At 38.8% G+C, this 121,896-nt stretch overlaps 4 protein-coding genes across 6 annotated transcripts; all 4 read right to left on the reverse strand.

Moving 5' to 3' along the window:
• Positions 1 to 48,359: 48,359 nt before the first annotated feature.
• LOC137028094 (gastrula zinc finger protein XlCGF57.1-like) lies at positions 48,360 to 61,958 on the reverse strand. Of its 2 annotated transcripts, none has more exons than XM_067396854.1 (4): positions 61,900 to 61,958; positions 52,072 to 52,260; positions 49,961 to 50,977; positions 48,360 to 48,948 (listed from the first exon to the last, which is right to left on the reverse strand). In XM_067396854.1, exons 2-4 carry the CDS (start codon positions 52,121 to 52,123, stop codon positions 48,914 to 48,916), a joined length of 1,104 nt encoding a protein of 367 aa, XP_067252955.1. In that variant the 5' UTR covers positions 52,124 to 52,260; positions 61,900 to 61,958; the 3' UTR covers positions 48,360 to 48,913. The 2 variants fall into 2 exon arrangements, with proteins under 2 accessions (XP_067252955.1, XP_067252954.1); XM_067396853.1 differs by lacking the exon at positions 61,900 to 61,958 and adding an exon at positions 52,658 to 52,783.
• LOC137028092 (uncharacterized) lies at positions 52,343 to 61,925 on the reverse strand. Of its 2 annotated transcripts, none has more exons than XM_067396852.1 (11): positions 59,150 to 61,925; positions 58,807 to 58,930; positions 56,935 to 57,169; positions 56,574 to 56,850; positions 55,308 to 55,485; positions 55,125 to 55,201; positions 54,846 to 55,026; positions 54,417 to 54,665; positions 54,124 to 54,295; positions 53,892 to 54,040; positions 52,343 to 53,767 (listed from the first exon to the last, which is right to left on the reverse strand). In XM_067396852.1, exons 1-11 carry the CDS (start codon positions 59,423 to 59,425, stop codon positions 53,586 to 53,588), a joined length of 2,100 nt encoding a protein of 699 aa, XP_067252953.1. In that variant the 5' UTR covers positions 59,426 to 61,925; the 3' UTR covers positions 52,343 to 53,585. The 2 variants fall into 2 exon arrangements, 1 of the variants encoding a protein (XP_067252953.1); XR_010896152.1 differs by having other exon boundaries at positions 53,628 to 53,767; positions 54,124 to 54,183.
• Positions 61,959 to 78,157: 16,199 nt separating the features above from the next.
• Positions 78,158 to 104,013, reverse strand: LOC137028236 (zinc finger protein 585A-like). The gene is made up of 7 exons (XM_067397006.1): positions 103,834 to 104,013; positions 103,376 to 103,412; positions 102,787 to 102,988; positions 99,676 to 100,447; positions 94,580 to 95,265; positions 80,059 to 81,922; positions 78,158 to 78,287 (listed from the first exon to the last, which is right to left on the reverse strand). The coding sequence occupies exons 3-7, from the start codon at positions 102,833 to 102,835 to the stop codon at positions 78,158 to 78,160; spliced, it is 3,501 nt and encodes a 1,166-aa protein (XP_067253107.1). The 5' UTR covers positions 102,836 to 102,988; positions 103,376 to 103,412; positions 103,834 to 104,013.
• A 6,180-nt stretch (positions 104,014 to 110,193) lies between these two features.
• On the reverse strand, positions 110,194 to 121,673 carry LOC137028097 (zinc finger protein 214-like). Its single transcript, XM_067396857.1, has 4 exons — positions 121,558 to 121,673; positions 121,087 to 121,142; positions 113,163 to 113,742; positions 110,194 to 112,543 (listed from the first exon to the last, which is right to left on the reverse strand). Exons 3-4 carry the CDS (start codon positions 113,206 to 113,208, stop codon positions 111,774 to 111,776), a joined length of 816 nt encoding a protein of 271 aa, XP_067252958.1. The 5' UTR covers positions 113,209 to 113,742; positions 121,087 to 121,142; positions 121,558 to 121,673; the 3' UTR covers positions 110,194 to 111,773.
• Positions 121,674 to 121,896: the final 223 nt, after the last annotated feature.

The raw sequence follows: 121,896 nt of genomic DNA on the forward strand, positions 1-121,896 counted from the left end.
TGATTATTGTTATATAGCCCAACACGTTTAGTCTTATTGTTTAAATCTAATTTTCTTGATTTTTTTGCGAGTCTCATGCTTTACCATGCCTCAGAGAAAAACACTGTTTTGTGAAGTAGCTAACATAGCATAATCAGATGCAGCTTTATTTTTACTAACAGTAATACAGCATTTTCTCCATCATACAATACGTTTTCAAATTAATTGCATGCCATTTATCAACACAATCATCCAGCATTTAATCTGATATTGTAAAATGGATCTATCTTACTGCAGTGTGTAACAGTGTCTCACAGCAGCCGCCGAGTGAACGCACAGAGTAACGTTATAACATCATTTTCAACACTCTCAAATGTATCTAATATGATAAACAGAGCTGCGTTACCTCATACTCATGACCGGAAAAGCAGAAGTGGCGCCGGCGACTGTGGCGTAATAAAAGGAATAAAAGGACGTTAATAATCACATCCATGAACATGATTTCTTCCTGAGTCTTTGTTTTGAATAGGCCTCTAGCGACTTCTAGCGGACAGAATTCTTCCATACTGCATCTTTAAAATGTCTGGAGGATAGTTTCTGCTGGTATACCAGATGGTAAATATAAATACTTAAATATATTAACACTTTAGGCATTCTTTGAAGGCCTCCATAATATGATGGTGTAAATGTTTTATCTGTAGTTCTGTATGAGTTAAGCAGATCAGTTTTTCCTCCCACAACTTTTGTTATAACAAATGTGCTTCAGTAACACACAGTTACAGCAGCCTAAAAAACAATCAAGTTAAGAAGTCATAGGCCAAGAGCCCAACTAAAGCAAGCTCTTACCTCCATAACGGAGACTTCAAACTTTATTATTTTCAATAAAACAACTCTAAGGCTTCCTGGAGGCTACGTGTGCAGGGCCAGTACTATAAGGGGCCAACGTTTTGCCAATGAGCAAATTCTCAGGGGTCCTGCGCTGGCAGCCCGTAAAGGGCCAGTGCAGACTTGTTTGCAGGGTATGCTAAGTGTTACATGTGTGCTATGGTTTGTTCACTTTTGAGAAGCAGGTCAACTGATAAGAAAAGGAAGAATTCTGCAACAAAGAAGAAAGAAATGGCTGCTGACATGGAGGCGTCAGCCAGCTCTGCTTCTGCCTGCCTCGACAGCTGACACGATTACTATGGGCCTGAAGAGAAAATGGATTTTCTGTGATGTCAGTGGAGGATTTCCTCTCGCTCCCTGCTACTACTTTGAAGCCTCTCTCAAAGAAAGGCAGAGGGGATGTCCGTATGTTCTGATAAGCTGGAGTCAGTGGTTGCAGTGAACACTTCACACATTGCAGGGATAAGAGAAAAGCTGAACAGAAAATGTAGATGAGAAAAATGTAAAGAAAGAAGTGGTTCGCATTTGTCAGAAATTACTGCCAGAACAGGCTGATTGTCTTCCGGATTTAGTTTTTAATTAGTTTTGCCCGTTTGCCAGTTCTCTTCACGTCTACACAGAGCAGCCATGTGGGCAGCAGCTAAAAACTCTGTGTTTCAGAGATGATCTTTGCAAGGCTGACTGAAAAAAAGTAGAATGAAGTTCAAGAATACAAAAAAAGTTGCCTACTTTGTAGCTGGTCATGTCTTCATGGAGAAAAAATTAGATCTTTCCTTCAGGCTGAATTATCTCAACTTTGAGATAAAGTGTTGTTTACATGCTTGTTTTTTCTCTTTCTTCACCACTTTTTTTATATCAAGTTCAATTTAAAAATGGTACTTTTCTGCAAAAGGATCATATATTAATGTTATGTTAAGGGTTGATAGCTAACGTTCATATTTCGTCTATTTATACACAGCACAATCCCCAGTGTCATTCAAACACCTGCTGTGAACCGGCACTGAAAGAAAGAGAAATAAGAACACAAACTACAACTTTCTTATGACGATATCAGAGGACACTTTCATACACACAGTTATAGCAGGTCATTTGAAAGACATTTGATAAGAAATGAACACCAAACGAGCTGAAGACAGTTTACAGGAGAGAGCAGAGACAAACACTCACAGGATCTCATGACAAGAACAAAAAGTGTATTTGTTCACAGCATAAACACAATCTGTGCAGCCAAGAACAGCTGTAATGTGTTAATATTACACATTTACACATCTGTGTGTTCATTTCAGAGGTGAAGACCAGACCTCCAAAACCAAGACCATTCAAGTCCAGAGGTGTGGTCGAGACCAGATCTTCAAAAGACCAAAAGAAGACCATTCAATCAAGATAATTCATTAATCGTGTGACTATTGAACATTAGTGATGAGTACCTGCTGTTAAAATCACAATTTAATATTAGATTTTGCTTGGGTTGCTGTAACTGAGTCATAACAGCCAGATAAGCAAAGAGAAAAGATGATCAGGTGGTATTGGTTATGTTTTCACATAATCATTATTTGATCAGTTGTTCAAAGTTGTTCAGATAAAATAAATCTTTCTTTTAGGCACACACAGACAAATGTATTGCTCCTAGTTAGTTCATGTTAGTTAATACATTAACTAATGTTAACAAATGAACCTTATTGTAAAGTGTTACCAAAGGATGTTTTCTGCCAACATTATGAGAACATTTAAAAAACCTACAAACAATGTATGAATAAAGTTTTTGTGCTAACCCTTTGAGACCCATTATCTAACCCATTATTAATGACCAGATAATATTAAACAAATGTTCAATTAACGTTACTGGAAGATTGTTTGTTCATAACTTTGACAGAACATTAGCTAAAGTCATGAGAACACTCCTTGTTAGCTGGGAAGATCTTGTCACACTTTGTCTGTGTCGTATTAGTTTCACTTTCATGGACTTAGTTAGTATTTATTGGTTCCTGTTTTTCCTTTGTTCTGTTACTACTATGCTTTTGTCATCATTTGCTGTAAAAAAAAAATGTGCTGTGAAATAACAGTAATTTACTGGCAGCAGGGTTGCCAGTAATTTGCTGTTTATTTACAGCTCTCCTTTTTTACAGTATGTTACCATAATAATACAATGGAAATGAACTCATTTCATCTGGAAAACCAATTGCTTCACCATATAAACCAATATTTATATGGTTAGCGCTGTGAAATTAATTCATTTGAGTCCACTGAAAAGGAATATTTTAAATATAAAACTAAACTGCAAACACTAAATGTGTGATAGTAAAATAATCAAAAACATGACAAACTCAAATCTTTGCAGTTCGTCATTATCCACACAATAACACACATGCATGTGCTAAAATACTTAGCATCAGCAACTACACAGTTACTGTCTGTTGAAAAGGCCCAGTATTTTCCATACTATTTACTGATTTGATGTTGATATGATTGACAGACTAGTTGGGCCCGCCCATAAGAAGGACGACATTTTAGTTCTTAGTTTTTTAGTTTTTGTGCATTCTTACCGACGCCCCCTGGTGATCACAAATTAAAATAACAACGCCAGTACAGTCCTTTATATCTATTCAACATGGTCCTTCGAGCCGGATGTCTGTGATTGCCATGGAATAAGATGTCCAGAGCCAGTGAAATGACAGAGTCTGATCCTGATGTCCGCAGACGGGTGCCAAGGCCCCCCCGTCACTTGGTGGATTACGAGGTAGAATACAGAGGCTTCCAGCACACATACCCACCTGTTTCCAGACTGCAACTCGCGCACCACAGAGAATCAGAAATGCAAGGTGCGCTTTATCAGTCAGAGGGAGCTGCCGAGATGACACCCCTCACCCAATGGCAGGAGTTGGAGCAGGAGGAGGAAATTACTGGAGAACCATATGCAGACAAAGATGCTCAAGCAGTGATTCAGCAGTTCAGAGAAGAGAATCAGCAACTGCATCAAACCATTAGAGATATGAGACATAAGATAGAAATGGATGAAACAGCCTCATCACAGATTCCCGTCCCTCTGCCCCGTACCAAATCACCACGTGAGGCCTCTGTAACCCAGACTAAACTTAGACCCATGCCAGGTCCACGATCCCACAAGTCCATTGCAGATTGCAGTAGACAGGCTGCTAAAGAGACTGATAATACAGAAGCACGCTATGAATCCCCTAAGTCTGTGGATGATGAACAGGTTAGTGCCTCTGCCATTTCAGATGACCTGTGCAGAATGAGTCTCAAGTCACCACCAGAGGGCAAGCCTGTCCCGTATCACTCAAGTTCCCCTAGCCATCCTCAGTCAAAACGTTTGACCCAGTCTTATCCAGCACGCAGCCCAGAATGCTACACAAACTATGCCCCACATCAGCAATGGCTGCCTTATCGTGCCCCCTCACCTGTTCTTAGTTTTAGAGAACAGCCAGACTACACCACAAGGCTTTATCATCCACCCAGAGACTTTATTGCTGATAGCCGCATACCTCCTACTAGAGAGAGCATCTATAGAGGTCCTACACCCTCCATTCCTGACTTTACAGCAGAGGACCCAAGGCAGTTTGCAAGGCTAAAGATATCGCACGAGAATTTACTGCCACATGATGCCACGGAACAGTTCAAATACCAGATTTTGTTAGATCATCTGAAATTTGAGGAAGCCCTTCTAATCGCAGACTCCTATAGTAACTCCCGTTATCCCTATACACACACCATGCAATCACTGTCTGAGCACTATGGACAGCCCCACCAGATGGCATTGGGGAGAATTGTGGAACTGATGGATGGCCCTAACATTCGTAGCGGAGATACCCAGGCATTCAGGAGGTTTGCCCTCAGAGTCAGAGCATTGGTGGGGATGCTTGATCAGTTGGGTGACAAAGGAAGCATTGAGTTACAGTGTGGTTCACATGTAGCCAGACTCATGTCTAAACTGCCTCACGATCTTCGAGCCAATTTCAAAAGGTATGTTCACCCTCTCAGAAACCCCATACCAAACCTGCTTGATTTCTCACACTGGCTTGAGTTTGAACTGCAGGTTCAGCCCACAGATAGTAGAGTTTGTATAGGTGAGATGAAGGGACATGGTGCTTTGCAGAAAGAGGCCCAGCGACCACGCAGACACCCTCTACAGGCAGCTGCCATTTTGCACAGTGCAGAGCAGTCCACAAGCATTACAGCTGCCATTAACTCAGAGACAGAAATGCCTGGCAGGTCTGTGTACTGTCACTACTGTGACAATAAACAGCACTTCCTCAACCAGTGTAGTAATTTTGCACAGTTAACAAATGAGTTGAAAACTAACTGGATTAAGTTGAACAAGAGATGCTGGAGGTGTGGACGGAAACATCAGGCAGCCCAGTGCCGAAAGTCACATGTAAGGTTTGCACAGGAAAGCACCTAACAGCCCTGCATGACATAAATAGCTGGTCCACAGTGACAAAGAACACTGAAGTTCAAAAAGAAAGTCAAACGCTATATCTGGATCGTCCAGTAGGGGGTAGCCAAAATCTCCTGAAACTCAGTAAGGTGCTATTACATCTTGAAAAACATACTTTGATGACTTATGCCATTTTGGATGATGGTTCGGAGCGTACCATCTTACTTCATGATGCAGCACAGCAACTCCAACTCAATGGCCAACCAGAGAATCTCTCCTTGAGAACGGTCAGACATGACACTCAAGTTATTTCAGGCACCAAAGTGTCCTTTACACTTTCCCCTGCCTTTCAGCCCAATAAGAGATTCAAGATAAGGGGTGCATTCACTGCAGAACATTTAGGCTTAGCCAAACATTCACATCCAGTGCCAGCTCAGGAGAAATTCAAGCATCTCAAAGGTCTGCCTCTTCAAGGCATTTCTCAAGTGCAACCACTGTTACTCATAGGCTCTGATCACCACCATTTGATTGCCCCTATAGAGCCAGTGCATTTCGGACCACCAGGTGGGCCAGCTGGTGTTAAAACTAGGTTAGGCTGGACACTGCAAGGGCCTGCAAATGTAGTTCAGCACCAGTTACCAGCACAGCAGTGTCTTTTCACATCCGTTGCCTCCCCAGCATCAGAGCTCCTGCAACATGTTGAAAGACTCTGGCAGTTAGATACTTTACCTTACCGTAATGAGAAAGTGGTGACATGCTCATGATGTGATCAAGAGGCCACAGATATGCTTGAGGCCAAGACGGTAAGGGTGAATGTAGATGGAGTGCTTAGGTATGCTAAACCCCTCTTACGCAAAAAAGAGATGCCCAAGCTGACAGCACCGAAGGAGGCAGTCCTCCCCCACCTCAGAGGTTTGGAAAAGCATCTTAGTAAAGATCTAGAGTTGGTCAAAGCATACAACCAAGAAATTGAAAGGCTGGAGCAATCTGGTTATGCAGTTAAACTGGCTCCTGAGGCTGTAGACCAGACCCCTGAATCTTGGTACATACCTCACCATATGGTACACCATAATGATAAAAACAGAGTAGTGTACAATTGCTCCTTCCAGTTTGCGGGCCATAATCTCAATGAGTATATCTTACCAGGGCCCACTCTCACTTCCACATTGCTAGGCGTACTACTCCGCTTCAGAGAGCATACGGTGGCTATCACAAGCGACATCAAAGGCATGTTTCATCAGATTCGTCTACTGCCAGAGGATAAGCCACTGCTCAGATTTCTGTGGAGAAACATGCAGCGTGAGAACCCTGTAAATGTGTATGAGTGGCAAATGTTACCCTTTGGAACTACTTGCAGCCCATGCTGTGCAACCTTTGCTGTACTGAAGCATGTCCGTGACCACACCCAACCAGATGAAGATGTACGCTTGTCCGTAGAAAGACATTTCTATGTTGACAATTTCCTTCAAAGTGTACCTTCCACAGACAAAGCCACTGAACTGGTGAATAAACTACAAGCTCTTCTCTCTTCAGGTGGGTTTGAACTTAGACAGTGGGCTAGTAACATTCCTTCTGTTGTTGCCCACCTTCCAGTAGAAGCCAGATCGGAGAAGAATGAGCTGTGGCTCTCAGAAAAGCAGTGGAATGTCTCAGAATCTACCCTGGGTCTACGTTGGCTTTGCCAAACAGACACTCTTGGCAACAAAGCACGGCAGCTAGAACCACAAGTGCCCACAATAAGATATATCTATCACGTTCTAGCCAGTCAGTATGACCCTTTGGGTTACATGATCCCATACACAACAAGAGCCAAAGTCCTGGTACAACAATTGTGGGACAAAAAAACGCGACTGGGACAACCCCAAGCTGCCAAGTGACCTTCATCAAGCCTGGTGCACGTGGGAGGAGGAGCTGCAGGACATTGAGAGAATTGCCATCCCACGATTTTATAGCAGCCCCCAACTGGATTCTAAGGCTTGCATAAGAGACATTCATATATTTTGTGATGCTTCGGATCATGCATACGGGTCAGTTGCATATCTCAGAACACAAAATGTGGAAGGCCATGTGGAGGTTGCATTCATTGCAGCAAGATCTAGAGTGGCACCTAAACGCCAGTTGTCTATACCGAGATTAGAACTATGTGCAGCACTCAGTTGGCAAGGCTTCTAGAAAGAGAACTCACCCTGGCCATTCAGCAGCTGACCTTATGGAGTGACTCTAAAACAGTGCTGACATGGATTCAGTCAGAATCTTGCAGATATAAAGTGTTTGTGGGCACGAGAGTTGCTGAGATTCAGGAGCTGACTTCTCCTCAGGCATGGCGGTACGTTAAGTCTGAAGACAACCCTGCAGATGTGCAAGTGGGTGATCGTAAATATGTTAGACCCGTAGGTAAGCTAATCCGTTTGCCAGTATTACCAAATGATGACAAAGACTCTTAAGCCTTTTCTGTATTGAATTTACTACGTAAATTGGGGCGGCTGTTGAAAAGGCCCAGTATTTTCCATACTATTTACTGATTTGATGATTTGATTTGATTGACAGACTAGTTTGGCCCGCCCATAAGAAGGACGACATTTTAGTTCTTACAGCTGTCGACTGCTCGCTATAAAGTTGCTTTCATTGTGTGTGCGTTCGAAAGAAGTAAGTGCGTTGTTTATATCTTATGCTTATATGATTTGTAACATCTTGTTTCTTGTCTTTAGTGTGAGAATTCAAGTTTTAATCTGTTACCGGTCCATTTATCATAACTGCGTCATCTCATAAGTGCGCGAGTCCGGAGCGTATCCAGCCATCTATAACGCGCACATTTAATACAGAGAGTGTGTGTATTGCATTATGATTATTAAGATATTAATATGTTAATCAGCATATAGGGTTTTTGCTTGTGAATAAACTTTCCAGGCAGTATTGTATGGCATATTTATGGCTGTTATTTCTGCTAATGCACGGTAATGCACTGTTAAATAATGGCGCTCTATCTAATTGTTTATTTAAATATTTACTGCTGCTGTTATTATTATTTACTGCTGCTGTTATAATCGGGGAGCAAAAACAGGCTATGCAGCATATATGCAGTGCATAGGGACGCCGCATGAGAGGTGGGCGCCCTTGAGTCAAATCATTATTTGAAAATCTCCTTTAATAAACTTTTATTTAGCATTTTAACTGAGTTAGAAAAAAATGTCATGTAGATATCAACCACTCACCCTCCAACATTAAGTCTATGAACAAAATTGATAGAGGAAGCATTCTGGGGTGCAGAACAGAAAAAGAAAAAGGGGAAATGATAGGCTTAGCTTAACCTATAATTTTTTATCTTTGGAAGTCTTGATGTTAATCAGCAAATTAAACGTTGGTAGGGTAAAGTGGAAATTGTTAATCGCTTTGGTTACTTTTGAGGTCTAGTACAAATTTGACATAACCTACAAAAAATACATAGGCTATATAGACCTTTATGTATGCATGATTAATCATTAAAAGATTGTGATCTTGATATTCCTCTATAAACTACATAATAAATTATAATCACACACTGTAAAATCTTGCTGTAAAAAAACAGTAACATATTTTCCATTAAAACAGTAATATACTGTAGAAAAAGGGATGTAGCAATATCAAAATCTCACGATACGATACGATAATACCTTGGTATAAAGTCCACAGAGGTATGAGGTAGCATGAGATGAGTTAAATGACCTAAAAATAATTGCACCAGATGGACCTTAACAAAGGTAACATCTTTTATTTTTTCTAACATTCTCAAGAGTTGTATTAGTTAACATTAGTTAATGCACTGTGAAGTAAAACGAACAAACTATGAACAGCTGTATTTTTATTAACTAAGGTAAACAAATGTATTGCTTATGGTTAGTTCATGTTAGTTAATACGTTAACTAATGTTAACAAATGAAACCATATTGTAAAGTGTTACCACAAATTCAACACAAATAAGATGCTTAAACACACATGTAAGATTCAGACAGGTGAAACAGAATATTTTTGTAAGCTGGATTCATAAAAACTGCACTTTTTTCTGAAAAAAAAAAAAAAAAAAAAAAATGAATCACTGAATCATTTTAACCTAGTGGTGTAACACGATACAAACGATACAGTCGTTATTTGAAGCACAGTTACCTTCAAAATGTGATTTATTCTATTTTGATCAGTAACGCAGACATCAGTGTTTATATCTGGATAATAAACTTTGGTATACTTCTGTGATAATTGAAATATTTGTAACAGAATGAATGATACTGTGTGTTTAAAAAGATTATTTGTGAAGCAGATTATATCTAAACATGACAGCTCTTTGTAGATCAGCGGTAGCGTGATCGCAGATTTGAATGTCGCGATTTTATTTTTGTCAAAGGTTTAATATACACAATGCAAAGACGAAAAATTCTAAAAATGCATTCACTCAGCTTTGAGTTATCTTTTTGCACTTACTCAGTTAGGTTGTCTTTGCAAGACTATTTTACAATTAGGCGACATAATGTGAATTGTTTACCTCAGAAGACTCGACGCTGACTGAAGGGAGCGCGCTAGTGATGACGTCATCGCCGCGTGGCGAAATCAACTGTGGATTATCAAAAACGCGCCAAATACAAGTGCTATAAAACAAGAAAAATTGGGGCATTTTGTGGCTTTTAGATGCAACAAATTGTGAAACTAGTTATTCTTGATGCAAGAAGAATCAGCAGATAATAGTTTAATTTTTTGTGAAGCAAAAACAAAAAGTAAAAGAAACATTTCTCTCTTTATTGACTAACAAGATAAAGCATCTCAAAAGAATAAAAGTGAAGGCCATTTGCAAACCTACATACAGTATATCTTACATCTGTGTTTTCTAAATAGCCTACACTATAAGTGGAAGAATAACTAGTTGATTTAAAAAAAAAAATGAAGATCAAGTTAAAAATAAATCAGCTTCTTCTTCAGCTTCCTGATAAAGAACAGCTTGAACCTGTAAAAACCTTCTACTTTCCTTCATAAAAATGTAAACAAACTACAAGTGATACATAAAATGACTCATAATAATGCATTATAATGTCAGTTATATATCATTAGGTATAATTAAGGAATAAAACTTTTAAATAGTGTCTATCATTGAGTTGATGAATCTCACAGTTGATGGTTGCTGGTCTAGAAGATGAACTTTATTCACTGTGACAAATTTAGATGATATTTTTTGTGCTGTCGCTCGTTGTGGCTGGTTAGGACAGATTTATATTGAAGAGATCTTAGTCTTCGATGGTATTATTGTGTCACGTTTGGTGAGAATGTGGCATCAGACTTTTTCTGTATGACTGTGTAGAGAAGATGAATGAATGAAACTGATTCTTATTCTTGATGTTTGAGTGTGTCTAAGTGAAGGAGTAGTTAAGATGTTTAGCTTGTTTTTAAAATAATACAGATTTTCCTATCAAAACACTGTTGAATCTCATGCTGTAGAAACATTACCATAACCAATGATGTGAACTTAATAACGCATATGACTAAATGAGATTCATCATCTTGTCACATTTTCTCTTGCTGCTCTTGCCATAACAAACAGTTAAAGCAACCAGAAAAAAAACTAGCATTAAAACATCAAGAGTCAAACTGCCCAACTGAGCACCATAATGCCTGAAGCCAAACAAATGTTTAGAAATAATGTCTCGTTTTGGACAACGAAAATGAAAAGACATTTTAGCCTTTAGTCTTGTTTTTATTTGTCAACAATATTGCATTATACATTTAATTATAGTCATCGTCATATGACCAGCATTTACACTGAGTCTTGTGTCATGTGATAAAGGTTCGATATTTAGTCATAATTACGGTGTTCATATTAGGACTTCTTCATACCTCAGTCGTCATGCCTCAGACTAAAAGGCTTCAGTCGTCAGACAAAACGGCATCGTGCCTCAGACTGAGAGGCTTCAGGTCTCGGGAAAAACAACATCAGGTGTCAGGTCTCGTACAATTGGGCATCGAACTAAACAGCCTCAGACCAAAAGGCATCAAACTCAACTTACGAAGCCTCTCGCAGTTCAAAAAACTTGCACTACGCCTTCCATATTCAACTTACGAAACAAGCATAACTGACTTTAAGGTGCCATTGTTGTGTGAAACTCTTCCCACGCTGATCACATGTGAACGGTCTCTCTCCAGTGTGGATCATCATGTGAACCTCAAGACTGTTTGTGTTTGAAATTCTTTCCACACTGACGGCACACTGATAATTCCATAAAAAAACGTGGGATGCGGCAGCACAAAGACTGACAGAAGACAGAATGGGACGCATTGCTAATGTTCTGACAGTACCTCAATTTTACTCATTTTACTCATTTTAATTAACTATTTTTAGCCGTTGTACTTGTAAATTTTTCACTCAACATTGTTACGACACAATTTTTCCTCCTTTTAAAAAAATTGTGTTTATTAAAATGGTGCCACTGAGGAAGTAACATCATCTCAAATCTTTTCTAGAGTATGATGGGAAAATAATCTCAACCCATTGTAGTGTTGACTGCATTCATCAACCCTGTTACCAAAGTTAAGGAGAAATAACTTTATAATTATGACATACAAGTTTATCAGAAACTATAAAACATTTGTTAAGAAATTCTTTAGTGAGAAAGCAAACGACACTCCAGCTGAACAGCAAAACCAATCAGACAGAACTAGTGGAGTCAGTGACAGAAGATACTGATCAAATCACTCCTGATAACATTCTGATTCAGGGTGAGACAAAATTTGAAATTTTTAGCACTTTATGTTTTACTAAATAAAATAATTTAAAAAGTCAGTTTGTAATATAATAAAACAACAAAAAGAAACAAAATGATGTATGAATTAATTTACATTTTGTCATTAAAAAACATGTGAAGCACATTTTGTTAACCTCACCATAGATACCAAGATTTGACCTCTTTCTTTCACCGTTGATCTGTACTGTATAATATGCTATCTGTTCATTTGTGATGTTTTTGATGGTCAGAGATGCAGTACGTTTGTCCAGCTTCAGTCTGTCTTTGAATTTCCCATCAAGAACATCATCATATACAGTGAATCTGTTGACCCGTTTATTGATTTCAGCTATTAAAGTGTTTTCATTATATCCAGTCCACCATTGAATCACATCATCATCCTTCATTTCAGTAAGACGAGAGTTCAGAGTGAATGAATCTCCCTCCGTCACAAACACTGTCTTCTCTTCATAAACACCAAACCCTCCTGAAGAACAGAGTTTTTCACAGATTAAAGCATTAAAATCACTTTATGTTGGTTTAATGAAGCCTTCATTAAAGTACTTTTAATCATTTAAATGTGACGTGAATAATATTCTGCAGCAGTACAACAACAAAAGATAATGAATGAAAAGAGAAATAGATTTATATAATGGAAAATAACTAAATAAAAAGATACTTTTACTTTAATGTTTAATGTCACACTAAAAATGTCGGGTATTTGAGCTTCATAATTATTTTGCTATATTGAATCTATCCCTAATAACTGAGTTTAGACCTGAATTCAAACTTGATCTGACAGTAAAATCAAAGTTTAATTATTTCTATATGAGAATAACAGTTAATGTTGATCCTCTCAGATTAAATTGACCAGACATTTATCACATGGTATTAGAACAGAAACAACTGAAGTAATTAAAACACATTTCAAACTCACCAACCAGACGCCACAAACACAAACAGAGCAAAACAATGTGAAACATCTTCAACGGTTTCAGTCCACAAATATGACAAACTCTTAAAAACTGCTTCAGTAATAAAATATCAGATGCACTGATGTGAAGCTGCTCTGTAGTAAAGTCATGTGAAACTACCAGTTCTAGACATTTGGAGGCCTTGCAAAATTTATGTTGGAAGCTCCCGAGCCACACTCCTCCCAAAATGCACTTAAAACAACTATGATTCCTAACCTTTTCATTAAGCATCTGCTATTAAAATCTGTATCATTTATAAACACACTTTTATATATTTCTTTTAATATATGTCCATATTAATCAAAGTTTGACTTCTCTTATTTGTTTGTTGAGGATTCTATGGTGGCCATGATTTTTTTTAGCAATAATTTGTTTGAAAATTTGGTAACACTTTACAACACGGTTCATTAGTTAACTACATTAGTTAACATGAACTAATAATGAACTGCACTTATACAGCATTTATTAATCTTTGTTAATGTTAATTTGTTAATTAATGTTAATAAGCTTGTTAACATTAGTTAATGCAGTGTGAACTAACATGAACAAAGAATGAACAACTGTATTCTCGTTAACTAACACTAACGAAGATTAGTAAATACAGTAACAAATGTATTGCTCATTGTTAGTTCATGTTAGTTAATCCATTAACTAATATTTAACAAATGAACCGTATTGTAAAGTGTTACCGAAAATTTATTTACAGTAACACACCCTCCAACTTTGTAGATTTTAACAGTTTTGCTACTCTATACAGTAAAATTAAATGAAATGACTGCATTAAAGTGGTTTAAATAGCTGCTTTTTCTGTAATTGCTCCTTGAGGGATTTGAAATATTATTGATAAGTATAAAACTCAACTGATGTGAAAATAATACATTGTAATGCCGCTGTTGCGTTTCAGATGCTCAATGTTGATGTCTGGTATCGTATAAATATACTGTATAACACTGTCATTGTTAACTTTGTTTAAAACATGTTTTGTGTCATTTATACACTCACAGACATCAACATTCGGCATATGAAACACAACAATGGTGACGTGCTTCATGCCAGCATACAAAACGCATTCATGGCTCCCAGCATGCATAAATTATACAGCTGAATCATTGTTTGTTTTGTTTTTTGTCACCATTGTTGAGGTTTGTATGATGAGTGCTCATGTCTAAGTGTTGTGCTTAACTTTTTAATAGTTTTGGACAGTCTTACATAAATCACTTCAGTGTTACAAATGATTTTTATTACATCATTTGAGTTGATCACTTTCTTTTCATAAAACATTTCAATTCAAAAGTAAGCAAAACAACAGAAAAGTTTGTTAATTAAACAACTTTAATGCAGTCATTATCTGTTATTAAAACAGACACGTTGATTTGTTAAATTGCTGATGAAGAAGCAACTCAACAAAAGTCAAGGGTCAAGAGCTCAACTAAAGCAAACACTCATCTCCATGACGGTGAACTCGAACTAAACACCTAAACCTCTGTTAATTCTCAATAAGAACTGCTGTAGACGTATGACAGAAATAAAGTCAGTCTGGTAAGTAATAAGTGAAGCTGGTAATGCTGTTTGTGGAGTTGTTTAATAAGATCTTCAGAGATTTAATGTCTTTTATCTTCAGTTCATCTAAGGCTGTGGCTGTTCTCTTTATTCAGTGATTCTGCTTGTTAACAGCAGGTGTTCATCACTAATGCTCAATCAACACTTAATTAATCATTTAATTATCTCATTAACTTTAGCTCATTAAATTTAGAGAGAGATCAAATTTAACTCTGGGGATTCTGCTGTGTGGATACATTAATAAATTCAGCATTGTGGTTTGATATGCTGATGACTACTTTGAGGTTAAATAACATCTTGTATCTGTCTCCACCGCAGCTCATGGAGATGCTGCAACTAGAACCGAAATGATAATTTCAGAGCTCACAAAGGCCGGCCTCAACACTAGCAGAATTCATTAGCCAGGTGTGTGATGGAGCAGCAGTTATGTCGGGAAAACATAAAGGCGTACAAAAACTCTTACAGGAAAGACTGGGCCGAAAAATTTCTTACACACACAATTTCTACATGTAGTTTGTGATTAAAACTGTGCGTGAAATGTGTTACAATGTGTTATTCTTCTTAACACAGGCAATGTGTTAAAATATTTAACACACCAATGTGTCAATTTGTGTCATAGATGTGCTATTTTTGACCAGTTAAAATAAATTTTTTAAAAATATATAATTTCTGACAAAGTAATCAGAGCTAAAGGCTATGCATGCATCGCTGCCGAATGGTCACGTCATCCCGGGTACCAAAACTTCTTGACCCGGCAAACAAAATACTTCAAGCAGAAAACACTGATTTACTTGCAGCCCTTAAGTTTGTAAATTGTGCAGCTGATTGCATTCAAAAAATGTATCAGAGAAAGAGTTCAGTGAGCTTTGGAGAATTAGCAGCAATCTGATCCCAACCAAAATCAGACCGAACAAAAGACAACACACGATGAGTGAGAACTTAAAGTATTACTTATATATTAGTAATAAAGTATTAAAGTATATACTTAAAGTATTAGTATATCTTTTGAGGAAACCGCATTCAGTGAAATGCCGATGCCTCCAACTCTACAGCAGTGTTATTTTTTGTTGACGAATAATTTTCGTCATAATTTTCGTCAACGGAATTTTTTCACGGACGAAAACGAGACGATGACTAAATAAAAATGTGTTTTGAATGACTAAAACTATAACTAAAATCTACTCTAATTTTCGTCAACGGATAAAAACGAGACGAAAATGAAAGAGAGGGACGATTTGGGAAGATATCCAGTGAGGTCTGCTGTGTGGAAGATGCGCACATTTGAAGTGTAACGTGCTGTTCTAACCATGGGAAAAGCGGCGCTGTTGCGCACTCTACAGGCTCGCGCAGCAGCACATCTGACTGCTGCGCAATTAATGAATAGCGCACGTTTATGCCAAGCAATTGCTTATAAGCTAATGTTGATGAATTATGACAATGTTTACTACACAATGTTTATATGGTAGCATGTTTTAGACTGTTGTAAGAATGCATATTTTATCTCCCTCATGAGCAGCCTGCTACTGTGCAGACTGCAGACATTTCAGAATAAGAGTCACGGTGTATTTCAGTATGGTTTATAATTATTTTTTCCTGGTCATTATAGAGTGTCCCAGGGATGACGTGTTTTTGTAGGCCAACCCGGAAGTTAGCGGCGCACGGGTTCCCTCGGTTGAAAGCCTAAGCATTTTTCCCATAGACTTTTGGAAAATCGCAGAAAATAAGCTCTGTGTTTAACAAAGGGTTATGACACTTACACGTTTTGTCTATCAAGATAATCTTTACAAGTTAACACAACATTTATAGATTTTGAAGCCTAAATAAAGTGGTCAGATATAAAAGGCTAACAGTAGGCTATAAACGGACTACAGCACACCATGGTCGCGGATCAACGTCGTCACCACCAAGCTTCCTCAAACTTTATTTAGAAAACAACTCTATTTAAAAACATGCTCGCTGAATATGATCTGCGCTGTGTATGAATACTTATCCACTTTTTCATGAGAAATGCAGTCCAAATGTCCCGTTTTTAATGATGACGTCTAAAGTCCCCGCCAAAGGAAGTAGTTCCTTTTAGCAATTTGTTAGCAACCGCCGATTTTAAGACACAGTAAAAGTTTAAAAAATCACAAGTGGGTTATAACTGGTGTGTTTTATGTCATAGATCAAAACATGAAAGAATTTAGAGGCTTTGTTAACCACAGACCTTATTTCAGGCGATTTAGCAAAAACCCATTCAAAAAACCCATAGACTTTACGGCGTTGGAACCGGAAGTCCTAAAATGCTAACTCGCTTCCAGGTTTTGCCTACAAAAACGCGTCATTGTCATTTTGTTTACATAATAAACTGTATTTCATTTAATTTCTATTTAATTCACAGTAAACTACTGTATCTTCTGTCATAGGAAGGAAAGACTAAGAACATTATTTGACACATTATTCAATATATTTTACAAGTATAAGGGTTATTATAGTTAACTAAAACCATAAAAAATCTTCATTACTTGAAATAAACGTTAACTGAAATAAAAAAAATAGCCTATATATAAAATTGTAACCTCATGTATTACACCAACAAAAATAAAAATAATAACAAAACAACAATAACAAAAAAAACTATATAGACATTTAAAAGCAAAAAATAAAAAACATAAACACCAAAAATTACTAAAACCTTTAACTAAACTTGCTATGGCGAGTAAAGTACAGTTGGTTGTCTTAAGTGAACAGAAACAGTTTGGAGAATATCAGATGTATATCAGTGTATTGGATCTGTGTATTGTTAGAGAAATGCTTACTTAATGCATTACAATTTAACTAAATTAGATTTTAGTTGACTAAATCTACTGTTAGTCGACTAAAACTAGACTAAAACTAAAACAATTTCCGATGACTAAAATATGATTAAAACTAAATGGCATTTTAGTCAAAAGACTATGACTAAAAATAAATCAAAATTTGCTGTCAAAATTAACACTGCTCTACAGACAGTAAATTTTACTGTCTTTTTTTTTTTTTTTTATTAGTTATGGATATACATGTAACCGCTGTGGTAATTTTCTGTGTCTGTAGAGGATTTCATAAATGTTGTGGTGCTCTGTATAGCAATTGTTTCCAGAATTAAATGTGGGATTTTCTCATATAAACAGCATGTATAAATAACTCTGTCAACTGTTAAGTTTGGATTTTTCTGTCAGTTTTCATTTGCCCACCCTTATAATATGAATGCGCCTCGATCTGTACTGGCCTGACGCCTGTAACAGTGAATGTTGATCCTCTCTGACTAAATTAACCAGTCATTTATCACATGATACCAGAACAGAAACAACTAAAGCCATAAAAACATATTTGTAACTCACCAACCAGACGCCACAAACACAAACAGAGCAAAACAGGGTGAAACATCTTCATTGGTTTCAGTACACAAATATGAAAAGACAAACTCTTCAAAACTGCTTCAGCAATAAAATGACAGATGAGCTGATGTGAAGCTGCTCTGTAGTAAAGTGAAGTGAAACTTTACCATCAGTTAAAATAACTGCCTGTTTATTCAGTGTTAATGGGTGTGACCATCTTAGCTCTTTTTGGCTTATTAATTCATCCTCTGAACATTGACACTTTGAGCTCCAGTAGGCCTTAACTTCCTGTAAGTCAACAGAAATAAACAGACCCATAACATGTTAAAATATCTTAAAGAAACATTTTGTCCTTGTCATGAGATCCTGTGAGTGTTTGTCTCTCCTGTAACTGTCTTCAGCTCGTTTGTTGTTCATTTCTTATCAAATGTCTCAATTGTTTCTCCTCTCAGACTGAGTTTGCATAACTCAGAGTTTCTCTATGCGCAAATTTAAGTTGTAATATTATGTTTATCTTGTATAGATATATCTGAATTACCCTATATAGGATTGTGACGAGCAGGGTGGGCGAGAGCCGTGAGGGAACGGCGCGAGGCCAGTGACGTAAGTGATAACGAGCTCCACCTGCGAGGCGCGCCGGCATTGAGTCTCTCACGGAGGAGCTCCGGGAGCATAAAAGGAGGAGCGACGACCGTGAAGAACGAGAGAGGACCAGGCCTGGACTTTACTTTATGTTTTATTATGTTTGTGTGGCCGGCAGACGTCCACGAGGGTCTGCCGGCATTACTTTCATTTTGTTCTTTGTTTATTTTGGTATTAAAGTTTTGTTGAATGTTCGCCGGTTCCCGCCTCCTTCTTCCCGTATTTACGAACTGCGTTACAAGGATGTTTTCCATTGACATAATTTGCTTTTAGCAAAGCGCTTCAGTTTACGGATGTTCATCTCTTCAGCTTCAGCGCGCGTTTCATTGACCTTTCTCTGCAAGTTGTAGCTGCTGGGACCATAGACTGAAACAGGTCGCGCAGCAGTGACCGGGCTCAAAAATGATGGTGATAAAGCAGTGACGTCACATGAAACCCACAGATAGTTTTATGAACATCTGCTGTTAACAAGCAGAATCACTGAAGGAAAGAGAAACACAAGAACTATAACTGACTTCAGCTGCAGCCTTAAGGACTGTACACACCGGGATGAATATCGGACGCGTTTTTCGATACGTTTTTTGTGTTCATACCCAAGCGATTTTCAGTGGCGATGCGCAGAGTGGACGTGCAAATTCACTCCCTGCCAGTATGTGGCACTTGTGCTTAACGGTAGTGCAAATAAACACATTTATGATATTAATAAAAAGTTAAAGAAGGTAAAAGTGCAGATATAAAATGGCACACACACACACACACACACACACACACACACACACACACACACACACACATATACATATATATGACATATGAGAGATGGTAGTCAGAAACGGTAATGCAAATAAGTCACAATGACAGTAGTGCAAGTGAACGGTAGTGCAAATTAACATATTTATGAAATAGACATTCTCAACTATATTTCTTGAATGTAAAAGAAAAAAACAAACAAACAAACATATATAAATACATAAATAATACACATAAATGTCTGTCTTGTGTGTCGAAATTTTTCACTGCATGTGGCGTGTTCTTTCCGAAGGGTCAATTGAGCCTCATTTAAATGCTCAAATAATCTCAAACTGGTTTCTTCAAGATGATAATGAGTGCCCTAAACTCAAATGGCCTCCACAGGCAGATCTCAGTCCAATAGAGCACTTTTCGGACGTAACGGGAGATTTGCATCATGGATGTTCAGCCATTGAATCTGCAGCAACTGTGTGATGCTCTTATGTCAATATAGATCAAAATCTCTGATGAATGTTTCCAGCACCTTGTTGAATCTCTGCAATGAAGAATTAAGTTAGTTCTGAAGGCAAAAGAGGCTCCAGCCCTGGACTAGCAGGTGTACCTGATAAAGTGTCCGGTGAGTGTATTTACAGTGTGTATCTTACAGCTAAAGCTGTTATCATTCAAAAGTCTTATTTTGGACTCTAGATGGCGCTCTAGTTAATAGTGGGATGTTGTTTTATTTGATGAAGTTTAAGGGTCATAGTCTGTTGACCAACTGCAAATGAGAAAAAGTATTCAATTTGTTGAAAATGTTAATTTTTTATTGAATTTTGATTGAATTGTTTTTCTGAACACTTTTTTTTCTGAATATAAGCACATTTCTTACACCTTATTGTAACGTAGAAATATTCATTTGTTAGAAGTGTTTGCTAGACTGAAACTAAAGAAATTATTAACAACAATCAGTCATTTGCATACATAAAAACCAAAAATATTACAACAGTAAATAATACAAATGCATTCTTAAAATGATAGTTAAACATCGACAAAAACATGATCTTTAAAGGGTATGACATCAAGAACAGCTTGATAACTTTTGTATATCAAAGATTACCTGCTTGATTTTTGCAAAATGTAACTATTAAGCTTCTTATACACTGCAAAAAATGCTGTTCTTACTTAGAATTTTTGTCTTGTTTCAAGTCCAAATATCTAAAAATTCTTAGATCAAGAAGAATTTTCTTGACAAGTAAAAATTATTTCCTTGTTTTTAGGAAAAATAAGTCAAAATTAAGTGAGTTTTTCCTTAAAACAAGCAAAATAATCTGCCAATGGGGTAAGCAAAATAATCTTAATCCAAACTGAAAACAAGTTTATATATCTTATTTTTGGTTTGAAATAAGATTATTTTGCTTACCCCATTGGCAGATTATTTTGCTTGTTTTAAGGAAAAACTCACCTAATTTTGACTTATTTTTCCTGAAAACAAGAAAATAATTTTTACTTGTCAAGAAAATGCTTCTTGATTTAAGAACTTTAAGATATTTTGACTAGAGACAAGACAAAAACTATAAGTAAGAACAGCATTTTTTGCAGTGTATAAAGTTGGATTTATAAGAAAAACTCAACTGACTGCTTGTAACATTACAAAATATACTATCTATTATTAAACTATATTATTGCCCAGCTCTAATATGATAAATGTGACTATAAGGTATGAAGATATTATAAACATTAACATCATGATTTTCTGTAAAGCTGCATTGAAACAATGTGTATTGTGAAAAGCGATAAACAATAAATTTGACATTAATTTACTACACGATATTGTATTTTATTACACACTGAGAGTCGTTTATCTGTTAGATTCAGCATTTCACAGTAAATCCTGTTTTTTTTAAGCTAAAGTCAGACTGTGAGTCTTCATATGAGCAGGAATGGAAAAAAAGCCCTTCAACCACAGTAATGACTCGTCAGCAGTGTGTCTGTCAAACATCAACCACAAACACCCAGCAGTAGATGCTCATGTTTATCCACCAACAAATCAAACACTTTTCTGTGCAGATGTAAATCAAGCTAGCTCAAACTGTCAGAAGCCTCAAACGGAAGCTGACCATAGCAGATGTTTATTTAGCAGGCACATATATTTATATATATTTTTGAAATGAGGACGCAAAATGTTTCTTGTTTGTTGTTGTTTTGTGGGAAAATGAGCCTTTAAAAAGTCAAAATTCCAGTAGGCCACAAGATTTAGATCATTTGTTAAAAGTAAAAAGAATTTAATTAATCCATCACTGACTATCACGCTTCAACAATCGCAAAACTCAAAACTAAAGAGCTCGGAGGAAACTACAGAGGTTCCTGTGAAAGCGATCGCACCGCTGGTCTGGTACTGTGATCATCTTCTGTTGGCGATAGGCGCATACACCACACGATCCTCCTCTTTATCATCCTGTCAAAAACACAATATAATAATAAATGCATGTTTGTCCTCTACGACATGTTACAATATGCAGATATTAAACCAGCCTAGAGTGCATCACAAAACTTCCATAGGCTTGTTGGTTAGAGACTTTTTTTAACCCTTAAACGCATACCTTGGGTCTTTAGTGACCCGGGACGTTATTCACTACCCTCCTTCTCATTCATTCTTTAAACTTAGACATCAGCCTTCTTCAACCAATTCATTGTAAACAATATAACAAGAAACAAAAATGAAATTATAAAACAAATGCCTGATTTCCCATACATTTTTTGTAAAAAGAAAAATTGTATAGGGTCGCTAACAACCCAAGGTGTCTAACAGTGTACATATTTTTTTTTCTAAACAACAATAATTGAATCTTTGATGACAGAATAAGTGCAATTCACCTTTATTCAACAAGGTGGCAATGTCTGATACACAATAATGAAGTGACGTGTCACTCATAATTAAAGCAGGCAGAAAACAAAAGAATTGGTGGCATCATCAGCAAAACTTGAACTGGCTCAGTGATTTACTGCAGGGCAAGTGCTGAACACAATCAAATTTATTTATGTCGCTTTCACTTGATGGTGGATCTGGCGAAGAAGCTGTCAGCGATCAAAATACTGATTTTGAAGACACTGAAAATGGTAGTTTTAGGAATATGTTTGAGCCAGATGCTGAATGTTCTGGGGAAATGAGCTCGGATGAGGACAGTATGGTGGAATAAATCCTCTGCTCAAACTGAACCCTTCAAAAGGTAACAAAACATGCTTTATTTTATTCTTGCTGTAATATTTTATTGTTTTTATTATTGCTCTAATATCAGTGGAGTTTTATTTTACAGCAGGTTGAGATCCATCCAGGTTAGATATAGATCTGGGTCGCTAAAGACTCAAATATGTAATAATGATTGGTGAAACAGTCATACAATTAAAGGTTAATGCTTGCAAAGTAATAGTTTCTGTAAAAATGTATTCCAGTACAAATGGCGTATAGAAAGAATTGTGCTGATATCTCAAAAGCTTTATAAGGATCACAAAAGCACGTACAGTATGTGAAACTCTGACGATTTGGACTGTGATGTCATCAACTGACACATGAAGTACTTCATCAGTGGCTCATTTTGAGCACTGGAAATATTAATCTGTTATGGCTTATTTCCACCGAGCGGTACGGTTCAGTGTGGTACGCAATTATTGCTGTTTCCATTGTCAGAAGTTGTGAAGTTTCCGGCATACACTACACCTATCAAGTAAGTGTACTGTTGGCAGTGGAAATGCAAGCCGGATCAGGGTTTGCCGTCCCGAATCACACTGTACTGAACTGAACCGTACCACTCGGTGGAAACGAGCCATTACTCTTACACTAGTATTATGGCATATGTTTCTCGCATTGAATGCTGATCTTATGGCTGATATACATATCTAATATGGTGCTGTTTTGTGTTTTTGTCTGTATAATGATCTGTCACACACAAGCACACTCACTGCTGAACTAAAACACACAACATCAATTAGTAATAAATGATCTTACCAATTTATGTGCTTTTCTTTTGTAGAAAATTGCCTCAACGTAAGTGATTTCTTCTTCATGTGTCTCAACTGTTTCAATGATAACAAGATACAATAAATAAACAAAAACTATTTGTTGTTAACTAGATTTGTTTCTTTACAACATATATGTTATTAGGGCTGTCAAAGTTAAAATATTAATGCACACATTGCTGCATTACATTAACAAATTGATTCACTTTGACTTTCACTCAAAGATCAACAGATCAATGAGGCCTACGATCAACCTGTGCTGAAAGAAAACAAGTTTGAATCTCATATTTGGTAATAATATAGCATAAAGAGAAAATTATAAGCACATTTTTGGAGGCCGGTCATTTTTGACCAGGAACACCATAAGTGTAACAATCACAAAAAGTATCCACTTTTTGGAGGGGAAGTTGTTATACCCTGTGAGAGCAAAGTCATTGAGTTTAAAGGTGCCCTCGAATGAAAAATTTAATTTATCTTGTCATAGTTAAATAACAAGAGTTCAGTACATGGAAGTGACATACAGTGAGTCTCAAACTCCATTGTTTCCTCCTTCTTATATAAATCTCATTTGTTTAAAGGTGCCCTAGAATCAAAAATTGAATTTATATTGGCATAGTTAAATAACAAGAGTTCAGTACTTGGAAAAGACATACATTGAGTTTCAAACCCCATTGCTTCCTCCTTCTTATATAAATCTCATTTGTTTAAAGGTGCCCTAGAATCAAAAATTGAATTTATCTTGGCATAGTTAAATAACAAGAGTTCAGTACTTGGAAAAGACATACATTGAGTTTCAAACCCCATTGCTTCCTCCTTCTTATATAAATCTCATTTGTTTAAAAGACTTCCGGAAAACACGCGGATCTCAACATAACACCGACTGTTACGTAACAGTTGGGATCATTAATATGTACGCCCCCAATATTTGCATATGTCAGCTCATGTTCAAGGCATTAGACAAGGAAAGGCAGTATTAACATCTGGATCTGTGCACAGACAAGGTAAGCCAGAAAGAACAACAGTGAAAAATGGCAGATGGAGCAATAATAACTGACATAATCCATGATAGCATGATATTTTTAGTGATATTTGTAAATTGTCTTTCTAAATGTTTCATTAGCATGTTGCTAATGTACTGTTAAATGTGGTTAAAGTTACCATCGTTTCTTAATGTATTCACGGAGACAAGAGAGTCGTCGCTATTTTAATTTTTAAACACGTGCAGTCTGTATAATGCATAAATACAACTTCATTCTTTATAAATCTCTCCAACAGTGTAGAATTAGCCGTTAGCCACAGAGCATAGCCTCAAACTCATTCAGAATCAAACATAAACATCAAAATAAATACTTTACTCACATAATTCGAAGCATGCATGCAGCGTGCATGACGAACATCTTGTAAAGATCCATTTGAGGGTTATATTAGCTGTGTGAACTTTGTAAATGCACTGTAATATAGTCGAGAGCTCGTGTGGCAGGGAGCACACGATTTAAAGGGGCGGCGATGCCAAAATCAGTGTATAGTTAATGATGCCCCAAAATAGGCAGTTAAAAAAAATTATTAAAAAAAAAATCTATGGGGTATTTTGAGCTGAAACTTCACAGACACATTCAGGAGACACCTTAGACTTATATTATATCTTGTGAAAAAGCATTCTTGGGCACCTTTAAAAGACCTCCGAAAAACAGGCGAATCTCAACATAACACAGACTGTTATGTAACAGTCGGGATCATTAATATGTACGCCCCCAATATTTGCATATGCCAGCTCATGTTCAATGCATTACACAAGGGCAAAACGTATGGATGTGCACAGCTGAATCATCAGACTAGGTAAGCAAGCAAGGACAATAGCAAACAATGGCAGATGGAGCAATAATAACTGACATGATCCAAGATATCATGATATTTTTAGTGATATTTGTAAATTGTCTTTCTACAGAACAAGCGGGAACCCAGTGTGCCTGCAGCTTTCTCTATTTCTGTTTTATTAAGTTATAGAAAGCCTAAGGCCTTTTCAAACCGTTTGGCAAACCCATTTAATCTGCTACCTATTACACGTCAAACTAAGATTACTGTAGAGACAGAAAGTAAGACTGTTAAGTTAGCAATTTTAAACATCCGCTCACTTAAAAATAAATCACTTCTAGTCAATGACTTAATAACCACAAACAACCTGGATTTTATGCTTCTAAATGAAACCTGGCTAGAAGACAGCTGCAGTGCAACAATCCTCAATGAAACAGCCCCTCCTAACTTTACTTTTATGAGTGTCTGCAGAGCTGTTAAGAGAGGTGGGGGTCTAGCTGCTCTTTTTAAAGATATCTATCAATGTAAGCAAATATCATTTGGGAACTACTCGTCTTTCGAATATCTGGGTATTGTATTAAAAGGTGCTCCACGCATTTTACTTATCATTATTTACAGGCCTCCAAAATATTCTCCAGCCTTTGCTGAGGACTTTACAGAACTGTTTTCAGCAATTTCCTCAGAGTTTGACTGTTTTGCTATTACTGGGGACTTTAACATCCACATAGAAAATGCAGAATCCAATATGGCAAAAGAAATCATAACTGTTTTGAATACTTTTGATCTGACTCAGCATGTACATGGACCTACACACAATCGTGGACACGCTCTAGATTTAATTATCAGTAAGGGTCTAAACATTTCATCCATTGTCATTAAGGATGTAGCGCTATCTGATCATTTCTGTATTTTCTTTGAAATATTCATCTGTCCGACTGTTGAAGCTAGATCTGTCTCGGTCAAAAAGCAATGCTTAAATGAGAACACTAGTGCACTGTTTATGAAGGCTATATCTTTAACACCAAGCATATTTGCAGACTCTGTTGATTTTCTCCTTGATTCTTTTAACTCAAAAGTACAGAATGTTATTGATAACATTGCTCCTGTGAAAGTCAGGAAGAAAAGTGGCAGACAAAAAGCACCATGGAGAAACTCAACAGCAGTGCAAAATATGAAAAGACAATGCAGAAAAGCTGAGCGCATGTGGCGAAAGACAAAACTTGAAATCCATTATAACATCTATAAAGATATTCTTCATGCTTTCAATGTGGAATTAGGCAAAGCTAGACAGACCTTCTTCTCAAATATTATAAACAGAAACCCCCCAAGTCAGATTCCCAGTGAAATGCTCTTAGACAGCAAATGTAGTGAGTTTGCTTCCTTCTTCTCTGAGAAAATTAATAATATCAGGCGATAAGCACATCCTTGAGCTGCACTGGGGTAAAACAGATCAGATCACAACCTCAGAAAGTAGCTATTATGTCTGATTTTGAAGCAATTGATGGTAAAATTTTGGAAGAAACAGTACAGCACCTTAAAACATCAACCTGCGCCCTTGACACACTTCCCACATCTTTTTTCAAAAGAGTGTTAAACTGTTTAGAAGCAGATCTCCTAGAAGTGGTAAATGCCTCACTTCTCTCTGGGACTTTTCCAAAATCCCTGAAAACTGCAGTTGTTAAGGCCAATCTCAAATCTTCCTTTCATAGGCAAGATCATTGAAAAAGTTGTTTTCAATCAGCTGAACAAGTTCTTAAGCTTGAATGGATACTTTGATAACTTTCAATCTGGTTTCCGACCGCATCACAGCACAGAAACAGCACTCATAAAGATAATAAATGATATTCGCCTTAACACAGATACAGGTAAATTAACAGTGCTGGTTCTACTTGACCTCAGTGCTGCGTTTGACACTGTCGATCACAACATTCTTCTTGACAGGCTCAAAAACTGGGTTGGGCTTTCTGGGATGGTCCTTAAATGGTTCAGTCATACTTAGAAGGGAGAGGTTATTATGTGAGTATCGGTGACCATAAGTCTGATTGGACATCCATGACATGCGGAGTCCCTCAAGGTTCAATACTTGCACCCCTCCTGTTCAACTTATATATGCTGCCACTGAGCCAAATAATGAGAAAGAACCAAATTGCATATCACAGCTATGCAGATGACACCCAGATTTACCTAGCCCTATCACCCAACGACTACAGCCCCATTGACTCCCTGTGTCAATGCATTGATGAAATTAAAAATTGGATGTGCCTAAACTTCCTTCAGTTAAACAAAGACAAAACTGAATTCAGTGTGTTTGGAAACAAAGATGAGGTTCTCAAAGTGAACATGTACCTTCACTCTAGGGGTCAAACAACTAAAAATCAAGTCAGGAATCTTGGTGTGATTTTAGAGTCAGACCTGAGTTTCAGTAGACATGTAAAGACAATAACTAAATCAGCATATTATCATCTCAAAAATATTGCAAGAATTAGATGCTTTGTCTCCAGTCAAGACTTAGAGAAACTTGTTCATGCTTTCATCACCAGCAGGGTGGATTATTGTAATGGGCTCCTCACTGGTCTTCCCAAAAAGAGAGACTGGTCTTCCCCCCAGAGAATGTGGGCCGGCATTAAGAGCATCACTGATTATAAAAGAGGAGATATTGAATGCTCCAGAGATCCATCTCTTCCTGACGCTCTCAACACTTTCTATGCTCGTTTTGAGGCCTCTAATACCGCTCCTAGCACTAGACTCACTGTACCACCTGGTGAGCAGCCACCTAGTGTAACCGCAGAAGATGTCAGGAGGGTCCTTCAGAGAGTCAAACCACGGAAAGCTGCAGGCCCAGATAACATCCCAGGCAGGGTTCTGAAAGACTGTGCATTTCAGCTCTCAGAGGTACTGACTGACATTTTTAATATCTCACTGTCAAAAGCAGTTGTACCATCATGCTTTAAATCTGCTACTATCATTCCTGTGCCTAAGACTAATGCAGTGTCATGTTTGAATGACTATCGCCCGGTAGCACTCACCCCAATAGTGATGAAGTGCTTTGAGCGGCTGGTCATGACTCAAATCAGTGAGAAAATTGATGTAAGTATTGACCAGAATCAGTACGCTTATAGAAAGAACAGGTCCACTGCAGATGCCGTCTCATCAGTTTTACATTTGGCTCTTACCCACCTGGACAGCAAAGACACCTATGTGAGATTGCTTTTTATGGATTTTAGTTCGGCTTTTAATACAATCATTCCACAGACATTGATACACAAACTGGAAATTTTAGGACTGAGTCACTCATTGTGTAACTGGGTATTGGACTTTTTAACAAACAGAAAACAGTCTGTAAAAATCCATAATACATTTTCTTCCACCATTGTTCTTAACACCGGCTCACCGCAGGGCTGTGTCCTGAGCCCAATGTTGTACACACTGCTGACATATGATTGTTCAGCCAGACATCCAAGTAATCATGTTGTCAAGTTTGCAGATGATACTGTTGTGATGGGACTCATTTCTCAGAATGACGAGTCAACCTATAGATCGGAGGTGGAACAAATGGTGGCCTGGTGCAAGGATAGAAACCTTTGCATTAATGTGGAAAAGACTAAAGAAATTATTGTGGACTTCAGGAAAACCAAAAGGAGGCACCCCCCTCCAATTTGTATTGGGGGGGCTGAGGTGGAAGTTGTTTCCAGCTACAAATATCTAGGAGTACATATCAACGATGACTTAAAATGGAAAACCAACTGTAATAGTCTGGTAAAAAAGGCTCATCAAAGGCTGTATTTTCTGAGGAGGCTTAAAAAGGCTGGCTTGGGAACTACAGTCCTCACATCTTTTTATAGGTGTGTGGTGGAGAGCATTCTAACATCATGTATAACAGTGTGGTATGGAAATTGCTCTGTAACAGATAGGAAGGCCCTACAGCGTGTGGTTAAGACGGCAGAGAAAGTCATCGGTTGCAGTCTCCCTGCAATTGGAGATATATACATCAACAGATGCAAGACTAGGGCTGCAAGTATCATGAAAGATTTCTCTCATCCTGCCAATAGACTATTTGACCCTCTTCCTTCAGGCAGGAGGCTGCGTAACATCAGAACTAGAACATCAAGGTTAAAAAACAGCTTCTATCCAGAAGCCGTGAGACTTTGTAATACTGCCAATTGCAAATTGATAAATTGAACTTGTTGTCCTAAATTGGATTGCACTAATTTTACTACTATGCTGTTAATTTTTTTAAGGGTTTTTAGAGTGTGGAGAGATTGTACCCATACACTAATAGGGGTTTGTATTATTGTTATTTAACTATTGTATTTATTGATGAGTAGTTAGTTATTTATTGAATGTTTTTATTTTTAAACGGACCTCAGTACCTAATTTCGTTCCAGCTCATGTACCATGCTTTGGAATGACAATAAAAAATCCTTTATACTTTATCCTTTATATGCTCATAGAATATAAACCTGATTATATAAAATATAATATAAACAGATCACTCAGATCATCAGGATCAAGTCATTTAGAAATACCAAGGGTTCACTCAAAGCAAGGAGAGTCTGCTTTTAGCTGTTACGCCAGCCGCAGCTGGAACCAGCTTCCGGAAGAGATCAGGTGTGCTCCAACAGTAGCCACATTCAAATCCAGACTCAAAACACATCTTTTTACCTATGTATTTGCTGATTGAGCACTGTGCTATGTCCGAACTGTTTGCACTTTATTTTATACGTATTATCTTTTTATTCTTTAAATTCTTTTCCTGTTTTTATTTCATTTTTAATGTATTTTTATATCTTTTATGTATCATCATGATTCTGACTTTTAATGCATTTTAAATACTGTTATTTCTATTCTTTATGTTCTATTTTTATTCTTCTTCTTTATGTAAAGCACTTTGAATTACCATTGTGTATGAAATGTGCTATACAAATAAAATTGCCTTGCCTTGCCTTGCCTAAATGTTTCGTTAGCATGTTGCTCATGTACTGTTAAATGTGGGTAAAGTTACCATTGTTTCTTACTGTATTCACGGAGACGAGAGCCGTCGCTATTTTCATTTTTAAACACTTGCAGTCTGTATAATTCATAAACACAACTTCATTCTTTATAAATCTCTCCAACAGTGTAGCATTAGCCATTAGCCACGGAGCACAGCCTCAAACTCATTCAGAATCAAATGTAAACAATATAACAGTATACAATACTCACATAATCCGATGCATGCATGCCGCATGCATGACGAACACTTTGTAAAGATCCATTTGAGGGTTACATTAGCTGTGTAAACTTTGTTTATGCACTGTTCAAGGCAAGCGCGAGCTCCGTGGGCGGAGAGCACGAGAATTAAAGGGCCAGTAGCCCTGAATCGGCTCATTTATAATGATGCCCCAGAATAGGCAGTTAAAAAATGAATTAAATTATTTTGAGCTGAAACTTCACAGACACATTCAGGGGACACCTTAGACTTATATTTTTTTAAAAAGTTGTAGGGCACCTTTAAGTCCAATGCAATAACATTAAATAGCATTTTCAGGAAAAAGAAAATCCTCTCAGAGTCAAAATGACATCACAACATGAATGTTAAAATTAACTAAGCATATTATTATTTGTTATAACACTTTTACAAATTCAATATAACTTGACACTTGCCTTCTTGATCAGTTTTTCTACATTTCTTGCAGATGCAGAAGATCCCGACTGCAGCAACAATCAACAGAGATCCAGCGGCGACAGCAGAGATCAGTGTTATAAACACTGAGTCTGTAAATGTAGAGAGAGACGGTTATTAGTGTGATCTAGTGATAGGTGAACATCACAGTTAGTAGTATTTTGCCGCTTTACATTTAAATTAAATTCAAACTTTCAAGTTTATTCCATTCTATTGTGGGTTACAGTACAACTCAGTTCCTTAATAAAACGCTTTTTAGAGTAAAACTCAATCATGTGTTTTTATTTCAGACTGAAAGGCGTGGAAAGGGTGGTGATGTTCTATATGTATGTATATAAATATGATAATATTTTGCGGTGGGCAAGACAACTATTAAGTCTTTAGACAAAATATTCAAAAGCAAAGACATCAGATTACAAACATGAGACTAGTTTAGACCCTCATATTCTTCTATGTTTTCAAACACTGGATGATCCAGAAACAAGACTGAAGAACGATTGACAGGTGAAGAATCCTGCGTGTGCCATGAACGACGAGACGGACGGTCAATCTTAGAGGAAATCAAGCCGGAAATGCAACTCAAGGCACAAATATCGAAACATCAACTAATATCAGCACTGCCGTACCTGAACATGTGTGACAGAGTTGAGTGATGTCCAGATGTTGAGTCTGGTGGCTGATGGGATTGTTCAGCACACAGCTGTAGGTGTTTTTATCCTGATATTCCACCTCCAGAGGTAGAGAGAGACTGATGCTGAGATCAGACGCACTGATGCTGGACAATAAACTGTTTCCTTTGTACCAGGAGAGAGTCACATGACTCACATTCACCACTGAACACACCAATGAACATGATGATGATGATGATGAAGAACATTGTGAAGAGTTACTGCTGATGACAGGAACAGGCAGACGAGCTGGAAAACATCAGAGAATAAAGAGAAATGAGGATGAATGAAGATATTTCACATTTAAAAACTATTTAATATAAAGTTAAATATAAACCTGCTTTAAAAAAAATGTAAAATGTAATATAAAAATGTAATGTAAAAAAATAGTAAGGAAATTAGTGATTTTAACTAATTAGTAATGATAAGGTGCTTCTTTATTACTTTCTTTTTAGATCTAGCTATAATAGATAAAACATGTGAAACTGATATTTAACTCACGATAGACAGTGAGATGAATAAAAGAATGACTCTTGAAAATATTGGTCTCTAGTTGATAATCTCCAGCATGTTCAGTTGTGGTGTTTTTGATGGTCAGAGATCCAGTTTGATTGTCCAGTTTCAGTTTGTCTCTGAATCTCCCATCAAGAACATCATCATGTACAGTGATTCTGTCAACCTGTTTATTGATTTCAGCTATTAAAGTGTCTTTATACCCAAACTTCCACTGAATCACATCATCATCCTTCATTTCAGTAAGAGGAGAGTTTAGAGTGACTGAATCTCCCTCCGTCAGTGACACTGTATCATCAAACACACAGAGAACAAACAGAAACAGGTTCATCACAGATTTATACAGTCATTTACAAAAGTAAATGGTTTGGAAATTTAAATTTGAAATGAATATCATCATTAAACAACAGAAGCAAAATGGAGTTTGGATTAATAATTTTATCTTTGTGCTGATTGTAGTATAAAACAGGTGAAACTGATATTTAACTCACCAGTGACAATGAGACTGAACCTCTTTCTGACACGGTTGATCTGTAGTTTATAATGTCCAGCATGTTTCATTGTGATGTTTGTGATGGTCAGAGATCCAGTTTGATTGTTCAGCTTCAGTCTGTCTCTGAATCTCTCATCAAGAACATCATCATTTACAGTGATTCTGTCAGCCGTTACATGGATTTTAGCTATTAAAATGTTTCCAAATCCATACATCCACTGAATCAGATCATCATTCTTCATTTCAGTAAGAGAAGAGTTTAGAGTGACTGAATCTCCCTCCGTCACTGACACTGACTCCCCTTCATAACCAAACACGCCTGAAGAACAGAGTTTTTCACAGATTAAAATCACTTGATGTTGGTCTGGTGAAGCTTCACTAAAATCGAGTGCAACGTTAGTTCAGTCAGGCCACGTAGGCATAGTGCTGCGACCAGCTGACACGGTCAGCTGTCAAATCGCTCCAATCACTATCATTCTCCTATTAGACACGGGACATATATACGTGGCATTGCTGCTCAGTAAGTATGCTCAAACTGCTCCCTCCTTCCCCATTATAAGCATGAACATATTACTGTGCACCTTCTGGTTGTCGTCTTCTTTTGTTTCAGATCACCAAGGCTTTCAAGTCCCGGCTGGCATGGACCTCACTGCTGAGAGACACTCATCCCTAATAACCAAGCTACAGTATAGACGTCCCACTGTCACATCTATACAATTACCTCTGTTCGCTTTTAAAGACATTACTAAAGTGTCATAATTGTCTATGTATTTCCAAGCTGATGGTTCCAGGGGGTTAATGTTAAAGCTCTTGTATGTTCAATTAATTTCGGACCAAGAACCCCCCTAAGGAACCATACCGCCAAAGATAACTTGTGTTTCAATAAACTCAAAGTAACTTGCCAAAGTGGTCCTGTCTGAAATACTTTTATTTATTTAAATGTGACATGAATAATATTCAGCAGCAGTACAAAGACAAAAGATGATGAAAGAAAAGAGAAAAAGATTATATATGGAACTTTAACGAAGAAAGAAACTTAACTGTAACACGTTCTGAACATGAACATTGTTCTGTTTAGGTTTAGTTTTCTCTCTGTTTCCATTTGCCTGTGTTCTCTATCATTAGTTCATTAATCCCAGACCTGTTTCTATTCTTCCAGTGATCTCCCTGTTATTTAAAGCCTGAGTTCTGTTCAGTTCATCATCTACGTTACGTGGTTGTGTTTCTCCTCATGATTCTCCTGTGTATTGTGAGGATTCATTACAGCCACCGTCGCTGACACTAACAGTGAATGTTAATCTTCTCTAACTAATTTAACCAGTAATTTATCACATGGTACCAGAATAGACACAACTGAAGCCATAAAAACACATTTCAAACTCACCATCCAGACGCCACAAACAGAGCAAAACTAACTTGAGGAACATTTTCTTCATCGGTTCACTGAAAAGCCCACGATAGTGACTCTTAAAATGTCTGAAAACCCTCAGATTGATCTGAAACACACAGAACTGTGATATTAATCTGGTTGTGTGTGAATCCTCCTCCACCATCAGTTAGTTTCGACTCACACATCCGTCTCCTTTAACATCACGAAAATCACCATGTTTTTGCTGATCTTACTTATTTCAAATGAATTCTGGGCCTGAATGAAAACTAATAGCAGAAGAGTGAAATATTGGACTAGATACCTGAATCTACTGGTGTGTTATTAGTGTTAGCTGTCAATCATATTTGACCTCTGACCTGTGACTCTTATTTGACTGTTGATGGATTCACTTCACTTCAGTGTAAAGATGTTTTGTGTAGAGTGGAAGATTGTGATCTTCTTATTAGCAGGAGAGAAAATGAAGAAACGCCTCAGCCACAAACTGCTGACACGCAAATCACCCACACACATCCAGCAGAAGCTGTTTATCCATTGACAGATCAAACCAGACACACTGATGGTTGAACAGATCAAATAAAAGAGAAAAAACACTGCAGCATCCATTTTGACTCAAAAGCCAGTAAATCACATGTATAATATTTGCCTGTGTTTTACAACAAAATTCATGAGTGAACATTAATGCAAATATACAGTAACCTGTAAATGTAATCGTTCATTTGGAAAAATATCATTTGGTTACCAGTTTTGGTTTAACGTTTTGGTCTTTCAAAAATTTGATGTGAAATGTTTGAGTTCATAATCAGATTATTTGCTTTTGATTGCAGACTTTTGTATTTTTGCTGAGCAAAATCGGTTGCAAAATAACTCTTTTGAAACTCTAACATGTGAGTTTACCTTGGTCGTTTCATCTGTTTCAAGTGTAGATTTGCTAGCAAAGTGCGGAAATGATAGTAATCTTTCTTTTGAAAGCCACATTTCTGTGGCCTTCCTGCGGGTGGCTCGAGGAGGATGGGAGGGTTCCGATCTCACAGGAGCCTGAGCCGCAGGAGGACGCCCTCTGCGCGGAGCAGGCGAAGGCACGGCCCGTGGCGGATTGGTGACATCATCACGCCGGGGCCTAGACAGTGTCGCCGAAGAGGCCGGCCTGGGAGATGGGGGCGTCAAGAAAGAGAGCTTTGTCAACATCTCTCATCTCAGCCAGGTCCAACCAAAGATGCCGTTCCTGGATCATCAGGGTGGACATCGTTTGACCCAGGGTGCGTGCCATGACCTTCGCCCTCGTGCAACTCTTTCAGAGCTTTCGCCTGATGGACCTTCAAGATGGCCATGGCGTGCAGGGCAGAAGCCACCTGTCCAGCGGCGGAGTAAATCTTGGCTGCGAGAGCGGCCGTGGTCTTACCCGCCTTGGACGGGAGACGCGGACGATTCCGCCAGGTGGCCGCAGACTGCGGGCACAAGTGCACCGCAATCGCAAGTTCCACATGCGGGATGACCACGTACCCCTTGGCAGCTCCCCCATCGAGGGTAGTGAGAGTGGAGGAGGCAGAGGACCGTAGTCTGGCAGTGTGAGGTGCCAACCAGGTCTTCTGGAGCTCCTCATGCACCTCCGGGAAGAACGGCACTGGGAGTGCCGCCAGAAACCAGTCATCCAACCGCGAGCGCTCGGGACACGGTGGAGGGTTCCACTCGAGACCGATGCCCCCGACGGCCCGGGCAAGCATGGCTGTTAGCTCAGAGTCCGCCTCCGAGCTTCCGCCCTCTGGGATGGTTGCTCAGTCGGAGTCGTCGTCGCTCTCTGAACCGTTCAGCCCACTCCCCGATGCAGTGATCGACATCCGATCCTCCTCCGGAGCGCCGAAAGTGCAGCAGCTCGATGGCACATGGTGTTGTAGAGGAGTGGGAGGTTCGTGGGGACGGACCCGACGAAGTGGCTCCCACTGTGATCCCAGAGCACTAACCGGACCGGCGGCCGCTACAGCCACCGGCGCTGGGATAGTGACAGAGGGGACCCTTGCATCTGTGTTAAAGAAGGAGAGTCGCGATCTCAACACCAACATGGACATGCCCTCGCAGTGAGGGCATGTACCATCCACGAGCGCTGACTCAGCATGCGGTCTCACCAGACACGTGAGACAGTGGTTGTGGCCGTCAGAGGAGGTTAGGAAACGACCACATCCAGAAACACACGGACGAAAAGACATCTTGAAAAAGACGCTGATCGCCCGTGCTTGCTCTTTCAGTAAACCTCACCAGCCGAAGCACCCAGGGATGGGCGTAGCACCGCCCTTTGGGCAGCGCGCCGCCACACCCACCGCTGAGCGTGCCTTCCCAACCAGCTGGAGAGACTCGAGCAGCCACCGGAACAAACAGAAGATAGCAATTAAAATTGCTGTTTTTCAGGAGGATCCTGTCGCAATTATAATTGCTGTTTGCTCTTTCCAGAGAAATTCGCTCTCTTTTAGAGGTGAAGATGACCGATATGATTGGCTCCGAAGCAAAAGTATGAATGAAGGTGAGTATGCCGGCCCTATTTATACCCGGATGTCGGGGGAGGGGCCCGGCATGTAAATATCACAGGCCGATTCCCATTGGCTTGTTTTGTATCCTTGGAGGTGATTGGGCTCCCTGGCGAGACCCCATTACGTCAGTATCGACGTAACGTCGAACGTGACTGACTGAATGGAAACAGGATTTATTGACATTAAATAAAGAGGCTTTTCAGCTGCTCTGATAATAGTGATGATCCATAGACTATCAATACTCATTAAACAAGACATTCAGGATCAGAAGCAGATCATCTCACTTTATTATAAGTATTTGCTTTAATTTATTGTTTGAGTCAGAATATATGCTGAAAGCCTACAAAAGTGCTATAATAGGGTGACCAAACGTCCTTTTTTTCCAGGACATGTCCTGTTTTCACGTCCTGTCCTGGCCGTCCTGGTTGTTTTTTATAAAGTGATGAAAATGTCCTGGTTTTCTTTATTTTTCATTGGGCCATTAAATTGACCGGTGTTACGAGATTTCCGGTTTCCGAAGGCAGAGCGTACATTAATATAAATGAGTTTTGCAGACATGCACGATTGCACGTGCAACTGAGAATATTAGTTCACACTGTATCTCAAGACTTTAGTGGATTATTTCATAAAGGTAACTATATTCTCAGCGTCGTGGCTGACTTATGCCTAAACTACAGTTGTTTTCTTCTAGGTAACCGTTTATAATGTTTTCATTAGTATTCATAATTTGTGCAGTCGTCTGTAGCTGAATAACAGATACTTTGTGTAACAGCAAAGCAGCCTTCAACTATCGTCTACAATGAGTTCAGCTCGTTGTGCTCTTCCTTTGTACCTTACGATGTAACAGCTGATAGGCCTATATAAATTTCTTTATAACTTTCATGCTTATTTGTTAAGCAAAAAAAAAAAAAAAACTGCTGGGAAAGATCAGCTCTACAGCAAAATATAGATGGGCAAACAAGAAGGATGAGGAAGAAAAACAGGATGAAGAGGAAAACAAGGATGAAATATAGCTGCAAGCAGCAATTACGGGGCCAAGCACAAAAACGGCACAAGAAGCCAGCCAACATGGCCGTGAGCATCAGACCAACAGCAGCAGTGAGCAATTAGAAAAAAAAGTTATTAGCATTTTTGTCAAGTTTGTTATAACTTTTGAGCACGAGGTGGCGCTGGTCCGAAACTTCTCAGGCTGCTTCAGGGCATTGTCCTGATGACCCATACCAAATTAATGAATTTTGGTCAAACCCATCAGAAGTTATAAGCAAAAATAGCCATTTTTCATATCTCCACTCCAGTAGGTAGCGCTGCGCCGAAACACTGTATGATGCCTCAGGTCATGCTTGTGATGACACGTACCAAGTTTGGTCTGAATATGTCAAAGCATTGTAGAGATACAGCTTCAAGAGTAATTTTTGCATCATCTCTCAAATTCTTTGCTCCGGTATACGAAAACGGTTTGACTTATCAACTTGAAATCCATAACTTTTTGTCGGCATGGTCTGAAGATGATACGGTTCAATTTTGGTGAAAATCGGAGCAAAGGTCTAGGAGGAGTTTGAAAAAGTAGGTTTTTAAAGAAAAACAATATGGCGGACAGGAAGTTCAGCTGAATATGGCACATTTGATATCTATGTTCTCAGCATGACCCAAGGAATCTATTGAGACCAGTTTCATTACAATCGGTAGATATTATCAAAAGTTATTAGCATTTTTGTCAATTTTGTTATAACTTTTGACCACAAGGTGGTGCTGGTCCGAAACTTCTCAGGCTCCTTCAGGGCATTGTCCTGATGAACCATACCAAATTTATGAATTTTGGTCAAACCCATCAGAAGTTATAAGCAAAAACAGCCATTTTTCATATCTCCACTCCAGTAGGTGGCGCTGTGCTGAAACATTGTATGATGCCTCAGGTCATGCTTGTGATGACACATACCAAGTTTGGTCTGAATATGATAAAGCATTGCAGAGATACAGCTTCAAGAGTCATTTTTGCATCATGCCTCAAATTCGTTGCTCTGGTATACGAAAACGGTTTGACTTATCGACTTGAAATCCATAACTTTTTGTCAGCATGGTCTGAAGATGATACGGTTCGATTTTGGTGAAAATCGGAGCAACGGTCTAGGAGGAGTTCGAAAAGTAGGTTTTTAAAGAAAAACAATATGGCGGACAGGAAGTTCAGCTGACTATGGAAAGTTTGATATCTATGTTCTCAGCATGACCCAAGGAATCTACTGAAAACAGTTTCATTACAATCGGTTAATATAGTCAAAAGTTATTAGCATTTTTGTAAATTTTGTTATAACTTTTGACCACAAGGTGGCGCTGGTCCTAAACTTGGTATGCTCCTTCAGGGCATTGTGCTGATGACCCATACCGAGTTTCATAACGATACGCTAATGCGTTCGTAAAATACAGCATTTTAGCACCAAATTTAAAATGGCCGACGGCCAAAATGTCCAATATGGGAAAATTGGATATCATTCGACTCGGCATGATTCCCCGAATCCAACGAGACCAAATTCATGATTTTTGGCCAAACCCATCAGAAGTTATAAGTAAAAATAGCCATTTTTCATATCTCCGCACCACTAGGTGGCGCTGCGCCGAAACGCTGCATGTTGCCTCAGGTCATGCTTGTGATGACAGTTACCAAGTTTGGTCTGAATACGATAAAGCGTTGCGGAGATACAGCCTTATGTCTATTTTCGCAAGCACTACGTACAATTTGTTTGCGTGTTTTTCGAAAACGGTTTGAGAAATCAACTTGAATTCCATAACATTTTGTCGGCATGGTCTGAAGATGATCTGGTTCAATTTTCGTGAAAATTGGAGTAACGGCCTAGGAGGAGTTCGAAAAAGTATGTTTTTCAGAAAATTCAAAATGGCGGAAAAATTTTCATGACGGAAAATGACGTCATATGGTGCAATCGATTCGTCTTGACCCAAGGAATCAGAGGAAAAAAAGAATTTTGTTTCTAGCCCTTATGGTTCAAAAGTTATTAACATAAACATAAGTGCAACTTTGGACAGCTGATGGCGCTAGAGGGATTGAGTTAGAGACTCCAAATTTGCTATGGACAAAGGTCAGACTGTCGTCTAACTGTGTGCCAAATTTCACAACTTTCCCGCAAGCGGTTCTATGGGCTGCCATAGACTTCAAGAGCGGAAGAAGAAGCGGAAGAATAATAAATATAGCTGCAAGCAGCAATTACGGGGCCAAGCACAAAAACGGCACAAGAAGCCAGCCAACATGGCTGGGAGCATCAGACCAACAGCAGCAGTGAGTAATTAGAAAAAAAAAGTTATTAGCAATTTTGTCAATTTTGTTATAACTTTTGGCCACTAGGTGGCGCTGGTCCGAAACTTCTCAGGCTCCTTCAGAGCATTGTCCTGATGACCCATACCAAATTTATGAATTTTGGTCAAACCCATCAGAAGTTATAAGCAAAAATAGCCATTTTTCATATCTCCACTCCAGTAGGTGGCGCTGCGCCGAAACACTGTATGATGCCTCAGGTCATGCTTGTGATGACACGTACCAAGCTTGGTTTGAATATGATAAAGCATTGCAGAGATACAGCTTCAAGAGTAATTTTTGCATCATACCTCAAATTCATTGCTCCGGTATACAAAAACGGTTTGACATATCGACTTGAAATCCATAACTTTTTGTCGGCATGGTCTGAAGATGATACGGTTCAATTTTGGTGAAAATCGGAGCAACGGTCTAGGAGGAGTTCGAAAAAGTAGGTTTTTAAAGAAAAACAATATGGCGGACAGGAAGTTCAGCTGACTATGGCAAATTTGATATCTATGTTCTCAGCATGACCCAAGGAATCTACTGAGACCAGTTTCATTACAATCGGTTGATATAATCAAAAGTTATTAGCATTTTCGTAAATTTTGTTATAACTTTTGACCACAAGGTGGCGCTGGTCTGAAAATTCTCAGGCTCCTTCAGGGCATTGTGCTGATGGCCTATACTGAGTTTTGTAAAGATACGCTAATGCGTTCGTAAAATACAGCATTTTAGAACAAAATTCAAAATGGCCGACGGCCAAAATGTCTGATATGGGAAAATTGGGTAACATTCGACTCGGCATGATGCTCTGAATCCAACGAGACCAAATTTATGATTTTTGGACAAACCCATCAGAAGTTATAAGCAAAAACATCAATTTTTCATATCTCCACTCCAGTAGGTGGCGCTGCGCCGAAACACTGTATGATGCCTCAGGTCATGCTTGTCATGACATGTACCAAGTTTGGTCTGAATATGATAAAGTGTTGCAGAGATACAGCCTTACTTCTATTTTCGCAAGCGCTATGTACAATTCGTTCGTGTGTTTTTCGAAAACAGTTTGGGCAATCGACTTGAATTCCATAACTTTTTGTCACCATTGTCTGAAGATGATCTGGTTCAATTTTCATGAAAATCGGACTAACGGCCTAGGAGGAGTTCGAAAAAGTAGGTTTTTCAGAAAATTCAAAATGGCGGAAAATTTTTCATGACGGAAAATGACGTCATATGGTACAATCGATTCGTCTTGACCCAATGAATCAGAGGAAAAAAGAAGTTTGTTTCTAGCCCTTATGGTTCAAAAGTTATTAGCATAAACATAAGTGCAACTTTGGACAGCTGGTGGCGCTAGAGGGATTGAGTTAGAGACTCCAAATTTGCTATGGACAAAGGTCATTCTGTCCTCTAACTGTGTGCCAAATTTCACAACTTTCCCGCAAGCGGTTCTATGGGCTGCCATAGACTTCAAGAGCGGAAGAAGAAGAAGAATAATAAATATAGCTGCAAGCAGCAATTACGGGGCCAAGCACAAAAACGGCAGAAGAAGCCAGCCAACATGGCTGGGAGCATCAGACCAACAGCAGCAGTGAGCAATTAGAAAAAAAAGTTATTAGCATTTTTGTCAATTTTGTTATAACTTTTGACCACAAGGTGGCGCTGGTCCGAAACTTCTCAGGCTCCTTCAGGGCATTGTCCTGATGACCCATACCAAATTTATGAATTTTGGTCAAACCCATCAGAAGTTATAAGCAAAAATAGCCATTATTCATATCTCCACTCCAGTAGGTGGCGCTGCGCCGAAACACTGTATGATGCCTCAGGTCATGCTTGTGATGACACGTACCAAGTTTGGTCTGAATATGATAAAGCATTGCAGAGATACAGCTTCAAGAGTCATTTTTGCATCATATCTCAAATGTTTTGCTCTGGTATACGAAAACGGTTTGACTTATCAACTTGAAATCCATAACTTTTTGTCGGCATGGTCTGAAGATGATACGGTTCAATTTTGGTGAAAATCGGAGCAACGGTCTAGGAGGAGTTCGAAAAAGTAGGTTTTTAAAGTAAAACAATATGGCGGACAGGAATTTCAGCTGACTATGGCAAATTTGATATCTTTGTTCTCAGCATGACCCAAGGAATCTACTGAGACCAGTTTCATTACAATTGGTTAATATAGACAAAAGTTATTAGCATTTTTGTAAATTTTGTTATAACTTTTGACCACAAGGTGGTGCTGGTCCGAAACTTCTCAGGCTCCTTCAGGGCATTGTCCTGATGAACCATACCAAATTTATGAATTTTGGTCAAACCCATCAGAAGTTATAAGCAAAAACAGCCATTTTTCATATCTCCACTCCAGTAGGTGGCGCTGTGCTGAAACATTGTATGATGCCTCAGGTCATGCTTGTGATGACACATACCAAGTTTGGTCTGAATATGATAAAGCATAGCAGAGATACAGCTTCAAGAGTCATTTTTGCATCATGCCTCAAATTCGTTGCTCTGGTATGCGAAAACGGTTTGACTTATCGACTTGAAATCCATAACTTTTTGTCAGCATGGTCTGAAGATGATACGGTTCGATTTTGGTGAAAATCGGAGCAACGGTCTAGGAGGAGTTCGAAAAAGTAGGTTTTTAAAGAAAAACAATACGGCGGACAGGAAGTTCAGCTGACTATGGAAAGTTTGATATCTATGTTCTCAGCATGACCCAAGGAATCTACTGAAAACAGTTTCATTACAATCGGTTAATATACTCAAAAGTTATTAGCATTTCTGTAAATTTTGTTATAACTTTTGACCACAAGGTGGCGCAGTGCTGAAACTTCTCAGGCTCCTTCAGGGTATTGTGCTGGGGACCCATACCGAGTTTCGTAACGATACGCTAATGCGTTCGTAAAATACAGCATTTTAGCACGAAATTCAAAATAGCTGACGGCCAAAATGTCCGATATGGGAAAATTGGATATCATTTGACTCGGCATGATACCCCGAATCCAACAAGACCAAATTTATGATTTTTGGACAAACCCATCAGAAGTTATAAGCAAAAATATCCATTTTTCATATCTCCGCACCAGTAGGTGGCGCTGAGCCGAAACACTGCATGGTGCCTCAGGTCATGCTTGTGAAGACATGTATCAAGTTTGGTCTGAATATGATAAAGTGTTGCAGAGATACAGCCTTACTTCTATTTTCGCAAGCGCTACGTACAATTCGTTCGTGTGTTTTTCGAAAACGGTTTGAGCAATCGACTTGAATTCCATAACTTTTTGTCACCATGGTCTGAAGATGATCTGGTTTAATTTTCATGAAAATCGGACTAACGGCCTAGGAGGAGTTCGAAAAAGTAGGTTTTTCAGAAAATTCAAAATGGCGGAAAAATTTTCATGACGGAAAATGACGTCATATGATGCAATCGATTCGTCTTGACCCAAGGAATCATAGGAAAAAAGAATTTTGTTTCTAGCCCTTATGGTTCAAAAGTTATTAGCATAAACATAAGTGCAACTTTGGACAGCTGGTGGCGCTAGAGGGATTGAGTTAGAGACTCCAAATTTGCTATGGACAAAGGTCATTCTGTCCTCTAACTGTGTGCCAAATTTCACAACTTTCCCGCAAGCGGTTCTATGGGCTGCCATAGACTTCAAGAGCGGAAGAAGAAGAAGAATAAATATAGCTGCAAGCAGCAATTACGGGGCCAAGCACAAAAACGGCAGAAGAAGCCAGCCAACATGGCTGGGAGCATCAGACCAACAGCAGCAGTGAGCAATTAGAAAAAAAAGTTATTAGCATTTTTGTCAATTTTGTTATAACTTTTGACCACAAGGTGGCGCTGGTCCGAAACTTCTCAGGCTCCTTCAGGGCATTGTCCTGATGACCCATACCAAATTTATGAATTTTGGTCAAACCCATCAGAAGTTATAAGCAAAAATAGCCATTATTCATATCTCCACTCCAGTAGGTGGCGCTGCGCCGAAACACTGTATGATGCCTCAGGTCATGCTTGTGATGACACGTACCAAGTTTGGTCTGAATATGATAAAGCATTGCAGAGATACAGCTTCAAGAGTCATTTTTGCATCATATCTCAAATGTTTTGCTCTGGTATACGAAAACGGTTTGACTTATCAACTTGAAATCCATAACTTTTTGTCGGCATGGTCTGAAGATGATACGGTTCAATTTTGGTGAAAATCGGAGCAACGGTCTAGGAGGAGTTCGAAAAAGTAGGTTTTTAAAGTAAAACAATATGGCGGACAGGAATTTCAGCTGACTATGGCAAATTTGATATCTTTGTTCTCAGCATGACCCAAGGAATCTACTGAGACCAGTTTCATTACAATTGGTTAATATAGACAAAAGTTATTAGCATTTTTGTAAATTTTGTTATAACTTTTGACCACAAGGTGGTGCTGGTCCGAAACTTCTCAGGCTCCTTCAGGGCATTGTCCTGATGAACCATACCAAATTTATGAATTTTGGTCAAACCCATCAGAAGTTATAAGCAAAAACAGCCATTTTTCATATCTCCACTCCAGTAGGTGGCGCTGTGCTGAAACATTGTATGATGCCTCAGGTCATGCTTGTGATGACACATACCAAGTTTGGTCTGAATATGATAAAGCATAGCAGAGATACAGCTTCAAGAGTCATTTTTGCATCATGCCTCAAATTCGTTGCTCTGGTATGCGAAAACGGTTTGACTTATCGACTTGAAATCCATAACTTTTTGTCAGCATGGTCTGAAGATGATACGGTTCGATTTTGGTGAAAATCGGAGCAACGGTCTAGGAGGAGTTCGAAAAAGTAGGTTTTTAAAGAAAAACAATACGGCGGACAGGAAGTTCAGCTGACTATGGAAAGTTTGATATCTATGTTCTCAGCATGACCCAAGGAATCTACTGAAAACAGTTTCATTACAATCGGTTAATATACTCAAAAGTTATTAGCATTTCTGTAAATTTTGTTATAACTTTTGACCACAAGGTGGCGCAGTGCTGAAACTTCTCAGGCTCCTTCAGGGTATTGTGCTGGGGACCCATACCGAGTTTCGTAACGATACGCTAATGCGTTCGTAAAATACAGCATTTTAGCACGAAATTCAAAATAGCCGACGGCCAAAATGTCCGATATGGGAAAATTGGATATCATTTGACTCGGCATGATACCCCGAATCCAACAAGACCAAATTTATGATTTTTGGACAAACCCATCAGAAGTTATAAGCAAAAATATCCATTTTTCATATCTCCGCACCAGTAGGTGGCGCTGAGCCGAAACACTGCATGGTGCCTCAGGTCATGCTTGTGAAGACATGTATCAAGTTTGGTCTGAATATGATAAAGTGTTGCAGAGATACAGCCTTACTTCTATTTTCGCAAGCGCTACGTACAATTCGTTCGTGTGTTTTTTTCGAAACGGTTTGAGCAATCGACTTGAATTCCATAACTTTTTGTCACCATGGTCTGAAGATGATCTGGTTTAATTTTCATGAAAATCGGACTAACGGCCTAGGAGGAGTTCGAAAAAGTAGGTTTTTCAGAAAATTCAAAATGGCGGAAAAATTTTCATGACGGAAAATGACGTCATATGATGCAATCGATTCGTCTTGACCCAAGGAATCATAGGAAAAAAGAATTTTGTTTCTAGCCCTTATGGTTCAAAAGTTATTAGCATAAACATAAGTGCAACTTTGGACAGCTGGTGGCGCTAGAGGGATTGAGTTAGAGACTCCAAATTTGCTATGGACAAAGGTCATTCTGTCCTCTAACTGTGTGCCAAATTTCACAACTTTCCCGCAAGCGGTTCTATGGGCTGCCATAGACTTCAAGAGCGGAAGAAGAAGAAGAATAATAATAAGCGTACGGAACGCCAACAATAACAATAGGTGCCTAAGCACCTTCGGTGCTTGGCCCCTAATAAGCGTACGGAACGCCAACAATAACAATAGGTGCCTAAGCACCTTCGGTGCTTGGCCCCTAATAAAACCAAAGATATAGACACTTTTTGTTAGTTAGTTTTTGTAAGTTTGTGAGAGCTATTTTTGTTAAATTTGGATTGCTAATATAGCAGAGGTATTTTTTAGTTATCATTTATTTATTTTTCTAATACAGAAGAGACATTAACTTGTCATAATAAAACATGTTGAGTAACCTCTGAGAAGCCTATCTGAATTTGTGTATTTGGTTATAGATAGTGTTTTGTAATAAAATTTTATATTCATACAGAGGAGGCATATTTTAAATGTATTGAAATTATAAGGCATCTTTGAGTAAACTTCGAGGTATCATTTGAGTATCTCATTGCCGAGCCGAGTGTCCTGGTTTTTGGTAATCAAAATATGGTCACCCTTTGCTATAATATTACTATTATTTCTCAAATGACAAACGAAAAACAGGAATATAAAGACAGACACTAATGACACCCATCTTTATCAAACATTGTAATTTGAAGATAAGACTGTAAATATAATTTGATTTCCTAATAACTACATTCGTGACTATCAAGTAACGTTAATTAGCTTGCTAACCTAACGTTAACGTTTTGTGGAGAGAAACAGGCAAAAAAAAAAAAAAACTTGAATAGGGTCGAATCGGTTGAAAACCATTCAGAAACGACACATTAAAAATGTTGCTGAAACAAACGGTGTAAAGTTTATTTTAGAGATACGCAACGTATGAATACACAACGTTAACTATTTACCTCAGAAGACGATGCAGCCTGAACTCAGGGAGCGCGCACGCTAGTGATGACGTCATCGAAATCGGGTGTGCCGCAAATATAGGCTAGACTTTTTTTTTCCTTATAGACTTTTTTAATAGCCTTTTTTTCTATTTATTATTATACATTACAGGCCAACATATGTGGAAACTAATAACTTTAAAAGACAGAAATAATTGACAACACTGCCATGCACTAACAACAAACTAGATATGAAAGAAAAAAAAGAAGAAAAGAAAATCATACATACACTGTAGGGTGTTAAACAAATTCATACTGTTTAAACAGGTCAAATAGTTAACTGGCATTGCAAGTTTTCTCAATTTTTAAAGCATCAATACAGAGATTATTCCTCTGAATATTGGATCTATTCTTAACACTATATTTATGAATAAAATATTTGAATATAATCAACCACATTATTGTCCTTCAAATGTATTAACATACTAATATTACTTTTATTTATCAAATGAAACTCGATGATGTTCTCTGCAAGATGAGACTATCAAACAGTAGATAAAAATGCACCAAATACTGTTTAAAATAGCAAAAATCTATTAGAAAAACACATCAAAAGGTATTTCATGCTTTTAGATGTAACTAAATTGATTTATTCTTGATGCAAGAAGAGTCAGCAGACAGTAAATTTAATACAAAAAGTAGAAACAAATGACATCTCTCTTTATTTATTAATTATCAAGATAGCAAAGCATCTCAAAAAAATAAAACTGAAGGCAGTTGAAAAGCTACATGACAGTATATCTTACATCTGCATTTTCTAAATACACAGTAAGTGGGATATTAAAAACAACAATGAAGATCAAGTTAAAATAAATCAGCCTCTTCTACAAGAACAGTCTGAACCTGTAAAAACCTTCTCCTTTCCTTCATAAAAGTGTAAACAAACTACAAATGATACATATTATAAGATAATTTAACATAAAATGAAACTCCTAATAATGCATAATATAATTTATATCATTAAGCAAAATGAATAAAACTTTTAGGTACTGTCCATCTTTGAGTTGATCTGAATCTCACAGTTGAAACTGCTGGTCTTGAAGATGAACTTTACTCACACTAGGCACATTTTAGTTTCCTTAAACTGAGCTCAAGTGCGATTATTGTTGAGATTCTGTTTGCATGTGAAACTCTCTCCACACTGACGGGAGAAAGATTTATCATCAGTTTTGACATGATGATGTTTCTCCTCTTCACTCTACTCCATCAGGTCTGAAACGAAAAATGTTACACTAGAAATAAAAAAAAAAAAAAACTCAGAAATGTAAGTGAAAAGATACAAAAAAAGTGAGCATGAACGGCTACACAAAATTATAAGCATTTTGATGCCATTTTATAAATACATGAACGAGGTACACTGATGTTCCAATTATCATTTTTAAAACATTATAGACACAAATCACATGTTTCTGTAGTGAGAACTATTAAATATGTTAGATCAACTGGGCAATTATCTAACATAATATTAACATTTAAAAACTACACAAAAGTGCTACAGTTCTGACAGTCTTTTTAATAAATGGATATTTAATTATTTTTTTTTTTTTTTCGAAAATGAGCGATGGTTTCTCTAGATAAGACTCTTATTCCTCGTCTGGTATCATTTAAAGCCCTTTGAAGCTGCACTGAAACTGTAATTTTGACCTTCATTGATTGAAGTCCACTATAAGGAGAATAATCCTGGAATGTTTTCATCAAAAACCTTCATTTCTTCAAAGACATGAACATCTTGGATGACATGGGGGTGAGTAGTATCAGGAAATTTTTGGGTTTGAAACGATATTAGTCAACGTTTGAAGTGGATCAAAATAGTTAATCAAGGTAATTAATAATTAGGACAACTTTGACAAAAGGATTTGATCCATTTCAAATGTAGAATACTAGTTATAAAAACAAAAAACAAATTAAAAATAAACCTTCTACTTTCCTCAATAAAAGTGTAAACAAATTACAACTGATACATATGCGTAAGTCAAGTCACCTTTATTTATATAACACTTTATACAATACAAAGAAGCTTTACAGTGTTAACAGAAAAATTATGCATTTCAGCTTGAAGTCAGTTCAGGTCCAATGTAAAGATCAATTAATTACTGAATTAGTTAATTTCATCTATAAACCAGTTCTTCAAAAAATAAATTGATTTCATCATCCAGCTCAGTTCAAGAAAATCGAACATAAAATTGAAGCATAATGATATAATTTATATCAAAATGACATACAAGAATAAAACATTTAGATGAGGTTCTTTGGGAAGGAACTTCATCTTTGAGTTGATCTGAATCTCACAGTTGAAACTGCTGGTATTGAAGATTAACTTTACTCACTGAGACAAATTTAAATGTTTCTTTATCCTGTCAATCATTGTGTCTAGTTACATGACACCATTATCAACTCAAAACTGAATACTTTTTATGCGTTTTGGCTGTTCATTTACATGGCGGCACAGAGGGTAGCAACAACAACAAGGTCACCAGTAGCCAGAGTCCTTTCTGTGTGGGGTTTGCATGTTTTTTTTTTTGTTTTTGTTTTTTCAGGTAGGTCTAACAGTAGTATCCAGGTAAGAAACTGAATAAAGAAACAAAGTTATATTTAAAATAACACTGGATAATCATTGTAAAAATTAAATATAGAATAACCAAATTTACACAAGTCAAATGATTATTTAACTTTCAAATGAAAATTGGCCCAACATGTACTCGCCCTCAAGAGCAGTTAGTGATTTTCACTTTGTTGAAAAGTGAAGTTCACTTTTTTTGTTGTTTGATTAATATTAACAACATAGAGTGGCATGTTTATTAGGCTGCTGTCCCTTTAAGATCTGACACATTTACCAAGATGGGCCTTGTGACATTATTTTGTATTTGACCATTAGAAAGCAGTGAAAAGAGCTAGTTTTAACACTTGTATGTCCGAGGCAGTTTAATTATGTGTATGTGCTCTGGAAGTGAGTGCGACATCTGAGTATAATTATGCTCAATCCCGCACCAAAAATCAGACGTGGTCACACTAATACTATTTAACCAGAGTGAATGAGACGACTGAATGAAATTAAAGTGCATCGCATCTGGTATTGGTGTATCAATATTGCAGAAAGAAGTACTGGAATAGTTTCAGATATTTCAGTATCAATACATATCAAAATATCGATACACTAGTCCAAAGACATGCAGGTTAGGTGGACTGGATGTTTCAAAGTGTCGTAGGAGTGCGAGTGAGTGTGGATGTGTACCAGCACTCTCTGTGCTGGGTTGTGTCAGGAAGGGCATCCGAGCGAGGAATATGAATGGGAGTTAATTCACACGACAACAGCGTTCATCACCAAATACTGACCTGGCAAGCAGAATACATTGTTTTTAATTGTTTTCATATAAAAGGAGGAGTGACTGCAGTGAAGGACGAGCACATTTTGTGGTCTGTTTATTTTATATTATATTAAAGTGTTGTTTATTGAACAACATACCTTGTTACAAGAAAATCTGTGTGTAAATGACCCTCATATTGAACAGATTTTATTGTTCGACGTTTTTATGTCATGTTTGCGAGGATGCAGCTTCACTGGATCTGAAGATCTACTTACTGTGATTTTTTTTTGCATGCCTGCTTAGAGAAGATGAACGAATGAAGCTCTTCCCACATACAGTGCAGTGAAATGGTTTCTCTCCAGTGTGGACCAACTCATGCGTTTTCTTATATGCTGACTGACTGAATCTCTTGTCGCAGTGTGAACACTTGTAAGGTTTCTCTCCAGTGTGAATTCTCTGGTGCCGATTCAAGCCTAAAGTGGTAATAAAACTCTTCCCACACTCAGAGCACACGTGATTTCGTACACCAGTATGTCTATTCTGATGTTCTTTTAAACTGTACAGATGTGAAAAACTCTTTCCACACAAAGAACATGAATGTGGTTTCTCCTGTGAATGAACTTTCAGGTGGACCTTCAGCCCTGAAGCCCTCAAAAATGTTTTTCCACATTGATCACATTCATGCAGTTTCTCTCCAGTGTGCTTGTTTATGTGTTCCTTAAGGGTTCCTCGTTGTCTAAAACTCTCTCCACACTGATCACATGTGAATGGTCTCTCTCCAGTGTGGATCCTTATGTGATCCTTGAGATTCTTTTTGAGTGTGAAACTCTTCCCACACTGATCACATGTGAACCATTTCTCTCCAGTGTGGATCCTCATGTGTTCCTTAAGGTGTGATTGTTTACTAAAACTCTTCCAACACTGATCACATGTGAACGGTTTCTCTCCAGTGTGGGTCCTCATGTGAATTTTGAGACTCTGATTGTATGTGAAACTCTTTCCACACTGATCACACGTGAACCGTTTCTCTCCAGTGTGGATCCTCATGTGTTCCTTAAGGTGAACTTGTAGTCTAAAACTCTTCTCACATTGATCACATGTGAACGGTTTCTCTCCAGTGTGAATCGTCATGTGAACCTTTAAAGTCTGTTTGTATTTGAAACTCTTTCCACACTGACAGCAAGTGAAGCATTTCTTTTTAAGTAAAGAAACACTTTCAGTCTGTGAGTGAATTTGTTCTCCAGTTTTGTCATGTTTCTCCTCTTCACTCTCCTCATTCTTCAGCATTACATCTGAAATTAAAGTAAATTAAAAAAAAAAATCAGAGAAATGTGACATGAAAGTAGCAACAGCTACATTAAATTATCATCCTTTTGATGCAGTTTTATAAATCTCTTTCCATGTATGAGGTACATTGATCTTCCAGTTATTACTTTTAAAACATTCTCAGCACAAATGTTTCTGTAGCAAAAACTTAAATGTTTGATTAACTCCATAATTATATAGCATAATATTAACATTAAAAAGGCCCTTTCACACATGACGTGACAACGGTAACACTGTGTTATTAAACCCATTTATTTCAATAGTTTGCACCGCGCGAGGACGGTTTGTTGCGGCGTCGACCAAAGCACATGCAAGCGGAGCGCACCATTGACTTGAGCTTGCGCAGATGCTGCAGAACTTTAGTAGCTGCGCTATGTGACGATTACCTGCGCGGCCAATAGAAACAGGGCATTAAATGACTAGACATAAAGAACTCTCGCTAAATCTTTTGAAAACTCTACTTTGCTCTGGCCAGTGTAGTGCAAATCGCTTTCATTGCCGATGTATTTCCTCCTTGGCACTGTTTTAATACACACCTGAATGCTGCAGACCAGCAAAATAGTTTTAAATAAGGATATTTTTCTGACAAAAATGCATTTCAGAAGGCCTTTATTATCCCTTTGGAGCCATATGGATTACTTTTATGATGGATCATCCATCCATCCATCCATCCATCCTTTTTTGGGTTTCAAAATATAAGTTACCTTTACTTCCCATTTCAAAGTTGAGAATTTTTTTTTTAATATAACTGTGTTCAGCTGAAAGAAGAAAGTTATATACACCTAGGATGGTTTGAGGGTGAGTAAATCATGGGATAATTTCATTTTTTGGTGAACTAACCCTTTATGACCTGCCAAGGACCACATGATTCTTTATTATACATAAAACAATAGAATCCAAATGGGTGTACTTTCTTTTTCACATGACGTAGAAAGTGTCCCATTTCATTTATTGATTTAAAATGTTTTTTTTTTTACTAGAAACAATAAATCTGATGAACTGCTTTATAACCTTATTGTTCTTCAGCCTCATGAATGAAGAATCAGGAATAAACACCAACCTCTTTGTTTCATTCTGCAGTGTTCTGGATCTCTCATCTTCTCACTGTCCATCAATAAACTCTGTCTTTGCAGATTTCAGCTCTTCCTGATGGTTTGATGCTCGTCTTCACTTGTAGGCTGATGGGAATATTCCAGCATTTATTGGTGAATTGCAGTGGGAGGAGCTTCACTGAAAGAGGAGGAGCAATCTGTAAAAAAAAAAAAAATGCAAATGAGCTGCAGTTTTTCCCTCCCCATCTTCAGAAGAGGGTGTAGCACTATGCGCTTTAACAAAATGACATACACACACAAATACGGATAAAACGTTAACTATGCACTATAACAACATCACATTTATGTGAGGGGTACTGTCGTGTCGTGTTCAATGACTTATTTGCTCTAATAAATTCGTATGACAACTTGCATGATATAAATTTCTTTATTTGCATAATTTACACAGACAATGATCAAAAACGATTACAAATAAACTTAAAACTGATATTTATCAAAAAATAAACTGTGCCAAGACCTATTAAATATCACATACTAAATATCCAGACAACGTGCATAGATGTATTACATTGCGAAAAGTTTTAGGACGCCTGCCTTTACGTGCACATGAACTTTAATGATATCCCATTCTTAATCCGTAGGGTTTAATATGGAGTTGGTCCACCCTTTGCAGTTATAACAGCTTCAACTCTTCTGGGAAGGCTTTCCACAAGGTTTAGGAGTGCGTTTATGGGAATTTTTGGCCATTCTTCTAGAAGCTCATTTGTAAGGTCAGGCAGTGATGTTGGCGAGAAGGTCTGGCTCACAGTCTCCACTTTAATTCATCCCAAAGGTGTTCTGTCGGTTTGAGGTCAGGACTCTGTGCAGGCCAGTCAAGTTCCTCCACGCCAAACTCACTCATCCATGTCTTTATGGACCTTGCTTTGTGCACTGGAGCACAGTCATGTTGGAACAGGAAGGGTCATCCCCAAACTTCCCACAAAGTTGAGAGCATGAAATTGTCCAAAATGTCTTGGTATGCTGAAGCATTAAGAGTTCCTTTCACTGCAACTAAGGGTTCAAGCCCAACCCCTGAAAAACAACCCCACACCACCAAACATTACACTTGACACAATGCAGTCAGGCAAGTACTGTTCTTCTGGTAACCACCAAACCCAGACTCATCCATCGGATTGCCAGACAGAAGCGTGATTGGTCAATCCAGAGAACATGTCTCCACTGCTCTAGAGTGCAGAACCACTGCATCCAACGCTTTGCATTGCACTTTTGCACAAGGCTTGGATACAGCCGTTCGGCCATAGAAACTCATTCCATGAAGCTCTCTACGCACTGTTCTTGAGCTAATCTGAAGGCCACACAAAGTTTGGAGGTCTATAGCTATTGACTGCAGAAAGTTGGCGACTTATGTGCACTGTGCGTCTTGTAGCTTTTCTGAGCTTTGTGAGCTGATGCTGGGGATTCCTGGCTGTCCAGCCTGTGAGGTCCTGAGGATTCGAAGGGAGTTTCCCAATGCCCAGGGCAACTATGTTGGTTTATATAGATTAAAATGTGACGCCCTGCTGGAGATGGCGTCCTCCTTCTCAGGTCGGTCGTACTCTACACACAATGGAGGTGGTATGGGGATCCTCAAGACCTTTTCCATGTATGGTGCAGGATCCACAAAGACTTGATCAAATATGAGGTCCAGCAGGTCATCCACATATCCTGTGCAAAATGAATTTTTTTATTTGTAAATAGTTCTGACATTCCTTGTAAGGAAAAGTGCAATAAAAGTAATGTACATTTCTATTATATAAGTTGTAAATAAGTAAACTCTGGTTATACATACTGAAAGTTGCTTGTGTCTTCACTTCTCTGGCCCTGTATTCTCCCTTCTTGGCCTTTGGAAAGGTCACTTTGAACTGCGGTTGACCTGCTGTTGTTGTGGCTCGAGGACGCCCGACATTCTCATTGTAATGTAGTGCAGCCAGGTACAGTCTGAAAGCAAAAAAATATATTTTCAGCATACCATGACAACGGTGTATTCAAATGTGAATTTAATTTTACAACAACTACATTACCTGCACAACATTCCCAGAAATGGAAAGACCACATTTTTGGGTGCAAACCGCAGTATGACTCTGTGGAAAACCTCAATGTTAGAGGTCTGGTGGTGAGGACTTAGCTTGGCTACATCCTTTAAAATTCTCTTGTTGGAGAGAACTTTCTCCAACTTGAAAAAGGCCAGAGATCCTAAATAATTGGAAATGTTATTCTATTGTACCAGTCAGAAAAAGGAACTGAATAAGCATTTAATTTTGAATAAAAAAAGACATGCTGTATGCTGTTTTTTATTAGAAACTTCATTGCTTACCAGCAACAAGCCACTTGTTTTTGTCTCGACTTTGCCTTGGTGGATGTAGACATACTGGAAAATTGGTGTCTTCATGTGTGTGCTTATCTTGGACATGGTTCAAGATAGACGTCCATTTAGCCACTCTTTCAGGCCCATTGCTTGATGATGCAGCAGTCCAATGGATGTGATTTTTAATACTACGTAACCACTTACGTAGTTTTTCACACTCCTGCAACTTGCAAATTACCTCCAGCTTTTTTGAAATTCCTGTAGATTAAAATTTAATACAAGCTTAACAACACATAACGGGTGGTGGACGGAAAAAAGTAAACAACAACTATGTGTATTTTTAATGGTGATGTAGAAACATCCTCTGTAACAATATTATCACACTTATTAGTCTGTAAAACTCTTGAAAATTATTTGAATGGTAGTAAGGTTACATACCTTTCTCTATGTGCCCGACATCATAGAATTGGTTGACATTGCGCTCCCTGAGGAATTTTTGTATTTGCGGATGTCGGTCAGTCACAATGCTGTCTAGAGTCACGCCATGAGCATCCAAAAAATCGAGACTTCTCTTCAAACCTTCCTTCACCTTGTGACAACGTCCCGCAACTTCATTGCTCTGTCAAAGAAATGTAGTACAATGAGTTTTGGGGTAAAACCAATAAATAAAAACTCAAGTCTTCCCTCATGTTGCTACAAATGTTTCTGCTCTCTTACCTGGACGAGTTGTACATCAACCACGGTGTTTGTGTCCAGGTCCATCATTGTGTAACTGCCATACTTTGCAGAGTGCCCTTCACAAACATTGATACATAATCCCTTATTATGAGATACAGATGTGCAAAAAGACTATGAATTTTTTTCTTCTCAGAAAAAGGTCTAACTTTTCCCACAATATACCTGGTGAGTCTGCACTCATTCTTCCTCCAACAATGACTTTTTCCCTTTGAGATATCTGCTGTAGCATCTCACCCTGCCAGATTCTCCATTTGTGAACAATAGCAGGCTCAATGCACATTCTTGAATGGTGACGAAAGGTGTCGTACCTGAAAAGTTGTAGCTTCATTGCTGCAAATATCTGACAACAGAGAGAACAGTGAAGTTGCTAAACATTATAGAAATACAGGTGCTGGTCATATAATTAGAATATCGTGAAAAAGTTTTTATTGTAAATTATTTTTAAAAATTAAACTTTCATTTATTCTAGATTCCCTACATGTAAAGTAAAACATTTCAAAAGTTTTTTTTTTTTTAATTTTGATGATTAGAGCGTACAGCTCATGAAACTCCAAAATCCAGTATTTCAAAATATTAGAATATTTCCTAAGATCAATCATTACTAACTTCAGAAACTTCCCACCAGACTTCAAGCAGCTTGGATTCTGTGCCTTTCCAGTCTTCCTTCAGACTCTGGGACCATGTTTTCAACATGAAATGCAAAATTTACTTTTATCTTTCAACCACTGTTCACTGTCCAGTTCGTTTTCTCCTTAGCCCAGGTAAGATGCTTCTGACGTTGTTTCTGTTTCACAAGTGGCTTGGTAGTCCTTTTCCTGAAGATGTCTGAGTGTGGTAACTCTTGATGCGCTGACTCCGGCTTCATTATACTCATTGTGAAGCTCTCCCAAGTGTTTGAATCGGCTTTACTTGACAGTATTCTCAAGCTTGTGGTCATCCCTGTTGCTTGTGCACCTTTGCCTATCCAATTTCTTCCTTCTAGTCAACTTTGCATTTAATATGCTTTGATATTTCACTCTGTAAACAGCCACCCCATTCAGTAATGACCATCTGTTACTTACTCTCTTTGTGGAGGGTGTCAATGACTGTCTCCTGGACCATTGCCAAGTCAGCAGTCTTCCCCATTAGTGTGGTTTCAAAGAACAAGAGATACCAGGAATTTATACTGTAGGGATGGTCATTTAATGAAACTCAAATGTAAATATTCTAATATTTTGAGATACTGGATTTTGGACTTTCATGAGCTGTACGCTCTAATCAAAATTTTTTTTTTAACTTTTGAAATGTTTTACTTTACATGTAGGGAATCTAGTATAACTTTTTCATGATATTCCAATCATTGACCAGCACCTGTAAATCATTAAACGTAATAATCTTTGTCATTGTATCTGTAACTGCAATGTGATTAATTATTTTATACTCAAGTACCTTTTCGATTGTGAAGAATGAAGCACCACAGAGATACACAGCAGCAGAAAGGTGAAGGTTGCCAGCTGGAGTACTGCCCATAATTGGCTGACTGTCCCATTTCCGTGAGAAATGACAGTGGTGGCAGAGTTGTTCCACATGTAGAAATGTCCCAAGCTTTTGTGATCGTACATGACAGCTTCGCTGACATACCGGGCACACCTCGAACAGTTCCATGATGCAGGTCTCATAGACAATATATTTACTTATGTTTTGCACTGGACTGGATTCTTGAGCTCTGAAAATGTATACATACATATAAGCAGAATATAAAGCTGAAACAAAGATAATTCTAAACCATCTGCACATAATAGAAACTTACGACAAGCCTTTTGGCTCGGTTATGGATGTGTATGCCTCTGCAGGGTCAAATGTGACATCAGTCTCTTGTGCTGTTAGTATAGAAGAGCATTCCTGCAGGGTATCTTCATCATCAAGGTCAAGACGAGGTCTCTTTGATGAAGTCTTGAGCTGTGTGGAAGTCATAACTGTTCCAAAAGCTGTATGAGACACTGATGCTGTGCTAAGGTCAAAACTGGACACAGTTGTCTGGACACCTGGAATGTGTAATGCAGCAAAGATTTAGTGTTACGCCACACCATTAATTAGGGAGATATAATGATACATGTTGATTGAATGTATTATCCTCAGGCAAACATCAAGCTATATTGTACTTATTATTTCATATAGCAGATATATCATGGTCATGTTTTAGTTATTGAAAGCTAGGTATGATTTCTATGAGTTTATGATAGACTGACGACTAGCGTCTAAGCGCTCATATGAATGCAAGACATTACAATATTAGTCCTTTTATTTTAACTGAGTGCAACGTAAACAGATTTTTACATTTTTTTTCCTCTGGTGATTTGCGTTATATTACTTTCGTGTTACTTTTTTGCTCACCTGGGCTGGGCTTGCTTGTTGCTTAATAACAACAAAAAAGTTCTATTTTTGGCAAATGTTAAAGCCCTTTTAACACAAAAAGTTAAATGAATAAGCCTTACGGGGCGTTCACACAAGACGTGACTTGCACAAATAAATCGCACTATTCACCCATAGTTGGACGCTTGAACATTTTGAGTTTACTCATTCGAGCGTGAAATTCACTTCACAACAGACGCAAATTCATGTCATGAGAGGGGCTTCTTCGAGGCGGCTCCAGTCTCATTTCTGCACACTTCCTCTGAATAAACATCATCTCATCAGCGGGAAAGTAGTTGTAAAATACGGTGAATATGCTCAATTTGCCGGCTTTAGCTAGCTTGTAGTCTCAATATGTATATATATATAGCTCAAATTGAGTAAAGAGTGTTTTTTTACAAATTACCAGATGGTCCAAACTCCTCACTCACTTTCTTCCAAGCAAGATCCTTTTATTCCAGTTTCTATAAAAAGTACGAAGATGTATCGTACAGTGACAATGATTTTGTCCTCCATTTTTGTTTGAGATTTCAGCCTCTGCTTGCTATATCGTAATCACGTCACTACTAGAGCAAGCTCCTGATTGGTTAACATGGCGCGAATATTAAAAAAAAGTTTCTATTTTCGCAATTTGTACGAATCACGTCAATCACGCCATGTCATTTGTGTGAATCGCGTCATTCGAGCCGCAGGATGTCTATTTGTGTCGTTGACTTAACATGTAAATCACACGCGCTTAACACTTCAGTTGCGTCTGGTGTGAACGCACCATCAGGCTGAAGGAAATGCATATTTACGCCTGTACAGTAGAGGGCGCAGCTCAAACAAACATTTCAGCTGTGCTGCCATTCTAATCTAAAGTCCTTTTTCTTAATAGTATGGTTAAATTAGATCAATGAAGGTCAGGGGCAAAGACAATGGTTAATAAAGTGCGATTAAATACCAAAAGTATATTTATGTACGTTAATATAGTTATTTATTACCGGTTTGCGTAAAATTCTGAGATTGCATTTCACTTTTTAATCGTTTTGAGGAATACTGTATGTTTTTGTGCAAGTGAGATGAGTAAATGCCTGCTCACATTTAGTCTACTTGCATTACTTATTTGAAAAAGTAACAAATATTCTGTTGTAAATTGAAAAAGTAATCCGTTACTTTACAAGTTACTTGGTAAAGTAATCTGATTACATACCTAAAGTTACTTGTAATGCGTTACCCCAACACCGACGGCTACTATGCAAAACAAATATGATTAAAACCATCAACATACCGATACTCATGTGGTGTGCTTGAGGCCTCCCCATTGAAAGCTGTGTACCAACACTGTGTAGCTGAGATGGTTCTGTCTGGACGGCAACATCCATCGTGCTACGACTCTGTGTCGATGTGCTGGCCTTTGCAAATAAACATAGCATTTTAACGTCTTGTCTTTACATTATTCCAAGACAATCACCCATAACACCCTGTTCTTTACAAACATGTGATTATACAGTATATAAACAAGGTTTAAAATAGATGATAGACATATGGTCTCTAAGACAACGTAGATTTAACTGCATTTGTTGTGGAACTGGCTCAAAAAATTATAAAAATGTAAACAGTGTGACACTTACTTCTTCTGGAGGGTGACGAAGAGTCGGTACAGATCCATTCTTGATAAGTAACTTTTTAGCAAAGCCTGCCTTGTACTGCCCCTCATTCATAAAGCAGTCAGAAGTGAAATGATTTGCGCAGACAAAAATGTGTTTAGGTGTATTTTCAGGCGCTTTACCTTTAAAAATAAAACTAATCCACCGCGTCCTCAGTGGCTCAGATGCAGGGAGAAGATGAAGACTCTTGTGCTCACTCGTACATCCAAAAACAAAACACCGGGATTGCTGACGAGACATTGTTTACTATACAGCGATTGGAGTGCGGAGAAAATGGAGAAAACTCGCTGAGGACGGAAAATGCAGGACTGTCAGTTAGCAGCCGTGGACAGGGCATGAAAACGGCATGGATGAAAACACAGTGGGTAGATTTTTGTCATTGTAGGGTGATAGTGTTCAGACACTGCCAACACACATTTATGTCCAAACACCATATAAAAGAGGATTTTGCATAATGGGTGCCCTTTAAAGCTGATTTTCGGATAGTTAATATTAGCCTTCAATCACTTCTTTTTACTGCGCTCCATTTTGAATTAATCATGTGACAGGGAGTTAACTTGCACACAAAATAGCTGACGAGAGAAGGGGCAAGCAGCAATTCTCACCGATCGGTTACATCCAGCCGCAGCTAAGGTCGAACACACCTATTTGTAAACACCTACCTCATTCTTGAATGATTCAGCCGTGTGAACAAGTCATTTGAATGAATGACTCAATGACTCACTCATTAAGATGGTGACTTGCCGCCACCTACTGTCGGTTTAGTTCCATGTTTAAAAATATTATTCTAACATTTCTTATTTTATATGATCTTGTCATAATTTATCACCATTTTTTTAAACTACAGTGAATAAACTGTATTTATGAATAAATGTTCAAGGTGTCTGAATACATTTTGTTTGACTGTATATATATATCAGAGCTCAACAATGAGCACTGCCTGATGGTCCGGGGCCAGTGTGAACGACGCTCAGGACAGTAGACGGAACGGTCACTTTCCCGATCGGGCCAGTGCTGTAGGATGTGCATTATATATCATCTATGGTATCGTAATTGTTGATTTAATGATCTGATATTATCGAGTATGTCCCTCACTTTACAAAAAAACAAAAACAAACACACTCATCGAGTGCACGCATGCACTACGTGACGTAGTCTATTAGGTTAGACTAGTGCGTGTGCATATTTAGAGTGTGCACTTTCACTGCATGATTTAGTCTATTAAAATGCCTTTAGAATGCCCCCAGAATTCAAGATTAGGGGCAAAAATGCCCTGTATATATTTCATATTTATATAATTTAATATAGTTAACCAATATTACACAAAGAGCACCATTTTTCTCCAAATATTAGCATGATTATAAATGTGATATTGATTTCATTCAGCCTACAGTTTAATGAACAAGAACTTAAAATCAAGTGACTTACATTTAAGACACCAAATCACCTGTTTCGCTGTATTTCACCAACGAAAATAGTTCCAAAGTCCACAGAATTGTTTTGCGTCTCTTGAGCAACACTTCCTGAATGAATCAGCCGCTTGAATGAATCGTTTAAATTTCAATGACTCACTCATTAACAGTGATTCGCTGCCACCTACTGGTGGGTTTAATTTCACATTTAAAGTGTCACATTTCACATTTTTTTTTAATAATTTCAAATAACAGTATTCAACGTTTTATATTTTCAACATTAAAAACATTTTTATGCATCTGTAACTGCTCTTGACCGATTAAATTTAATAAAGTTTAATCTATTCTATAGTTATACATTAATTAGAATTTCTGTAACTGAAAATCTCCTGTTCAAACCTACATGAAAAACTTGAAAAGCACCATTTATTTCATTTATATGTTTGTTCTGTTGTATTTATTTGTGCTATTACTCGTAATTTGATTATTTAAAATATATGTTAATCTAGTAGCTTTTGGTGTCATAACCCTATTTATTGAGGTTAAATGTAACAAAGACAACGAAAACAATAACTATGCTTATTTTATAGGCCCATTTTCTTGTCTTTTACTTTTATTAATTTTTTTTGTGGGGCCGGTGAAAATTTTGGCAGGGCAAGTAAAAATTTGAACCACTGGCCCGACTGGTCCAGTAAAAAAAATCCTTAGCGTTGCGCCCTCTATATATATATATATATATATATATATATATATACATATATATATATATATATATATATAAAACAATCTCACAACAATATTTAATGCGGTTGTAATTTGTCAATGTGAGGGTCTTATTATTTCTAGCTGAATTTGTTGATCAAAGTTAAAAATGTAAAATTAAAGATGAAGCACACATTAGTAAGATAAGGGAAAATGTCCTTTAAAAAGGTAAAAAAAAAAAAAAATGCCCCTCGGGGTAAATATCTCAAATATGCAGATTTTAATATGTCAAAACTAATATAACATATGAATATTGCTTCAGAATTAATTATATTTACAACACAAAAATCCAGACAAGCAACTTTTTTTTACTTGGAAAAGTAAATATGACCAGGCTTAATGTCGAGCGCTGATAAATCTCAAACAAATAAACAGTTTGCTAACATCGTACCGTTTTTGTCTGAGAAACAGATAAAAAGGGAAAAGAATAAGAGTTCAGTTAGCAGCAGACACGCAAACAGCACCGAACCAAATGGAAACCTTTTAGAAATGACCCCGTAAATGTTTAAACTTGAACAATGTTTAAATAATAAGTCTTACCACGAAATAGCTCGAACTGTTTACCTCAGAAGACTCCGGGCAACTGACTGAAAGAGCGCGCGAATAATGACGTCATCACCGCGAGACGAGATCAATAGCTTTTTTTTCAGCACCTCCACGAGTTTTTTATTTTTTTATTTTATTATATATATATATATATATATATATATATATATATATATATATATATATATATATAGAGAGAGAGAGAGAGAGAGAGAGAGAGAGATTATTAGAATATATATATATATATATATATATATATAGACATTAAGAACATATCAATTTCTTTTACTTTTATGAATATGAAATTTAACAAATAAAATCATAAGATTCATCATAAAATTGACCAAAGCATTTTTTTATAAAAACAAAAAAAATAAAAATAAATAAATAATAAGATAACATCTTTGGATGTTAATTCACAATTATAACCTGATTTCTGTTTAACATGTATAGATAAATATTGCCAGATTTTTTTTGGGACAAAATAAACAATTGTCATCAATTTCCATAAATTGATAAAGTATAGTGCCTAACAGGGATGGGCAGTATTTCAGATACATGTATTTAAAATACGTATTTGAAATACAAAATACTATTTTGTATTTTGTATTTTAAAGCCTTTGGAAAAAATGAAATGTAATTTGTATTTAAATACATTTAAGATGAGTATTTTTGTATTTTCAAAATACTCAAAATACTTTGAGACAGTCAACCTCTTTATCAGGGTGTTGTTTTCATGCATCAACTAGTTCAGACCAGGTTCAGACCAGACACACCCCCCAATTCCCCCCCCCCCCCCCCCCCCCCCCCAAAAAAGATGGGGACTTCGGCTAAAAGAGTAAATAAAGCTTGCTTAGACAAATCCAAATTAAACCCTGCGGCTCGTGACGACACATTGATGTCCTAAGACACGAAATGATCGGTTTGTGAGAGAAACCGAACAGTATTTATATAATTTTTTACTTCTAATACACGACTATGTCCAACTCCGTTCAGCATCGGTTAGTGAGGTCTGATCACGCTCTGACAACGGAAGTGATGTCTTGCGCATATACTTTAATGAGTGTCAGACATCACTGCCGCTGTCAGAGCGTGATCAGACCTCAAAAACCGATCGTTTCGTGTCTTAGGACATCAATGTGTCGTCACGAGCCACAGGGTTTAATTTGTATTTGTCTAAGCAAGCTTTTTTTACTCTTTTAGCCAAAGTCCCCATCTACTCCCATTATTTGGCTGACAGACAGCAGCGGTTGGAGTTAAAAATCCTCATTTGTGTTTTACTGAAGAAAAAAGTCACCTACATCTTGGATGCGCTGGGGGCAAGCAGATAAACATCAAAATTTCATTTTTGGGTGAACTATCCCTTTAACGTTACTGCATGTTAAGCCGAGTTCAGACTGCACGATTTTAGCCCCGATTTTGGCTCGCCGACAGGTTTTGCGCGCGCTCCTCAGTAAACCTATTACCGTGCGTTCACACCGTCGCCGGTGAGAGCGTCAACAATCGCCTTGGCCGCCCTGCCAACAACGCTGTACTGTTCGTTCAAACTCTCATTGGCTCTCATTGAAAATGAATGACTAGCGTCACTTTGATGCTCTCGCCAACGGCGGTGTGAACACACAGTTAGGCTTTTATGCTTGACGTGCTCTCCATTGTATAATTCTGTGAAAAACGACAGAGGGCGACTCTGAGTAATTGTTCTCCAAACGACCAAAAAGCAGCAATGAGAGGAAGTAGTTTGCCGAATAATTTGTCAAACACCTCTTATACTATGTCAAACACTCGTCTCTTGAGAAGTTGTGAATAAATGGATTTCTCCACATGTAAACTGATTAGGTTGTAGGTCATTTTGACGATACATGTGAAAAAGTTTTTTAGTACACTTCTTAAACCCTACCCAAATAAAGTTAAACCCAGTAAACTTGAAATTGTGACTTGAGACATTAGAACAAAACATATTAATATGATAACATATGTATAACACTAAATTGAACAATACTGTGTTATATATGTTTTTTAATTCATTAATTATTTTATTTCAATTAACTATTGTATTAAACACCGACCATTAATTTATTCATTATTTCTGCTATGCAGGCTCATTTTGTAAATGTAATCATTTTAAATTTTACAAACATGATGCTTTATGAAAATGTAACTGGACACATTTCCAAATTGTGATTGTGTTTACCCATCTATGCAAATGTTTGTTTATGTAGAGACGAAATAATTAGGTTAATCATTGTCTGTCTCCATCAGTTTAGTGTAGTAATTGTGTGCATTTGTGATGACAATGATGAAAGATACACTACACTTTTAGTTTTATTGTTCACCAAAAAAAGTGCCAAATGATTTCTAATTAAAAAAAAAAATTATTTTAGATAAACTTTATATTTTTTAATTATGTATATAGAAACAAATAAACTTTACATTAAATAAATATAAAAGTTACTATACTACTATAAAAGAGTTTGAAATTCAGTTTTTGCTGTGGTATCAAAACTGATATTGATAATTGTGAAACCATGCCATATATTGTCATATCACCCATCCCTATTCTTTGCTATAAAGCAGAAAAGGTTCCCAGTTTTACAGTTTTTTTAAATAGTGTTCACCATAAGTAATAGACTACATTGTAACCTTGTCAGGAGTAAGTATATAAATGGCTGCTATTTTGCACTACATAAGTTTATTTGTAATTACCAGCAAGGAAGCAAGCACTTAAGAAAGAGAGAGAGAGAGAATGACAGAGAGAGAATGACAGAGAGTGCAGAAATGAGGTAAGGAATTAAAAGTCAGTAGGCCTATGTAGTTTCTTAATTCACTGTGACTATTTATAATTAGCTTAACAAATTACACATTGTCACATTGGCTTTTAATGATGGTGATAAAACATAATAAAAGTTAAAAATTCGGGGGGGGGTTGTAGTTTTTTATTTCCTACAGGGCAGGGGAAGGGAAGAGGTATATAAAATTAAAACGAAAGTTTCTAGTAGTTGCACACATCTAAATGCTTTTTGGCATTCAGAATAGGCCCAGATAGATTTCAGCCTAATAGGGATTTTCAAAATACAAAATACTGTATTTGTATTTGTATTTAAATACATTTTCCCACACAGTATTTTGTATTTGTATTTTAAATACATTTCCATGTATTTATGCCCATCTCTGGTTACTAACATAAATAATATGAAGTATCAAATGTATTTCTGAAGTTTGTAGGATATACAAAACCAAAAGGTAAGCAGCCAAGCTTTTTTTCCAAATAATCTCTGGGAAACAAATGTTCCAGAAAAAAATCCCTGTATGGATCCCTGGTGGAAGCTAGATATTTTACTTAACTTGTTAAATATGGATTTTCTTTATTATTATTTATTTATTTTTACACAAAAAGCATCGCTTCACTTCAGAAGGCCTTTATTAACCTCCCGGACCCTTGTGGAATATGTTTATGATGGATGGATGTGGATGAAGGCAGTTTCTTCAGCTCATACTCATTGGTCCCGTTCACTGCCATATAAAGCCGGAATGCATCAGGATATTTTTTACTAAAACTCCAATTGCATTCATCAGAAAGAAGAAAGTCATATACACCTATGGCTTGGGGGGGGGAGTAAAGCTTGGGCTAATTTTAATTTGAAATTAATTGTCTGCCCCAATTTTTGAGAAAAGACATGAAAATGACTTTTCCAACTTTTCCAACAATTGTTAAAAAATCTTGAATACTTCAGAGCATAGTTTAACTACGTTTTATTTTTTTTTAAAAGCAATAATCATGGTTTACAGCTTTCAGACATACTGTACCTAAAATTATGAGTCGATTAATTCTTGAAGCAAGTTAAATAAAAACAGACAATTAAGGTTATTGATAAAATGGGTAACAAGTTTGATCCATGATTACTTGAAAATGAATAAAACATCTCTCTTTATTGATTTATTAGCAAACATCTCAAGAGAAGAAGTGAAGAAGAGGCCTGTTACAAAGCATCTGGAAATTCTAAATACACTATAAATGGTCAAGCATTTATATGAAGCATTATGATTAAGAAAAACTATGAATATCAGATCAATGTCTTTTTTTAAAGAAATGAATGTTTTATTCAGCAAGGATGCATTATAAAAACATGTTACAAAATTTTCTATACATCAAAGAATCCTGGAAAAAAAAAATTACACAACTGTTTTCAACATTGATGATAATCATAAATGTTTCTTGAGCAGCAAATCATCATATCATAATGATTTCTGAAGGATCATGTGACACTGAAGACTGGAGTAATGATGCTGAAAATTCAGCTTTGATCACAGGAATAAATTACAGCTTACTATATAGTCAAATAGAAAACAGCTGTTTTAAACTGTAATAATACTGTTTCCACAATATTACTGTTTTCACTGTATTTTTGATTTAAAAAATCAGTAAGCAGACTTCCGGTTAGCGAGTGGGATGGAGTAGCGGTGTTTTTCCAAGCTCCGAACACACAATCTCTGTTTTTGGTATTCAGTCAGTTTAATCTTAACCTCGCTATAACTGCCTCTTAAATAGTAGTTGGACAGTCCTAGCCAGCAACTATGTCTAAAGCCGCCAAACAATCAAAGAAAGAATTTGCATCACCGGACTCTGCTATCGACAATGCTACTTTGGCTAACATGCTAGCGGAACTGCGCGCAGACTTGTTAACGAAGCCTGACTCACTGTCTGTCAGATTTGAAAACAAACTCGCGGTCATTGACGCGAAATTAGACGGTGTGCAGACCACGATCGCTAATCATGAACAACGTATTTCCGACCTGGAATCTGGGCTGAATCAAATGCAGTCACTGGAATCTCAGCATTCCAACTTGGCCGTTGACAACGCTAAACTGAAAGCCAAAATTACTGACCTGGAGGGGAGAAGCAGACAGTGCAACGTGCATCTCATCGGGATACCCGAATCTGTGGAGGGAACACGACCAACAGTATTCTTCTCTAATCTCCTGATGGACATACTGGGCCAAGATGTGCTGACTTCTCCACCGGAGCTTGATAGGGCTCATCGTGCGCTGAGACCCAAACCGGCGGAAGGGGGTAAACCTAGAGCCGTGATCATTAGTTTCCATAAATTTCAGACCTAGAACATGGTAATTCGAGCTGTCAGTGTACTTATGCGATGATTACTGTCCTGAGGTGATGGACCAACGAGCTGAGTACCAAGATGTCATGCGTCAGCTGTTTACGCTCAAACTCAAGCCGTCACTGCTATATCCAGCGCGACTGTTTATTAAGACTGATGACGGGGAGAGGCGACGCCTCTTCTCAGTGAAGGAAGCTCAACAGTTTTTGGCATCATACCAGAAATCCGGATCATTGATCGCAAGTGGTGACTGATCCCTAAAAGAGGCATCTTGCTACTCATGGTACTCTTGACTCTGGGTTTTTTTTTTCTTTTTTTTTCTCGTTTCTCTTTTCTTCTTCGTCTTTGTACTCACATGCACGGATATGACTGGTAGCCCAGTTAAACTATGTTCTCAGTTGGTCTGTGTCATGAACACTAGTGAGAGTGCCCTAGTCAGCCACTAGAGGGCACTCCATCCTGGACTCTTGTTTTCACCCCTTGGACTACATTACCCAATACTCACTTCTGGACTCATTATCCCACTCATTGCGTTTGTGTTTCATCATTAGTGTCTGTCTATTTATACTCAGTTGTTTCTGTCCTTGGTTGTGGTTTGTTGTATTGTGACGTGCACTTTTGTTTCTCTGGTCTTTTGTTTTGTGGACTGTTTTCTGGATTTTGACCCCTGCCTGTTTTGGATTTATGATTGTGGATTGCCCAAATAAATGCTGCAATTGGATCCGTCTATTGTTTCTGTGTGTACTGTGACAGAACAAACCACCAATGCAAGGATCCAGCAGCAGGAGACTCCGGTCATCGGTGGGGGCTGGAGTGACTCCGCTCCACTCCAGAGCCCGCTCCAGCCCGTGACTCCGCTCCAGTCCGTAAGCCCGCTCCAGCCCCTGTGTTCATTCCAGAGCCCGCTCCAGCCCGTGTGTCCTTTTCAAGGCCTGCTCCAGCCCATGAGTGCGTCCCAGCCCGTGAATCCGCTCCAGAGGCCTCAGAGGAGGTTGGCACTGAGTCTCCGCTTCACACTCGTAAAAGGAGGAGGAGGAGGAAGGCTTTAGTCATCCCTCAAGGCCCGGAGGCCTTCCCAGAGCCCGCTCCAGCCGGTGGTTCCACTCCAGAGCCCGCTCCAGCCCGTGACTCCGCTCCAGTCCGTAAGCCCGCTCCAGCCCCTGTGTTCATTCCAGAGCCCGCTCCAGCCCGTGTGTCCTTTTCAAGGCCTGCTCCAGCCCATGAGTGCGTCCCAGCCCGTGAATCCGCTCCAGAGGCCTCAGAGGAGGTTGGCACTGAGTCTCCGCTTCACACTCGTAAAAGGAGGAGGAGGAGGAAGGCTTTAGTCATCCCTCAAGGCCCGGAGGCCTTCCCAGAGCCCGCTCCAGCCGGTGGTTCCACTCCAGAGCCCGCTCCAGCCGGTGAGTCCATTCCAGCCAGTAAGCCCGCTCCAGCCGGTGAGTCCATTCCAGCCAGTAAACCCGCTCCAGTCAGTGAGTCCATTCCAGAGCCCACTCCAGTCAGGGAGTCCGTTCCATCCAGTGAGTCCACTCAAGAGCCCGCTCCATCCAGTGAGTCCACTACAGAGCCCACTCCATCCAGTGAGTCCACTACAGAGCCCACTCCAGTCAGGGAGTCCGCTCCATCCAGTGAGTCCATTCCAGAGCCTGCTCCAGCCAGTGAGTCCACTCCAGACCCCGCTCTAGCCAGTGAGTCCACTCCAGTCCCGCATGCTCTTCCTGTCAGTCCTATGATGGCCAAGAGGACTGTCTTCACTTTTTATGTTTTGGCGGCCTTGCCCACTCCAGCCAGTGTGCCCGCTCCAGCCAGTGTGCCCGCTCCAGCCAGTGAGTCCGCTCCAGCCAGTGAGTCCGCTCCAGCCAGTGAGTCCACGCCAGTTCTGCATGCTTTCCCTGTCAGTCCTGTGATGCACTCAGGGCTGCCCGAGCCCGCTGCCGTCCCAGAGCATCCAGATCCCGCTGTCATCACCAAGCTGCCCGCTCTCCCTGATACGGCCACGGAGGCCGTCACCGAGCTGCCCGCTCTCCCTGATACGGCCACGGAGCAACCTTGGTCTGCCCTGCCGCTGCCGCCACCGCCCAGATCTTCTGTCCTGCCGCCGTCATCCAAGCCTTTCTGCCCTGCCACTGCCATCCAGGCTTTCTGCCCTGCCGCTACTGCCCAGGCCGTCTGAACCGTTGGAATCTGCCTGGTCCGTTCCTCCGGCACCACCCTGGCAATCTGCCAGGACTCCAGACCCACTGGAACCAGCCTGGTCAGTTCCTCCAGTGCCGCCCTGGCATTCAGCCAGGACCCTGATCCTCTTAGAGCCCCCGTGGTCTGTTCCACTGGCTCCCCCCTGGCCTTCGGTTGGGGGCTCTGGTCCTGGCCCACCATCCCTCCCCCTGATCCTCCTCCTGTCCTAGTCTTCCTCATGACATGCCATAATACTTTAAAACATTGTTTCACAGTTCAAGGTTCTGAAATGGTTTTAATCCAATCTAAGTGATTAATACTTTTCAGATACCAATGGAAACGTCTCATGTTACGCATGTAACCATGGTTCCCTGAGAATAGGCAATGAGACATTGCGTCTTAACCCATTTGTGGAACGCCTTTGCGGGAACCGGTGTCTGAAACGCTATCAAGTCAGAGTAATCATATTGGCCAGCGACAGCACATATGCGGTGCCTAGAGAACAAGTCATCCACTTATCATCTGAAGGGACTGTTCAGCAGGCGGCCCAGAGGCATGGCAGGGAGACGCAATGTCTCATTCCCTCAGGGAACCATGGTTACATCCGAAACCTGAGACGGTCCCTTTCGAAAGGGAACTCGCATTGCGTCTTAACGCATTTGGGGTATGAAATACCCACACCGCCATGTATGCTTTAAACCTCAATGACCAACTCAGGGGCGAGGTCCTCAGCCTTCAATACTGACCTCCCAGGGAGGTCTCACGAGAGACCTTCAATCTTCTGATCAGACCTTGGGAGTGCAGTACTCTAAAGAACGACCCTCAATGGGGAGTACCCACTGGACTCAACTGAGATGAGTATTGACCAAACTCAATGCAAGAACCAGGGAGGCTCCTAAAGAGCCTACACTACAGAGTTAAGGACCTACTCGACCCAAAGGATCTCCTTCAAAATGGCCTGTTTTTTTTTTTTGAAGGCCAACTATTTAATGAAGATCTAGAACTCCAGGGCTAGTACAGAGCTACCTGATAACATCTGCTCAATTCTAGTCAACTAGGACACTCAGGAACCTAGCTCAACCCAGAGGATTGCTTTCAAGGTGACCCAAGGAGGGCCAACTACTTGGTAGCAAATCTTGATGGAGTATTTTATCCATCCTATAGAAAACAATTGTGGAATTAGTTTGCTATAAAAGCTAGAAGTGTTTTGAGGCCTCTTGGCATATGTAACTGTAAAGGTCAGACAAGTTTACTTGGCCACTGAGCATATTTTAATGGTAATTTTCCACTAGACAACAGGTGGCTGTGAAATGAATTTTTTTTTTTTTTTTTTTTTTGTTATCCCTGGATGTAGCTCTGTGACAAATATTTATTTATTTATTTGTTTATTTTTGGTTATCTTTGGATGCAGCTCTGTATAGAGTTACTCCAGGAAGATTTGTCTGTAAGGGTACTGTTTAAACGCACAGCTGCCTGACAAATATTTTTATTTTTTTTAGAGTTATGGAGAAAATAAAATACTATGAAAACAGTTTCTGTTATGACTTAATTTGACTTAGTCTAGTTACTTTACATATGCATTAGGGATGTCCAGATCCGATCATGTGATCAGAAATCGGGCCCGATCACGTGGTTTCAGACTCGTGGAATCGGACGTTACCTCCCGATCAGGACTCGTATATATATGTATTAGGGGTGCAATGGTTCTCTGTAAAAAATCGAACCGTACCGTATGGTTTGTTTAAAATAGCAACGTGGAAAACAGACAGACAGAGTTCAAATAATGTATGTTTCAGTCGATGGATGCACAAAACGTTACAACAACGATAATCAGAAAGCGTGGACAAAACAGTCACTCTTTGTAAACTGTTGACTGCGAGTGCCGTCTGCTCTCATGTCCAGTCATTTACGCCGTCATCACCCGGGTGTTGATACAGGTGAGACCTGAACAGCACACGTTGCTATCTGTGTTTAAACTAACTCATTTAAGCCTTGCTGATTTAAACCTTCAAGAACAAGACGCGAAAGTGAACTCGCACGCGCTGTGAGAAGATTTGTGTGCGCTCATCTGAAGCGCGCACACACTTATTCCAGTCAGCGCGCAAATACTGAGTTCTCTTTCACATCTTGGGCTTCGGCGGCCACATTCATACAAACATTATTTAAAAATGCCCGTCCTAGCTAATATCCTAGCAAACATAGTCGGTTATGTCTTAAGTGAACGTATATTAGTCGAGAAAGACAGCGCATGTGGAACAGTATGTACTGAATCGTGCATGTCTTAAAGGGAGAAAAACTATTTTTGCTGCCTGTTTTTAATGTTAAATAAAACAACAAATAACAAAGAAATCACTTACTGCTCTTGACTGAATAGTTTTTGTAACTTCAATAATGATTAATCTTTATTTATTTTATACAGTAAAGATAATATGAAGTGATATTTTATATTTGATTACTTTATCCATTTTCTGTACGTGAAAACGACTGTTAGATACCTGAAAAACCTGAAAAGCACTGTTTCCTGGATCTGTTTTTTCGCTCTTCTTTATTCTTTTTCATGTATTATAGAAGTATCGGATCGGGACTCGGTATCGGTAGATACTCAAAATCAAATGACTCTGACTCAAGGGCAAAAAAACGTGATCGGGACATCCCTAATATGCATTACCAACATTTTATCATGCAAGTCTAATGGGATATCTCAAACAAAGGAATTTAGAGTACTTTAGACTAGAGAGTTAATATTAATTAACGAGTCCACGAATGAGGACAGAGAGCACTTACTGCTATGGACTGTACAGTTTTTTTGTTTTTGTTTTTTACTTCCTGTCATTAACCGAGCATAACTGAATATTTCCATCTGAAACCAAATACAGTTCGATTTTATAACAACTACATTCATGTTAAAAAGCACGACAAAGTGATAAATGTTTCTGTCCCCATGAAATCCCCTCAGATTAAAAATGTTTGCGATAACATCACATTCAATAACACTAACATTACTCAAAAAATTAATGGCTTCAGCCCAGGGGCGTCACTAGGCCCTTTTAGGGGGGCTTCAGCCCCCCTAAACTTCTGCCCAGCCCCCCTAAAAAAATATTTGATTAATACATTTTTGATCGCTTCAGTCCCCTTTAAAAAAACTCATTTGAAACGGCGGCAAGCTGCGTCAATTTTCGGCTCCTCCCCTTATCTGAGTCTGCTTGGATTTAGCGCATTTTTCGATCTGCAGGGGCGCCGAGCAGAGCGAACATCAGAGAGCACAAGGTGTGTGTCGTGTGTGTGTGCATTTACTGAAAGATTGCTAATGCTATGATATTACATCTGCATCGGTGCAGTTTTGTATTAAGTAATAATGAATCAGGAGTGTCATGATACATAAATTAGAGTAAGCGTAGAGTAAAGGGATTTTTGATTTTCTTGATTTATACTATTTATACTAGATTTGTACTTGATTTATAGAAGTGGCAAATTGATAATTCATGTTGTTATTTTTAATAAATAGAAATAAATATAGAACAGATTAATCATATTGCCAATAGACAATTACATTAATACATGGTTTGTCTATATTCTTAATGAATATTAGCTGGTTAGTTAAAATACTTAAAATGACATCAATATTCATGGGGTGACTTTATGAATATCCAACCGTATTGTTGATTATAAAGGCTAAAAAACTAAAATAATTTATATTTCATTGTAGATGGATACGATATTTTTTCTTGTCGTGCGGGAGTAGGTCTGCAAATGAGCAACAGTCAGTCAAATAATATTTTTTTTAAATGCTAGAATCGCCCCTGCTTCAGCCTTTCCCTCAGATGATTGTTTCAACTAAATCAGTCTGCAGATGCCAGGAAAGACGATTATAGTGTGCTTTATCCGTTTAAAAAAAACATAACCTCGTAGAATGCTGCTTAAATAAACGGGGTAAAGTTTATATTATGTACGTGTAAATACGCGAAATAACAGAACTGCTGAACTTACCTCAGAAGACACAACAAACGCGCTGACTAAACGAGGAAGAAAGCTATAGATGACGTCAGAGCGGCGATGTGAAATCAACGGACTGATTGTCAAAACGCGCCTTAACATTTTTAAATGTTAAACATTTTTATTTAAATATAACAGTTAATGTAAACGAACGGACTAATTTAATCTCAGTCGTGTGGGGTAAAATATTATTTATTGGACAGCTAAGGTTTTACTTTACATGTTTTAAATTTAATTAAATAAAACATTAGAAGACCAAAAATTAATAATAATAATGGACGGCATTCAGATATAACTAAAATTATGAGTTGATTCATTTTTGATTCAAGTACAATTAAAAAAAAAAGGACAACCAAAGTTATTGATAAAATGTGTGAAGTCGTGGAGGTACATTGCAGAGCAGTGCAAGACGAGCATTTGAGGTTAAAAAGTATATTGTCACAGTATAGTGTTGCAGGGACTCTGCTCACTTCAGAATTTAAGAACCAAGTTTTGTTTACCAGCATCCTCGTATTTTGGCTTTTTTTTCAGCTCTGCTCTCAAGGAATATGGAGTTCCGTGGGCATCCTCCATTTCCTCTCATGTGGGATTGGATCACACCATCCTCTGGTTTTCCATCCATTTCTTTAATGTATAGATAACTCACCTGTATGGAGCCATCTCCTCCTGTGCATAAGGAGGAGCACCCAGCCTTGGTGTGCTACGATCTGCCACAACCAATCACCCTGGCAGTTCCGCTGAAGCCACCTAGATCTTCATCATCTCTCCACCACCTCGGCTCCAGCCACACCACCCTTATCTCCATGGCAGCTCTCTGCAATTTTCCTCATGGTTCCTCCCTTCATCAACATTCCTGGACTTTGTTGTTTTATCCTCCTCCCGATCGCCTGTCCACCCCCAGAACCTCCTCCTGCCTATGCCATCCCTTGACCAGCCCTCTTCCCATCCCTTCGCCAGCCTCCTTAACCATCTCTTCATCATCCCCTCATCCTCTTCACCTCTTCTTCACAGCCTACCGGGAGGGGGCATTCCATCACAATCACATTTTGTTGCCTTAGTCATTCATTTGTTGTCACGGACACTTATTATGTTCAGCTCTGTTAATCCCTATTATCACCTGTGTTTTGCTTGCTGTTCTTCATATGGATTTGAATCTTATTAAATAAATACAGCTTAACCGTGACAACAATATTACAGTTTACTGTATTTTTAATATTTAAAACTATTTATTCTATATTAAGTATTTCAGGAATGATAACGTCATCGTTGTGAGGCGAAATCAACTGTCAATGATCAAATACTGTTTACAAAACAAATAAAACAAAATTAAGGGGATTTTATGAATGTATTTATTCTTGACACAAGAACAATCAGTAGACAATTTAAGTTTAATGCTTTTTGAAGTAAACACAAAAAAGTAAAAGTAGAAACGAATGAGGCAGATCTCTCTCTTTAACTAAAAAGATAGCAAAGCATCTCAAGAGAATAAAAGTGAAGAACAGGTCCAAAGCGTAAGTGGAAGAATAACTAGTTTTAAAAACAATGAAGAACAAATTAAATGTAAATCAGCTTCTTCTTCAGCTTCCTGAACAAGAACAGTCTGAACCTGTAAAAACCTTCTACTTTCCTTATAAGTGTAAACAACTGTACATAAAATGAAACTCCTAATGTTAGAAAAATGTATATCATTAAGCAAAGTGATATACAAAAATTTAACTTTTAGATATTGTCCATCTTTGAGTAGATCTGAATCTCACACTTGAAAATTCTGGTCTTGAAGATGAACTTTATTCACTGTGACAAATTAGATGAACTTTCTTTGTCGTGTCACTCGTTGTGGCTGGATAGGACTTGGGGTGGACTCCAGTTCTGGAATTGAATACTTAACGTCAGAAATCTGATACTTGTTATAAAAATTGATACCTCTTATTGATTCCTTTGAGTGCATTTTAATATGACTTTTAACCATTCAAGGATACTTGCACGCTGTTGTGCGTATCAATAAAGTAGTATAGACCCCTTAAAAGTTTGTAAACATTGCAACGTTTCCTGGCTTAGCTGAAGGCAAAAAGATGTTGACAAGCGTAAGCTAGCATGTTTTAGGAGGGATTTATTAAACATAGATGCAGAAGAAGGTTCAGAACTGTCCGAATATGTACAGTCACTGACTCTGCAGGACCGTGACAGCTATTTTTGTAAATTAACTTAAGTTTTGGATATTTCCTAGAAAACATATGAATTACTTTAGGGTGGTTCGGGGAATTTTGTCAAGGCATATTGTCTAATGTAACCTAACGCTGGGCTAACTATGATTATGGCTAGCAATGTGGATTATTTTAAGAGACCATTCAAAGGATGGGATACACATCGATCTCTGTATGTTTGTTTAACATTTAAGCTAGCTAGTGCGCTGAAAGTTGGCGACTTTTCACCTATAAAACAGAAACTTGCTGATTTGTACTAGATAAAACCAACACACCATTACATATGCATCGATTATTTTACCTGATATGAAGTGTGCACTGCAAACACAAGCATTATTTATGATCGTCTCTGTCCAGTCTGTACGCCATATTGCATTCAACCACAATTATCTTTTTGATTTCTGTGAAGGAATGTCTGCCAGAATCTGGTAAAACTTTAGTTTTGAACCAAAAGTCCTGTTCCTTCTATTCTGGCAGCCAAAAACGCAACAAGACGACATTTTAAAGTCAAAACCTCAAACTTTTAGCGCAACCTCTTTTAGTTCTTATTCATGTTTTGCCTCCAGCTAGAGCAGTGACGTCACAGTGACGTAGGCGATTAAGGGGTCTATTGAAATATCGATACTGAAGTGAATATCAAAAGTATCAATATTAAAAATATTTTTATTTATATATATTTTTTATAATATTTATATTTGAGTGTGCTAAAGTCACATAAACCACTGAAATTTCAAAACTTTTCAAAACACTTATGACATAATGAAGCCTTGTTTGCTGCATTCACGTGTTAAAGGTACAATTTGTGATATTTTTTTCCGCTAGAGGTCGCTAGAAGCCTATTCAAAACAAAGGCGTAGTTTGATGACGCCAAGTTTTAGAGCGGAAACTTGGGACATGTGGTCTCCATCTCAACGGACGGTGCAAAAGAATAGGGATTGGAGTCTGGAAGAACTCATGTTCGTGGATGCGATTATTAACGTTACTGTAGTATGAAGCAGAGCAGGACCGAGTGTTGTGGGAGCTGAACGAGGAGCTGGAGCGATTGATCAACACACGCCTCACGAGCAGCGGGACTTTTATTATGACACAGCCGCCGGCGCCGCTTCCGCTTTTCCGGTCATGAGTTTACGGGAGCTGTCCTTGTCGACAGAACCAGCGGCAGATGGTAAACAGTAATTATGTTCCATAAATAAGTAACACAATCCACCATAAAACGTGCAAGAAGTAAACAAGGAACTGCTTGAAGCAAGCTAGTGGTTTGCTGGACGCTAGACTCTACTTCCGCATTTGTCCACAGCACTGTTGTCATGTGGTTTCTACGTCAGTAAAGGCGGTAACAAAGGTAACTGACGTCATTGACAGGCGACTGCACTGCCCCGTGTCACTGTTTAGAATGGGAATTTTCTCATGATTTACAAGTAGTTGAAAACATTAGAGATATTGTTTGTAATCAGCTGGACAAAATATATAACACTAGCCTAGTGGTTTTTGGATATTTTACTGCAAAAATTTTACATATTGTACCTTTAATATAAGAAAAGGAGACACAGAGGCTGCTATGATTCCGCTTCAAATGTAAGTAACACTGGGTTTGAGTGTCATTGATTGTCTGGAGCTGCTGGCGAATAACATCGAACACTTCTTTGTATTACTCTTGTGTACTGTATGTTCGCTTTGTGAGCTTCCTTATCATTTATCATCCTCACTTTATTTTTTAATGACTCATTTTATTGGGCTTCTGCTACGATAAATAGGCATCCACTCTTGCATTGCCTGTGTGACGGAGGCCAGCTAGTGAGAGCTGTGCAGGATGACGACTGCTAGAGAGTACAGTGTTACCGTTTAACATCCTTGTTAGTTGATCGGGTTCGAGGCCAACTTGGAGAAGGGTGATTAGGATTGGAGGGTGGGTTTTGGCGGCGGAGCAAAGAACAGAGGGGTGGGTTTGTTTGGGTTGATTTCAAATATCAACAATGTTCAACAACGACTGACCAAGAGACCAAGAGAGGGCTACTCTTTGAGAAAACAAAAGAAATTAACTTTTGAACTCTCTTGCAAAATTAGCATCCCTATCCAAGATGCAATCACACTAAGTCAATCTGACATTTAGCATTGCCTTAATCTACATTTCCTTACCTTCACCACTTTTCCACCATCTCTTCTCTCTACATGCAGAGATGACCTAAAATTCACCCAAAATCTATATGGTTTTATGCGAAGTTATCATACAACATTATACAGTGGGTACGGAAAATATTCAGACCCCCTTAAATTTTTCACTCTTTGTTATATTGCAGCCATTTGCTAAAATCATTTAAGTTAATTTTTTTCCTCATTAATGTACACACAGCACCCCATATTGACAGAAAAACACAGAATTGTTGACATTTTTGCAGATTTATTGAAAAAGAAAAACTGAAATATCACATGGTCCTAAGTATTCAGACCCTTTGCTCAGTATTTAGTAGAAGCACCCTTTTGATCTAATACAGCCATGAGTCTTTTTGGGAAAGATGCAACAAGTTTTTCACACCTGGATTTGGGGATCCTCTGCCATTTCTCCTTGCAGATCCTCTCCAGTTCTGTCAGGTTGGACGGTAAACGTTGGTGGACAGCCATTCTTAGGTCTCTCCAGAGATGCTCAATTGGGTTTAAGTCAGGGCTCTGGCTGGGCCATTCAAGAACAGTCACGGAGTTGTTGTGAAGCCACTCATTCGTTATTTTAGCTGTGTGCTTAGGGTCATTGTCTTGTTGGAAGGTAAACCTTCAGCCCAGTCTGAGGTCCTGAGCACTCTGGAGAAGGTTTTCGTCCAGGATATCCCTGTACTTGACCGCATTGATCTTTCCCTTGATTGCTTGATTCCCTTGATTGCAACCAGTCGTCCTGTCCCTGCAGCTGAAAAACACCCCCACAGCATGATGCTGCCACCAACATGCTTCACAGTTGGGACTGTATTGGACAGGTGATGAGGAGTGCCTGGTTTTCTCCACACATACCGCTTAGAATTAAGGCCAAAAAGTTCTATCTTGGTCTCATCAGACCAGAGAATCTTATTTCTCACTATCTTGGAGTCCTTCAGGTGTTTTTTAGCAAACTCCATGCTGGCTTTCATGTGTCTTGCACTGAGGAGAGGCTTCCGTCGGGCCACTCTGCCATAAAGCCCCGACTGGTGGATGGCTGCAGTGATGGTTGACTTTCTACAACTTTCTCCCATCTCCCGACTACATCTCTTGAGCTCAGCCACAGTGATCTTTGGGTTCTTCTTTACCTCTCTCACCAAGGCTCTTCTCCCCGATAGCTCAGTTTGGCCGGACGGCCAGCTCTAGGAAGGGTTCTGGTCATCCCAAACGTCTTCCATTTAAGGATTATGGAGGCCACTGTGCTCTTAGGAACCTTAAGTGCAGCAGAAATTTTTTTGTAACCTTGGCTAGATCTGTGCCTTGCCACAATTCTGTCTCTGAGCTCTTCAGGCAGTTCCTTTGATCTCATGATTCTCATTTGCTCTGACATGCACTGTGAGCTGTAAGGTCTTATATAGACAGGTGTGTGGCTTTCCTAATCAAGTCTGAATCAGTATAATCAAACACAGCTGGACTCAAATGAAGGTGTAGAACCATCTCAAGGATGATCAGAAGAAATGGACAGCACCTGAGTTAAATATATGAGTGTCACAGCAAAGGGTCTGAATACTTAGGACCATGTGATATTTCAGTTTTTCTTTTTTAATAAATCTGCAAAAATGTCAACAATTCTGTGTTTTTCTGTCAATATGGGGTGCTGTGTGTACATTAATGAGGAAAAAATTTAAGCAAATGGCTGCAATATAACTAAGAGTGAAACATTTAAGGGGGTCTGAATACTTTCCGTACCCACTGTACATGTTTGGTATCATTTGAAATGTCTCAGAGTGACTGGTACAAAGGCCTCATTCACACAGAAGTAAAACAGAAGGTAATAAAGGTTTTAAGATTTTAGTGATATTTTGCTCTCTGTAATGTGTGTGTCCACCTTCACATGGTCTTTCATGCAAATTTCTGTCCTTCTGTCCCCAAAAGATGTAAACTATTCAGTCTAGGCATGATATATTTACCTGACTTACTCTGAAATTGTTGACTCTAGTAGATTATGTTAAGTCCATAATCCCGCAAATCTCCGCTCAGGTTAGTAACGGACTAAAATACATATTAGGTGGAGCAGTGGGGCACATCAACTGATATTTTAGAGCTCCAACTAACACATAGGGATTAATCATGTAAACTTAGACTGTGTAGGCTAATAATGGGTTTTCCGTTCAGAACAACATAGGGTTGTCGGACCAATCTGAATAGGGTGAGCTTCAACCTATGATTATTGTAATATTATTCTAACAAAGTGCATGTGGGAAACCATGACATGATTATATAAAGTTACCATTAGGTTGGTCAGCTTGGTTCTATGGTAATGGTCATGACCTCTGGTTAGATATAGTCTTACTTTAATTCAGTGTATTCAGATCTATGGGGACTCAATAACATACTTTTAGAAATAAGCGAGCATGGTGTGGAATCTCAAAGTATTAGTCATCACCTCTGTCTACTGACCAAGACTGATGAGTTTGTGTTTATGAGATTGTATACCCGGCCGGTGCCAGACCTAAAAGTGCAGGATCTGAAGATGAACTACTTACTGTGATTGTGTTTTTGTATGACTGAGTAGAGAAGATAATTGAGTGAAACTCTTCCCACATGCAGTGCAGTGATACGGTTTCTCTCTGTGGATCCTCTCGTGAATTTTCAGGGTTCCTGACCGACTGAATCTCTTGTCACAGTGTGAACACTTGTAAGGTTTCTCTCCAGTGTGGATCCTCTGGTGCTGTCTCAAATGTTCAGCTCTAATAAAAGTTTTCTCACACTCAAAGCACATATAATTTTGTACACCAGTATGTCTATTCTGATGTTCTTTTAATCTTTGCAGCAGTGAAAAACTCTTTCCACACAGAGAACATGAATGTGGTTTCTCCTGTGAATGAACTTTCAGGTGATTCTTCAGGACTGAAAACCTCAAAAATGTTTTGCCACATTGATCACATTCATGCAGTTTCTCTCCAGTGTGGACATTCATGTGTTCCTTAAGGGTTCCTTGCTGTGCAAAACTCTTCCCACACTGATCACATGAGAATGGTTTTTCTCCAGTGTGGGTGATCATGTGTTTCTTAAGGGTTCCTTGTAGTGTGAAACTCGTTCCACACTGATCACAAGTGTAAGGTTTCTCTCCAGTGTGGATCCTCTCGTGAATTTTCAGGGTTCCTGGGTTACTGTACCTTTTGTCGCAGTGTGAACACTTGTAAGGTTTCTCTCCAGTGTGGATCCTCTGGTGCTGTCTCAAATGTTCAGCTCTAATAAAAGTCTTTTCACACTCAAAGCACATATAATTTCTTACACCAGTATGTATTTTCTGATGTTCTTTTAATCTTTGCAGCTGTGAAAAACTCTTTCCACACAGAGAACATGAATGTGGTTTCTCCTGTGAATGAACTTTCAGGTGATTCTTCAGGACTGACGACCTCAAAAATGTTTTGCCACATTGATCGCATTCATGCAGTTTCTCTCCAGTGTGGACATTCATGTGTTCCTTAAGGGTTCCTTGCTGTGCAAAACTCTTCCCACACTGATCACATGAGAATGGTTTTTCTCCAGTGTGGATCCTCATGTGTTTCTTAAGGGTTCCTTGTAGTGTGAAACTCGTTCCACACTGATCACATGTGAACGGTTTCTCTCCAGTGTGGATCCTCTCGTGATTTTTCAGATGATCTGACCGACTGAATCTCTTGTCACAGTGTGAACACTTGAAAGGTTTCTCTCCAGTGTGGATTCTCATGTGTTTCTTAAGGGTTCCTTGTAGTGTGAAACTCGTTCCACACTGATCACATGTGAACGGTTTCTCTCCAGTGTGGATCCTCTCGTGATTTTTCAGATGATCTGACCGACTGAATCTCTTGTCACAGTGTGAACACTTGAAAGGTTTCTCTCCAGTGTGGACATTCATGTGTTCCTTCAGGGTTCCTTGCTGTGCAAAACTCTTCCCACACTGATCACATGAGAATGGTTTTTCTCCAGTGTGGGTGATCATGTGTTTCTTAAGGGTTCCTTGTAGTGTGAAACTCGTTCCACACTGATCACAAGTGTAAGGTTTCTCTCCAGTGTGGATCCTCTCGTGAATTTTCAGGGTTCCTGGCTGACTGAATCTCTTGTCACAGTTTGAACATTTGTAAGGTTTCTCTCCAGTGTGGATCCTCTGGTGCTGTCTCAAATGTTCAGCTCTAATAAAAGTCTTCTCACACTCAAAGCACATATAATTTCTTACACCAGTATGTATTTTCTGATGAACTTTTAAAGTCTGCAGCAGTGAAAAACTCTTTCCACACAGAGAACATGAATGTGGTTTCTCCTGTGAATGAACTTTCAGGTGATTCTTTAGGACTGATGACTTCAAAAATGTTTTGCCACATTGATCACATTCATGCCGTTTTTCTCTAGTGTGGATGTTCATGTGTCTCTTAAGGTATCCTTTTTGTATGAAACTCACTCCACACTGATCACATGTGAACGGTTTCTCTCCAGTGTGGATCCTCATGTGAATCTTGAGATAATTTTTGTGTGTGAAACTCTTTCCACACTGACCGCAGGGGAAACATTTCTTGTCTCTTCTTTTCAGTAAAGAAATACTTTCAGTCTGTGAGCAAGTTTTTCTTCTAGTTTTTACATGATGATGTTTCTCCTCCATTAGGCCTGAAAAGATAGTTAAAAGGTCCCATGTTTCTGTAGTAAGAACTTTTAAACATATTAGATAAACTGCACAATTATTGAACATAATATTAACATTTAAAAACTATACAAGAGTGATACGGTTCTGACAGTCTCGCAGATGGATAATATTTTAATATAAACTTTGTACTTACTAATTTTAAATGAATAATTAATTAGCCATTGGACATTTTTCACACAACATAGTTATGACACAATTTCTTCTTTTTAAAAAATACACTGATTTTTAAAATCATGACACACAGGAAGTGACATCATTTGAAATCTTTCTAGAGTGTGTTTTGGATATTGATATTGCTATTTACCATTAAAAATACAGTTCCAGAGTTTCTTTTAAACTAATTCACACATTTATGTATTTATGTTCAACTATCCATCCACACTCTAGAAAATGCTGGGTTATTTTTTCAACCCAAACACTGAGTTGTGACTCTTGGGTAAGGATGCGGGGGCCCGTTTCAGAAAGGAGGTTAAGTGAGAACTCTGAGTATGTTAACCCTGAAATAAGGGAAACTCTGGGTTTTCTGTTTCAGAATGAGAGGTAAGTCAAACCCGAGAAAGCAGGTTAAGTCAAGCCTGTTTCTAAAAGGGAGGTAACTTATACTCAGAGTCAGTTACCATGGTAACTTACTCTGTGAACCTAACCTGGTCGGGAGCAGATTTTCTTCGGTGAACCCAGAGTTTCCTTCGGTCTCCTCCCCCTTTTTAAAGTGCAAGTGATGTTTAAATAGTTCATTCATTCACTCATGCTGCAAAAATGCTTTTTGTCCTATTTCAGGTACAAATATCTAAAAATTCTTAAATCAAGATGGATTTTCTATATAAGAAAATTATGTAAGATATTTAGTCTCCCCCCCTGGGGGATCTACATTAAGTGCATTTTACTTATGCCAGTGTGGTAATAAAAATAATCTTAATGCAAACGGAAAACAAGATTATTCTGAGTGTCTATTACTAAGTGCAAATTTACAGTAGCTCCGTCCACCAATGTCACACCATGTTAAAATTGACATACGCTCTTGTGGCTGCAGTGGTGTAGGCAGTAATGTGTTGGGTGCGGAGAATTCACTTGTGCTGCGATTGACCGGGTTCGAATCCGCCTTCTGTCGAGCTCGCTGTTCTCCCTTTTCCCATCACATATCACATCAGAAAGGCATTTATTTTCAATTAAATGAAGAAAATATCGGAGCTCCATTAATTATGGCTTTTCATAGTCGTGGTGCACGCACTTAACTCAGAGTCAACCTACTCAGTCAGAGTCGAGTGAACTAACTCAATTCAGCTGTTCTGAAACTGAAAACTCAGGAGTTTCCCATTTCAGGATAAGTCAACTCAGAGTTTAAGTTTTAACTCAGAGTTGGTTGAACCTCCTTATTGAAATGGGCCCCTGGTTTGATTTAACCTATTTTGGGTTGAAAATTGTTCTTAATCTGTGACCCAGTGGTGCTGGGTTGGGAATGCGGATGAGGAAGAGAAAATGCACATCATGTTAACAACGCTTACAAAACCAGTGCGAGAAGCTGGCATTTTCTCAGCGTCTTCAGATGGAAGCGAGTAAAAGATGGTTTATGGTAGGGCTGCACGATTATGACAAAAAAATCATAATTGTTGATTATTCCCCTTGAAATTGTAATTGCGATTATTAATTACAATTATCATGATTTACAATGAATGATGTATTGAATAGCTTTATACCATTGTTTGCAGCAACTGCATGCCATATTTTAGTATAAAAATAAAAACTATCTGAAAACACATTTTTTTTAAATTGTTTTTCTAAAGCATTAAACCTCAAATGTCAACTATTTATTGGTTTGGTTTCTTCTTTTATTTTATTAGGGGCCAAGCACCGAAGGTGCTTAGGCACCTATTGTTATTGTTGGCGTTCCGTACGCTTCTTCTTCTTCTTCTTCTTCTTCCGCTCTTGAAGTCTATGGCAGCCCATAGAACCGCTTGCGGGAAAGTTATGAAATTTGGCACACGGTTAGAGGACAGTCTGCCCTTTGTCCATAGCAATTTGGAGTCTCTAACTCAATCCCTTTAGCGCCACCAGCTGTCCAAAGTTGCACTTATGTTTATGTTAACCCTCTACCGCATAGTGTTGCCATATGGCAACATACTCTTTATGTTAATTTCCTTGCCACCGTCTCTTTAAGAGAACATTCTAGTTTTTTTATTGGTAAGAGAAGACCTTAATTTAGCCAATGATGTGCTTTGGTTAAGTCACATGACATGCGATATCTGACAGACTGCCATCTCTTGTCGGTAGTTGCTGAAAGCAAACTAAAACGTCAGTAACAAACAAGGACCTGCCCATGTCACATTCACAAAAAAAATGTTAACATCATCTCAGGTAAGGTATGATGACATCTTCACCACTCAAAAATGTTTTTATGAAGTTAGTTTTTGGTAAATCGAGAAAATGTCTGTGTTGCCATATGGCAACACTGCGCAATAATGGAATGACATTATTATAATAGGTTAGATAGCTAGCAAAGATCAGCTGCAGTCTGTTAAGCTATAACAATAAAAACATTAATGCTAGTGATATAATGTTGATTAGTCTATTGTTAAGGACTGCCGTGGCATTTGTTTTATGGATTAAATCAACATCAGAGATCTGCCATCACAGCCATGTATACTGGCCCAGACCAACCACTGTCCTACCATGGTGTCTCAAAAAGGCAGGTGCAAGTGGCTGTAAGTGTATTGTAAGTGTGAAGAGCACCAAATGTAATGTCTACATGTGTCTCACCTTTGGAAAAAAAAAATGCTTTTTGAAGTTTCATACAGAAAAAAGGTGAAATTTAAAGAATATAAAGCATTATTCAGCAAAAGAGAATGGAAAAACACAATGTTGGAAAATAAGTATAAGGTATTGTTTATAATTACTGCTAAAACTTATAATAGCACTAATTGATTCAATACAAACAACATTTCTGAGGAAAAATATGAACTATATACACTTACACTTATTTTAAGTTTTTCCACTATTGTACGTTGTTGCCATATGGCAACATATCATAAAGTACCTTAAATTTTTTTACAGCACTTTAAGTTAAGCCATTCTAAGAAAAGAAAAAGAGTCAAATATTTTTTTTTTATAGATTTATCATAATGCGTGCGGTAGAGGGTTAATAACTTTTGAACCGTAAGGGCTAGAAACAAAATTCTTTCCCCCCTGAAAAACTTACTTTTTCGAACTCCTCCTGGGCCGTTACTCCGATTTTCACGAAAATTGAACCGTGTCATCTGCAGACCATGCCGACAAAAAGTTATGGATTTCAAGTCGATACGTCAAACCGTTTTCGTATACCAGAGCAATGAATTTGAGGCATGATGCAAAAACTCTTGAACCTGTATCTCCGCAATGCTTTATCATATTTAGACCAAACTTGGTACATCTTATCAAAATCATGACATGAGGCATCATGCAGCTTTTCATCGCAGTGCCACCTACTGGTGCGGAGATAAGAAAATGGTTATTTTTGCTTATAACTTCAGATGGGTTTGTCCAAAAATCATAAATTTGGTATGGGTCATCAGGACAATGCCCTGAAGGAGCCTGATGCTGTGTTCACACCAGACGCGACTTGCGCGAATAAATCGCGCTATTCGCGCGTAGTTGGACGCTTGAACATTTTGAGTTTACTCGCTTCATTCGCGCGTGAAAATCCCTTCACAACAGACGCGAATTCGCGTCATGAGAGGGGCTCTCCCGCTCCTTTATGTGTCCCAGACTCTCCCACTGCTTTCTGCACACTTCCTCTGAATAAACACAACTTGTCAGTGGGGAAATAATTGTAAATTACAGCGAATAAGCTCAATTGGTCGTCTTTAGTTGGCTTGTAGTCTTAATATGTGTATATATATATATATATATATATATATATATATATATATATATATATATATATATAGCTCAAATTGAGTAAAGAAAAGTAAAGTTTTTTACAACTTATCAGATTGTCCGACCTCCTCACTCACTTTCTTTCAAACACGATCCTTTTTATTTCTGTTTCTATAAATGTATGAAGATGTACAGCGACGATGATTTTGTCCTCCATTGTTGTTTCGAATTTCTGCCTCAGCTCGCTATGTCACGTCACTACTAGAGCAAGCTCCTGATTGGTTAACGCGGCGCGGAAATTCGCCAAAGTTCAGATTTTTCAACTTGCGTCATTCGCGCGAATCGCGCCGCAGGATGTCAATTCGCGTCTTTGCATTGACTTAACATGTAAATCACTCGCGCTTACCGCTTCATTCGCGTCCGGTGTGAATGCACCATGAGAAGTTTCGGACCAGCGCCACCTTGTGGTCAAAAGTTATAACAAAATTGACAAAAATGCTAATAAGTTTTTTTCTAATTGCTCACTGCTGCTGTTGGTCTGATGCTCCCAGCCATGTTGGCTGGCTTCTTGTGCCGTTTTTGTGCTTGGCCCCGTAATTGCTGCTTGCAGCTATATTTTTTTATTATCTTTTTATTTGGAAAGGCAAATTCCCATCACATACATTAGTTACAACTTTAGTTATTCAAGTACATAGATGGAGATGGATACAGATATTTTAGATAAGATTGTCCATATTGCCTTCCTGAAATTGTCTTTTACGGACCACTACTTATTTCAGTTGGGAACCATAACAAAGCAGAACAGAACCGGAATGACACCCCTGGTTTCTTCTTTTAAAAAAAAGTCAGCATATGCATGGTGTATGCATTGGTTGATGCCCAATGTCGCTGGCTTTGAGCAGACCAAGCAAAACATGATTATGTATATCTACAAAGTCGCGCTGGATTTTCTCCATAGCATTCATTTCTAAGGTCCATCTATCACTGTTTTCCATGTTTGTAGAGTTAGTTAGTTTGTGGAGTAGCGGCTTTTTAAAAATGGCAGGTGTTGGTGTTTCGCGTGTGTTCGACATATCAGTGCATGTCTACGTCACTGGTAGCTCCTTTTATGCTGGGTTAGAACTTTTCACATTCTGAAGTAAATGTGATTCGCCTCTTACAACGTGACATGCTCTAAACATGCATCTTAAACATGCAGAATTAATGTAAGTGGGTATTTTTCCTTTTAATCGCGTCTTTGAACAATTGCGTCTTTGAACAATTACATCCGTAATCATAATCGCGATTGCAAATTCAATTAATTGTGCAGCCCTAGTTTATGGTAAGTAAAGAGAGAAAAAAAAAAAAAGTCAATATCAATTGTTTTTGTCCAAGAGTTTCTTGAGATTTCTTGGAAGGCGGAAAAAAAGTGTTCATATGGAAATATTTTCAGTTTTCAGCTTATTTGCATGATGTCTTAACGACCTCTTTTATTGAATTGAAGAGACACTTGTAATATAGTGGTTTTCTTATGTCATGTTTACAAAAAGTTTTTTGAGGTCTTTTAATAGAGGGTGGTTCAGTGTTTTTTTTTTCTAGGCTTGATTGTGTTTTCGGGGCACAGTTTAACATGTCTTAATGCTTTGTTTTTTTGAAAACGCTGTATTTTTCATATATTTTATCTTTATTCTACACCTCTGTTTCCACTGTCATATGAACGGCTCATTTGACTTTCTGCTTCTATGAAGCCACTCCCTCCGAAATACGCAATGTGCTCAGATTGGTCAGCAGGTTGGTAACTGGCCCAGTGTATCGTGATTCGCTGAAGCGTCCGGAAACGCCACACCCCTTACCATCAGTTGTTACTCGCTTAGGTCGAAATGTATAATAGCGCCTATATTGCTGTATCAAATTGAGCCGAATCAGACCCAGATGAAGAGGAAAAAGTAGAACCTCTGCAATCGCGTCTTTTAAAGGACGTTTATGCATAGTATTTCATTTAGTTTTTGTGTCAAAGTGTTTAGATGCTGTCACTGCTGTTTGTTAGCTTTCAATATGTAGCCGAATACATGACTGAGTAGTCGCATTTTTGTAAAGGTATTGATTAATTTACAGCAGGAACAACTGTTTGTCTATGAACATAGACTTTTGTTGGTGTTTGTTGCACTCAAACTTAGCTAACTGGCTAGCAGAAACAAGTTGCTCTTTGTATATGTCCTTGATGCATTAAAAATATCAACAGAACTATAACATTACATTTAAAAGACATGTACAAACAATAAAACGCACTGACAGTTTAAAGACAATGAACAGCAGCTTCTGCTTTTAAAGTGGGAACTGCTTCATCTTTCAGTAATAGCCTTTGTGTAAATCAAGCATTGAACTCGTGTAGATTCTGGAAGCTGTCTTCAGCAGTGCATCCAGTATAGAAGATATCACAGATTATAATGGGTTCTATTATCTTTTGTCGCGTCGCGCCGCTCGGCTCGCGTTCGGTGAAAACAACTCTTCCGCTTCCATTATACTGCGACACATGGCCTTGCCCACTTTGTTGCGTGTTCACGGGGGCAGTGTTTATGTTAATAGCAAGGGTTTATGATGTCACCAACCGGGGAAGAAGCTTGTTGTAGTCCAAACCACCCATTTTTGTAGGCAATAAATTTTCATAACTTTAAAAGACAATATCTCCGTTTGCATTGAACTTTCAGCGCTGTAACTTTGCAGATACTGTTTATGCTCAAGCAGCAATATTACAGACTAACTAAAGTAAAAAAAAAGTGAAATCGCATTGAATCACCCCTTTAAAGAGGGTGTGGCAAGCAGGACGAGACCGAGAGCCAGCCTAACAGCGAGAGGCCGGTGGCGTGATTGATAATGAGGGTCACCTGCGTGCCACACCGGTCTCGTATCTCACGGAGGAGCTTGGATATGAAGCGCCGGACTGGACAAAAGATTAAGGTTTACTGACACCCTTTTCTTTCTCAGTGGACTGTGCAATTTACACTTTTCTCTTTAACATAGTTTTTTCCCTTAAAACTGTTATCATAATGATTAAAATATACAAGTTTCAAAAGTAAAGATTGTCATTATTTACTTACTCTGATGCCATTCAATTCCATACATGACTTTCTTTATCAAAACACAAATTCATTTTTGGAGGAAATTCAAGCTCTGTAGGATGCATACAATTCAAGAAAATGGGTTCCACCATGTAAGAAACAAATCAATAAGTAAAACATTCTCACTTTTAAACTAGTGCTTCTGACCAGGGCTCTGATATTGTCTGAAATGTCTGAACTCTCATGTGAAGTTCATCACTTTCTACTTCTCACATGAACATGCCAACATATTTGTTACACAACTGCATAATGAATTGAGTGCAGACAAGTAGAGCTTTTTTTTTGTTTAAGCTTCATTTATTTGTGTTTGTTTTTTATACACCTATTGTTCTGCTATAAGACATTAATTGCTCAGGTTGTGCATGCATTACTTTTGGACTTTCCAAATGATTTAAGTCTTTCATTTTTATGGTATGCATCTACAGACCTCAAATTTCTTTCTGAAAATGTCTGTGTTCTGCTGAAGAAAGGCAGTTGTGCACAACTGGGATAGCATCAGGGTAAATGTGTAATGAGAATTTAATTGAACAACTGAACAAATTCTTTACAGGATTTGTGTTAGTTAAACCAAGTGCTATTTTAGTTTTTCTTAAAGTCCCTGTGAACCGGAAGTTGCAAACAACTTTTCTCCAGTGTTGTGACATATTTCCAAGTGAAACGGAATATTGAATAGAGGGAAGGGTTTTACTTTAGCGCTCCTCCTCTCTATCTCTCACTCATAACAGATTAACGGTTGGAGGAGAGTGGTTTAAGCGTTTTTAACCCAAGCCGTCAAACTGACATCATCCGAGAAGGAACGCCATTCCAGACCGAAAGTAACTTTTCAGATTTTGATTAAAGATTATGACAACAAACTATTTTTTCTGTTTATTAAATTGAATTCTGTGAATTAAAAAACTTCAACAAAAGACTAAATTGTGCTAATAAAGTAAATAGGATCAATTTTGATTTCATGATGACTTTAAAGGAGAATAAAGCTTGAGGTCATTTTCATTAGAAAGTGAACTAATACTTTAACAACTTATTTGTTTATTGTTTTATGAAATAAATACCATTAATACTTACCTATTTCTTGTAGATGTAGATCTCCTCGAGTCTGTTGACAGCAATAAAATGATCTTAATGTGAAAATTTACAGATCTTAAGACATTAACATAATGAATGAGGTGAAAACAGGATCTGAAATTAAATAAAGAGGCTTTTCAGCTGCTCTGATAATAGTGATGATTCATAGACTACCAATACTCATTAAACAAGACATTCAGGTTCAGAGGCAGATCTTCTCACTTTATTAGGTATTTGCTATAGAAACAGACTGAGTCAGAATATGCTGAAAGCCTAAGTATTAGGCTACTAATATTTCTCAAAGAGTGATAAAACACTATGACAACAATCATTATTTAGATATACGGACAAAAACATTGTTTGATAAAGTTCGATTTTCTTATAACTACATTCAAAACTAAGTAATTCGTTAGCATCTTACCGTTTTGTATGTGTGAAGACAAGAACCTGACAAACCAAAACCCTTCTTCTTTAAGTGTTCTTTAGGTAACAGACACACAAATAGCGCCGAATCCGGTGAAAATCATTCAGAAATTACCCAGTAAAATGATATTTAAACGGTGTAAAGAGGTAATCATTGCGCGGAATAGCGCGAACTGCTCACCTCAATTTGGAGCACGCGCATGATGACGTCATAGCCGCGAAGCATAATCAACTGAACACGATCAAAAATGCGCCAAATTATGTTTAAAACGGCAAAACATCCATAAAACAACATATTAAACAAAACTTATATATATACGTTATATATGTTTCATAGCTTTTAGATAACTAAAATTGTAAAATCATCAGTAGAAAATAAAAAAGGAAAATAAAAGTATTGGTGGAGCAAATAGCCTGTAAGTTTGATTTATCAGGTACATGAATGGACCGATCTCTCTTTACTTACAAGATAGCAAAGCATCTCAAGAGCAGTGAAGATGGCAGTTCCGGTTCGCGAACGTATCGTTCTTTTTAACCGGTTCTTTTCAGTGAACCGGAAGAACCAAATAGCGTGAACGGCTCAACTCAAAGACTCGAAGGGAACGCGCGAACGATGACGTCACAGTCATGAGGCAAAATCAAATGTGAGTTATCAAAAACACATCAAATACTGTTTACAACGGCAAAACATCAATAAAACAAAAATAAGTGTATTTCATGGCTTTTAGATGTAACAAACCGTTTATTTATTATTGATGCAAGAAGAATCAGTAGACAATAACTTAAAAAAGTAAGTAAAAGTATAAATGAATGAGTCAGATCTCTCTCTTTATTGACTAACAAGACAGCAAAGCATCTCAAGAGAATAAAAGTGAAGGACCGTTCCAAAGCTACATGACAGTATATCTTACATCTGTCTTTTCTAACTAAACTATAAGTGGAAGAATAGCTAGTTTTAAAAACCACAATGAATAATTTAAAATTAAATCATCTTCTTCTTCAGCTTCCTGATAAAGAACAGTCTCAACCTGTAAAATCCTTTTACTTTCCTTCTTAAAAGTGTAAACTACAGGCGATACATATTATAAGATAATTGAACACAAACCTAATTATGCTTAATAATTGTTTTTAATATGTATACCATTAAACAAAGTGATATACAAAAATGAATCTTTTAGACATTGTCCATATTTGAGTAGATCTGAATCTCACACTTGAAACTTCTGTTCTTGAAGATCATCTTGATTCACTGTGACAAATTAGATGAAGTTTCTTTGTCCTGTCACTCGTTGTGGCTGGTTAGGACTTGGGTTGGACTCCAGTTCTGGAATTGAATACTTAAGGTCAGGAATCGGATACTTGTTATAAAACATTATCAGCATTAGGGGGCGTATGATGGTCGAGGAGACAGAACAAGCAAGAGGAAGATTTGAAGAAAGACTGTAGAAAAAGAGATGGCTAAGAGACAAAAAGAGAAAAGCTCATAAGAATATCACTGGAAAATGAAGCGATATGATCAGGAAAGAGCTTTACGACCCACACTAATATTAGAAAAGATTTTCAGTGCTGGAGAGAGCTAAAAAGGAAGGCCTGAAAACAGATGTGGAGGCTGCTTTAATTTCCGCTTCATACGTGAGGTACACTGGGTTTGAGTGTCATTGTGTCACTGTGCTGTTGCCGGTTAATAAACTATTGTTTGTATTTACTCTTGTGTACTGGACGTTCATTTTTTGTGCTTCTTTATCGTTCGTTCATCATCTTCACTTTATTCTTAATGACTCTTCTTGCACTTCTGCTACGATAAATAGGCATCCACTCTTGCATTGTGTGTGTGACGTGGGGCAGCTAGTGAGAGCTGTGCAGGATGATGCCTGCTAGAGACTACGGTTCGAGACCAACTCGGAGCAGGGTGATTAGGATTGGAGGGTGCGTTTCGGAGGCGGAGCAAAGAAGAGAGGGGTGCGTTTGTTTGTTCAGTTACAAGAAATAACGTACCCTACTTTTAATTATGCGTTTGCTAATTTTATATTTGTTCTTTTTAAATGACTGTTTACTTGTCTTTAAAGGTGCTCTAAGTGATCCTGGGTGGATGTAACTTCCTGTTGACGTTCGAAGTGTTGTCAAACAAAACAGAGGCTAGCTAGACCCTCCCTCCTCCTCCTCCTCCCCCTCCCCTCCGTGCTTCCTGAAACAGTCATGAACGTGCATTTAAAATCATTCTTGTTGGTTATTGGCTGGGGCATGTTTATTATGTTTTGTGGACCAGGCTGCACCAGTTTGTTTTTATTGCCATTTTCGGAGCTTGTGGCGACTACAGAGACCGCGTTTTTTTACAGTGTGTTCAGGGGACAGGCAGCTAGCGGATAGTGAGGAGCACTATTTTTCACTTAGAGCACCTTTAAAGGAACACTCAACTTTTTCTGAAAATAGGCTCATTTTCCAACTACCCTAGAGTTAAACAGTAGAGTTTTACCGTTTTCGAATCCATCCGGTACCACTTTTAGCATAGCTTAGCATAGTTCATTGAATCTGATAAGACAAAACTGTAAAAATGACCTGTCAAATATTTTTTTTCTTCCAAAGATGGTTTTGGGCAGTTTTTATCACGCTGATGTTAGTTAAAGTGTTCGTTCTTTAAATACGTTTTTTTAAGTTAGTTATTTGTCATCATGATTGACAGCTTCTCTGAGCGAACGTCACTGAAGCACCAACAGACTTTTCTCTAGATCTTCGGGAAGAGCCTGCAGCTTTAACTTTAATTTCTACATTTCCAGAACTGTTTTCACACCAATATAATGAGTTGTTCTGCAGTATTATCCATTTGTGCCGGATCGCGGCTTCCCTTCTTCTTTTAATCAGTTTCTGGTTCAAACAAATGACTGAATTAAACCAGAATTTCCACTTGACATTGTGCAGCATTATACAGTACCGAGTGGATCTCTGAGCTGGAGTTAATGAGTGGAGGTGGGGCTAATTTGCATATTCATGGAGCATTTACTAAATTAAGCAAGGGTGTAGATTTACATTCAAGCTATTTTAAGTCGTTAAAATGTTTAAGTATATGTCATTTTGGTGGTCAAAGATGAGATTTAAGGGATACAATTATTGACTACAGGGACTAACCTCGTTCTAATGATGAATCCAGAGCACTTTAAATGAGCAACTGCATTAGTTATTTACATAAAAAAAACCACACCATGTCCATATAAGGTCATTCCACACACCCTTTTCTTTCATGACTCTCAGCAAATATGACGCTCTCTAAAGATGTAGCAAGATCCTCGAGCAATGCCGAGAGTGTCATCCTCAAAGTTCAAACGCAATAAACACCTTTTATTACAGACCTCTGATTAGCCAGCTGTACATACGCAAATCTGCATCTTTATGCTGAGAAAACTCGCAGATACATTTAAGATCTGTTTAAAGTTTCATCTTGTTGTCAAATGTTCAACTTGTTTTGAAGGCCATCAAGAGTGTGTGTTTTTGTGGTTTCAGGTTCTCCTACGATACACAGTTGAGGTAATTTTTTAAATTGCTCTATTTTGTTTGCTATTTAACTTTGAATACAAACTTCTTTACTTATACTTCAGTATTTTGCTAGTCAGCCACAGACACAATGCAATTTATCGTACATGCAAATTCAAAGTGTCTAACAGTTTCATAAACTCATAAGAAAACAATGATGTATCCCGAAACGAAGCCGAACAATAGAAAATGTTTATTTTTAGAACAAAGTACACTATATATAATAATGAGTCATGACAAGCTACACTTCTTTACGTGCCAGTTTAGCCCTTCGCTAGGCTGCCTTCGAAGGATGTGTTCACTTCGGCACCGGCATAATTCAATGACTTAAAGTCAGTCAGCTTGTTCTTTGTCTTCTTGGTCGTTGCGGCTGGTTAGAACAGATTTTGAAGATAATCTACTTACTGTGATTGTTTTTTGTATGTCTGTGTAGAGAAGATGAATGAGTGAAACCCTTCCCACAAGCAGTGCAGTGATACGGTTTCTCTCCAGTGTGGATCCTCTCGTGTTTTGTCAGGGATCCTGAATCACTGAATCTCTTGTCACAGTGTGAACACATGTAAGGTTTCTCTCCAGTGTGGATCGCCTGGTGTCGTTTCAAATGTTCAGCTCTAATAAAAGTCTTCTCACACTCAAAGCACATATGATTTCGTACACCAGTATGTATTGTCTGATGTTTTTTTAAACCTTGCAGCTGTAAAAAACTCTTTCCACACAATGAACATGAATGTGTTTTCTCCTGTGAATGAACTTTCAGGTGTCTCTTCAGGTCTGACGCCCTCAAAAATGTTTTGCCACATTGATCACATTCATGCCGTTTTTCTCCAGTGTGGATTATCATGTGTCTCTTAAGGTATCCTTTATGTGTGAAACTCGTTCCACACTGATCACATGTGAACGGTTTCTCTCCAGTGTGGATCCTCATGTGAATCTTGAGATACTTTTTTTGTGTGAAACTCTTTCCACACTGACGGCAGGTGACACGTTTCTCGTCTATTCTTTTCAGTAAAGAAACACTTTCAGTCTGTGAGCGAGTTTTTCTTCTAGTTTTTTCATGATGATGTTTCTCCTCCATCAGGCCTGAAATGACAGTAAAAGATCTCTTATTTCTGTAGCAAGAACTTTCAGATCAACTGCACAACTATTGAACATAATATTAACATTTAAAAACTATACAAGAGTGATACGGTTCTGACAGTCTCTCAGATGGATCTTATTTTAATATAAACTTTGTTCTTACTAATTTTAAATGAATAATTCATTAGCCATTGTACATTTTTCACTCAACAGTCACGACAAAATTTCCTCATTTTAAAAAATAAAGTGTTTACAGAATTCAGTTTTTAAAATCATGACACCCAGGAAGTGACATCATTTGAACTCTTTCTAGAGTATGTTTTGGATTTTGATATTACTATTTACAAATAAATCAAGAATAAATAAGTTCCAGAGTTTCTTTTATACTAATTCACACATTTTAAGTATTTATGTTCACCTATCCATCCACACTCTAGAAAATGCTGGGTTATTTTTTCAACCCAAACACTGAGTTGAGACTGCTGTTTAAAGGGTTAGTTCACCCAAAAATGAAAATTATGTCATTAATGACTCCCCCTCATGTCGTTCCAAACCCGTAAGACCTCCTTTCATCTTCGGAACACAGTTTAAGATATTTTAGATTTAGTCCGAGAGCTTTATGTCCCTCCATTGAAAGTGTAGGTACGGTGCACTGTCCATGTCCAGAAAGGTAATAAAAACATCATCAAAGTATTCCATGTGACATCAGTGGGTTAGTTAGAAGTTTTTGAAGCATCTAAAATATATTTTGGTCCAAAAATAACAAAAAATACGACTTTATTCAGCATTGTCTTCTCTTCCGGGTCTGTGTATATCCACAGTGACCCTGCTTTTTCTTCTTCTACGGCGGTTGGCATCCAGCTTATTGGTGCATTATCGCCCCCTTCTGCTCCGGACTGTGACGCTGATGATGTGTTATGTAGTGCACCCGAGCTTCGTTTACAGTCTGAGGGAGACGCACGCTGTATTCAAGCTATTCTACATTGTTTGTATTTTGGTATTGCTATATTTTTTTAAAATGGTGCGTAAGTTTGCATGTCGCGGATGTCCTAATTGCCAAAAACAACCACAGTGACGTAAAAGTGCATTACCAACGCCGACAGATGAAAGGATTCAATGGAATCAATTCAATGGAATCAGTTCAATGGAATCAATTCAATGGAATCAATCCAATGGAAAGGATTCCGGAAGAGAATACAATGCTGAATAAAGTCGTAGTTTTTGTTATTTTTGGACCAAAATGTATTTTAGATGCTTCAAAAACTTACCCACTGATGTCACATGGACTACTTTGATGATGTTTTTATTACCTTTCTGGACATGGACAGTGTATGGTACCTACACTTTCAATGGAGGGAAAGAAAGCTCTCGGAATAAATCTAAAATATCTTAAACTGTGTTCCGAAGATGAATGAAGGTCTTATGGGTTCGGAACGACATGAGGGTGAGTCATTAATGACATCATTTTCATTTTTGGGTGAACTAACCCTTTAACACTAGCACTACCGGAATTCTATAACTACTAGAACTGCCAATAGCGGTCATTTTGACTGTTCATACCAGACAGCAGTGAATGTCATTTTTGTCATGTTATATTTACTTCAAAGCTTCTATGGTCATGTTTTATGAAAAATGTGGGGTAATTTAAACATACATAATATAATATGTTCGTGATATTATTGTGTAAGAGCTACTAGACCTCCCACAAAAGTGCATGCCGCAATTTGCTTTCCGAAATTTGCATCCGGCAAGCTGGAGATCAAAGTTTTTCACCGCAGTTAAAATGTTGTTTTTGAAAGTCAAAATGTCAACAAATATAAAATGAAGCAGAATATTTCGTTAGATAAAAACATATTGTGAATTTTGGAAATGATTACATCTATCTTTATTCAATACATTTTGACTTTTGGAGTTTACAATGCTTTAGCATTATCGGAAATGTTTGGACCACACGAATCGGAAACAATTTTATGCAGAATCACTATTTATACTAATCACAATTATCTCTGAATCACTCTCAGAATCAGTGTCAGACGAACTGTCAAGAGACCAAGAGACATCGCTCTCTGCTCCTCCATCAGACTCTGCATCATCAATGTTCTCAAGCAAGGATAAAACCTCAGTGACAGTCATTTTCTTTCTTGTTGCCATTTTGACGGTAAAGCTAAGTTTTAGCTTAGCAAAAGCATACAAAACTGCCAGAGAAAGGTTGCTAGGCAACAGCTACGCACATCTTTAACGGCGGGAAAAAGCGCTGAGGAGATACAACGCCTGTAATATGTGCGGTCAAATTGACCGCTATGGCCATTTAAGGTAGAAATACTCAGAACTCTTTTGTGTTTTGTAATTTTAATAAAATAACAATGTTAAAATAAAATGTACATTAATTTAAGAAAAGTCATGGAACTGTAGTTATATGGGTTTTATTTCAACAAAGTTATTACATTGCAAATCTTTAAAACGGTCAAAATGACTGCCTTGGTAGTTCTAGTGTTAAGGACGCTGGGTTGATTTAACCCAATTTGAGTTGAAAATTGATCTTTATCTATGACCCAATAGTGCTGGTGTGAAGCTTAATTCTCATTAGAAAGTGAACTAATCCTTTGACAACTTTTTTGTTTATTGTTTTAGTTTTGTGTTTTATATGAATCATAGTTTATCACAGAATTAAATAAATGCTGTTACGATACTTACCTATATCTTGTAAATGTCACAATAGTTGATCTCAATAGAAACGTTTATCTCCTCAAGTCTGTTGACATCTATAAAATGATTTTAATTTACAGATCTAAAGACATCAACATAATGAATGAGGTGAAAATAGGATTTATTGACATGAAATAAAGAGGCCTTTCAGCTGTTCTGATAATGATGATCCATATAGACTATCAATACTCATTAAACAAGACATTCAGGATCAGCAGCAGATCATCTCACTTTATATTAAGTATTTCCTAAGTATTTGATTCAGAATATATGCAGTATTACTGTATTAAGTATATAAAGTATTACTAATATTTCTCAAAAAGTGGTACGATAGGCACTATGACAACCATATTTATTTAGATTCATATGGGCAAATTACATTGTTTGATAAAGTTCTAGTATTTTCTTATAACTACATTCAAAACTAAGTAATTCGTTAGCATCTTACCGTTTGGTATGTGAAGATAACCTGACAAATCAAAACCCTTCTTCTTAAAGTGTTCTTTAGATAACAGACGCACAAATAGCGCCGAACCCGGTGAAAATCATTCAGAAATGACCCCGTAAAATGATATTTAAACGGTGTAAAGAGGTAAATATTGAGTATTACGCGAAACTTACCTCAGCATTGGGAGCGCGCGTGATGACGTCATAGTCGCGAGGCTTAATCAACTGTATACGAACAAAAACGCGCCAAATTCTGTTTAAAACGGCAAAACATCTATAAAACAATATATCAAACAAAAATATTTTGTGATACGTACATAGCTTTTAGATAACTAAAATTAAGAAATTATAAGTAGAAAATAAAAAAGGAAAATAAAAGTTATTGGTGGATCAAATACAAATTTATCAGATAAATGAATGAGATAGAGCTCTCTTTACTTACAAGATAGCAAAGCATCCCGAGAGCACTGAAGATGGCCAGTTGAAAACTGTCAGTACAGAACAACTGTGCCACAAGAGTCCTGAAAAGTGAAGCTAAAGCGTCTCGATCGCCCCCAGGTGGCTAGATGCAGTACAGGTCATAAACCCCGCCCTCTTCATGTAATGTAATGAACGTGAGACAAAACAGAAAAAATGACCCGTCAAATATTTTTTTCTTTCAAAGATGGTTTTGGGCAGTTTTTGTCATGCTGATGTTAGTTAAAGTGTTCGTTCTTTAAATAAGTTTGTTTTAAGTTAGTTACTTGATGCCATAAAAAGGTTTTGACATCATGATTGACATGGCCCAGGGATTTCAGAGAATAGTAAAAGAAGTAGAATTTATTGCATTTGAAATATCTGCAAAATTAATACTTTTTATTTTAAAATATGCAAACATTCACTCAAATCATACGCCTCCGCAAAACGGCTCATCACATTCAAACAAATCACGTAAATTATATATATTCAATTGAAAAAAATAGCAACATCTAACAAAAAGTCACTAGTTTGCTGTCAGTCGTTAAACATTTCTATTGTAAAACAGTTGACATTTATTAAGTTTAGCTAGCTAGCCTTAACTTGAACTCTTGCACCATTAAAATTAAAGCATCACGCTGGATCGGCCTGAAAAAAAGCAACATTTTTAATTTTACGTCATTCTAACATGCAGAGTGGTACAGTGCAACAGAGCAGCATCAAGAATAGCCTATACATTGGGACATGTTTGTACGTTGTGTCTGTTTAGGACAGATTTTATCATTTTATCACACACATTAGACCTGGAAATACTGGATTTGAAGATGTTCTACTTATTATGATTGTTTTTTGTATGTCTGCGTAAAGAAGATGATTGAGTGAAACTCTTCCCACATGCAGTGCAGTGATACGGTTTCACTCCAGTGTGGATCACCTTGTGTGTTTTCAGGTTCTCTGACTGTCTGAATCTCTTGTCGCAGTGTGAACACTTGTAAGGTTTCTCTTCAGTGTGAATTCTCTGGTGCCGTTTCAAATTTCCAGCCGAAATAAAAGTTTTCTCACACTCAAAGCACATATGTTCTCTTACACCAGTATGTCTATTCTGATGTTCTTTTAAACTTTGCAGCTGTGAAAAACTCTTTCCACACAAAGAACATGAATGTGGTTTCTCCTGTGAATGAACTTTCAGGTGGCTCTTCAGGCCTGAAGCCCACAAAAAAATTTTGCCACATTGATCACATTCATGCAGTTTCTCTCTAGTGTGGACGTTCATGTGTATCTTAAGGCTTCCTTTTTGTATGAAACTCACTCCACACTGATCACATGTGAACGGTTTCTCTCCAGTGTGGATCCTCATGTGTTTCCTAAGGTGTCCTTGTAGTGTAAAACTCTTCCCACACTGATCACATGTGAACGGTTTCTCTCCAGTGTGGATCCTCATGTGAACCTTGAGACTCTTTTTGTATGTGAAACTCTTTCCACACTGATGGCAGGGGAAACATTTTTTGAGTAAAGAAATACTTTCAGTATTTGAGTGAGTTTTATCTCCAGTTTTGACATGATGATGTTCCTCCTCTTCACTCTCCTCATTCTCCTCCATCAGGTCTGAAATGACAAAAAAATAAGTAAAAATTTAAATAATCATGAAAAATCAGAGAGAATGTGAAGTGAAAGAAGACAACGGCAACACGAAACATATCAGGCTGTGACTGTTACCATGGTTCCCTGAGAAGTGGAACAAGACACTGCATCAATGATGTCAATATGGGAATTTTGATTGGCTCCTGCAGTCAGGTTACATCATAGGCGCACCAGCTGGCTTATAAAGGCTATATTTTTTCAAATTTATTGGTAACACTTTTTAAAGGTGCCCTCGAATGAAAAATTGAATTTATCTTGGCATAGTTGAATAACAAGAGTTCAGTACATGGAAATGACATACAGTGAGTCTCAAACGCCGTTGTTTCCTCCTTCTTATATAAATGTCATTTGTTTAAAAGACCTCCGAAGAACAGGCGAATCTCAACATAACACCGACTGTTACGTAACAGTCGGGGTGTACGCCCCAATATTTGCATGTGCCAGCCCATGTTCCAGTCCATGGGCAGTCTGGATCTGTGCACAGCCAAACCAACAGACTAGGTAAGCAAGCAAGAACAATAGTGAAAAATGTCAGATGGAGCAATCATAACTGACATGATCCATGATTACATGATATTTTAGTGATATTTGTAAACTGTCTTTCTAAATGTTTCGTTAGCATGTTGCTAATGTACTGTTAAATGTGGTTAAAGTTACCATCGTTTATTACTGTATTCACGGAGACAAGAGCCGTCGCTATTTTCATTATTAAACACTTGCAGTCTGTATAATGCATAAATAAACAACTTAATTCTTTATGAATCTCTCCAACAGTGTAGCATTAGCCGTTAGCCACGGAGCATAGCCTCAAATTCATTCAGAATCAAATGTAAACAATATAACAGTATACAATACTCACATAATCCGACGCATGCATGCCGCATGCATGACGAACACTTTGTAAAGATCCATTTGAGGGTTATATTAGCTGTGTAAACTTTGTTTAGGCACTGTTTAAGGCAAGCGCGAGCTCCGTGGGCGGGGAGCGTCAGGATTTAAAGGGGCCGCACAGCATTAATCGGCTCATATTTAATGATGCCCCAAAATAGGCAGTTAAATAAAAATTAATTAAAAAAATCTATGGGGTATTTTGAGCTGAAACTTAAAAGACACATTCAGAAGACACCTTAGACTTATATTACATCTTTTAAAAAAAAGTTTGATGGCACCTTTAATAACTTTCATTGAAAACTCATTAACAAATATAATGTAATCTTTAACAGATCTTTAGTTCATTCATATTCATATAGCTGGAAACATAAGATAATGTGCTTGTTCATGTTTACTCATGAACATATTACCTAATGATTAATAAATGATATTACCTAATAAACAGATCATTGTTTCATGAAAATTAAAATGCCTACATATGTCAGTAAAGGCCTGTACACACCGGGATGAATATCGCATGGGTTTATCACCAGCGTTTTTCAAGATGTTTTTTGTGTTCATACCCAAGCGATTTTTACTGGCAATGCGCAGAGTGAATGTGCAAATTCACTCCCTGACAGTATGTGGCGCTTGTGCACCGGTAGTACAAATAAACATATTTATTAATAAAGTTAAAGAAGATAAAAATGCAGATATAAAATGGCATATATATGACATATGAGAGATGGTAGTGCAAATAAACATATTTATGAAATAGATATTCTCAACTAGGTTTGAATGTAAAAGAAAAAAAAAAAACGTCAAACTAAAAAATGAACCAGAGAAGTTTTTTAAAAAATGACGTTTTTACGCCTGGTGTTTTTCGCGTCAGTGGCATTTGCGGCCTTTGTTTAGTCACAAGGCTTTAAATGTCAGTGATAATCGCGCGCAGTGTGTCCAGGCCTTAATGTTTAAATTCATATGATCATGAAACTCTACAAATTATTTTAACAGATGTTGTACAATGATTATTAGCTTTTGTTAAAGCACAACACATTTGCTGCCATTGCGGTTTAATGCAGGTATGGAAATGTTTTTATTTTGGATCTGTACAATTGCTTTTTAATGGCTGTCTATATTGGTCAAATTAACCCATGAACAGTAAGATTGTATAAAATTTCTGTATGCACATTTTACAACACATGGCCTTACCATGCAAGTTCATGATCCTAAATGAGAAAACGTAAGAAATTTTCAAGAAAAGAAAAAAACAGGTTAACTGATATTTCTGACAATTTAAAAACAAAAACCTACAACAGTACATGAGGGGTAACTTTTTTCCCACAACTACAACAGATACAAATCTGATGAACTGCTTTATTTCCTTATTGTTCTTCAGCCTCATTAATGAAGAGTCAGGAATAAACACCAACCTCTTTGTTCTTCAGTGTGTTTCATTCTGCAGTGTTCTGGATCTCTCATCTTCTCACTGTCCTTCAATAAACTCTGTCTTTGCAGATTTCAGCTCTTCCTGATGGATTGATGCTCGTCTTCACTTGTAGACTGATGGGAATATTCCAGCATTTATTGGTGAATTGCAGTGGGAGGAGCTTCACTGAAGGAGGAGGAGCAGATCTGACAAAATCAAGAAGAAATCACAGATTTCATTTTTAAGTATGTAGTAAGATAAATGTAAAAAAAATTGCAAAATGTTTTATGTTTATTCAAAGTCTCTCTCTTTTATTTCTAAGAATTGTATCCACATACTTAACTCCTACATTTTCTTACTTCTCATAATAGGCAAATAGGAAAAAATTAACAACACAATTCAAAGATGCCAAACAGAAACAATGTAAAAATAAAAAATGAAAGAATAAACAAAACAGAAAAAAATATATTTACAAACTTGTAAGAATCCAAAAACCCACCAAATGAGTTTAACTTAGCAGATTTGTTTATTGTTTTAGTTTTTTATTAAACAAATTTTTATCACAGATTAATTGAATAATGCCATGATTCTACCTATATCCTGTAGATGTCTCTGGCTGGTCATGTCGTTCTGTTGACACCAATAAAATTATCTTAATGTGGTAATTTACAGATCTGAAGACATCAGCATTATGAATGAGGTGAAAATATGATTTATTAACATATAAAGAGGATTTTCAGCTGCTCTGATAATAGTGATGATCCATAGACTATCAATACTCATTAAACAAGACATTCAGGATCAGCAGCAGATCATCTCACTTTATTCTAAGTATTTGCTGATAGAAACGGATTGTTTGAGTCACAATATATGCTGAAAGCCTATAAAAGTGTAATTAATATTATTTTTCAAATGATAGCAGCAACATAAAGACAGACACGTAAAATGACACCCTTCATGAATCATTGTAATTTGTCCACGAGTATAGTTTAATTTCCTAATAACTACATTAGTACATTTATAACAATAGAGTAATTAGTTAGCATCTTACCGTTTTGTATGTTAAGAAAAATAGACTTAATAAAACCTTCTTCTTTTTAGCTAGCAGACACAAATAACGCGATGAAAACCATTCAGAAAGCCCGTAAATGATATTTAAACTCTGTAAAGAGTATTTTACAATCACGCGAAAGAGCTTGAACTGTTTACCTCAGAAGACTCGACGCTGAGGGCAGCGCGCTAGTGATGATGTCATCGCCGCGAGGGGCGTGCCAAATACAAAAAAAAAAAACGTGCCAAATACATGCTTACAACTACAAAACATATAACAAAAATAATTGCATCTTGTGGCTTTTAGGTGTAACAAATTGTGAACAAATTATGAATTATACAAACTATTCTTGATGCAAGAATCAGCATATAATTTGAAGTTTAATACCATGAGAAAAAAAAAAAAAAAGTAGAAAATTAGACATCTCTCTTTATTAACTAACAAGATAGCAAAACAATAAAAGTAAAGACCAGTTGCAAACCTACATGACAGTATCTTACATTTGTTTTCTCTAGATACACAGTAAGTGGAAGAATAGGCTAACTAGTTTTTTTTTAAATCAACAATGAAGATCAAGTTAAAAATTAACCAGCTTCTTCTTCAGCTTCCTGAACAAGAACCTGTAAAAACCTTCTACTTTCCTTAATATAACTGTAAACAAACTACAAGCAATATATATAATAAGACAACTGAACATAAAATGAAACTCTTAATAATAACCAAGCGGCAACCTCCCCCTTTCTCTCGTGAAGCCAATACGGAAGTGACTTAAACTGCGATTCATCGACTGGCCGCTAGGGACAGGCTCCAAAAGAGAGCAGAATCTCATTGAGTTCCATGTTAAATTGGCCAAGTTTACAGCAGAAAAAAACATGTTTACAAGTTGGTTCAAATTGTGGTTTTGGTCTATACTGCTAATTTTGCCCTTCATGACAACTCTGAGGGGGGTGATTTTTTTTCTAACTCATTCTTTTAAATTATATTAAGCCTTAAAGGAACACTCCACTTTTTTTGAAAATAGGCTCATTTTCCAACTCCCCTAGTGTTAAACAGTTGAGATTTACCGTTTTCGAATCCATTCAGCCGATCTCCGGTTCTGGTGGTACCACTTTTAGCATAGCTTAGCATAGTTCATTGAATCTGATTAGACCGTTAGCATTGCGCTTAAAAATGACCAAAGAGTTTCAATATTTTTCCTATTTAAAACTTGATTCTTCTGTAGTTAAATCTAAACTCTCATTCAGGCGTAATAATCAAGGAACTTTGCTGCTGTTCCATGGCTGCAGCAGTGCAATGATATTACGCAGCGCCCGTGAGCCCCTGCTTGCACAGGGAATGTGCCTTGCAACCATGGAGACGTATGTGAGAGACGCTGCGTAATATCATTGCACTGCTGCAGCTATGATATGGCAGCAAAGTTCCTTGATTATTACGCCTGAATGAGAGTATAGTTCCTAACCATATCAGCCTAGAAAATCACAACTTTTCATTTTCTGTTGGTCTTAGTACACGATTTAACTACAGAAGAGTCAAGTTGTAAATAGGAAAAATATCAAAACTCTTTGGTGATTTTTAAGCGCGATGCTAACGGTCTAATCAGATTCAATGAACTATGCTAAGCTATGCTAAAAGTGGTACCGCCAGAACCGGAGATCGGCTGAATGGATTCGAAAACGGTAAAACTCAACTGTTTAACTCTAGGGGAGTTGGAAAATGAACCTATTTTCAAAAAAAGTGGAGTGTTCCTTTAAAGTTCTGCATAATTAAGGCCGTGGTCACTTGAGTGACAGGTAGATGCCACTGCTGTCTGTGAGCTGTCACTTTACCACAGCTGCCGCTGAATTTGGCATCTTAGCCGTATTTGTGCTCGATTATTTTATACAATTATAAAATATGGCTTGCTGCATAATATTCAAGACTGATGTGTGTCTGTGTAGATGTGCATGCATGCGGAAAATAAACAGAAATACGTTGTTGGACCTGAAAGTTTTGTTTGTGAGATTTACTACAATGACAATGGCGGGAGGATATCAAAATCTAACAGCACTGCTTGGATATTATAACTAAAACTGCTGCACTATTTTGAAAAAATATACTTGACACGGGCTCATTTATTTGTTAGATACGATCGTGTACAGTTTTACAAACGCTGCTCAGAAATGTTATGCAAACAATGGATAATATATCAATATTTCATGGACAAAAAGTACTGTTTTTGTTTTGCAATGGACAAGTGCCACAGATTGGACTCATCTCGCGATCTCTATTATAAAGGTATGAAGTCCCATTTTAATTTTCTATGTTGTTATTTGCACAGCCAACACAAATTACTGGTGTTGGAGCATCTATATCTTAAAAAAAACACCGTAGATTGACAGTAAACCTTTAGAACTTTCTGATGATAAACTTATCTTTATTAATAATTTAGATAGTATCTAGATAGATAGCTCCTTTGCATGCTAATATGGTCACGTCGAGCTAGGCGGGCGTGATTTCAGCAACCAATCACATCAGCTCAAACCACCTCCCCGCCTCTTTGCCCATTTTCAGTTATCCGGGAGTGACGTGCGGTGACGCGCAGCTAAGATCGCCGCGGCCTCATTTACGCGTCAAAACTGCTGTTCAGAACTCTATGGGTGACGTCACGGACACTACGTCCATATTTTTTTACAGTCTATGATAATAACGCATAATTTATATCATGAGGCAAAATTATATAGTAAAACTTTTAAATATTGTCCATCTTGGAGTTGATCTGAATCTCACAGTTGAAACTGCTGGTCTTGAAGATGAACTTTCTTCACTGTGACCAATTCAGATGACGTTTCTTTGTCTTGTCGTTTGTTATAGCTTGTTAGTACAAATTTATTTTAAAGAGATCTTATTGCTTGATTTTATTATTGTGTCACATTTGGTGGTGTTAAACTTGAATATGCTGGATCTGAAGATGAACTACACAATGTAGTTCACACCCATAACCCTATCTCTCCACCCATTAAACAGGTTAAGCTCCACCTTGAGCTCCAGGTCATTTGGCTCTGCAGTGAAATCCACTTGAATAAAAGACGAATCGCAACCCTCAACTAGGAGTCACCACACATTATCCGCTTGTTAAGTCGTGACGTAAAGAACGCCGTTTCCGGGTCCAAGCCTCGACTCGTTTCACTTGAGAATGCCATCGACAGCCGTTTATGGGCGCTATTTATTCATATTAAACATCGATCATTTAAAAAAGTTAAACATTTTAAATACTTACAGTCTACACAACAGTCTCCGTGCTCACAGCGTCACAGATATTAATATTTGAATGATTTATAAAAGATGAATCATTGTCTGGCCATCTGGAATTTTGATATGGAGATAAAGGTTGTAATTATATATTTTTTGTAGTATTACACCAAATCGTGTATGTATATTAGCACCATTTGTTGTTTTCTTGTGGTATGAGATAGAGCGTTAGGACCCGGAAGACTTAACAACCGGATAAAACGGATAGTACCGGCCCTTGATTCTGATGTGTTCAGCCGTGTTCAAAACCATTGTAAATTTCTGGAAAACATTCAGCTGACCGCATTGCATTATTGCCGCTGCACCACATTCATAGTTTCTCTCCAGTGTGGATTTTCATGTGTATCTTAAGGTTTGATGATTGTTTATAACTCTTTACACATTGATCACATTTGAATGGTTTCTCTCAGTGGGGATTTTCATATCTTCCTTAAGGGTTCCTTGTTGTCTAAAACTCGTTCCACACTGATCACATGTGTGGATCGTCATGTGAACCTTGAATCTGTTTTTGTATGAGAAACTCTTTCCACACTGACGGCAGGTGAAACATTGAAAGAGTTTTTTCTCCAGTTTTCACATGATGATGTTTCTCCTCTTCACTCTCCTCATTCTTCACCACCAGATCTGAAATGACAGTAAAAATAAGTAAAATAAAAAATCTGAGAAATGGAAGCGAAAGTAGACAACAGCAACATCTCAGGTTACGACTGTTACCATGGTTCCCTGAGAAGTGGAACATAAATTATGTCACTGTGGGAATGCTCCTTGTGAGCCGAAATCTTGATTGGCTACTGCAGTCAGGTGACGTGATAGGCGGACCAGCTGGCTATATAAAGGCTTTATGTTGTCAAATGTATTTTACACAAATGAACTAATTTTAAATAATAAAATTTAACCGTTGTAGATTTTTTACTTGACACACTTACGACTTGCCTCCTAAAAATAGTTTAAAATAAAAGTAAAATAAAATAGCTCAGATCATATGTAGTTTGGCCTTCTAATGTTGTCAATCAATGTGAATGTTTATCAAATTTTATTTCAACTGACTTTCAGGCCTAATTTTGTACCTTGCACATAAAAAGTGTCCCAATATTATTTTTATATTTCTGGTTACAGCCTATATGGTCCGGGTCAAATTGACCCTGGATTCAATACAATTCCCCAAAAATCACACTAAAAAACAAAATACAACCATGTACAAATGATTAACTTTTAATATCAATACTTTTCACACATTACATAAATATATGAATTTATGATTTATAAAAATGTTTTTAACCACTATTTATAAGACTGTCCATCCCCCCATCCATTTGACATTTACTATTATACATTTATAACAATAATATATTAGCCTAAACCTAAAGTAATCTTGACCAACTATATATCATTTGAAAGCTTTCAGACTCTAGTTTTCATACCTGGTGACTGAATTTTAAAAGAAATGACAGAGCAATAGAGAAATGACACACTGTGATTCTTTCTGTATGTTTTTTTATGTGTTTTAGAGATTGAATTCAACTAAAATATCATATAACATTACTGCCCAAACTTCTTCAGGTAACCACACACAGTATTGAGAATCAATGGTTCACATACTTATGAATGTGGCCATATTAATAAATTCAGCTATTGTTTTGTCTTGTGAACTAAATGTAAACATCTTTTATGTAAAATATCTTACTCAGGACAGTACTGAATAAAAAATAACATGCATTTTGTATTATCTTCCTTATTTTGTTAAAATTATTAACATTTTCACAGAATCTGCAAATTGTTCACATACTTTTTCTTGGAACTGTATATGTTCTTGGAGCAAACTCATAATGTAAGTGTCTAAATAGTTCCAGTGAATGATAAATGAAATTAAACTTAATGTTGTTAAACTAAACGCATGAAATAACTACAGTAACAACACTGAAATAAGAGTGCGTGGTTTATGTATCAATCAGATGTGCTTTAAAAACCCAGCACATTTTCTTTCTAAATCATCGTAAAACAGGAATGTGCTCCATATAAAAAAAAATAAAAAAAAGTTAACTGATGTTTCTGACAACTCAAAATGGGTCAAATTGATCCGCAACAGCACGGGTTAACAATGTTTTTTTCACAACTCTTAATGTTTTTTTCCCCCTACAAACAGTTAATCTGATGAACTGCTTTATATCCTTATTGTTCTTCAGCCTCATGAATGAAGAATCAGGAATAAACACCAACCTCTTTGTTCTTCAGTGTGTTTAATTCTGCAGTGTTCTGGATCTCTCATCTTCTCACTGTCCTTCAATAAACTCTGTCTTTGCAGATTTCAGCTCTTCCTGATGGTTTGATGCTCGTCTTCACTTGTAGACTGATGGGAATTTTCCAGCATTTATTGGTGAATTGCAGTGGGAGGAGCTGTGTTCATCAATGAATCCTGAAAAAAAGTACACAACTGTTTTCAACATTGATAATAATCATAAATGTTTCCTCAGCATCAAATAATCATATTAGAATGATTTCTGAAGGATCATGTGACACTGAAGACTTGAGTAAAGAGTAAAAAAACTTATTTTAAATCATTAAAAATCTTACAGATTCCAAACTTTTGATTGGTAGTGTATGTCATTAATTACTCACCCTCATGTTGTCCCACATCTGTAAGACCTTCGTTGATCTTCTGAACACAAATTACTATATATTTGATCAAATCCGATGGCTCAGTGAGGCCTGCGTATATAGCAGTAACACTACCCAGAAAGCTTCTAAAAACATATTTAAAACAGGTCATGTGATTACAGTGGTCCAACTTTAATATTATACAGTGACGAGAATACTTTTGTGTGCCAAAAATAACAAAATAGCAACTTTATTCCACAATATCTACTGAAGGGCGATTTCAAAACACTGCTTTATAAAGCTTCGAAGCTTTACAAATCATTTGTTTCGAATCAGTGGTAAAAAAAATCAAGGGTATTTCTTGGCTTTTAGATGTAACAAATCATTCATTTATTCTTGATGCTAGAAGAATCAGTAGACAATAACTTAAAAAAATAAGTAAAAGTAGAAATGAATGAGTCAGATCTCTCTCTTTATTGACTAACAAGACAGCAAAGTATCTCAAGAGAATAAAAGTGAAGGACCGTTCCAAAGCTACATGACAGTATATCTTACATCTGTCTTTTCTAACTAAACTATAAGTGGAAGAATAACTAGTTTTAAAAACAACAATGAATAAGTTAAAATTAAATCAGCTTCTTCTTCAGCTTCCTGATAAAGAACAGTCTCAACCTGTAAAATCCTTCTACTTTCCTTCTTAAAAGTGTAAACAAACTACAAGCGATACATATTATAAGATATTGTCCATCTTTGAGTAGATCTAAAATCTCACAGTTGAAACTTCTGGTCTTGATGATGAACTTTATTCACTGTGACAAATATTTTCTTTGTCCTGTCACTCGTTGTGGCTGGTTAGGACTTGGGTTGGACTCCAGTTCTGGAATTGAATACTTAAGGTCAGGAATCGGATACTTGTTATAAAACATTATCAGCATTAGGGGGCGTATGATGGTCGAGGAGACAGAACAAGCAAGAGGGAGATTTGAAGAAAGACTGTAGAAAAAGAGATGGCTAAGAGACAAAAAGAGAAAAGCTCATAAAATGAAGCGATATGATCAGGAAAGAGCTTTACTACCCACGTTAATATTAGAAAAGCTTTTCAGTGCTGGAGAGAGCTAAGCGGGAAGGCCTGAAAACAGATGTGGAGGCTGCTTTAATTTCCGCTTCATACGAGAGAGGGTTGCATTTGTTTGTTCAGCAACAGGCTTGTTCGACTTGATGCAGCGCCGCACAGACCGATTGGCGGCTGACTTGAAGCAGTGCATGCTGGTAAGAAATTTTGTCTGACTTGAGACAGTGCCGACGCCATGTGACTGTGACGTATGATTTCAAAGTACAGCGAATACTGAGTATTCGAGATCAGCCGCCTGAGTCAGCCAGCAGTTTCTCAAGAGGAGCTGCACGAACTCTGATGACGACACAGCTGATTCATGATTGGCCGGATTCACTGCATGACAATGATCATGTGTTTCATGTTTACTGTCACGCCTTCAGTTCCACTAATGCTCACAAATCTGTTTTTACAACAGTTAAAGCTCTTTTCATGTAGTTGCGAAGTTATATTGTGTCATTTTTCTCAAAATAAAATTGATAAAATACGTTGAATCCACTACATTTGGTGTTCGAATAATATGTGCTCATGTTGAACTTTATTCTTGTAAAAACAGATGCTGTAAGCAGTACATAAAGTACTGCATGAAAACATCAAGTGTAACATCAGTGTATTAGTCAAATATTGCATTTACTTAACTTCAGCTGTGATAAAGCATGCAAACGCAGCATGAGCGTCACTACGGGAAGCAGAAAGTGTCCGACTTCACGTCTCCGTTTTCAGCTCCTCCCCGCCTGCAGCCGATGACAAACACACCTAACAACTTTGAGATATAACATACCCACCTTTAATTGTGCGTTTGCTAGTTTTATATTTGTTCTTTTTGAATTACTGTTTACTTGTCTTTAATGCTTGAAATTTATATTAGGAAACACAAGGAAAAAAGTTCCTTGTGTTCTTACTTCCTTATTATTGTGTCACGTTTGGTGCTGGATCTGAAGATGATCTACGTACTGTGATTGTATTTCATATGACTGCGTAGAGAAGATGACTGTTTGAAACTCTTCCCACATGCAGTGCAGTGATACGGTTTCTCTCCAGTGTGAATCATTGTGTGTGCTTTTAAATAATCTGACCGACTGAATCTCTTGTCGCAGTGTGAACACTTGTAAGGTTTCTCTCCAGTGTGAATCATCTGGTGCTGTTTTAAATGTCCAGCTCTAATGAAAGTCTTCTCACACTCAAAGCACATATGATTTCTTACACCAGTATGTATTTTCTGATGAACTTTTAAATTCTGAACATGTGTAAAACTCTTTCCACACAAAGAACATGAATGTGGTTTCTCCTTTGAATGAACTTTCAGGTGGATCATCAGGCCTGAAGCCCTCAGAAATGTTTTACAACACTGATCACATTCATGTACTTTCTCTCTAGTGTGGATGTTCATGTGACGCGTAAGGGTTCCTTTTTGTGCAAAACTCTTTCCACACCGATCACATGTGTGCCGTTTCTCTCCTGTGTGGATCCTCATGTGAACACTGAGATTCTGTTTGCGTCTAAAACTCACTCCACACTGATCACATGTGTACGGTTTCTCTCCAGTGTGGATCCTCATGTGAATCTTGAGATTCTTTTTGCGTGTTAAACTCTTTCCACACAGATGGCAGGTGACACATTTCTTCTCTTTTCTTTTCAGTAAAGAAACACTTTCAGTCTGTGAGCGAGTTTTTCTTCTTCTAGTTTGTACATGATGATGTTTCTCCTCCATCAGGCCTGAAATGATAGTAAAAGTTCCCATGTTTCTGTAATATTTTTAAAAACTATACAACAGTGATACAGTTCTGTAAGTCTCTCAGATGGATATTTATTTTAATGAAAACTTTGTTCTTGTACTGATTTTAAATTCACAATTACAAGCCGAATTCCAGAAATTTTGGGACGTCTTTTAAATTTGAATAAAATGAAAACTAAAAGACTTTCAAAGCACATGAGCACTAATTTTATCAAAAATAGAACATGGATAACATAAAATGTTTAGGAGAAATCTTACACTTTTATCCAATAAATAAGCTCATTTCAATTTTGATGCCTGCTACAGGTCTCAAAAAAGTTGGCAACAAATGGCTGAAAAAGCAAGAAAAAAAAAGGGAGAACATCTAGCAACTAATTAAGTTAATTGATATCAAGTCTGTAACATGATTTGCTATAAAAAGGATGTCTTAGATAGGCAGAGACTTTCAGAAGTAAAGATCGGCAGAGCTGTGAAAGAGTGCATAAAAAGATTGTGGATTGCTAAAAAGGCTTTACAAACCTCATCATCTACAGTGCATAACATCATCAAGATTCAGAGAAACTGGAGAAATCTCTGTGCGTAAGGGACAAGGCCAAATACCTTTATTGGATGCCTGTGGTCTTCTGGCCCTCAGACGACACTGCATCTCTCATCGGCATGATTGTGTCAATGACATTACTAAATGGTCCCAGGAACACTTCCAGAAACCACTGTTGGTAAACACAATCCGACGTGCCATCTGCAGATGCCACCTAAAGCTCCATCATGCAAAAATGGATTGTTTCTAAGTGGAAAAGTGTTCTATGGTCATACAAGTCTAAATTTGACATTCTTGTTGGAAATCACGGACACCATGTCCTCCAGGCTAAAGAAGATGGAGACCTTCCAGCATGTTATGAGTGTTCAGTTCAAAAGCCAGCATCTCTGATGGTATGGGGGTGCGTGAGTGTATACGGTATGGGCAGCTTGGATGTTTTGGAAGGCACTATGAACGCTGAAAGGTATATAAGGGTTTTAGAGCAGCATATGCTCTCCTCCAGACAACATCTATTTCAGGGAAGGCCTTGTGTATTCCAGCAGGACAATGCAAAACCACATACTGCAGCTATTACAACAGCATGGCTTCATTGTAGAAGAGTCCGGGTGCTGAACTGGCCTGCCTGCAGTCCAGATCTTTCACCTATAGAGAACATTTGGTGCATCATTAAACGAAAAACGACCACAAACTCTTCAGCTGCTAACCTATCATGCAAGAATGGGACCAAATTCCAACACCAAAACTCCAGAAACTCATGACCTCAATGCCCAGACATCTTCAAACTGTTTTTAAAAGAAGAGGAGATGCTACACCATGGTAAACATGCCCCTTTCCCAAATATTTTGAGACCTGTAGCAAGCATCAAATTTGAAATTAGCTAATTTTGTGCATAAAATTGTAAGACTTCTCAGTTTAAACAATTATGTTAACTATGTTTTATTGTGAATAAAATATTGGCTCATGTGACTTGAAAGTCTTTTATTTTTATGTCCCAACTTTTGGAATTCGGGTTGTAATTAGCCATTGTAAATTTTTCACACAACATTGTTATGACAAAATATCGTACTCGGTTACTAACGTAACCTCGGTTCCCTGAGATACGGAACGAGTACTGCGTATGGGGAAAGGTCTCCCTTTTTCCCCGCTGCTGAAGCCTTTTTCAATAACGCAGTGTAACTGCACCGTCATTGGTTCACTCATAGACAAGTTGTTGAACCAATGGCGGCGCGGCATAGCTGCGCGGCCTATGGCGACAAAGCGCGCGAATATTCCCGCCGAAATGGGCGGGGTATAGGGCTATATAAGCAGGCGTTTCGCCATAGGATTTCAGTGTCAATCGACTGAAGCGACGACCCTGAGCCGCAGCCTCGGGGCACGGCAAGTGACGCAGTACTCGTTCCGTATCTCAGGGAACCGAGGTTACGTTAGTAACCGAGTACGTTCCCTTCGATACTCACTCGTACTGCGTATGGGGAACGAATTCAACCACGCCGTGCCACGGCTGGGAACGATATAGCTTGCATTTGGCCACCCAGAGGGGGGCAAAAAGGACAAGCGGAGGCAAAGCCTAACCGAACCCATGGTTACACTGAAGGAAGATACTTCCTATGGTGGCGTGAAGCGGGACCTGTTGGAAGCCGCTAATCACACCGACAGGACCCGAGCTTGTAAGGTCGGGACATCGAGGTGATAGAACCTGACAAAGGTGGACGGCGAAGACCAGCCGGCCGCCTCACAGATGTCTTGGATGGAAACTCCGTTGGACCAAGCCCACGAGGAAGCCATTCCTCTAGTGGAGTGGGCCCTGACTCCTATGGGGCAATTAGTGCCCAGTGAGGAGTAGCACAGGTTAATAGCATCCACTATCCAACGGGAAATGCGTTGTTTCGAGACCGGAGACCCTTTGGTGCGGCCGCCAAAACAAACAAAGAGCTGATCTGACTGTCTGAAAGACTGTGATCGGTCTATGTAGGTCCTCAATGCCCTGACTGGGCAGAGTAGCTGCAGCTCTGGTTCGTCCGCCGAGGGAGGAAGAGCAGAGAGCGAGATGACCTGAGCTCTAAACGGAGTTGAGAGCACTTTAGGGACGTAGCCATGCCTAGGTTTCAGAACGACCTTAGAGTCACCAGGCCCGAATTCGAGGCACGCACGGTTCACGGAGAGGGCCTGCAAATCGCCAACACGCTTTACCGATGCTAGTGCTAGTAGCAGAGCGGTTTTAGCGTTAGGGGCCTGAGGTCGGCTGAACCCATTGGTTCAAATGGGGCTCCTTTCAAGGCCCTGAGGACCAACGAGAGGTCCCAGGAGGGAATAGTGAGAGGGCGAGGAGGATTCAAACGCCTAGCACCTCTCAAAAAACGGATCACGAGCCCGTTTCGTCCCACCGATTGGCCAGCAATAGGAGCGTGGAACGCTGCAATGGCTGCTACGTAAACCTTAAGCGTGGAAGGGGAGCGCCCCATTTCCAAGCGTTCTTGGAGGAAAGACAGTATGGAAGATACGTCATCTCCACAGGGTCTATGTTGCGTGTTGAACACCAATCAACAAAGACTGACCACTTCTGGTCGTAGAGGCGCCTCGTAGATGGGGCTCTAGCCTGAGAAATGGTATTTAGGACGTCCCTCGGGGAGGCTAGTCGGCTCCCATCGAGGGACCAGAGGTGCAGAGCCCAGAGCTGCGGCTGTGGGTGCCAGATTGTTCTGTTTGCCTGAGAGAGGAGGTCCCGTCTCAGGGGAATCGGCCACGGGGCTCTTAGAGAGAGCCTGAATAGCTCTGAGGACCAAACCTGGTTCCTCCAGAGCGGGGCCACCAGAAGGACTCTGTGCTGGTCTTCTCTGATACGCCTGATGACCTGGGGGATCAGTGCGATCGGAGGGAAAGCATAAAGGAGCGTGCTGGGCCATGTGTGGGCCAGAGCATCTACTTCCTTCGAGAAAAATGTTGGGCAATGAGAGTTGTCTTCTGAGGCGAAGAGGTCTACCTCTGCCTTCCCGAAGAACTCCCAGATCGTGAGGACCACTTGGGGGTAGAGCATCCACTCGTCGGAGGGGATGTTGCTCCGTGACAACATGTCCGCACCCAGATTGTTCCTGCCAGGAACATGAGTCGCTCTGAGCGACTGAAGCCTCGGAAGAGCCCATTCCAGCAGACGTTTCGCCAGAGCGCATAAGCGGCTGGACGAAAGACCGCCTTGGTGGTTCAGGTATGACACCACCGTCATACTGTCTGACCGAACTAGAACATGACGTCCCGTCAAGTAAGCCTGAAAGAACTGAAGGGCTTTCATCACTGCTAGCATCTCTAGACAGTTGATGTGTAAATGGCTTTCCTCGTGGCTCCACGAGCCGAAGGCCGGTCTGCCCTCGCACACAGCGCCCCAGCCCAAGTTGGAGGCGTCTGTTGAGAGCACCGTCCTCCGTGAGACCGCCTGTAAAGGGACTCCGCGTTGGAACCATACTGGATCCATCCAAGGTTTCAGGGCTAGAAGACAGGCCCGATTGACCTTGAGACATAGGCGGCCGTGCCGCCATGCGCTGGGAGGAACCCGGAACTTCAACCAGTACTGAAGAGGCCGCATCCGAAGAAGGCCTAGCTGCAGCACCGGGGAGGCGGAAGCCATCAGCCCTAGCAGCCTCTGGAAAAACTTCAGAGGGAGATAGGCTTTGTTCGTGACAGATGCCGTGAGCTGCTGAATTGCCAGGGCGCGCTCTGGCGAGACTACTGCCGTCATACGGACCGAGTCGAAAACTGCTCCCAGAAACGAGATTCGTTGAGTGGGGCATAGCGAGCTCTTGGCTAAGTTGACCCTGAGACCCAGGCATTGTAGATGGCTGAGGAGCACGGATCTGTGGCGTTCCAGCTCGTCTCGCGAACGGGCTAAGATGAGCCAGTCGTCGAGATAATTCAGAACCCGGATTCCCATCTGTCTCAGAGGGGAAAGCGCCGCGTCCATGCACTTGGTGAAAGTGCGGGGAGCCAGAGACAGCCCGAAGGGCAGGACCGTATATTGGTATGCCACCCCTTCGTATGCGAATCTCAAGAATCGTCTGTGACGGGGGGCTATCTGGATGTGAAAATACGCATCCTTCAGGGTCCAGCGAGCAGAACCAGTCCTCGGGGCAAATGTGCGCGAGGATCTGCTTCAGCGTCAGCATTTTGAACTTCCGTCTCGTGAGGGAGTGATTCAAAAGCCTGAGGTCTAGGATGGGTCTGAGACCGCCATCCTTTTTGGGGACCAGAAAGTAGCGGCTGTAAAAGCCTGTCTCGCTCTCTGACGGAGGAACCATTTCCACAGCTCCTTTTTCCAGCAACGACATGACTTCGGCCCGGAGGACATGAGCGTCGTCCGGATTGACCGATGTTTGAAGCACCCCGGCGAAGCGGGGGGGCCGTCGTGCAAACTGGAGCGAGTAGCCCTGGTTTACGATCCCCATGACCCATTCTGACACATCGGGGATGGCCTGCCAGGCCTCGGCCCGAGTGGCTAGGGGTTGAATAATGTTGGGTGACAGACCGCCGTTGAGAGGGTCGTACACCGCGAGGGGTGGAAGAGGAAATTTGCTCTTTTTGTGATGAGGTAAAAATTTTTCCGCCGTGAAAACGGCGTTTGGAGTGGGCGCAACAGGTGTGGGCCCAGCTGTCACTTGAAGTATGTTTCCCACGCCCGGAAATAAACGAGGCGGAGGGGAAATTACCCGTGGGAGCTTTTGGGGTGGTCCGGTCGTAACGGGACGGTCCCCCATCCTCTTCCTGTCCGACGAATCAGGACGACTTCGGAGGCACCGGGTCCAGCACAATCCTGGGCCGGGGTCCCTGGCGCCTCGGGAAGGGAGGGCGCTTCGCAGGGCGCGAGCGCTGGCGATGCTCCTGGGGCGGCGCTGCCTGTGTTGCAGGTGGGGCTGGTTTGTTCTGCTGAGCCGGCGCAGTCCTGGGGCGGCTAGACGCAGAAGCGGAGCTGGAGCGCTTAGGCAAGAAATGCCTCATAGCCTGAGACGATTTCTGCGCGGCAGTAAAGCGCTCAGTGAAGCCATCCACTGCAGGCCCGAAGAGACCAGAAGGCGAGACCGGGGCGTCTAAGAAGGCCGTCTTGTCTAGGTCTTTGATCTCCGTTAGGTTGAGCCACAGGTGGCGCTCCAACACGACCAGGCTGGCCATGGAACGACCGATGGCCTGGGCCGTAGCCTTCGTAGCTCGCAGGGCAAGATCCGTGGCGCTGCGGAGATCTTTGAAGGCTGGCGCGTCGATTCCAGACTCATCCAGAGAGCGGAGGAGTTTGGCCTGGAATGCTTGAAATATGGCCATGGTGTGGAGCGCAGAGGCAGCTTGGCCCGCCGAGGTGTAAGCCCGTCCAGCCAGAGTAGAGGTGGTCCGACAGGGCTTGGAAGGAAGGGCCCTCTTCGTCTTCCAACCCACAGCCGCGGGAGGACAGAGGTGAGCAGCCACCGCTTCATCTAGGGGTGGCAAGCGCTCGTATCCCTTCTCCTCGGCGCCGTCGACGGCGGTGAGGGCGGAGCGGTGCGTAGTGTGGAGGCGGGCAGAGTAAGGAGCGCGCCACGACTTCGTCAGCTCTTCGTGGACCTCAGGAAAGAAGGGCGCTGAACGCTGGCGAGGTGCTTGGCGGCGGCCTGGCAGAAACCATTCGTCCAGGCGGCTGCGAGACGGCTCCTCTGGAGGGGCCCACTCGAGGTCCAGCTCTTCAACGGCTCTAGACAGGATGCGGAAGAGCTCGGCATCCATGCCCTGGCCATGCTCGATGGGTTCCAAGGGAGGCGGTGGAGCGGGGTCTTCCGGCTCGCCAGCCCATCCTTCCGCTTCGGAAGCCGCAAGAGACATGGAGTCGTCTTGTTCGTCGTCTGTTCCCCCGAATGAGACGAGGTCACTCGCTTCTGCGGAGGGACGCTGCTCAGGGCGAGAGAACAGAACTGGAGAGAGTTCCCTGGGAGGAGAGGGCGAGGCACGCGGGGGCTGGGCCGGCGTGAGCTCGCTCAACTCCTGGCGCTGAGTCGCTCTACCCCGCTGTCTTTTCCTCGCCGGACCGCGGGAGGAAGGAGACGGGAGGGCGCGAGCGGCGAGATCGCCCTCAGTGAAGAAGGCGACCCGCGAGCGCAGGGAAGCGAGACCCGCGCCCGCAGTGCGGGCATGAGTCTCCAGCGAGCGCGCTCGTCTGCGTGGGGCTTGCCCAGGCAAGCGACACACTCGCTGTGTCCATCGTCGTCGTGCAGGGGGCCCTGCAAGTACCACATGAGTGGCGGGGCATCGTGAGACGCCGCTGCCGTGAAAACGGCAATTGGGTGGCTCTTTTAGAGCGGCGAGGGCCGCGGAAGCTCTTAAAGCGGTGAAAACCGCTGGAAATCGCTCTTTTAGAGCGGCGTTTAAGCCGCGGATGAAGCTCTCAGGCGGCGCGCCGGATGGCGGCAGGGGACGCACAGGAAGCGGCCGGAAGCGGGAAGCGGGAGGCGGCGGCTCGGCGACGGCGCTAGAAGCTGCAGTCCGCGAGGGCGCCGGCGCTTCTTCCACCGGCGAGTCCAGGCGAGTCCGCTGCGGGAGCCTCTTCAGACGGCGGCGAGAGCAGAAGGCGGCGAGCTTCTTCGGCTTCAGGCGGAGATCAGCGAAGAGAAGTAGATGTCGTCGCTGAAGGAGAAAACACTGAAATCCTATGGCGAAACGCCTGCTTATATAGCCCTATACCCCGCCCATTTCGGCGGGAATATTCGCGCGCTTTGTCGCCATAGGCCGCGCAGCTATGCCGCGCCGCCATTGGTTCAACAACTTGTCTATGAGTGAACCAATGACGGTGCAGTTACACTGCGTTATTGAAAAAGGCTTCAGCAGCGGGGAAAAAGGGAGACCTTTCCCCATACGCAGTACGAGTGAAGTATCGAAAGGGAACCTCTCCTTTTAAAAATAAGAGTGTTACTTAAAATGATGACACCCAGGAAGTGACATCATTTAAATTATTTCTAGAGTTTGTTTTGGATGTTGCTACTACATTAAAAATCTGTAATCTTTTATACTAATTCACACATTTAAGTATTTATGTTCACCTATCCATCCACACTCTAAAAAATGCTGGGTTATTTTACTCAACCCAAACACTGGGTAGAGACTGCTGGGTAAGGATGCTGGTTTGATTTAACTCAATTTGGGTTAAAAAAAATGTTCTTAATCTGTCACCCAGCAATGCAGCCAAAATTCTGTGTGTGTAAAAGTGATTTTGTAATGTCTAAAATTTCTAGGTTTAATTTCAAACCCATTTTGGACTCATTTTAATCCAAATTGGGTTGTTTTTAACCCAGCATTTTTTTAGAGTGTAGTAAAGTAACTTTACATTTATCTACTTTTCATTAATAACATTTATGGGGGAAACAACAGATGCCAAATTTAAGCAATGTAATAATAAAAATTATAGAAAAAACAAACAGAAAAATATAATTTTACAATTTTGAGAGGTACCACCAAATAAACCACCAACTGTGTTTAACGCAAAGGATTAGTTCACTTTAAAATGAAAATTAAAATGAAATTTCTTCTTTCTGATCAACACAATCTTGAGTTATATTAAAAATATCCTGATGCATCCAAGCTTTATAATGGCAGTAAATGGGAAATGAGTATTAAGTTGGAAAAAAATGCATCCATTCATCATAAACTTACTCCACACGGCTGCAGGGGATTAATAAAGTTGAAAACTGAAGGTGGTATGATGGAAACTAGATATTTTACTTAATAACTTGTTAAATATGATATTTTTCTTACACAACTGCAAACTAGGATGCGTCAGGATATCTATTAATAAAACTCTGATTGCGTTCAACAGAAAGAAGAAAGTCATATACACACGAGGATGGTTGAGGGTGAGTAAAGCTTGGGGTAATTTTCATTTGAAAGTGAACTAATCCTTAAACAACTTTTTTATGAAGTATTAGTTTTGTGTTTAATATGAAACATGGTTTATCACAGAATGGAAAATGCCATTATTATATTTACCCATATCTTGAAGATGTCAAAATAGTTGATTGTGTAGTTTGTTGATCTCCTCAAGTCTGTTGACACCAATAAAATGATCTTAATGTGGCAATTTACAGATGAAGAAATCAGCATAATGAATGAGGTAAAAACAGTATCTATTGACATTAAAGAGGCTTTTCAGCTGCTCTGATAATCGTGATGATCCATAGACTATCAATACTCATTAAACAAAACATTCAGGATCAGCAGCAGATCACCTCACTTTATTCTTAGCATTTGCTGATAGAAACAGATTGTTTGAGTCAAAATATATGCTGAAAACCTATATTGCTAATATTACTAATTTCTCAAAAACAAAAGCAGTAGGATAAGACATACACTATGAAAACCATCTTTATCAAACATTGTATGTGTCCATATGAATCTAAATAAAGTTCGATTTCCTTATAACTACAATCATAACAATAAATTAATTCGTTAGCATCTTACCGTTTTTTATGTGTAGAGAAGCAGAAGCATAGCCCTTCTTCTTTAAGTGCTCTTCAGATAACAGACACACAAACAGCGCCGAATCCGATGAAAATCATTCAGAAATGACCCCGTAAAATGGTATTTAAACTGTGTAAAAAGCTAAATATTATGGATCTAGCGTGAACTGCTCACCTCAGAATTGGGAGCGCGCGCTAGAGATGACGTCATCGGCGCGAGGCAAAGACAACAGTAGACTATCAAAAACGAAAAAACATTTCTATTTGTTAACATTTTCATATTATTTAACTTATATTTCTATCTTTTAAAATTTTCACTGGTTTATTTTATTTATGTATT

Source organism: Chanodichthys erythropterus, chromosome 10 (assembly GCF_024489055.1).
Source record: "Chanodichthys erythropterus isolate Z2021 chromosome 10, ASM2448905v1, whole genome shotgun sequence".
Classification (NCBI taxonomy): domain Eukaryota; kingdom Metazoa; phylum Chordata; class Actinopteri; order Cypriniformes; family Xenocyprididae; genus Chanodichthys; species Chanodichthys erythropterus.

Coding starts and splice junctions, on each gene's coding strand:
- LOC137028094 (XM_067396854.1), bottom strand. CDS start 52,123: ATGGACAGTGAGAAGATGAGAGATCCAGAACACTGCAGAATGAAACAA. Junction 50,978..52,071: donor CTGCAGAATGAAACAAAGAG/GTTGGTGTTTAT, acceptor CTTTAATTTCAG/ATGTAATGCTGAAGAATGAG. Junction 48,949..49,960: donor GCATGCAAAAAAAAATCACA/GTAAGTAGATCT, acceptor TTCTTTATTCAG/TTTCTTACCTGGATACTACT.
- LOC137028092 (XM_067396852.1), bottom strand. CDS start 59,425: ATGTCTCGTCAGCAATCCCGGTGTTTTGTTTTTGGATGTACGAGTGAG. Junction 56,851..56,934: donor ACCGAGCCAAAAGGCTTGTC/GTAAGTTTCTAT, acceptor ATACATTTTCAG/AGCTCAAGAATCCAGTCCAG. Junction 53,768..53,891: donor GAAGACACAAGCAACTTTCA/GTATGTATAACC, acceptor CATTTTGCACAG/GATATGTGGATGACCTGCTG.
- LOC137028236 (XM_067397006.1), bottom strand. CDS start 102,835: ATGAGAGATCCAGAACACTGCAGAATGAAACACACTGAAGAACAAAGA. Junction 100,448..102,786: donor ACACACTGAAGAACAAAGAG/GTTGGTGTTTAT, acceptor TTGTCATTTCAG/ACCTGATGGAGGAGAATGAG. Junction 81,923..94,579: donor TTCATCTTCTCTACACAGAC/ATACAAAAAACA, acceptor ACCTTAAGAGAC/ACATGAACATCCACACTAGA.
- LOC137028097 (XM_067396857.1), bottom strand. CDS start 113,208: ATGCAGTGTCGTCTGAGGGCCAGAAGACCACAGGCATCCAATAAAG. Junction 112,544..113,162: donor ACCACAGGCATCCAATAAAG/GTATTTGGCCTT, acceptor CTATCATTTCAG/GCCTGATGGAGGAGAAACAT.